The sequence below is a fragment of the Nomascus leucogenys genome, chromosome 25, assembly GCF_006542625.1.
Source record: "Nomascus leucogenys isolate Asia chromosome 25, Asia_NLE_v1, whole genome shotgun sequence".
Classification (NCBI taxonomy): Eukaryota; Metazoa; Chordata; class Mammalia; order Primates; family Hylobatidae; genus Nomascus; species Nomascus leucogenys.
This window is the reverse complement of record NC_044405.1, coordinates 27,900,038-28,021,933: the sequence shown is the minus strand read 5'-3', so window position 1 is coordinate 28,021,933 and position 121,896 is coordinate 27,900,038. Positions and strand designations below refer to the sequence as shown.

General features: G+C 47.6%; 3 protein-coding genes across 8 annotated transcripts in view; 1 reads left to right on the top strand and 2 right to left on the bottom strand.

Moving 5' to 3' along the window:
* Window positions 1-747: 747 nt before the first annotated feature.
* On the bottom strand, window positions 748-67,946 carry PKNOX1 (PBX/knotted 1 homeobox 1). 5 transcript variants are annotated; one of them, XM_030806128.1, is made up of 11 exons: window positions 67,792-67,946; window positions 32,923-33,029; window positions 29,717-29,844; window positions 27,230-27,401; window positions 24,217-24,387; window positions 20,151-20,250; window positions 18,949-19,046; window positions 15,755-15,883; window positions 11,889-11,965; window positions 8,265-8,437; window positions 748-4,508 (listed from the first exon to the last, which is right to left on the bottom strand). In XM_030806128.1, exons 2-11 carry the CDS (start codon window positions 32,971-32,973, stop codon window positions 4,297-4,299), a joined length of 1,311 nt encoding a protein of 436 aa, XP_030661988.1. In that variant the 5' UTR covers window positions 32,974-33,029; window positions 67,792-67,946; the 3' UTR covers window positions 748-4,296. The 5 variants fall into 5 exon arrangements, with proteins under 5 accessions (XP_030661988.1, XP_030661991.1, XP_030661989.1 ...); XM_030806131.1 differs by lacking the exon at window positions 67,792-67,946 and adding an exon at window positions 67,175-67,288 and having other exon boundaries at window positions 3,637-4,508; XM_030806129.1 differs by lacking the exon at window positions 67,792-67,946 and adding an exon at window positions 41,534-41,863 and having other exon boundaries at window positions 3,637-4,508.
* A 32,995-nt stretch (window positions 67,947-100,941) lies between these two features.
* On the top strand, window positions 100,942-108,037 carry ERVH48-1 (endogenous retrovirus group 48 member 1). Its single transcript, NM_001309208.1, has 2 exons — window positions 100,942-101,192; window positions 105,997-108,037. Exon 2 carries the CDS (start codon window positions 106,282-106,284, stop codon window positions 106,762-106,764), a length of 483 nt encoding a protein of 160 aa, NP_001296137.1. The 5' UTR covers window positions 100,942-101,192; window positions 105,997-106,281; the 3' UTR covers window positions 106,765-108,037.
* A 7,707-nt stretch (window positions 108,038-115,744) lies between these two features.
* The window catches only part of NDUFV3 (NADH:ubiquinone oxidoreductase subunit V3), a 17,294-nt gene continuing 11,142 nt past the window's right edge, over window positions 115,745-121,896 (bottom strand). The window contains exons 3-4 of one of the 2 annotated variants that reach the window (XM_012501829.2): window positions 121,130-121,896; window positions 116,311-116,551 (exon numbers count right to left, since the gene is read on the bottom strand). The exon at window positions 121,130-121,896 is cut by the window's right edge and continues 328 nt beyond it. In XM_012501829.2, coding sequence (XP_012357283.1) covers window positions 116,394-116,551; window positions 121,130-121,896 — 925 coding nt within the window. In that variant the 3' untranslated portion in view covers window positions 116,311-116,393. Of the gene's footprint in view, window positions 116,552-121,129 lie in introns of both variants that reach the window. The other variant, XM_003280671.4, reaches the window with a different exon arrangement.

Below are 121,896 nucleotides of genomic sequence, written 5' to 3'. Positions count from 1 at the left end.
GAATACACCTTTTAAGCCAGTTCTTTCTTTTCACAAACAAAGCCCTGGAAGCCTAGAGAGGTTGGGGCTGCCTGAGGCCCCACATTAATAAAGTTCATGCCCGTCCTCTCACCTCCGAACTAAGGGAGGTGGAGACACAACACAGCGCCTCAGTTTTCTGTAAACCAGTGAAAAACATTTCTTGAAACAATACAGTCAGCTGTCACTACTAATCACCAACAAGACTCACAATTTTGGATGTGGTTTTTAAAATACTAAGTCTGCTGACTTTAGCCTCTAAGCATGAACAGTTGTTGGGAGTTATAACACTCTGGACAACAAAGATTAAAAACCCTCTGAAATTGTTTTAATGTACCTTTTAAATCTTCAGGAACTTTCTTGTCATGAAAATTTATAATATGAACTATGAAAGGGATTATGTTACTTTACTGATGAATCATTATATTCTTGTAATTATCAGAATAATTAGATTTATGGAAAACTATAATAAAAAACATAAAAGCTACCTGTTTCCATTTTCTGCCTGAACAGCCAATGAATGAACAAAGTAAGGAATTTAAGAAAAGATTCTTGGACATGTAAATGGACCTGACTAGTCCGATGCAGTGTGGTCCTAGTTCTCAATATGCAGGGGTGACTACAGACCCTACATGTCACCAGAAAACATGAAAGCATTCTCAATGTTTTACATAAAATGGAAAAGCAGCTTTTGGTGACATGAGCTTTATAAAATAAAACATCCATAAAGCAAGTTTCTATTTTTAATTTTTTTGCTTTGATAAATCAATTGCTTCACAAAAATCCTTTTTAAAGACAACAATCCAAGAAAACATATTGTTACAGTATTCACATTTCAAAGATTGTCAGTTTCAAAGACCGAATATAACTAGAAGGAAAGATTGCTGAGTTCTTTCTGTCTCTAAGTGCCAGGAATGGGCCTTCACAAGGGGCAGAACCCCCGCTGGGCACCCTGGAGTTTGCCTCAATGAAAAGTGCCCACTGCCACCTGACACAGGCAGGAGACGGATCACTCTCAGGTCACACAGACACAACTCCCGGAGCCCTTAGCCATGAGGGTTTCTTTTGCATACTGGATAAACACTTCCACTCATCTTACTATCTGGAATCAAAGCACAAAGGCCAAGCTAGTCCCTCGGCGGGAGCGAGCTGGAACCCAGCACAGCCAGCCCTGCCGCTCCTGCTCAACAGATGCAGGGCAGGAATAACAGCAACATGCTCAATTTGGGTCTCAAGACACATTCAAAGGGAGCCTTCATAGGGAAAAACTCAACAAGAATAAAACTGGGACCAAATCTGATCATTTAAAATGAAATCTTAGAGGGGTCACACTTTTACAGATTCTCTCCACTGTCCAAGGGCTGGAGAACAGGTGTTTTAAGGTGCCAACTGACCTCAAACATGCTGGGCAGTGATTTTACAAACTGAAACGGCTTGCCATGTAGAAGCTAGTTAAAAGCACCCATTGGAGAGAGGTTAAAGGAAACTCAGGCTATGTCCATAAGCACCCTTTCTCTAAATGATCTTTATCTTATTCCTCTAAATTTAGTAAGAATTTAGGAAAATTGAAGAAAGTTTTCAGCTGGAGAGAATGCACACTGTACCATTCAGCATGGGTGTTTAACTCTCAGGCCAGAGCTTCACAGTGCCACCGAGGTTCAGGCAGTGCTCTCTTTCTATAGGTGGGGGTCTCACTGTGTTGCCCAAGATGGAGTGCAGTGGCTATTGACAGGTGCAAGCACAGTGCACTGCAGCCTCAAACTCCTGGCACATGCAATCCTCTGCCTCAGACTCCCGAGTAGCTGGAACTAGAGGCACGCCCTACTGCGCCGGGCAGGGGCAGCACTCTTAAATTCAATCCACTGCTTAGTGAATGTGATTTCTAGTGGGGGAAAGAAACAGTGACCTATACATGAGTCTACATTCTGTGAATGGCTTCCACTAATCTACACTAAAGAGCAGGCAGCTGAAGAGATGGAGGGTGGCGAGGGATGAAGAGACGGAGGGTGGCGAGGGATGAAGAGACGAAGGGTGGTGAGGGATGAAGAGACGGAGCGTGGTGAGGGACGAAGAGATGGAGGGTGGTGAGGGAAGGAGGAAGGGCTGGCTGGCTTTCATGGGTGCTTATTTTAGGTTAAAAATGATCTTGCAGACTCACTTAAAATATGAGAAAACAGTTCACAAATGAGGAACGCAATGGTGGCTTTAAGATGTCATTTTTGGCCGGGCGCAGTGGCTCCCGCCTATAATCCCAGCAATTTGGGAGGCTGAGGCAGGCGGATCACCTGAGGTCGGGAGTTTGAGACCAGCCTGACCAACATGGAGAAACCCGTCTCTACTAAAAATACAAAATTAGCCAGGCGTGGTGGCACATGCCTGTAATCCCAGCTACTCAGGAGGCTAAGGAAGGAGAATTGCTTGAACACAAGAGGTGGAGGTTGCAGTGAGCTGAGATCGCACCATTGCCCTCCAGCCTGGGCAATAAGAGCAAAACTCTGTCTCAAAAAAAAAAAAAAAAAGTCATTCTCTCCCCAAAAGACTTGATAATCAAGTCTTTCAGTTAAAGCTCCTGAAAGATTTTAAAATAAATTTCTGTGTATTTCCCACTGACTTCTTAACCTCAATTAATATATTCTTTTGGGAAAAATCAATTCCAGAAAGAATTCTTCACTAGCTTAAAATGTCCCTTGGCTTACAACCAATCATTACTGTTGAATCTCAAGAATTGAAGACATTCCCAACCCTGTAAACAAATGAACTTCAGCCATACCATTTCAGATGATATGAAGACATTCTGTATGAAACACCGTGGCCTGTTTTCTGAGAAAAAGCACCACTCCTAAGTAAACAAATGAAAACAAATCAAAACCAGAGAAAACAGAACCCAGCCCACTCTCTCGGTTCATCTTGTTACCAGGAAACAGAAGTCCTACAGTTTCTCCAAATCTCACGTGGTCAAGTGAGCAGGAGGGCTCTGAAAAGTCAAAAGCAACAACGTACAAGAGAACGCTGACACCAGGAGACCAGCCACAAACGCAAACACAGGAACCAACCCGTGGGGGCTGCCGAGGCGCCCTCGCCAGACCAACTCGCCGCTGGGACTCCAGGGATGTCTGCTAGTTAAGTAATAAAGTCTGAATATCTGCTGTTTGCCCTAGCTCTGAGCCAATGGGGTAGAGCACATTTTATATTAGTTTATAATAAACATTCTGTGTATAACATATTTTGAAGTTAAAACTTCTAAAACAATACACAGCTAACATGGTAAAGCAACCATGCAACTGTGGTCAGATTTAAATTAGACTGGAGTATGTCTGGTAAGAGCTCCTAACGGATCACTGGCTACCATTTCACCTCACTTACCCGAAGTCCTATTTAGCAGATACCTTTCAATATATGTTTAGATCAAGTGTAAAATGCAATCTGAGCATTACATATCAACAAAAATTTGCAGATATCAAAATTTCATTAAATAGCTGTTTCTTTATAGTAGTAAATGTTCATCACCACCCTGGGAGAGCAAAGAACCATAGAACGGTAGCTAACTTTGGGCAGGTTCATTAAATTTGGTCAATTCAGAACATTCCAAATTGAAATATTAATAGCAAGCAGGTATTGTTTCTTCTCTAGAAATTTTATCCTCAATATAGTCATCATCCAATTCATAACGAATTTATAAAAATAGCTTTTTTATCCAATAATTCCAGCAAGGTAAAAATAGGAGTTTCTTTTTCTATATAGCAAATGAAACAGGCTCACTGAACAAGGGGGGACTTAGGCTTGCTAAGCTTGCCGTCCGTCCACTCACGATGAAACCACACTCAGTCTAGGCGTGTGCCGTTGTCACCGCACACCGGCAGTTTCGGGTGCAGCAGCTTCTTTCAAATCCATGGGCCACGCAAATAAACCAGCCCACTGAGATCTGCTGGAACCACAGAACTAAGTGAAAACTGCATCACGGTTTAGAAAATGGCAGCGCTATTCCTTAATCTAATTAGGGATTCAAGGTGGGGAGGGAGTGGTGTGTCATTCCTCACAATCTAGCGTTAAACCTTTAAAGAATTTCTTTAAAAATCCACACACACACACGTGTGCACATGCACACACACACACACACACTTGAAAGAAGTCGCTGCACCGGCAAAGACGCGCTTTAAGCTTACTATGAAATACAAAAGTGCACTCTTCTATATCTACATATAAAACATATTAGAAATAAAACTGTGTAAAATGTTTGCTGTGCAAACTCTAAAAAGTCAGGTGCGTCTGCTCCTGCCCCTACTGCAGGGAGTCACTGTTCTCCAAGACCAGCCCGCTGATGTGGGCGGGGGCCAGGGCACCCGCGTCCTCCTCTGTGCTGTCCACAGACTCGTCCTCGCTCTGCCCTGCCATCATGACCTGCTGCACCGCCAGGGTGGCCCCGTCCGAGGACAGAGACTGAAGGCTGTCCACGTTCATGTTCACAGGCGTGGTGATGGTGACAACAGCTCCTGCGGCAGGATGAAGGTGTGTCATTATTTAAATTAGTACTCGCAGAAAAACACTTTATTACTCAATTGGATGCTGTTTGCTTGTTTGACCTAAAGTTAAAAAAAAAACACCTACATATGTTTAGGGAATGTTCAACAGGGATTTAAAAAACTGTTTCTGGGCCGGGCGTGGTGGCTCATGCCTGTAATCCCAGCACTTTCGGAGGCCGAGGCGGGCGGATAACGAGGTCAGGAGATCAAGACCATCCTGGCGAACATGGTGAAACCCCGTCTCTACTAAAAATACAAAAAATTAGCCGGGAGTGGTGGCAGGCGCCTGTAGCTACTCCCAGCTACTCGGGAGGCTGAGGCAGGAGAATGGTGTGAACCCGGGAGGTAGAGCTTGCCATGAGCGGAGATTGCGCCATTGCACTCCAGCCTGGGTGACAGAGTGAGACTCCATCTCAAAAAAAAAAAAAAAAAAAAAAAAAAGAAAGAAAGAAATTGTTTCTGAAATCAGCCTCAGACCACGCTTGGCTAATAAGGCCTTGGCCTAAGAACAACTTCAGTGGAGATCAGGAGATACAGAACACAGATTCATGGAGCAAAAGGTACTGTAATAACAAAAAAATCCATAAACACAGAAGAAAGACACACAAGAAGAATATAGCAGAGAAACAGAATGAAAAGGAGAATACAGAAAGAGGAAGGAAGATTTGTGTGAAAGAAAAGGAAAGAAAAGCTTGTCACATGCCAGTGCCTGCTGTAAAACCTAATAGCAGAAGACGGAAATGGCCCAAATATCCACAAGCAAGGCCCAAATCAAAAACTCAACAATGGAGAGGACAGGCACGGTGGCTCACAACTCTACTCCCAGCACTTTGGGAGGCCGAGGAGGGAGGATCCTTTGAGCCCAGGAGTTCCAGACCAGCCAGCCTGGACAACATAGGGAGACCTCATCTCTACAAAAAGTTTAAAAATTAGATGGGCATGATGGTGCATGCCTGTAGTCCTAGCTATTCAGGAGGCTGAGGCGGGAGGATCACTTGAGGCCAGGAGGTCCAGGCTGCAGTGAACCAAGCTTGCTCCACTGCACTCCAACCTGGGTGACAGAGCAAGACGCTGTCTCAAAAAAATAAAACAAAACATTGAACAACGGAATGCTATGATGCTACTAAACAATACAGTGGACCAACATTTACTAATTTCTAAAACTCTGCAAGATGTATTAATAAGTAATGAAAGAAAGTAGAGACAGTGTTATGTGATATGCTAACATCTGGGTAAAATTGTAAAAGAGGCCCGGGCATGGTGGCTCACACCTGTAATCCCAGCACTTTGGGAGGCCAAGGTGGGTGGATTACAAGGTCAGGAGTTCGAGACCAGCTTTTCCAATATGGTAAAACTCCATCTCTACTAAAAATACAAAAACTAGCTGGGTGTAGTGGCATGTGCCTATAGTCCCAGCTACTCGGGAGGCTGAGGCAGGAGAATCACTTGAACCCAGGAGGGGGAGGTTGCAGTGAGCTGAGATTGTGCCACTGCACTCCAGCCTGGCAACAGAGCGAGACTCTGTCAAAAAAAAAAAAAAAAAAAAAAAAAAAAAAAAAAAGATTTAAAGAGATACACATTCATTCATTCATGTCTGTGCATACAATATCATATCATGTATGTACTGGAGCTTGTACAGGAAACTGGTAACAATGATTGTCTCTGGAGAAGTAGAAGCCAGATGGAAGAGAGATTTACTTTTCGCTGAATATTCTTGCTTGAATGTCTTTCCTCAATAGATAGGTATTGCCTTTTCTGACAGAGGGAGACAGAGAAAGAGGGAGAAAGAAAGAGAATAACTTTCTAGCTATACATTCTTTAAAGAGAAGACCACTACACATCCAAACCTAAAGGATGCAGCCACAGCAGTACTTGAGGACACTCTGGTTTAAATGCATGTAACGCAACTCAAGAAAGGCTAAATGGGGACAAAATCAGCGTGATTCACAACCCATCCTAACCTGAGGGCCAGCACCCCCCAAGGAAAGTCACCTGCGCATTCAGTGGAGAACCCATCAGCGCCTGCTGCAAGCAACTGACTTGAGGCTGGGGGAAGAACCATCTGAAAAGACTACAGAGAACAGAGCCCAGTGCTCACACAGGTAGCCTGGAAAACTCATTGTCTGCAGGCACTGGATGGAGAACTCAGGAAGGTCTGGCCTCAGCTGGGACAATCCGTGCTAGCCTGAGCACTGCTGGGGACCACCCACAAGGACCACACTGCTCCCAAGTGACCTAACTGCAGTCCAGAGCCAAGCTCAAGAAGACTTACAGAAATACGAAAACACCCAGCACCTCAAAAGGCCAAATTCCCAATGCCTGGCATCCAGTGAGATGACCAGGCATGAAAAGAGGCAGGGAAACCCCTCATGACGAGGAAAATCCATCAGCTGAAACTGACCCAGAGCTGACAGATGTTAGAATTCGCAGAGAAGGACATCAAAACAGTGGCAGCAACTGTATTCTGTGTGTTCAAAACTTAAGTAGACTCATGAAAGACAGAAAGACTCCAACAGAACTTCTGGAGAGATGAAAACCACAGCGTCTAAGATGAAAACCACACTGGATGGGATGAGCATAAGATGAAGCAGTACAGAAGAAAAGATGAGTGCGGCAGAAGGAGAGTCACAGGAATCGCCCAGAATGAAACACAGAGAATCTAACAAACGGGAAAGAACATCAGGAACTGTGTGAAAATTTTCACCACCGAATACACAGGCACTGAAGTCCCTGAAAAGGGCTGCAGGAGGAAGGTCAGAAAATATGGGTGAAGAAATAACAGCCCCAAACTTTCCTAACTGAATAAGGGTCTATTGCTGCCAGAAAAGAGAAAGAAGAGGAAATACCACCATTTACATACACTTAAAAACACATGCACACAGGCCAGGAGGGGTGCCTCACCCCTGTAATCTCAGCACTTTGGGAGGCCGAGGTGGGCGGATCACGAGGTCAGGAGATTGAGACCATCCTGGCCAACATGGTGAAACCTCGACTCTACTAAAATAAAAAAAATTAGCTGGGTGTGGTGGCTCACACCTGTAGTCCCAGCTACTCAGGAGGCTGAGGCAGAAGAATGGCGGGAACCTGGTAGGCAGAGGTTTCAGTGAGCCGCGATCACGCCATTGCACTCCAGCCTGGGCGACAGTGAGACTCCGTCTCAAAAACAAAAAAAACCCAAAGTAAACAAACAAAAAAAACCAAAAACACATGCACACAAAACCATCCAAAATATGAAGACCTCATGCGAACAGAAAGATGCCTATAAAACACATCAGAATGGCTGCCTATGTCAGGGGATGGAGGGCAGAGGCCACAGGGAATAAGCAAAAACAAGAGAAGGGCATGGAGGATGAAGAGAAAGAAGCCACATGGTGAGAACGGGGTAAGTCCCTCCTCCACACCCGGAGTCAGAGGGAAAAAGAGAGCAAACACAGACGCAAAGGAGAAGATCCACTGTCCATGACTGTATCTTTGAGACAGAATTAATGATTTCATATCTCTATCATATGTTTTACATTCTCCACTACTGGTGCTCCTAACTCTTACTGAGAGCTCCCATGCACCCAGAAGGCAGCTTCCTCATGTTTTAGTTGCAGAGAAAGAGAACCACGTACTTTCATTCACTGCATTACCTGAGGCTCACAGCTAACAGGCCTGATCCAGGCCTCTTGTTCATAATCCCCACCCCATGGTCCACCATGTCTGGCCCTGGCCAGCCACCTGTACCTTCCGACATGGTGAGCTCGCTCGGCGGTGGCTGTACGACTCCTGATGCAATAGAGTCAGGCCAAAACCTCTGAACTGGCCGGTTCTGAGCAGTTTTTTTCTTTGTTTTAGGGGTCTCTGAACAACTTGAATCCAACATTGGCTGAAGAATTCGTCTTCTGGCATTGATGAACCTGGAGTCGACAAAGAGAAGCTTCCATGAAAACAGCCTTTGTAAAGACCCTATACAGGATGAGCAAATCCTTCTAACAAACACGCTGCACTATGAACCACGCTACAAAGAATGACTCACGTTCTCCACTATAATAACTACTTAAGAGGACTCAACAGCTATTCCAAATTCTCTAGATGCCCAGAATCACAGAGCCTATTGTTTTGAAAATCATGTAAATAAGGACCAACTCGTCCATGGCGCTTGTTTTTTTTGCCTCAACTCCTTTAGTGCATGTTTGTGAACTAGGTACTCATAACAACATAGATGATACTGTTGAATTTGTGAATCTGACACTATTTTCCCTAAGGAAGAAAAATGTTAAAGAAGCAAGACTTTCTGTAGTGCCATCATGCCTGAGACGATTGGGCAGTCTGCACTCGTCTAGAAGTCACCAGATCACCAACGTGGCCAAGCCTCTGGGTGGCAACATGTCTGAGCCATCAGAGAATGGGACTGCCACCTCCTCTTGTTTCACCACAAAGCATGATCTAAGGCAAGAGCTGCATCTTTTCAAAAACTATTCCCAATGATGAGCTGTTTCTTAGATGACTGAAGGCGTAAGTCATCCAGTGGTCCTAGACATGTGGCTAGCACAGCACATAGGCACCAGCAGTGATGAAATCCCCGACAGACGTTAGCGACTCTGTCAAACTAGGAACTCATGTCTGTAATAAGTCCCCACAGAGAACGAGATCAGCAATAATCACAGGTTGGCAAGGCAGGCTGGACATTGTTTCATATCAAATGAGTATGATAGCAATCTCAAAATACATTAAGATTAAAGGCTGCTGTCTTCAGTTCCCATTCTTATGCTCTGAGCTGTTGCCTTTAAATGTGAGAAAGTGCAAGGAGACTCAAATCCCCAGGCCGGCTTTTCCTCCTGCAGTGACTGGAGCACAAAGATAGCAACCCAGACATGAGTTCTGCTGCACCCACCACCCTATGCCACTGACCGGGCCACTTTGCTACAAAAGGAGCTGCAATGGAAAGAAATGGAAAGAAAAACATCTGTCCTATGAAAGCGCCTATCAAACCAGAACCCGTCCAGATTCACGCATTACCCCTAACCTAATGCAGAAGCAGCAATACCAACCATGCTTAAGGCCTTGTTTCTGTCTTCTTTTTTCAGTAACATGAGTGATAAAGTAGTTGACCTCTTGCTAGAGTCACACATTGCTCATCTATTAAAAGCCAGACTTCTCTATCTGGATAGCTGAGTAGCCATGTTTACGTCATCAGGGAAACAAAAGCATTACTTTTAGACTCCGATTCTACTCTGGTTTGTCACTGTGACAACTTCTCTCTTTTTTTAATGCCCCCCTCTGCAAAACAACAAAACTAGAACTGGATCAGCTCTAAGGTTGCTTAATTTTAAAAGTCCAAGATTTTAAAATAGCTACAATTATATTAGCACACAGTCTAACAATGAAGCAGTTCAGATCCTGCCATGCTTCATTTAGAGGAACCTGGTGATCCCTGCAGCACAAGCTCCACGGCCACCCACAACCCCAACAAGACCTGGGAGGGAAGGCCCCACTGCTATTGTAATGTGTTGGTTGTTTTCTTTTTTTTTTTTTTTTTTTTTTTTTTTGAGACCGAGTCTCACCCTGTCGCCTAGGCTGGAGTGCAATGGTGCGATCTTGGCTCACTGCAACCTCCGCTTCCTGAGGTCAAGCCATTCTCCTGCCTCAGCCTCCTGAGTAGCTGGGATTACAGGTGTGTGCCACCACATGTGGCTAATTTTTCTATTTTTAGTAGAGACAAGGTTTCACCATGTTGGTCAGGCTGGTCTCGAACTCCTGACCTTGTGATCTGCCCACCTTGGCCTCCCAAAGTGCTGGGATTACAGGTGTGAGCCACCGCGCCCGGCCTGTAATGTGTTTTTAAATCCTTCTTATTCAAAGCTGCTACCAGCAGAGGCATGAGCTAATGATGGGTGTGTATATCTCACTGCAAGATGTAATGTTTGTAAATACAAAAGAAAAGAAAGTCACAAAAAGTAAAAGTAGCTACAAATATTAAAGATTTCAGAAATTTGGAATTTTTAAAAGTTATATTATTAAACTGTTATTATTACTAAAAATTAAAAGTTGATACTAAACCTAGGTAAGACAATTTGTTAATGCAACATAGTAGCAAGTCAGGGAACACCAGGAAATCATGAATGAAGAAAAGCAGGAGGGTGCTGAGCAGTGACGGGGCACCAGCACATCCAGAGAAGCATCCCTCCCACTTCGGCCCACCCACCACAGGTGTGCCCCAACCAAAGTATGTGGTTTCCACATAGACTCCCGGAAAACAACCAAGCACATGAGCAGTATATAACAACCACTGCAGCAACAACATACTCAGAATCTTTAAATTTTTGTTAATATTCTATTTAAAAGATTTAACAGGAAATAACGCAAATAGTATAGTCTGTTGTGACCACCCAAATCCAAAAGAATGGCAAGAATGCAGGATCATGGAAGTACTTATGCAACCCCGAAGCACACCTCCCGCACACACGACTGCACAAAGACAAAGACTTTCTTGCTGGAACTTCAACAAGTTCACATTTTAGCACAGCTAAGATAAAGACAGTAATGTTTACAACTGGAAGAATTTGTGCTTTCTTCTTTTATGCATGCCAATTTTATTAAGCTGAAATTGTTTCCTACATCTGAATAATAAGTAAATTTAAAAAATGTGACAAGTGACTAATAACCAAAATGGAAGACCACCCCCCACTTCAGTGCCACCTAGGAACACACACAAGCCCTTACTAAGAAAAAACATCTGGCCAGAGTCTAAGTGTCCACAGCAATGTTTGACAGCAGGACTAGAAGGGGACATTTTATGAAATGTCCTCCTGGGTGTTTCTCTCCTAGGAATGGCTCCCAGGCTCTTCTGTGGAGCAGGACCCCCACAAGAAAGAGCGGCAGAGGGTCCCCTCATGGGGCAGGACCTCTCACCTCTTGACCTCCCACCATCCAGAGGCTCATCTACTAACAACACATCACAGTTTTGTATGAATGTGGGGCTTGGGGACAGTAGCACCCTAGAGAAACAGTTGTAAAGAGGCAGGCAGGATGCAGTCCATAATGAGGTATTGATAGGAAAACTTAGGTTGAACCTGGTTTATTCCTAAGTCTCCTGCTCCCATTGCCCATTAAAAGAACTCATATTTTTAGTCAGTTGCAGTGACTCACACCCATGATCCCAGCACTTTAAGAAGCTGAGGTGGGAGGATCACTTGAGGCCAGGAGTTCGAGACCAGCCTGGGCAACACAGCAAGACCCCGTCTCAATTGGGAAAAAAGAAAAAGAGAGACCTCCTATTTTCAGCAAGATTTCACCACGTGTTGGTGCCAGGGTTTCCAAGTGCTCTACCGTGCTGACAGCATGATTTCAGGAAGCAGGGCACCTTACCAGTTGTTGACTTGGAGTAGTGTCAAATTTGTCTGAGCAGCAATCTGTTTTTTCTCATCCTCTGTTGGGTAGGGATGCTGAAAATAAAAAGCAGGGTTACCATGGCCTTCGAGTTTACAAAGGAAATCAAGACGATTTAGGCAAAATGTGAGCATTACATAATCATCAGAAAATAATGGTAACATCAATAGTGCTTCTAGCCAAAACCTAACTGTAGTCTCACAGAACAAAGTGTTTCTCCTAGTCCCAGGAATGTCCTAGTGCCGCAGTGGCTGGTTAGCGCATAGGCCAAGGCGGATCGCCCCCCATGTCTAACGGTTCAGCGGTGACGGTAACAGCAGCGACATCACGAGGAGCAGGTATGCAGTCCAGTGGTGAGTCTACGCCAGGCTTGATACAATCTATAGATTCTGTATCAACTTTACTGAACTTTAACTTGTGAACAATAAACTACATCCATGTAAAGAGGATGGATGGATGCGTTCTGGCCCGGGAGCCTCTGCCACAAGCAACACACAGCACATTTCAATTACCTTGGTCCATTCTATAATAATTCACTGATTCCTCAGAAGCACCTGCTGAGACAGTCACTGTCACTGTCTTTATTTTACAGAAGAGGATACTGAGGCATGAAGTGTTTACAAACTGCCCCCAAGGGGCCGGGCACGGTGGCTCAAGCCTGTAATCCCAGCACTTTCGGAGGCCGAGGCGGGTGGATCACGAGGTCAGGAGATCGAGACCATCCTGGGTAACACGGTGAAACCCCGTCTCTACTAAAAATACAAAAAAATTAGCCAGGCGTGTTGGCGGGCGCCTGTAGTCCCAGCTACTCGGGAGGCTGAGGCAGGAGAATGGCGTGAACCCGGGAGGCGGGGCTTGCAGTGAGCCGTGATCGCGCCACTGCACTCTAGCCTGGGGGACGGAGCAAGACTCCGTCTCAAAAAAAAAAAAAAAAAAAAAAAAAAAAAACTGCCCCCATCCCACAGTTGGTGAAACAGGTGGAGTAGGAAATGGCCAGGCAGGCTGGGGGACAAGTTTCCATCATGGGTACCATAAGAATCAACTGACACTGGGATGAGCTGATGCCATCGATGGCTTTCCTGGGATGAGATCTCTGCTGGATTCACCTGTGCTGTCAGTAAGGAACTGAACCCAGGGCTGGTGACAGGAGTGCCAGCTATGCTATTCTTCTTTTATGTATGACTGAAACATTTCACATACAAAAAAATCCAACCAGAGGGCCGGGCGCGGTGCCTCACGCCTGTAATCTCAGCACTTTGGGAGGCCGAGGCAGGTGGATCACTTGAGGTCAGGAGTTCAAGACCAGCCTGGCCATCTGAAAAAAAAAAAAAAAAAAAAAAAAAAAAAAAAAAAAAATCCGGCCAGGTGCAGTGGCTCACGCCTGTAATCCCAGTACTTTGGGAGGCCAAGGTGGCCAGATCACAAGGTCAGGAGTTCAAGACCATCCTGGCTAACACAGTGAAACCTTATCTCTACTAAAAATACAAAAAATTAGCCGGGCATGGTGGCACGCACCTGTAGTCCCAGCTATTCGGGAGGCTGAGGCAGAAGAATTGCTTGAACCCAGGAAGCAGAGGTTGCAGTGAGCCAAGATCGCGCCACTGCACTCCAGCCTGGGAGTGCAGAAAAAAAAAAAAAAAATCCAACCAGAACTAAATAGCAAAACTCACAGAAGTACCAACCAAAAATGATTTCTAGCTATGGTAAATAATTTCTCCAAGATTGATGACTGTCTATATGTGGAAACCAACACGACATTTACTCTAAAACCTGAATGCGCTAAAGTCCCTCATTTGGAATCAACAAGGACCCAAGAGAATGAACGGCACCAGCGGAGTCAGCAGTGGGAGTTTACTTTGGCTTTGATGTGAAAGGAACACTGAGTGTAGCGTGGAAACACCCCTGCGCATCACACGGGGACGGAGCGGCCTCAGATGTGCCTCAGCAGTGATGGGTTTGTTTCCTCAAACTAACCGGCAGTGTGACTCAACTTGACTCCATCCATGAGTGTGTGGCTCTGAGCTCAAGGTCATGGAAACAGAAATACTGCTCTCCCCCTTTTAAAAGCTCATCAAATAGAAACAGGGCAGGAAACACGAGCACACAAGCAGAAAACACCAAATGGCCAGAGATGCTGCCCCAGAGTATGCGGGAAACTACGGGGGGACGGCGCTGCCGAGAAACGAGGGTGAGGAGGGACTGAGGACACCCCACAGGAAAAAAAGCGGCATCTTCACTGGACATGATGAGCAGGGTTTACTGTTTGAGAAATTATTAAAACATCAAAGGAAACCTGAAAGGAGAGTACTCACCCAATCCCACCACTTGGTGTTGTTCTATCATTATGTTATACATATACTGATTGGCTGTAATAATCGCAATGTGTGTAAATATACCGACATGCTGCCTTTTGACTTCCTATCCTTCAGTAAACCTCCCGACTGCTTAGAGCCCTCATTCCTGTTAACTATCCGTATGATACTCCATCAAACCGGCACGTCCTCATCTACATGCCGACCCGCTTTCCATTATTATATTGAACAACACTAACATCCTTACACACAAATCTTTCCGTTTTCTTGTGACTGATCTCTTTGGACCAATTTCTCGGAGCAGCCCCGCTGCTCACAGGTAGCACTTCTTTCTCCTGGCACGTGCGGCTTGCTACCTTTTAGGCCCATGGAAGCGGCTCGGTAGAGACCAAGAGGCCAGGGCAGGCAAGCAGAAGAGGCGCAGCCCAGGCTCCTGCCAGGCCTTCTGCCCAGGAGAGGGTCCTTCTCCTCCCAGGACCACTCAGCAACACTACCCACCAGACACTACCCACCAGTTTCAAGCCCTCGGGCCAGTAACTCCCATGGACCCTATCCTCAACCGAGGAGCCCGAGGCAGCCAGAAGAAAGTGGGCCGCGAAATGGCGAGATGGCTACGGGCTCAGGGGCCCACAGTCAGGGGAGGGCAAGGACAGAGTGCTGAGGACAAACAGGCCTCGGCCACAGTGGAGGCACCCTGGAGAGGAGACAGCGGGAGGGCAGGGCAGATGCAGCGCAGAAAGCCGAGGAAGAGGCTGGGAAAACAGGAGGATATGGCCACAGCCCCACAACAATCAGTGGCGACAGTGTGGGAGAAGGGCAAACTTAGGGCCAAGCCAAACTGGCGTCTGCCTTCCTGCCTCGGCCTCCCTGTGCTTGTCCCAGGAGAGCCCCGCCTGCTCTCTCCTGCCCTGGATCAGCAGGCTGGCAGCAATGGTGCCACACAGCGTGCAGAGCAGGTCTCCCCCATCAACTCAGCAGGCAGGCCCACCACTGCGCTTCCTAAGATGTCCTAGGAACAGGGAGAAGATGCAGCCATGGCCCGGGGGAGGAAGCTGGGTGCACATGCGCTGGGCAAACTGGTGCACCCTGTGGGACAAACTCACTTCCAGCAAAAGGCACCCGCCTGGTGGCCTGCCTGTGGGTGCACCCGGCCCTGTGATGTCTCTAACCCATCTCGGCTTGTCAATCCAACACACAGAAACACAGCAATTTCCCCAGCTGCTGCCCAAGAACACCCCTTCTCTGCCCACTTTTCTGGCTCACCTGACCCCATCACCCTTCGTGGTGGGCTGTCTCGGACACACGTGTACAGCTCACATGCGCCCGGGTGCTCCTTCATGGCGGCCCTCATTGCCCTTCAAGTTCCCTGCAGCAGTGCCCCACGCTCCCCACATTATGGACATGGCACGAAGTGCTGAAAGTCAGGCCTTTGATTTTCTGAGCCCAGAGAAGTAACCCTTTTCCATGACACATAAGCCAGAGAGCAAGCGTCACAGAGGGCTGAAAGGCAAGGGCCGGCCCAGCCATCCTTACCCCAATGTGCTGGAAGAGCCAGGACCGCATCACGTTCGTGGCATGCTTTGGCAGGACGCCCCTCTTGTTCTTAGATGAACCATCATCTTGATGCAAGATGCTGAGATCTTGGTTTAACTGTAACTGAAGCTTTTAAAGTTGAAAATAACATTAGAAAGCATAGGAAATTCTCACATATCCAAGTACTTACAACTGCAGGTGGAGAAAACAGCCAAGGATCGGACAGGGAAATGACTTGTAGTCAGGCCCATGCACGGGAACCCTGTGTGGACTGATGTTTCAGGACATGGTTCCCTCCACATTACTGGGCTTTTCTTTTTTTTGAGACAGGATCTAGCTCTGTCACTCAGGCTGGAGTGCCGTGGTGCAGTCACAGCTCACTGCAGCCTTGAACTCCTGAGCTCAAGTGATTCTTCCCGCTCAGCCTCCTGGGTAGCTGGGACCACAGCCACGCATCACCACACCCAGCTAATTTCTTCTACTTTTTGTAGAGGCAGGGTCTCACCCTGTTGCCCAGGCTGGCACATGATAAGTCTTTGCACTAGTGACTTGGCTCTGCAGAGGCCTCTCAGGCAGGGAGGCTCAGAGCCCATCCTCTACAGGCAGGAATGCCGTGGTCCTCTCACCCACCACCTGTTCCCACCTGTGCCTCCTGCAGCGAGGTCAGTGAGAACATGTGACTTCCTAGCCAAAAAGGGATGTCAAGAACCAATGAGAATGAACAGGGACACCACAAAATCCAACTCTCAAGAGAGGACACGCCAGGGGAGCAGAGGGGAAAGAAACAGAAACAGCATAAAGGCAGAAAGAGGGGCCGCAGAACAGGAGGGCACAGGCTGACTCCTTGTTCCAGATGCCTCCACAGGCACTAGAGATAAGGACCTTCCCTCCTGTCACCCAGGAAAGGGTAGGCTACTCTGCCAACTTGATTTTAAAAGAAAAAGATGTGAATGGCATTTCTTTGTTAAATTCCTTCTCACAAAACACGAGAGAAGATCTGCTCGTTACAAGGCTGTGCTCCAGGCCCTGGCACGGCCTCCCTCACACAGTGTCTCCCTCCCCAGGTGCTTGCTGAGATGATGCTGCCACCGTGCACTGCGCAGATCAGGGAAGGAAGGAAGGAAGCAAAATCACTCCGCAGGGTCCGCAGCATGGATAGGTCAGCCTGTTTAAGAGCTCGCACATAAACCTAACTTTAGTCCAGGCACAGTGGCTCACACCTGTAATCCCAGCACTTTGGGAGGCCAAGGCAGGAGGACTATTATATGAGCCCAGGAGTTCAAGACCAGCATGGGCAACATAGTGAGACCCCGTCTTTACAAAAACATTTAAAAATTAACTGGGCAAAGTGGCACATGCCTGTAGTCCCACTACTCAGGAGGCGGAGGTGGGAGGATTGCTTGAGCCTGGGAGGTCAATGCTTCAGTGAGCTCTGTTTGTGCCACTATACTCCAGCCTGGGTAACAGAGTGAGACCCTGTCTCTTAAAAAAAAATCAGAGCACCTGCAAAAAAAGAGAAGCTTCTAAAAGATGAGAAAAACACAAAAGATTGGAAACAAGAACATCAACCTTCTTGAGAGCCGGGTGCGGTAGCTCACGCCTATAATCCCAGCACTTTGGGAGGCCAAGGCAGGCGGACTGCTTGAGCCCAGGATTTCGAGACCAGACTGGCCAACGTGGTGAAACCCATTTCTACTAAAAATACAAAAATTAGCCAGGCATAGTGGCACACACCTGTAATCCCAGCTACTCGGGAGGCTGAGGCAGGAGAATCACTTGAACTTGGGAGGTGGAGGTTGCAGTGAGCCAAGATCACACCACTACACTCTAGCCTGGGCAACAGAGTGAGACTTCGTCTCAGAAAAACAAAACACAAAAGTAATGCTTTCTCAACATTGGGTAGAAAGGATTTTCAACCCGGAATTCTACAAGTAAACAGACTGCATATCAAATATGAGATCAAAATAAACTCATTTTTAGGTTTGCAAAGTCTCAAAAACATGTGTTTTTTTTGTTTGTTTATTTTCTTTGAGATGGAGTTTTGCTCTTGTTGCCCAGGCTGGAGTGCTGTGGCACAATCTCGGCTCACTGCAACCTCCGCCTCCCAGGTGAAGCGATTCTCCTGCCTCAGCCTCCCGAGCAGCCGGGATTATAGACATGCACCCAACGTCCAGCTAATTTTTGCATTTTTAGTAGAGACGGGGTTTCACTATGTTGGACAGGCTGGTCTCAAACTCCTAACCTCAAGAGATCTCAGCACTCCCAAAGTGCTGCGATTACAGGCGTGAGCCACTGCACCAGGCCAGAATCAATGTTTTTTTTTTTTTTTTTTTTGAGATGGAGTCTCACTGTGTCGCCCAGGCTGGAGTGCAGTGGTGCGATCTTGGCTCACTGAAACCTCTGCTTCCCGGGTTCAAGCGATTCTCCTGCCTCCTCCCGAGTAGCTGGGGATTACAGGCATGCACCACTGCACCCAGCTAATTTTTGTATTTTTAGGGACAGGGTTTCACCATATCGGCCAGGCTAGTCTCGAACTCCTGACCTCGTGATCTGCCCGCCTTGGCCTCCCAAAGTACCGGGATTATAGACGTCACTGTGCCTGGCCCAGAATCAATGTTCTTAAAGTAAGAACTCATAACACACACCAAAGATGGGCAAGCCTCGGCAGCCGCAAAGACAGCGCCACTGCACTCCAGCCTGGGCGACAGAGAGGCCTGAAAGCCCTGGCCTGACGACACTGTCATGAGGAGGTGTGGGCCAGGCTCACTGGTCTGAAAAGCTTGCCTGGCAATTCTGCCGTGCCCTCTGTGGGGACCCTGGGGAGTGTGTGCCTACAAGACCTCTGCCCCTGGTGGATGCGCACATGATCCAACGTTAGCACTGGATAACTGTGTGTGTGTGTGTGTGTGTGTGTGTGTGTGTGTGTGTGTGTGTGTGTGTGTGTGTTTGTATGGCGGGGGGTTGGTTATGAGTGATTTTTTTCCTGTTCTTTCAGAATTTTCTGAACTTTGCAAATTCTCTACAATGCGAGAGATAAGAGTACAAAGAAACAAAACACTGACATTCAGAGAAACCAGAAATTGCTACACAAGACAAAGCTCTTCACGCAGAGGGAAGGGCTCGTGCTTGTTCTACCTGTGCCCCTATGTGGGCAGCACTCACCCCCAAAGCCTTCCATAAAATGGCGCACGCACCTGGGAGTTCTGGATCCTAATTGTCCCAGGCGACAATGTCTGTGTGACCACTTGGCCTTGGGGAGTGACGACCGTGACAGGCTGATACACTGTGCCACCTCGAAAGGGAGAATAAAAATATGAGGCTGCTTTTAAGTCTCAATGATTTAAACCATTCTTTTTTCTTTTTTTGTAGAGACAGGGATATTGCTTTGTTGCCCAGGCTGGTCTCTAACTCCTGGCTTCAACTGATCCTCCCGCCTTGGCCTCCCGAAGTGCTGGGATTACAGATGTGAGGCACTGTGACCAGCCCTCTTCTTGATATACTTACAAAAGGAATAAAATCCCTAGTTTGATGAGCTTTTTAATCATTTCAAAAGCTCAACAATCCTTTGCCAGTTGACTTGCCACTATAAAGTAGCCCTGGGTGGGCTACTCCGGCACCTGCAGCAGTGTGTGGGCAGGTGGGCGGGCACTAGGTGCCTGGCAGCCCACACAGCCCGGCTCACACACCACCAACTGACCTGGGGTGTGAGGGCTCCCTTCCTTTTGCTAGCCTCTGCTTTCTACTTTTTCCTAAAATTAGCACATGTTAAGGATTTGGCCAAGGGTACTAAATAATAACTATTTTATTCTAGTTATATTTTTGGATCAACGGTGCTTTTTTTTTTTCCCCACTGAGGTTTCCCTTTGTGCTATTATGTGAGGTCTTTGGTGTAAATTTCTACCCCTCCCTCCTCGCTGTGTCCCATTTCCATGATGCTTTGTGTTTTCAACGTTCTCTACGCACCAGGGAACTCTGGAATCTGTCCCTTTCCTATAACGGTTTTTGTTCTACAAGTAATACCAATGCTAAGACTGCATTTTTATTTGTCATCAATTAATGATAAAACTTAAGATTTTCAGGGTGCTATTAAAAGCACAACAAAAAACTATGTTATTTGAAAATGACAACTGGTTTTTGGTGTATATTTTCAACTCCTACATAAAACCTTTTTTCTTTCCAATATATTTTTGGTAGAGAAACAAAGAAACACAATCTGCATAAAATACTTGTTATTGAGTATTAACAAGAAAGAGGCATTCAGAGACCTCTAGCTTCTAACATTGCTATATTAGAAAATGGCATTAACTTAAAATTGTATTTATACTGTCATTCTAACACACAGGACCATTTTCTGCAAAAACTCATGGAGAGTGTGTCCATTTTTCTGTCATCGTACCTGCCACCGTCGCCATGGCTACGTTTCCCTGCTGCAGCGCAGACGCTGGCACCACAATTCCTTGAGGGCTGATGGTGCCTGTAATGGCACTTTGAATCTGCTGCAAGTCAGAACACACATGTTGAAGGAATTACTAGAAAATGGAAAACCCATGTTTAAAACTTTAAAATAAGTAGCATAATGACGCCATTAAAAAAGGAAAGAGAAGCTTGAGAGAAAGAGCATCCTCAGATGACGTGGCTTCAGAATGCACGCAGCACACACGGAAAGCAAGAGGTGTACAACTGTGTATTAAACACAAGCCAGCCTGCAACGTCAGCCTGCACTGTGGCTCCCAAAAGATTATCTTCATCTCACTGCCATATTCCACGTGCCTTACAGCCCAGGAGTATGACGAGGAAGACCCTGCTTTCTGATCACACATCTTTTTCATTAGACTTGGCTTGGTGGACTCTTGAGTTTTCCATGAACCAAGCTCTCCCTGACCGATAAGAACATTCAAAAGATTATATAGCACAGGCCTGGGAGGCACTGGAAGTGACCAGGGCTGAGGTATTACAAGCTGTGCTGGGGAGTCAGCCCCTGGCACCCACCTTGACTCTTGACCCCGGCACAGACTAAGTGTGATCTTGGCTTTCCCCGGTGTTCTTGCTTGTACAGTGCTTGGAACTGTGCCCGGCCTACAGCGAGCCCCATGCAAATGTTCGTACATGCCCCATGGAGGACTCTACGCATCTGGGGTTAGATCCACATGGGCCACTTTATCCACTGACTGTGACGCCCGGGTGGGCAGCTGGCAGGGGAGAGGAGCCTCCAGTGCCGGGCCTGGCACACTCACGTGCCCTGACATGTGAGTAGTTAAATAGCATAAGGGGACACCACCACCACCCCAAGGCGGTGACTCTGTGGGCCATCATCGAGCGGAATGTGTAAGCTTAGCGGCTATGCTTAAGGCCTGCCACATTAATTAGGTTGTAATAAAAGTTAAGCTAGTCAAATCAATCATCCCAGCTCCCACCTGAAGATCTTAGAAAAAGGGGAACATCGTGAACCCAAAGCAGAAGAAAGGAAATAATAAAGATCAAGGTGAAATCAATGAAACTGAAAACAGAAAAACAACCAAAAAAATCAATAAAACAAAATACTGTTCTTTGAAAATTACATAAACCTCTAGACTCACTAAAAAAAAAAATAGAGACACAAAAGATCAATATCAGAAATAAAACAGGAAGAGATCGCTATAGACCCTGCTAACACCAAAAGGCTATGAAGAGAATACTAGACCACCTCTAAACTCCTAAATTTAACATCTTAGGTGAAATAGATCAATTCTATTTCTCAAACATTTAAGAACTAACACCAAGTCTACATAATTTCCAGAAAAAAATAACAGGAGGGAATACTTCCTAATCCATTTTATGTAAGTTTGTATATCTTGATACCAAAACCAAAGACAGTATGAAAAAGAAAACTATACACCAATATCCCTTACAAATACAGACAAAAATGCTGAACAAAATATTAGCCAATAGAATTCAAGAATACATATGAAAAGAATTATGTGCCATGGCCAAGTGGAGTTTATTCCAGGAATAGAAGGCTTGTTCAGTATTCAAAAAACCAATCCATGTAATGTCCATTATTAACAGGCTAAAGAAGAAAAATCACATAATCATATCAATCAATGCTGGAAAAGCATTTAACAAAATTGAACAAGATAAAATCTCTCAGAAAAAAAGCAATATAGGAGAACCTCCTTAACTTGATAAAGAGCATCTAGAAAGAAACCTGCAACCAACATCATCAACAGTGAGTGACTGAAAGGTGTCCCCTAAGGCAGTGACAAGGCAAGGATGTCTGCTCTTGCCACTCTTATTCAAGATGGCACAGGCCAGGAAAGGAAACGCTTGGGTATAACTCTAAAAACGCATGTACACAACTTATGTGTCAAAAACTACAAAGCACTGATGAAAGAAATCAGAGTTGTCAATCAATGGAGAGACATGCCATACCTGTGGATTGAAAGACTCAACACAGTAAAGATGTCAATTCTCTCCAGATTGATATACAGGTATAAGGCAATTCCTATCAAAATCTAAGTAAGATTTTTTTTTTTTTTTTTTTTTTTTTTTTTGAGACGGAGTCTCACTCTGTCGCCCAGGCTGGAGTGCAGTGGTGCGATCTCGGCTCACTGCAAGCTCCGCCTCCCGGGTTCCCGCCATTCTCCTGCCTCAGCCTCTCCGAGTAGCTGGGACTACAGGTGCCCGCCACCACGCCCGGCTAATTTTTTTTTGTATTCTTAGTAGAGATGGGGTTTCACCGTGGTCTCGATCTCCTGACCTCGTGATCCGCCTGCCTCGGCCTCCCAAAGTGCTGGGATTACAAGTGTGAGCCACTGCGCCCGGCAGTAAGATGTTTTTGTAGCTCTAGACGAGAGCATTCTAAAATTTATGTGGACAGGCAAAGGAACCAGAATAGCTAAAACAATTTTGAAAAGGAATAACAGGGTGGGAGGAAACAGTGTGCCCACTTTTGAGAGTTATTCTATAGAAAAATCCACTTGAAATGGATCATGGATTTAAATGCAAAATGTAAAACTATAAAACTTTTGAGGCCAGGCATGGTGGTTCACACTTGAGCCCAGGAGTTTGGGACCAGCCTGGGCAACATAGTGAGACCTTGTCTCTATTTAAAAACTTTTAGGAAAAAACTTAAGACAAAGTCTTTGGGACCTAGGGTTAGGCAAAGAGTTCTTAGACTTGACACCAAAAGAATGATCCATAAAAGGAAAACCTAATAAATTGAACTTTATTAAAATTAAAAAGGTTGGCTCTGAAAAAGACCTGTTAAGAGGATGAAAAAAATACTTAGCTACTATAGACTTGGAGAAAACACTTCAAACCATATATCCAACAGAGAACTAGTATCTACAATAAGCAAAGAACTCTCAACACTCAGAAGTTAAAAAAAAAATCCAATTAAAAAATGGGCAAAAGACGGCCGGGCGCGGCAGTCATGCCTGTAATCCCAGCACTTTGGGAGGCCGAGGCAGGCAGATCACGAGGTCAGGAGATCGAGACCATCCTGGCTAACACGGTGAAACCCCGTCTCTACTAAAAATACAAAAAATTAGCCAGGCGTGGTGGCGGGCACCTGTAGTCCCAGCTACTCAGGAGGGTGAGGCAGGAGAATGGCGTGAACCCAGGAGGCGGAGTTTGCAGTGAGCCGAGATCGCGCCACTGCACTCCAGCATGGGTGACAGAGCGAGACTCCGTCTCAAAAAAAAAAAAAGGCAAAAGACATAAGCAGCAGACATTTTATCAAAGAAAATACACAGAGGGTATAATAATGTTCCACATTATTAGCCATCAGGGAAATGAAAATTAAAACCACAAAGAAATATTAATATCACTACATATCATCAGAATGGCTAAAACACAATAGTGCTTCCTCATGGATGAATCTTACAGGCATTCTGCGCAATGAAACAAGCAAAGGACCCAGAAGGACAAACACTGTACGATTCCACTTAACATGAGAGACCTGGAGTCATCGAATTCACAGAGACAGACAGTAGAATGGTGGGTTCCAGGGGCTAGGGGAGGGGGAATCCGGAATGAGTGTTTAATGGGGTCAGAGTTTGAGTTTGAGAAGATGAGAAAGTTCTGGAGATGGATGGTGTTGATGGTTGCCCAACAATGTGAATAAACTTAACACCATTGAACTGTACATTTTAAAATAGCTAAGATGTAAATTTTATATTATGTATATTTTACACAATTTTTCAAAAGAATAAGTAAAATATTTTAAGAAGAAGTAAAAGAAAGAAATGAATTGTGTCTTCTATAAAGATGGGACCGGGGGCCCAGTATGCAGATTGAGGACTCACTTCATAATCTGAGGGAGTTCATTCCCAAACCAGGCTGGGGTCAGAGACCTAGAGGGTCCTTCTTGTAGAAAGTCATTAAGATGACCCAGTGAATTCTGAAAGAACTGGTGGTCTCATGACTCAATGCAGATGTTCACAGTGGCAGAGAGGGAAAGTGAGACCCCCAAATGTAAGTACCTGGGACTGCACCGGTGAGTAAGGGCTTCCAGGCTCTCCACTCAACAGAGTTTCACTGTTCATTTTTGTTTTTAGACAAGCAATGTATCGACTGCAGAAATCTTTGCAGAGTTCGTTAACCTTTTCCAGCTCAAGAAGATGAATGCGCAAAACCTGGATTGCTTTTACCATCTAGAGCAGAGAAAATGAAGACTTTCAGAGAAAAAGGTAGCATTATTGTAAGTTATCATGATCCTACATACCAATTCTTAGTCATTAGATGGAACCATCTCTACTGCCAATAACCAAAGTGGAATAACATCAGAAATCCTCTAAACTCATGTGTTGTTCCAGTGCCACTGACCTGGGCTTTGGTATTTGGCTGCATCTGGTGTGCAGGGAAGACAAAGGCGCATGGTGGTAACCTCGGTGCGTCCCAGTGCTAGGTGTGTGGGCTGTGAGCCGAAGCCTAGCCCTTCCACTGACTCGCTCTGTGGCAGGCAGGACAAGTGACTCACCCTCATCTACTCCTGTTTCTACATTCACAAATAGGGACACATCCGCACTCACCCTAGGCAGTGCTACATTTTCATAAAGTTCCATTTTGGTGTCTTTGCCTAGTCCTAGATCCTCAAGATTTTCCCTTGCGATTTTTCTAAAAGTTATATCATTTTTGTTTGTTTGTTTTGTTTTTTTTTTTTTGAGACAGATTTCACTCTTGTTGCCCAAGCTGGAGGCTGAAGTGCAGTGGTGCGATCTCAGCTCACTACAGCCTCTGCCTCCTGGGTTCAAGTGATTCTCCCGCCTCAGCCTCCTGAGTAGCTGGGATTACAGGCATGCACCACCACGCCCAGCTAATTTTTGTATTTTTAGTAGAGATGGGGTTTCACCATGTTGGTCAGGCTGTTCACGAACTCCTGACTTCAGGTGATCCACCTGCCTCAGCCTCCCAAAGTGCTGGGATTACAGGCGTGAGCCACCACACCTGGCCAAAGTTGTATAGTTTTATATTAAGTAACTACATTTTGGGGTAATTTGTCCCACAGCAATAGATAACTAATACCAATAATGCAGCCATTATCGTAAGTACCAGTTGCCTATGAATCAGCAACTCCGAAGCCCATCTCTTTCACCTGTAAATCTGGTAGTAGTAATTCGTAGGCATCTGTGCAGTGAATAAATGAATCAATTAATAACAAAAATAATGGAGTGTCAAACTCTGCTAGGCCCTGTGCTAAACACTCACCAGTCAGGAGAACCTGGGGCCCTGCCAGCCTGGTGGGGTGCAGAGGACACCTGTGCTGTACTCACTGGGCCAAGCCAGGTGTGGGCCAATGGGAAGATGGATGCGGACCACAGACTCAGGGGTGGAGAGAGCGTCGGATCCTCACCCAAAGAGCATGCACTGTTAGTCTCATCTCAGAGAGGAGGAGACAGATCCAAGTCAGATAACTCACCCACAAAATCTATTTGGTGGTAAGCATCGAGTATATAATGAGAATTTTCTTAAAAACTAAGACCTCAGCAATTTATTCAGGAAAAATGAGTTTTCCAAAAACCTTTTCTGTTGAAGGCCCTAACCAGGGTTTTGATATGGGACCAAGATGGCTCGAAGGGAATCCAGTGAAGGTTCCCTGATGCCAGATCTTTGTGTACCCAGCTCTGAGAATTAAACACGTGGTTACACTCTGGCAGGAGAGCAGACCCAGAGAGTGTGGCCTACCCAGACTGAGCTGACAGCGCTGTACAGGTGCCTCAGGTGCAGCTCGTTCAGAGCAATCCAGTGATGTTGGAACCAAGATGTTCTCCATTGCCCCTGGAGGGCACAGAAAATGCTGGATTTTGGAGCCCTGGCCCTGGGAGGAGGACATCACAAATCACTGTCAGCCTCAAGACAGAGCTGTCGCTGGGCGCAGTGGCTCACGCCTGTAATCCCAGCACTTTGGGAGGCTGAGGCAGGCAGATCACGAGGTCAGGAGATTGAGAGTATCCTGGCTAACATGGTGAAACTCCATCTCTACTAAAAATACAAAAAAAATTAGCCGGGCATGGTGGTGGGCGCCTGTAGTCCCAGCTACTCGGGAGGCTGAGGCAGGAGAATGGCTTGAACCTGGGAGGCAGAGCTTGCAGTGAGCTGAGATCACGCCACTGCACTCCAGCCTGGGCAACAGAGCGAGACTCCGTCTCAAAAAAAAAAAAAAAAAAAAAAGACAGAGCTGTCTTGGAGAATGCAGCTCAAGTCTGTGTCCATGTCCATGATAAACCAAGGACAGACGCAGGTCACAGACATACCGCCCGAACACCCCAACCCCACGGACCTTTACAAACGCTGTGCAGAGAACTGAATCCCCATGTACATTTGGCATGGAGGCTCAAATTATTATTATTATTTTTTTAATTTTTTTATTTTTTGAGACAGAGTCTCGCTCTGTCACCCAGGCTGGAGTGCAGTGGCACAGTCTCGGCTCACTGCAACCTCCGCCTCCTGGGTTCAAGCGATTCTCCTGCCTCAGCCTCCTAAGTAGCTGGGACTGCAGGCATGTGCCACCATGCCTGGCTAATTTTGTATTTTTAGTAGAGATGGGGTTTTGCCATGTTGGCCAGGCTGGTCTCGAACTCCTGATCTTGTGATCCACCCACCTTGGCCTCCCAAAGTGCCGGGATTACAGGTGTGAGCCACCACGCCTGGACTATTTTATTTGATTTTTAAAGGAAAGGGTAGGTTGGGCCTTGAGAGACTGAGGAGGGAAGATTGCTTGAGGCCAGGAGTTTGAGACCATCTGGGGCAACACAGTAAGATGTGTCTACAAAAATAAAATAAATTTAAAAATAAAAACTAAATAAATGAAAGATACCTAGAGAAGGCTGGAAGACTTGGGGATATCTATATTACACACACCATAAAAATTAATTCTTTTAGAGTTGTATGAGTCTCTCCTTTAGCAGAACTACAAGCAGTCTAAAGTTCTACTTAGAAGCCTAAAATTTCATGAACAGATTTCACATTTTGAAAAATAAAATTTATTTTACTTACTAAATTGTCAGTTTCTGGATCTTCACAAAAGAACGGTTTCCCTTCCTTCTCTTGCTTTCTTACAAAATTTTCGATGTCTACATCAAAACTGGCAGAAGTTGTGCCTTCAGAGCCCTGTGTAGATTGTTCACATTTTTCAAACAACAAAGCTAATAATGGAAATAGTGGATGCCTGAGGAGAAAAGAAAAGAAAAAGAAATCCATTTACGTTCTACATCTCCATGAGATTGTCTTTGTGTGTACGCCTGCACTACTTCACGTAACACCTCTGTTGGGTGAAAATTCACATACCACACAGTTCATCCATTTAAAGTATGCAATTCAACGGTTTTTACAGTTGCACGGCCACTGCCACTGTCAACTTTGGAACATTTCCATGATCCCCGCAAAGAAACCCTGTATCCAATAGCAGTCATTCTCCATTTTTTCCCAGACCCCAGCCTACTAGAACCTACTTGCTATCTCTATATATTTGCCTCTTCTAGACATTTTGTCTAAATGGGAATCGTATAACATGTGACCGTGGTGTCTGGCTTGTTTCCCTCAGCATAATGCGTCCAAGGCTTACCAGTGTTTTAACAGGTATCAGTACTTTATTCTTTTTTTTTTTTTTTTTTTTTTGAGACAGAGTCTCGCTCTGTCGCCCAGGCTGGAGTGCAGTGGCATGATCTCGGGTCACTGCAACCTCTGCCTCCCGGGTTTAAGCGATTCTCCTACTTAGCCTCCCCAAATAGCTGGGACTACAGGCACCCGCCATGATGCCCAGCTAATTTTTTTTATTTTTTGAGATGGAGTTTCACTCTTGTTGCCCAGGCTGGAGTGGAATGGCGTGATCTCGGTTCACCACAACCTCTGCCTCCCAGGTTCAAGTGATTCTCCTGCCTCAGCCTCTGGAGTAGCTGGGACTACAGGCATGCACCACCATGACTCGGCTAATTTTGTATTTTTAGTGGAGATGGGGTTTCTCCATGTTGGTCAGGCTGGTCTCAAACTCCTGACCTCAGATGATCCACCTGCCTCAGCCTACCAAAGTGCTGGGATTACAGGCATGAGCTACCACGCCTGGCCTAGTTTTTGTTTTAGTAGAGACAGGATTTCGCCATTTTGGCCAGGCTGGTCTCGAACTCTTGACCTAAAGTGATCTGCCCGACTTGGCCTCTCAAAGCCCTGGGATTACAGGCATGAGCCACCGCACCTGTCACTTCATTCCTTTTACTGCTAAATATTATTGCATTGCATGGAGATGCCATAATGTGTCTGTTCATTCATCAGTTGATGGGCATGGGCACTGTTTCCAGCTTTTGGCCATGATAGGCTGTGCTGCTATGAAGATTTATGTACACGTTTTTGTGTGGACTTTTTTCATTTGTCTTAGGTATATATGTGCATAGGAGTAGAATTGCTGAGTTATATATAATTCTATGCTGAACTTAAAAAAAAATTTTTTTTTTTGAGATAGGGTCTCACTCTCTGTCACCCAGACGGGAGTACAGTGGCACGATCTCAGCTCACTGTAACCTCCGCCTACCGGGTTCAAGTGATTCTCCCACCTCAGCCTCCAGAGTAGCTGGGACTACAGGCATGCGCCACCACACCCGGCTAATATTTGTATTTTTTGGTAGAGACAGGGTTTCGCCATGTTGGCCAGTCTGGTCTTGAACTCCTGACCTCAGGTGATCCACCTGCCTCGGTCTTCCAAAGTTCTGGGATTACAGGTGTGAGCCACCGCACCCGGCCTGATTGACTTTTAAATACTAAACCAGTCTGACATTCCCAGGAAAAACCTGACTTGGTCGCTACGTATTATTCTTTTTACATATTGCTAGAATTGATTTGTTAATATTTTATTGATGATTTTTACATCTAAGTTCATGAAGGATATTGGCCTGTATTTTCCTTATTTGGTATTGTCTTTGGTCTTAGTGTCAGAGTGATGTGAATTATAAAGTGAGCTGGGAAGCCTTCCCTCCTCCTCTACTTCCTGAAAGAGACTATGCAGACTTGCTGCTCTTTTCTTCTTTATATGTTTGGTAGAATTCTCAGTAAAATCAACTGTGCCTGAATATTTCTTTTTGCAAGGTTACACAAAATTTATAGATTTATATTCTAAAATTTTATAGGTATTAGAAATAACATCTTTGTGTGTGTGTGTGTGTGTGTGTGTGTGTGTGTGTGTGTGACAGAGTTTCGCTCTTGTTCCCCACGCTGGAGTGCAATGGCACGATCTCAGCTCAATGCAACTTCCGCCTCCGCGGTTCAAGTGATTTTCCTGCCTCAGCCTCCCAAGTAGCTGGGATTACAGGCATGAGCCACCATACCTGGCCAGAAATAACATCTTAATCTGAGAAAATTTTCAGCCGAGCAGTTATCACATCATAATGGCACCTCACAACTCTGCCTCGCTACTAGTTCTAGTGTTCCTTTTAACAAACTTGTGGATGCTCCTCACTCCTCTGAGGCCCCCACAGCCGGCACCCCGGGCACTACCTATAAATGGCCTGCTTGTCCACATCCATCGGGGTCTGAGACTCCACAGGGGGAGGGCTCACTCCTTCTGCATCAGGTTCAGAGCAGTTTGGATCTTGTTCTGTCTTTAACTCTGTTACTACTTGCATCTGTAAAAGGAGGAAGATAATTCTTATTAGCAAACACAAACTACTACGAGGTATTCCATGATCCAACAGGAATGCAGTTGGAGTGGGGAACTGCCAGACAGTAGTACGACTGCAATCATATGTAAAGAATACTACCAACAAAACAGCTTTGAATTTAATGTGCTTTAAAATAAAGGTAAAATTTCCAAACTGCTGAAGAACTGAGATAACCAATGTTTGTGAAATGCTCATGATTTTAAAATAACACTGGCGATGGCCTAATGAAGAGAATGGCACACATGCAATCTACTCCTCCGTCTATTGCTATATCTCCTCACGCGTAGTAATATTACAGCCAGAGAAGCATAGACAAATAGTCCAAGGTCTTCTTACCATGTCACAGACACAACCTAACCCCATATGCTACGTATTTGGGACAGGGCTGAACTTCTCCCATATCTACCCTCAAACCTCAGCAATACATAGCCATAAAAATGTCACTATATTCAGAAAGGAAAAGGCCAGCTGTGTTTACTTAAAGCCTTAAAAGATACTATCATTTAAAATGCTTTAAACGAGCAATGCCTTTGTCATTTAGGTAAAAAATATTTAAATCATTAAAAAAAAAATCAGTTTACAAAAACAAAATTTCGTGAAAGTAAACTTCTAGTTATCCATGAGCAGCAGATTAGACTGTCCTGACCTCAGCTTCCTCAGGACCAGGATGGGCCATTTCTCCCACGGTGGATTTGGCCATGCTTCTGTCCCTTGAGGAAGCAACTTGGGGCAGCGGGGGCAGGGAGACCTCATGGAAGCAGGGCCATCCCCACTATCCAGACAGACTGGGGGCCAGCCATGAACGCCCACCCCCACAGGACACCTCTCACATCCTCCAGCCCTGTGCTCTCTTCCCTCCAACGTCTTGTTTTTTGGAATAAGATGACTTCTATTCTGCTGCCTTTAAATGGTACAACATATTAGGAAAACTGTTTTAGTTTCTCTTAAAAAAAAAAATAAAAGCAATAAAGCCTAAGTGGACACAGTATTTCTGTAAGGCCATCTGCCAGCATGTATAAAAAGCCTTAAAAAGGCCAGGCACAGTGGCTCACGCCTATAATCCCAGCCCTTTGGGAGGCCAAGGTGGGCGGATCATCTGAGGTCAGGGGTTCAAAATCAGCCTGGCCAACATGGTGAAACCCTGTCTCTACTAAAAATACAAAAAAATTAGCTGGGAGTGGTGGCACACACCTGTAATCGCAGGTACTCAGGAGGCTGAGACAGGAGAATTGCTTGAACCTGGGAGACGGAGGTTGTAGTGAGCTGAGATCACACTACTGCACTCCAGCCGGGGCAACAGAGCAAGACTCCGTCTCAAAATAAATAAATAAGTAAATAAATAAATAATAAAAAATAAGAAGCCTTAAAAGATTCATTTCAGTATTTGAAAAAAAAAAAGATTGTGAAAAGAGAGAAATCTAAATGTTCAACCTTGGAAAATTGGCAAAATAATTACGATAGGCCTATGCTGTAGATATATTTCAATGTTTATTTAAAATAATGCTGACTAAACACTTCCCAGGCCCTGAGAAACACTCGGTATGAAAAGGGCAGCATTCCAGGTGTCATCTGCACCTGGCACAGCCGCCTGGGAGGAGGTGGCAAGCACTACTGTCCCAGGCTGTGTTGGAGGTGGTCACCGTGCCTTGGTGCGCAGGAGGCAGCGGTGGGGTCGGAGCAAAGACCTAGCAGGCAGGAGGGAGAAGAGTGATGGGAACAGTGAGGACCGGTGCGCCAGGGCAGGCAGAGAGGTGCCCAAGATGTGCCAGGCAGAGATGCTGGGGGCGGCCTGGGGCCCAGAGGGGCCAGGCGATTCGGGCCACAGGGCAGCTTGGGCTTGGCATGAAATCCACAGGAATCCACAGAGAGCCACTGGACAGCCCAGGCGGGACGCTATTAGATTTGCCTTTTAGAAAAAAAAAAGTCAGTTGGAAATACCAAAGGACTAAGGACTTCTAGGCTAAGGAAGCAGGCTGACTACATCACAGAATTTCCCTCCTTTCACTGCTATACAAAGAAAAAAAAACAAAAAAAAAAAACAAAACGCTACCACCACCGCCACCAACAACAAAAATCTCTGCCACAGGAACTGAACAAGGACTGGTTGGTAAAACTAAGCACCAGAGAAAGGGGGACCCAGTGCCTCAGCTCCTAACCCCTCCTCAGACCTCACCAGCATGGCTCCAGTGAGTTATCCAGAGCCTGATCCTTGCCACCGAAGTCCTCGAGGTGGGGAGGAGAGCCGGGGAGGGGGCACTGCACTGCCCCTGCCTGCTGGGCAGGAAAATAAAGGGCAGGGCCAAATCCCTTCACTGGCTCCAGAGTCAGTGGGATGATGAGCCAAATGCCAGTGGGTTCAGAACACAGTGTTTTAACAAGATCGCAGGCCAAGAAAGACGGCAAGGGCCTCAGTCAAGCCTCGATCCACCAGCTTCTCAATTCATTCAGGTCACAGAACACAAAACACTCAGATCCTCAAAAGCACAAAACACCATAGCTTCCAGGAGAACAAAGTCTCATCTATGGTGGGAGGGCAATGGAGAGCTGCCCGTGTATGGCACAACCATCCAAGCATGAGCAAGGTACAAAGATGGAGCACTGGGGCCCTGCAAATTCATTACTGGGACAGCCCCTCTCATGCCTGCAGCTGGGGAGACGAGGCTACAAGATTCCCATTCAAAAGCTGATCCAGTTAGACACTCAGAAAAGTCACCAGTCAACATGGGAATCTGTCATCATGAAAATCAATCGGGTTTTCTTTCAAAGTAACAGTGCTAATTAACAGACATTAAAAAGGTAAATTCCCAAGAAACTGTCATATGACTTAGGGAAGTCAAGATTCCTGGCAATCTTGGTGTCAGTTAAGGAGATAGTATTATTCTATGGCTTATTTTTCTGAACACGAATGTATAATAAATGCGTAACACACTAACATTGAGCGTGCAACCTCATGGCAATTGAATTGCAAGTATACAAAGGAATGTCCATGCTTGAGTGCCAGGCTGATTTGTAATTAGAATGCAGAATCAAGTTCAAGCTCACCTGTTGCCCATCTTGATAGCTGTCTATACTTAATGTCTGTGTAGCCATCATGGTTCATCAGAGTTTTATAAGACATCAAATCATCTTGAGTGAAAAGCAAATGGTGTCTGGAGAACAAAACCAGAAAAGCATCAGTTAATAGTCGTAGAGCATTTTTGTCTCCCTCATTCCACAACATCCAATTTTTTTTTTTTTTTTGAGACCGAGTTTCGCTCTTGTTGCCCAGGCTGGAGTGCAATGGCGCGATCTTGGCTCACCTCAACCTCCGCCTCCCAGGTTCAAGCGATTCTCCTGCCTCAGCCTCCCTAGTAGCTGGGATTACAGTCATGTGCCACCATGCCCAGATAATTTTGTATTTTTAGTAGAGACGGGGTTTCTCCATGTTGGTCAGGCTGGTCTCGAACTCCCAACCTCAGGAGATCCGCCCGCCTCGGCTTCCCAAAGTGCTGGGATTACAGGCATGAGCCACCGCGCCCGGCCCATAACATCCAATTTTTTAAAATACACATTTTTACATGTAGAGAACAAAAAAATTATCCTTAACAGTATGTTATGACCCAAATCCTATTAGCAACCCTTCACTTACGTAGCAGTCACTTATTTTCCTGTGCTAGGCCCTGACTTGCTATTATATTTTCAGCCCCTGTCATTCACTGCCCAGCTAATATCAAGTCAATGCCTGCCCATGCCAGGCAGCATGCTGGGCCTGGGGTGCGGCAGTGAGCAGGACAGGCGAGGCCTCTGCCTTCCTGACACAAACCAGGCAAGGGGGAGAAACAATACACAGGGTCAAGAATGGGCACAGGGTGAAGTGAGAGGGGGCCTGGGCTGCTTTCCCGGGCCGTGTGGTCGGAGCAGGCCTCGCTGGGAAGACGCTGTTAGGCCGAGACTGGATAGACACGCTGAGATCAGGGAGTTTGGTGTTTCAAAGAGAGGGAACGGCTAACACAGAGGCCTGAGACGGGGCGGAAAAGAGGCGCTCAGGGAGACTGAGATGGGCATGCTCATAAACACACACACATAAGACAGGTAAGTGGTGGCGCACTTGCTTCATGACAACAGAAAACCGCAAAATGCCACTTCTGTGCTGGAAGGATGGAGCAGAAACGCGACCAGCACCTGCAGTGTGGGTGTGGAAAAGCACTGCGGAGTGGGGGAGAGCAGCCGGGCTGGACCGCGGCCCGCACGGCCTCGCCACTGCTGGTGCAGGTCACAGACATTTAGAGTCTAGGCTGCCCTGAGAAGGTCATGTGGAGGTCAAGGGCAGTTGTGCCACTTGTTCTGCACTAGCAAGAACAGCACAGTTCCCCAAGGAAAGCAGCACTTTAGGAGACAGTGTTAAATGGAAAGAAATCCTGTCCAAGCCTTGCAGGATGCGGAAGGACTACCATCCTGTCCTGAGCGAGACAGTTCAAAGGAACAAGGAGCCGGACAGTGGCTCACGCCTGTAATCTCAGCACTTTCGGAGGCCGAGGTGGATGGATCACAAGGTCAGGAGTGTGAGACCAGCCTGGCCAATGTAGTGAAACCCTGTCTCTACTAAAAATATGAAAATTAGCTGGGCATGGTGGCATGCGCCTATAGTCCCAGCTAGTTGGGAGGCTGAGGGAGTAGAATCGCTTGAACCCAGGAGGCAGAGGTTGCAGTGAGCCAAGATCATGCCACTGCACTCCAGCCTGGGTGACAGAGCAAGACTCCATCTCCAAAAACAAACAAATGAAAGAAAAAGGAAAAAGGAGTCCGGTGCTAACAGCAGCAGCCGTGGCAGCAGCCAGGTCACCTCCTGAGCACACTGAACCATCTTAGTGCAATCTGCCCTCACAACATCCAGGGGAGGCACTGCTGTGATGTCACTTACACCTGAGAAGTCTGAGCAATGTGGCCTCAGCCACCAAGATGGCCAGAGGCTGAGCTGGGACTCACCCTCAACAGCATCATTCTGGAGCCATTAAGGGGGTACAGTCAAAGGGCACAGGAGGCACAGTCAATGGGGTAAAAGGGAGGCGGCAAAGTTATGGATACAAGGGAGGGGGCACAGTCAATGAGTACAAGAGAAGAGGTGCAGTCAATGGGTACAAGAGTGGGGCCGCAGTCAATGGGTACAAGAGTGGGGCCACAGTCAATGGGAGCAGCTTCTGTGGCCTGGGAGGGGAGGGTATGTTGGGACATTTTAAGTTTGAGATGCTTGTCAGACACCTACATTAAAACTCTGAGCAAGGGAGTCTGGCCTAGAAACACAGATTTGGCCACCATCAAAGTATAGTTAGTACATGTAGAGGGTAACTGTGTCCTCCAAAAAGATATGTCTAACTGGACACGGTGGTTCACGCCTGTAATCCCAGCACTTTGAGAGCTGATGTGGAAGGACCACTTGAGTTCAGGAGTTCAAGACCAGCCCGGGCAACATAGCAAGACCCTGTCCCTACAATACTAAAAATAAATCTGCAAGGGTGGGTGGCTAAACCTTTATTTTTATTTTTATTTTTATTTATTTATTTATTTATTTGAGATGGAGTCTTGCTCTGTCGCCCAGGCTGGAGTGCAGTGGCGCGATCTCGGCTCACTGCAAGCTCCGTCTCCCAGGTTCCTGCCATTCTCCTGCCTCAGCCTCCCGAGTAGCTGGGACTACAGGCGCCTGCCAGTACGTCTGGCTAATTTTTTGTATTTTTAGTAGAGACGGGGTTTCACCGTGTTAGCCAGGATGGTCTAGATCTCCTGACCTTGTGATCCATCCGCCTCGGCCTCCCAAAGGGCTGGGATTACAGGCATGAGCCACTGAGCCTGGCCAACTTTATTTTTAGATATTTAATGTGTTTAAAGCCTTAAGACTTTATGAGACCATCCAGGAAGAGAGAGAACAGCCTGTGCTAGAAGACAGTCTGGAGCTCAGGGAGACAGGAGAACACAGCACAGGAAGAACTGCCATGGGACAACAAAAGAACCAGGTGGTGCCCCCAAAGCCACGTGGAGAAGGAGGACCAAGGATGTGGTAGCGCCAGCCACAGCAAGGACAGCTGAGTGCCAAGGAAGAGGAGGCTGAGTGCCAAGGAAGAGTGGGGCTGAGGTTGCTGCCGATGAGCGGGAAAGCCTGCAAGGAGAAGGCTGTGACTGAGCAATCTCACAGCCCAGGGCAATCCTATCAACACAGGTACACCCTTGCAACATGGCATGGGAGCCACTGGTAACAGAAAAGGTTGGAAACCACTTTCAACAGAAGCCTGGCATAACGGATAACAGCCACCCATGAAATGGAATATGTGCAATTAAAATATGAGGAAAATACTTCACGAACTCTTCCCCAAGACAACTGTTCTACAGAGACCCTACACATCTGCAAACTTGTCACTGAACCTCTCCTAACAGGTCTCTGCCTTGACCATAACCTGGCTTTCCTCCAAATCTCCACTTTCTCCCCAATTTCACTTCCCATCTGCTCCCCTGCACCCCAGTGCAGTGGCTCCAATTCAGCGCCATCACCTCACACCTTGATGGTGGTAGTAGGCTCCTACCTGGTTGTATGAGCCTCTAGTCTTGCCCTCTTCCAGTCCATTCTCCAAGCTTTCTTTTTTTCTCCCTTTTTTAGAGACAGGTTCTTGTTCTGTCACCTAGGCTGGACTGCAGTGGTGCAATCATAGCTCACTGCAGCCCCGACTTCCTGAATTCAAGAGATGTTCCCTTGGCCGGGCGTGGTGGCTCACACCTGTAATCCCAGCACTTTGGGAGGTCGAGGTGGGCGGATCACGAGGTCAGGGGATCGAGAACATCCTGGGCTAACACGGTGAAACCCCATCTCTACTAAAAATACAAAAAATTAGCAGGGTGTTGTGGCGGGCGCCTGTAGTTCCAGCTACTTGGGAGGCTGAGGCAGGAGAATGGAGTGAACTCAGGAGGCGGAGCTTGCAGTGAGCTGAGATTGTGCCACTGCACTCCAGCCTGGGTGACAGAGCAAGACTCCACCTCAAAAAAAAAAAAAAAAAAAAAGAGGCCAGGCGCGGTGGCTCACGCTTGTAATCCCAGCACTTTGGGAGGCCGAGGCAGGTGGATCACGAGGTCAGGAGATCGAGACCATGGTGAAACCCCGTCTCTACTAAAAATACAAAAAATTAGCCGGGCGTAGTGGCGGACGCCTGTAGTCCCAGCTACTCAGAGAGGCTGAGGCAGGAGAATGGCATGAACCTGGGAGGCGGAGCTTGCAGTGAGCAGAGACTGCACCACTGCACTCCAGCCTGGGTGACAGAGCGAGACTCCATCTCAAAAAAAAAAAAAAAAAAAAAAAAAAAAAAAAAAAAAAAAAAAAAAACAGAAAAAAGAGATGCTCCCACCACAGCCCCCCAAACAGCAGGAACTACAGGCCCACACCACCATGCTGGCTAACTTTTTTTTATTTTTTGTAGAGATGAAGTCTCGCTATGTTGCTCAGGCTGGTCTTGAATTCCTGGGCTCAAGCAATTCTCCTGCCTCAGCCTCCCAAAGTGCTGGATTACAGGCGTGATATGGTTTAGCTGTGTCCCCACCCAAATATCATCTTGAATTCCCACGTGTTGTAGGAGGGACCAGTGGGAGGTAATTGAATCATGGGGGCAAGTCTTTCCCATGTTGTTCTCGTGATAGTGAATAAGTCTCACATGAGATCTGATGGTTTTAAAAAGAGGAATTCCCCTGTACATGCGCTCCTCTCTTTGCCTGCTGCCATCCATGTAAGACATAATTTGCTTCTCCTTGCCTTCCGCCATGATTGTGAGGCTTCCCCAGCCATGTGGAACTGTAACTCCATTAAACCTCCTTCTTTTGAAAACTGCCCAGTCTTGGGTATGTCTTTATCAGCAGCATGAAAATGGACTAACACTGTAAATTGGTACCAGGAGTGGGGTGTTGCTGAAAAGATACCCAAAAATGTAGAAGTGACTTTGGAACTGGGTAAGAGGCGGAGGGTGGAACAGTTTGGAGGGCTCAGAATAAGACAGGAAAATGTGGGAAAGTTTGGAACTTCCTAGAGACTTGTTGAATGGCTTTGACAAAAATGCTGATAATTATATGAACAGTAAAGTCCAGGCTGAGGAGGTCTCGGAGATGAGGAACTTGTTGGGAACTGGAGCAAAGGTGACTTGTTATGTTTTAGCAAAGAGACTGGCAGCATTTTGCCCCCACCCTAGAGATTTGTGGAACTCTGAACTTGAGAGATGATTTAGGGTATCTGGTGGAAGAAATTTCTAAGCAGCAAAGCATTCAAGAGGTGACTTGGGTGCTGTTGAAAGCATTCGGTTTTATAAAGTAAGCAGAGAATGAAAGTTTGGAAAATTTGCAGCCTGACAATGTGATAGAAAAGAAAATCCCAGCCGGGAGCAGTGGCTCATGCCTGTAATCTCAGCAATTTGGGAGTCTGAGGAAGGAAGATCGTGAGGTCAGGAGTTTGAGACCAGCCTGACCAACATGGAGAAACCCCATCTCTACTAAAAATATGAAAATTAGCCAGGCATGGTGGTGCACGCCTGTAATCCCAGCTACTCAGGAGGCTGAGACAGGAGAACTGTTTGAACCCGGGAGGCAGAGGTTGCAGTGAACCAAGATGCACCACTCGCCTGGGCGAGAGTGAGACTCCCTTCCAAAAGTAAAAAGAAAAAGAAAAGGAAATCCCATTTCCTGAGAAAAAAATTCAAGCTGGCTGCAGAAATTTGCATAAGTAATGAGGAGCCTAATGTTAATCCCCAAGACAAAGGGGAAAATGTCTCCAGGGCATGTCAGAAGTCCTCATGGCAGCCCCTCCCATCACAGGCCCAGAGGCCTAGATGAAAAAACTGGTTTCATGGGCCAGGCCCAGGGTCCTTGTGCTGTGTGCAGCCTAGGGACTTGGTGCCCTGCATCCCAGCCGCTCCAGCCGTGGCTGAAAGGGGCCAATGTAGAGCTCGGGCCTTGGCTTCAGAGGGTACCTCAAGCCTTGGCAGCTTCCATGTGGCACTGGGCCTGCGAGTGCACAGAAGTCAAGAATTGAGGTTTGGGAAACTCCGCCTAGATTTCAGAAAATATACAGAAATGCCTGGATGTCCAGGCAGACATTGGCTGCAAGGGGGGGGCTCTCATGGAGAACTTCTGCTAGGACAGTATGGAAGGGAAATGTGGCACTGGAGGCCTCACACAGAGTACCTATTGGGGCACTGCCTAGTGGAGCTGTGAGAAGAGAGCCACTGTCCTCCAGACCCCAGAATGGTAGATCTACTGACAGCTTGCACCATGCACCTGGAAAAGCTGCAGACACTAAATGCCAGCCTGTGAAAGCAGCTGGGAGGGAGCCTGTATCCTGCAAAGCCACAGGGGCGGAGATGCCCAGGACCAAGGGAACCCACCTCTCACATCAGCGTGACCTAGATGTGAGACATGCAGTCAAAGGAAATCATTTTGGAGCTTTAAGATTTGACTGCCCTGCTGGATTTCAGACTTGCATAGGACTGTAGCCTCTTTGTTTTGGCCAATTTCTCCTATTTGAAATGGCTGTATTCACCCAATGCCTGTACCCCCACTGTATTTAGGAAGTAACTAACCTACTTTTGATTTTACAGGCTCATACGTGGAAGGGACTTGCCTTGTCTCAGATGAGACGTCAGACTGTGGACTTTTTGAGTTAATGCTGAAATAAGACTTTGGGGGACTGTTGGGAAGGCATGATTGGTTTTGAAATGTGACTGTGAGATTTGGGAGGGAGCAGGGGCGCAATGATATGGTTGGCTGTGTCCCCACCCAAATCTCATCTTGAATTCCCACATGTTATGGGAGGGAGCTGGTGGGAAGTAGCTGAATCATGGGGGCAAGTCTTTTCTGTGCTGTTCTCATGATAGTGAATAAGTCCCACAAGATCTGATGGTTTTAAAAAGAGGAGTTCCCCAGCACACATGCTCCTCTCTTTGCCTGCTGCCATCCATGTAAGACATGACTTGCTCTTCCTTGCCTTTTACCATGATTGTGAGGCTTCCCCAGCCATGTGGAACTGTAAGTCCAATTAAACCTCCTTCTTTTGTAAATTGCCTAGTCTTGGGTAGGTCTTTATCAGCAGCATGAAAATGGACAATACAAGGTGTGAGCTACCTGAGTAGACCCATTCTCTAAGCTTTCTAAAATGGAAATCTGATCATGTGACTCACATGCTTAAAATTGCCTCTGCCTAACCCTCACCCTCAGGCATCAGCATCCCCTCACTGACCCCCTTCCACACTCCAAGTTGTATAAACAAACCAATCACCACATTTAGCTTCCCCAGCATGCCAGGTTCTCTCCCGCCCCTGGGTCCTCCCCAGACACACTTCCCTCTCGGCATGGCTAGGTGGGGAACATGCATCGCCCACATCACCTTCTCCAGAAAGCCTTCCTGATGAATCTCGCCCACACTGGGGTTAAGTTTGTCCCTGCTGGGCCCTCATACAGCACCCTCTGCTCAGCCCCACAGTATTTCAGTTGTTTATTTGGACTACAAGTTCTTTAAGGGCCAGGGGCCTGTCTTGCTGCATCCCCAATTACTAGCACTGTCTCTGATGTCAATAGGCATTAAATACAAATGCTTCCTGAAGCTAATCACTGACATTATACATTTTTGGACACATAATTTGCTGGACTTCATCCCATATCTCCTTGTTCCACTTTAGGCAATTTTAATTTTTTTTTTTTGTTTGGCTGATGCACAGTTGACAAAATATTTTATGATTTTAATTTTTATGATTGTTAGTCAAGTGATTGCTGGAACATAAGGCTCCCGAGGCCAGGCTCGGTGTCTGAGTCAACCTCCATCCCCACAGAGGCAGCATCTGCTGATGCATAGCACTAGTCCTGTGGAGAGGTGTTGAAAATGAGTCAGCAGGGCTTTGTGAAACCATCTCTAAGTCCTAGTTTGCTTGGGAAAAATGAAATAAACAGCATATGGGGCCAGGTGTTATGGCTCATGCCTGTAATTCCAGCTCTTTGGGAGGCTGAGGTGGGAGGATCACCTGAGGTCAGGAATTCGAGACCAGCCTGACCAAAATGGCGAAACCCCATCTCTACTAAAAATACAAAAATTAGCTGGGCATGGTGGCACATGCCTGTAGTCCCAGCTACTTGGAAGGCTGAGGCAAGAAAATCGCTTGAACCCGGGAGGCAAAGGTTGCAGTGAGCCGATATCGTGCCACTGCACTCCAGCCGGGATGACAGAGACTCTATATAAAAAAAAAAAAAAAAAAAAAAAATCAAATACAAAAACTAGCTAAATTAGCTGAGTACAGAGGCTCACACCTGTAATCTCAGTACTTTGGGAGGCCGAGGTGGGAGGATCACTTGAGCCCAGGAGTTCAAGACCAGCCTGGGCAACAGAATGAGACCCCATCTCTACAAAAATTTTTTTTAAAAATTAGCTGAGCATGGTGGCTAACTTATATGGGTTTCTATGTAGTTGTGCTAGCTTCCAAGGAGTTCCAACTAAACAAAATTTGCAGCCAACACATCTGAGAAGGTCTGTAACAATACAGCCACAACACAGTCAGCCACTGTTGGGAGACAATTCTTTATGAGAATTGTCCATGGTGAGACTCCATTTTTAAGTCTCATCATCTAGGCTTTCTAAGCAAACTTGGTTAAAGGATGATGGACTTACACACACATCTGGAACGCTGGCGCCAGTGCACTGCTCGGGAGAGTTCGGGATTCCCAGAGTGTTTATGGTCCAGAGGAGTGATGCTAGCGGCCTTCCCTGGCCTGCCTTCCACAAGAATCCTGTTAGGTCAGTTCAGCCAGAACCCCCTTCACCCTGATGCTTCCTCTTAGTAATTTTCCGTCCATGGCCCCCACTCCTGCTCCTAGGTCTCCCCCACTACACAATCCCATTGCAGCAGTCCCTATACCTATCACAATCATCCTGAACAACCTGCCCTTTGTCTTGTTTTTCTGAGACAAGGTCTTGCTCTGTCACCTAGGCTGGAGTACAGTGGTGCAATCATGGTGCCCTGACTGCAGCCTCGAACCCCTGGACTCAAGTGATCCTCCTACCTCAGCCTCCCACGGAGCTAGGACTACAGGCTCTCACCACCACACTTGGCTAATTTTTAAAATTTTCTGTAGACATGAGGTTTCACTGTGTTGCCCAGGCTGGTCTCAAACTCCTGGCCTCAAGGTATCGTCCTGCCTTGCCTCCCAAAGCACTAAGTGCCTTGCCATCTTTAATAAGGGTCAGAATAAGTTTTTCTTTAAAAATATAAATACATAAATGAATAGATGGGGAGAAGAAAAAGCTCTAAAATACAAGAGTTCTCTAATGTGTAGAGGATGACGACAGCTTTCAAACATCACCATTTGGCAACCACCACAGTAAGCCATTTCAGACAGGAATCATCAATGGATGCTAACACTAGTTTGTGGAAGTATGAGAAACAGGAAATGTACATAATCTCAAAGTACCTGTCACAAGATACATTTCATTTTTTATTTTTTTGAGATGGGTTCTTGCTCTATTCCCAGGCTGGAATGCAGTGGCAAGACTCTGGCTCACTGCAGCCTCAACCTCCCAGGTTAAAGCAATCTTCACACTTCAGTTTCTTGAGTAGCTAGAACTACAGGCACACGCCACCATACTTGGCTAATTTTTGCATTTTTTTTTGTAGACAGGGGTCTCATTCTGTTGCTCAGGCTGGTCTTGAACTCTTGGGCTCAAGCCGTCCTCCTACCTCCGCCTCCCAAATTGCTGGGATTACAGGCATGTGCCACAGCACCAGGCTCAAGACACTTATTAATTACAAAGGCAAAACAATGATGCAATGAAAAGGATACACTGTACTGGCTTCTGTGCAGTCCTTCCTAAAATGCAAGCTGTGAGTCCAATCCTCAGGACACACCCAGGAACCCAAACTGAGAGGCACTCTATAAAGAAACTGGCAAAAATAAAAGTAAACGGCCAGGTGTGGTGATTCACACCTGTAATCCCAGCACTTTGGGAGGCTGAGGCAGGTGGATTACCTGAGGTCAGGAGTTCGAGACCAGCCTGGCCAACATGGTAAAACCTCGTCTCTACTAAAAATACAAAAATCAGCCGGGTATGGTGGCAGGCACTTGTAATCCCAGCTACTGGGGAGGCTGAGGTAGAAGAATCGCTTGAACCCAGGAGGCGGAGGCTGCAGTGAGTCAAGATCGCGCCACTGCACTCCAGCCTGGGCGACAGAGCAAGACTCCGTCTCAAAAAAAAAAAAAAAGAAAGAAAAGAAAAAGAAAAGAAAAGAAACAACAACCAAATGTGGTATGTGATCTTGGTTTCAAAAACAAACACTGTAAAAGACAACTTAAGGAAATTTGAGGAGATGTGAATATAGAGTATTATATTCTATTAGAGACTGAGTGTTATTTTGATGGTGTGATAAAGCTGTAAGCTCACAGCATAAATATCATCATTTTGAGAAGTACGTGCTACAATATTTGGTTGTATGACCATGATATTCAAAACTTACTTTCAAATGGGTCAACAAAAATATAAACATAAATAACAACTGTTGAATCTAGGTGGCAGATAATCAAGATTCTACTCTCAGACTGTCTTTCAAAATGTTCATAATACGAGGGAAAAGTCAGAATTTCAAAATGTATAGATTGGTATTCCTTCTCTCTAACAAAACTGGTTAAAACAGTCAGGTACGGTGGCACATGCCTGTAATCCTAGCATTTTGGGAAGCCAGTGTGGGTGGATCACTTGAGGCCAGGAGTTCAAGACCAGTCTGGCCAACATGGTGAAACCCCGTATCTACTAAAAATACAAAAAAAACGTAGCTGGGTGTGGTGGCAGGCACCTGTAATCCCAGCTACTCAGGAGGCTGAGGCAGGAGGGTAGCTTGAACCCAGGAGGCGGGGGCTGCAATGGGCCGAGATCACACCACTACACTCCAGCCTGGGCAACAGAGCAAGACTCTGTCTCAAAAAAATAAATAAAATAAAAAATAAAAACTTCTTTATCTGATATATATTGGTATAATCACTCTAAAGAAAAACCTTCACATTTGCCTCAAAAGCTTTGAAAATGTGTTTTCCCTACAACAGATCAGGGAAATTCTATGCAAGGAATTAAAAGAGAAAAAGGCAACTCTTTAGGACTAACATATATTGTTGAGTAAAAATAGGTGGCCGGCCCTCCTACCAGACCCCAAAGAGGCCAGAGAGGAGCTGCCATAGATGGCTCTGCCTGCTCAGGAAGGCACTGTTCATGTAGAAGAGCCATTTATAAATTCATTACTATAATTTGTGGAGCTCCTTGCTAAATTCCACTCTCCAGCAAAAGGATAAACCACATTTTGGTAGTAAAACCAACTGGTTCCTGCAATCAGGCAAATGGTTTCCAGTAGAATTTACAAGGTTCATCCCAGCACAACTTCTGAGGCTTCGGGTGACAATCTTGTGCTGAGGGCAGGACCTCTGTCAACCAACTCAGATACAGGCAGGCCCAAGACAGCATCTGACTAAGTGAAATCTATGGCTAATGGGGAAAGAACTAAAAGCATCTAACTGAAGGATGAGGGCTCAGCAGGTTCATCTTCATCAAAAACTGCTTTTCTTGGCATTACATAAAAACCAAAGGCTGACCTGAGATTTAGAGACAATCGATTGATCTCTATTTCTTTCCCCGCTTCCACACAAAAAAATAAGTTTCTCTGATCTTCAAACTCAGTGTCTTAACTACTTAACATAACATGGGGTTCTAAATTCCCAAAGAATTACCAATCCAATGTACTATAATACCACAGTGTTTAAGCATGAGACACAGTGATTTTATTTCTAGTTTGTTGACTTAGTTCTAGTTTCACCCAATAAAAGAAGACACATCATTTATTACAGTTCCTTGTCACCTTAAGAGCTCTGTCCAGACTAAAGTGAGGAAGACACAACTGTCCAACCTTCACTTACAGAAATAGAACTTGCTAGTAATTGAAGAAATTAAAAAATTAAAATAATATATCCTTTTCCATGTCGCAATTATTAAATTTAAAACAAAAGTAATGCTCTCTGCTAGCAAAGATGAAGTCAAATCTGGAACTCCGCAGGAGTCGGTGCTATGGGTCACATGGTGGTGTAACAGGTTTGGAGAGCAGTCTGACCATATATACCCCAGCCATAAAAAAAAAAACTTATGCTCGTCTCAAAACCACCCTAAGAATATAAGCTTTAGTGTTGTGACTTTAAAGGCCGACAAAAATATGAAAAATGGACAGAACTTAACAGGCTGGCGTCTTAATACTTTTAAGCATTCTGGAGGAATAGGGAAAGTTTTTCAGAAAGGAAGCCGATATTGACAGACGGGCTGAATCCCACCAGGCGGTGGTGTTTTCCTTTGCTCAGATCAGAGGAATGAGTGGGAAGGGGAAGCCAGCGGCCATGCAGTCCAGGGAGACTAAGAAAGGAGGTATGGTAGAGGGGCTGGGGGAGGCCCCAGAAGGGACGCCCTACTCATCGGAGACAATTTCATTATTGCCTTAGTGTCTTTAGCCCCTATGAATGGCTTAGGTTTTAATATTTTAGTCTTTAGCTTCAATGGAGTACAGTAGCATGATCTCAGCTCACTGCAACCTCCGCCTCCCGGGTTCAAGTGATTCTCCTGCCTCAATCTCCCGAGTAGCTGGGATTACTGGCACCCACCACCATGCCTGGTTAATTTTTGTGGGTGTTTTGTTTGTTTGTTTTTCTGAGACAGAGTCTCACTCTGTTCCCCACGCTGGAGTGCAATGGCATGATCTCAGCTCATTGCAACCTCTGCCTCCTGGGTTCAAGCAATTCTCCTCCCTCAGCTTCCTGAGTAGCTGGGATTACAGGCGCCTGCCACCATGCCCAGCTAATTTTTGTATTTTTAGTAGAGATGGGGTTTCACCATGCTGGCCAGGCTGGTCTTGAACTCCTGACCTCGTGATCTGCCTGCCTCGGCCTCCCAAAGTGCTGGGATTACAGGTGTAAGCCACCATGCCTGACCTAATTTTTGTGTTTTTAGTTGAGCCAGGGTTTCACCATATTGGCCAGGCTGATCTCGAACTCCTGACCTAAAGTGATCCGCCCGCCTCGGCCTCCCAAAGTGCTGGGATTACAGGCGTGAGCCACTGCTCCTGGCCAATAATTTTAAATCATCAGATTTACTTAAGAAGGTTTTACTTGTATGGTCAGATATACACAGTGCTTATAATGTATAAGGGTATTTAAGTTGTAAATGGAAGTATCATCAAAAATTTTATATTTGGGCTGGGCCTGGTGGCTCACTTTGGGAGGCTGAGGCGGTTGGATCACTTGAGGTCAGGAGTTAGAGACCAGCCTGGCCAACATGGTGAAACCCTGTCTCTACTAAAAATACAAAAATTGGCTGGGTGCAGTGTCTGTAATTCCAGCTCCTCAGGAGGCTGAGGCAGGAGAGTTCCTTCAACCCGGGAGGCAGAGGCTGCAGTGAGCTGAGATTGTGTCACTGCACTCCAGCCTGGGTGACAGAGCAAGACTCCATCTCAAAAAAAAAAAAAAAAAAAAAAAAAATATATATATATATATATGTTGTTCAAAGGCTGTCTTAAAGGTGAAAGTTAAAACTTACTAAATTTGGCTGGGCATGGTGGCTCACACATGTAATCCCAGCACTTTGGGAGGCTGAGGCAGGTACATCACTTGGGGCCAGGAGTTTGAGACCAGCCTGGTCAACATAGTGAGACCCCATTGCTATTAAAATACAAAAATTAGCTGGGTGTGGTGTTGTGCCTATAGTCCCAGCTACTTGGGGGGCTGAGGAGGGAGGAAGGCTTGAGCCAGAGAGGCGGAAGTTGCGGTGAGCTGAGATCAGGCCACTGCATGCCAGCATGGGTGACAGAGCAAGACTCTGCCTCAAAAAAAAATTCTAAACTTTATAAAGAGAATAAAATTAGCAACTTCTATATAAAATAGAGGAAAACCAAGTCTGTAACTCTCTACATTAATAAGTGTTGATTTTAAAATAACCTTAATCTTTTCTGTGTCAAAGCCTCATTTTAAAGGGCATTAAAAACTTTTAGCAAGAAAATCTAGATGCTAAAGGTGTTTTTTATTGACAATAACAAAAACTGGAAACAAACCTACCCATCCATCGACAGGGAACAGGGAAGTCGACTGCACTCATCCATCGTGTGATCACAACACACGAGGCACAGTGGGAAAGAGAGAAGGCAGGGCATACAACTCCACACACACTTCACTGAGCCCTTCGCTCACTCCACACATATTTACTGAATGTCTTCTTTATGCCTGGCTGTTCTCAGTGCTGAGGATAGAGCAGCAAACAAAACAACGTCTCTGCTGTCAAGAATCAATTTATTTTATTCTGAGACAGGGTCTCACTCTGTCACCCATGCTGGAATGCAGTGGTACATTCATGGCTCACTGTAGCCACAACTTCCCAGGCTCAAGCGATCCTCCCACCTCAGCCTCCTTAGTAGCTAGGACTACAGGCGTGTGTCACCAAGCCCAGCTAATTTTTGTATTTTTTACAGAGACGGTGTCTCACTATGCTGCCCAGGCTGGTCTCAAACTCCTGGGCTCAAGCGTTCCTCCTGCCTCAGCTTCCTAAAGTGCTGGGATTACAGGCATGAGCCGCCATACTTGATCAACTTTATAACACTTTTTAAATGTATCTATGGACTCATTTGGGGAAAAAAGACATCTTTATAACAACAGATCATCCCCTCCATGAGCACGGGATCTTCCTCATTTATCAGACCCGCACCTTCGTCCATGATTAAGTCTGCTGGTCTTCTTTCTGGAGGTTTTCTTAGATTAATTCCTAAACACTTGATGGGTTTTCTGGTTACACTTTCTGGTGGGTTGCCAGTAGAAGCATCACTGGTTTGTGCAGACTGACCTTGTATCTGGCAAATGTTCTGGATCCTGCTGTGGTTCTAACAGTTTACGGAGATTCCACTGGTTTTCTCAGTAAATGTTATTATCTATAAATCATGCAGATATGGTCGGGCGCAGTGGCTCACACCTGTAATCCTAACACTTTGGGAGTCTGAGGTGGGCGGATCAACTTGTGGTCTGGAGTTCGAAACCAGCCTGGCCAACATGGTGAAATCCCGTTTCTACTTAAAAATACAAAAAAAAATTAGCCGGGCGTGGAGGTGCATGCCTGTAATCCCAGCTACTCGGGAGGCTGAGGCAGGAGAATTACGTGAATCCGGGAGGTAGAGGTTGCAGTGAGCCAAGATCACGCCGCTGCCCTCCAGCCTGGGCGACAGAGCAAGACTCTGTCTCAAATAAATAAATAAATAATAAATCATGCAGATATAATCTCAATCAAACTTCCTCAAAAGTAAATAAAATAAAATAAATAAAATAAAATAAAATAAAACTGCTCTCAAATGTAAATGGGGAAATAAAGGGTCTGTGAGTAGCTAGGTTACCCTTAAAAGAGCTAAGAGGCCGGGTGCAGTGGCTCCTGCCTGTAATCCCAGCACTTTGGGAGGCTGAGGTGGGAGGATCGTTTGAGTTCAGGGGTTCAAGACCAGCCTGGGCAACACAGTAAGACCTTTTTTTTTTTTTTTTTTTTTTGAGAAGGAGTCTCACTCTTTCACCCAGGCTTGAGTGCAGTGGCGCGATCTCGGCTCACTGCAGGCTCTGCCCCCCGGGGTTCACGCCATTCTCCTGCCTCAGCCTCCCGCGTAGCTGGGACTACAGGCGCCCGCTACTTCACCCGGCTAATTTTTTTTTGTATTTTTAGTAGAGACGGGGTTTCACCGTGTTAGCCAGGATGGTCTCGATCTCCTGACCTCGTGATTCGCCCGCCTCGGCCTCCCAAAGTGCTGGGATTACAGGCGTGAGCCACCGCGCCCGGCCAGTAAGACCTTATCTCTACTAAAAATCAAAAAATTTAGCTGGGCGTGGTGGCACATGTCTATAGTCCCAGCTGCTTGAGAGGCTGAGGCAGGGGGATCACTTGAGTCCGGGAGGTATAGGCTGCAGTGAGCCGTGATCATACCACTGTACTCCAGCCTGGGTGACAAAGGGAGACCCTGCCTTGCCTTAAAAAAAAAAAAAAAAGGCTGGGCGCAGTGGCTCCTGCCTGTAATCCCAGCACTTTGAGAGGCTGAGTCGGGTGGATCACCTGAGGTCAGGAGTCTGAGACCAGCCTGGCCAACATGGTGAAACCCTGTGTCTACTAAAAATACAAAAATTAGCCGGGCATGGTGGCACGTGCCTGTAATCCCAGCTACTCCGGAGGCTGAGCCAGGAGAATCACTTGCACCCGGGAAGCGGAGGCTGCAGTGAGCCCAGACTGCACCATTACACTCCAGCCTGGGCAACAGAACGAGACTCTGTCTCCAAAAAAAAAAAAAAAAAAAAAAAAAAAAAAAAAAAAAAGAGTTAAGGAATACCAAATTTTAAAATATACTACAAAGCCACAGTAACAGCAAAAAAAAAAAAAAAAAAGTGGGTAACCATACAGGAACAGACCCACAGGCCAAGGGAGCAGGAGAAATAAGAGAAATAAGGCAGTAGACTTGCCAGGGCTTTTTAAATGCCAGAAATGCATAAAGTTTTAGAATTGTGATGTTTTTACAAAAATCTCTTTGAACACAACCACTTCCACAAACTGAAGGTGCTGGTGGAACAGTCAACAGGAGTGGGGCCAGTCTCGCTCCCACCTAACCCTGCAGCAGGGCCGCGTGGAGGCCCGGCCCAGCCACTCAAGGCGCCTGGAAGCTCAGCCTGCGAGTCCTGTTGATGTAGGCCCTGCGGAGGTGAGACGGACATTTGTTCAGTCAGCGTTTTGAGTGTCAGGAGAAGCATGGGGCTTCGTGAGGGGAGGAAAGGGGCAGTGAGGGCAGACAGAGCTGTGTCTACTACATGCCAAGGCCAGTGCATCCCCCAACTCTCTGGCATTTCTCCCATCGAGACACGAGGTCTTTGTCCCTTCCTCTGCAATCTAGGCTGACCTGAGTGACTCATTTGAGAACAAGAGAATGCAGTGGAAATGATGGTGTGCGACTCCAGAGCTGGGTCAGAAAAGGTGAGGAGGCTTCCATCTTGTTCATAGTGACACTCCGACTACCAGGAAGCCCCATGCTGTGAGGAACGCCCCTCGACACTGCTATGAGAAAGCCCCCTAATGATATAAAGGAGACCCCCAGTGCTGAGGAAGCCCCCAATGATATCAAGGAAGCCCCCAATGCTATTAGGGAGCCCCTGATACTGTGAGGAAGCCCCCCATTGCTGTGAGGGAGCCCCCCAGTGATATAAAGGAAACCCCTCAATGCTTGAGGGAAGCCTCCCCAATGATATAAAGGAAGCCCCAATGCTATGAGGGAACCCCCCAGTGCTGTGAGGAAGCCCCCAGTGCTGTGAAGACCTCCTCTAATCTGTGAGGAAGCCCAGGTCCCATGGAGTCTGCACGTGTGCGCTCTGGTCCGTATCCCCAGCTCATGTTCCAGATGACAGATTTCAGAAAGCGCTTCCAGAAGATACCATTCCTCAGTCATTACGTCACCCCCAGCCGCTGAGTCGTCCCAGCTGAGGACTCAGACATCCTGGCGGAGAGACGGCCACTTCCTCTCCATATTCCTGGTCCACAGAATGTGTCCACATAATAAAATGGTTTTTTGCCACTAACAGTGTGACCGGGGCGTTCACACTAGTTGTGACCAGACTACTCTAGAAGACGCAGATCGGTTAATTGTCCTTGTTTTGCTGTTGAGGAGACAGATGTACCAGAGGTTGGGTAACTTCAATCTGTCCAGCTCTAAAGCCCTGCTATTTCTTCTTCACAACCTGACCTCTGACGATAAAATAATTGTGCTTCTAAGGTCGAACTCACAAGGACAGGACACTTGTCAACAATCTGTATTAACTCTGGTGCCTGCAACAGTGAATTACATCAATTCAACCTATGAATTATCGCATTATTCAAAATGGGAAACAGAGTGAGCTGATGAAGCAGGTGGCCCATGAGGCAAGCACCACGAAAGATGCTCAGCCGTGACCAGAATGCAGCTTCCAAAGCCACATGAGTGTGACATGCTCTGCAGGGTCTGAAGAAAGCGATGTCCTGTGGCTTACTTGTAGTAGTGCATCTCCCAGCAATAGCAAAGGTTTGGAAGCTGCAGTGGCACGATCCAGCTTGGCTGACAGAGTGAGATCCCATCTCAAAAAAAGTGTAAGTGTAAGTCAGTAAGTACATAAATAAATAAATAAGTTAAAATGTTATTACTAACAATTCACGTACTAAAAACTGCCCAGGGTTTCTTTTTAGTTATTTTGTCTTTAGGATTTACCCTGCTAGGATGTACAATACAATTTGGTTTTTTTGGGTTTTTTTTTTTTTTTTTTGAGATGGAGTCTCGCTCTGTCGCCCATGCTGGAGTGCAGTGGCACGATCTTGGCTCACTACAAGCTCCGCCTCCACCTCTGGGGTTCATGCCATTCTCCTGCCATAGCCTCCCGAGTAGCTGGGACTACAGGCGCCCGCCACCATGCCCAGCTAATTTTATTTGTATTTTTAGTAGAGACGGGATTTCACCGTGTTAGCCAGGATGGTCTCAATCTCCTGACCTCGTGATCCGACTGCCTCGATCTCCCAAAGTGCTGGGACTACAGGCGTAAGCCACCATGCCTGGCCAATACAATTTGTTTTGAAGTCACTTGAAATAATTCCTTTCTGTATAGTTAAGCCACCAACTCAATTTGTGGTTTGGTTATTTTTATTCATTTTGCTTTCAGGTTTTTTTTTTTTTTTCTTTTTTTGTAGAGATGGGGTCTGGCTGTTTCCCAGGCTGGTATCAAACTCTTGGCTTCAAGCGATCCTCCCACCTTGGCCTCCCGAAATGCTGGGGTTACAGGTGTGAGTCACAGTGCCCGGCTGCTTTCAATTTTTAGAGACTCCTTCCCCCCAACTTTTGACTTCATTTTATTTTAAAACTATATTAAAACATCCATATAGTTTTGACAAGGTTCAGGACATGCTACCACAAAATGTGGCACCTGGGCACACTGAATATTTGAAGCTGAAAGAATTTGAGAAGCAGCTTGTGCAGGAATGTCTCTCTGACCTTCCCCGACCCTTCTCTCCTGAGGCAGGTCAGGAAACCTAGGATGGACTTTGTGACCCTCCCCTGAAGCAGGTGGTAAGACCCTCATGTGAGAAGCGCCCTCTGTATCTACGGGGGGAGGAAACATGTTGACCTCCAAAGAAGGATACAGAGAGAAATCTGAACAGACCTTGCTAAGTTTCCCCCAGTTCACTGTGTTTAGCTCACACTCCTCCTATCATAGTTCTCCATAGCTTTTCATTGCTCATCAAACCTAACACAAAACCACTCAGGTTTAACCATTTCCTTGGGTCATTTCCTTATAAAGGCTCCCATGTCATGTAAAACTTATATTACATAAATTTGTGTGCCTTTCTCTTTTGTAAATCTGTCTGCTGTTCCAGGAACCCCAGCCAATGAACCTAAGATGGGTAGAAGGAAAACATCTTTCCTCCCCTAGAGCTCCATGATCAATACTACAGCAGATATGGCCAGAAATCCAACTTATAACACTGCCCCTTCCCTACTCGACAGAGAACCCCATTTACTAGTCTGGGGGTTAGCACCTTTATCATAAGCCAGTCTTCATCTGCCTTCCTTAGATAAAAGGCTATACTCTACAAACAGTTTTGAGCCTCACTTTTTTCACTTGCTAAGGATGCGTCCTAGCAGTGTGCTCCACTATGCAGACTGACCAGACCCCAGCTGTGAACATGGATATGTTCCCAGGAAACCACAATGGATCATTACTTTTTATTTATTTATTTATTTATGACAGAGTCTTGCTCTGTCACCCAGGCTGGAGTGCAGTGGTGTGATCTTGGCTCACTGCAACCACCACCTTCCGATTTCAAGCAATTCTCCTGCCTCAGCCTCCCAAGTAGCTGGGATTACAGGCACACCGTGTCCACTTATTCTTTTTTTTTTTTTTTTTTTTTTTTTTTTGAGACAGGGTCTGGCTCTGTCGCCCAGGCTGGAGTGCAGTGGCACCATCTGGCTCACTGCAGCCTCGACCTCCCTCACTCAAGCAATCCTCCCACCTCAGCCCTGGAGTAGCTGGAACCACAGGCATGCACCACCACACCCGGCTTATTTTTCTATTTTTTGTAGAGACAGGGTTTTGCCATGTTGCCCAGGTTAGCCTCAAACTTCTGAGCTCAAGCAATCTGCGCTCCTCGGCCTTCCAAAGTGCTAGGATTACAGGTGTGAGCCACCACGCCTGCCCATGATTATTAACTATACCTGTAAATGATATGTTAATATCCCTCTATCTAATGCTTCCACCTTGAGTTCAGCTTGTCTAACATTTTAAATCTGCTTTTTGGCTGGGGGCGGTGGCTCATGACTGTAATCCTAACATTTTGGGAGGCTGAGGCAGGCAGATTACTTGAGGTCAGGAGTTCGAGACCAGCCTGGCCAACGTGGTGAAACCCCATCTCTACTAAAAATGCAAAAATTAACCAGGCATGGTGGCACGCGCCTGTAATCCCAGCTACTCAGGAGGCTGAGACTTGAGAGAATCGCTTGAACCCGGGAGGTGGAGGTTGCAGTGAATAGAGATCACATCACTGCACTCCAGCCAGGGTGACAGAGTGAGACTGACTCAAAAAAAAAAAAAAAAAAATTGAAACAGAAACATACATTTAAGTAATCAAGTAAAATACATCCCCAGGCAATGTTATCCTGACCAGTCAAAAGGTCCATGAGAAAACTGTCACAAAAGCTGAAAAAAACAGGTGGGGGATAGGCCGGGCCCAGTGGCTTACATCTGTAAGCCCAGCACTTTGGAAGCCCAAGGCGGGAATATTGCTTGAGTCCAGGAGTTCAAAACCAGCAACATAGTGAGACCCTTTATCAAAAAAAAAAAAAAAAAAAAGAGTTGGAAATTTTTCAGTCCCTTTTTAAATTTATTTTACAGAAGAAATGAGGAAAGAGATATCAAACAGAAAAAGGAAGGGATGAGGGAGATTCTACAAAGAAAGAAGTCCTCAGAAGCCAAAGACCAATGAGGGGGTCCTCACCCAGCCCGCAGGGTCCCCAGCCAGAGAAGCCAAAGACCAGTGAGGGGTCCTCATCCAGCCCGCAGGGTCCCCAGCCTGTAGACCCTGAGCAGTGTCCCAGGGACCAGGCTCCCTCTCATCAACCCACTCTGCTCTTGGGCCAGCCCTGACCAAGGAGCCTGACCTGCTGTCCCAGTGGCCTCGGGGGTCAGCACAACTGCTCTCAGTGAAGCATGGGAGCCACTGGAAAGAATCGGACCCTCCATGGTGACTCTCAGCAAAGCGTGTCCCAGCGCCCAATGAGAACCAGTCACTGAAGCAGAGTTCTAGACTTCAGCTGTTAGAACTACTCGCATATATTCCTTTATAATTCTAATATGATTTAAGAGCTATTTCTTTAGGCTCGACTTTTACATAGACAACACTGTATACCAATCACAGCAAGGCATGAGTCAGCTGAAGGAGAGTAGCTCACCAAATCCCCATGTGTTTTTCATGTCTCCCAAAAGTTCTGCTATTTGATTCCATTTAGATCCAGACCAACTTTGATTTGGTCCAAGTAAGAACCGAGGGCTGGCCAGGCACGGTGGCTCACGCCTGTAATCCCAGCACTTTGGGAGGCTGAGGCAGGCGGATCACAAGGTCAGGAGTTTGAGACCAGCCTGGCCAACACAGTGAAACCCCATCTCTACTAAAAATACAAAGATTAGCTGGGTGTGGTGGCACGCGCCTGCAGTTTCAGCTACTCAAGAGGCTGAGGAGGGAGAATTACCTGAACCTGGGAGGCAGAGGTTGCAGTGAGCTGAGACTAGGCCATTGCACTGCAGCCTGGGTAACAGAATGAGACTCCATCTCAAAAAAAAAAAAAAAAGAACTGAAGGTGTGTGGGAGGTGTGACCAGCAAACATTTTCTGTAAAGGGCCAGAGGGTAAATATTTCAGGTTTGTGGGTCACATACTGTCTGTATTACATATGCTTTCTTTACAGCTCTTTAAAAATGTAAAGACCGGGTGCGGTGGCTCACGCCTGTAATCTCAGCACTTTGGGAGGCCGAGGCGGGTGGATCACGAGGTCAGGAGATCGAGACCACCCTGGCTAACACGGTGAAACCCCATCTCTACTAAAAATACAAAAAATTAGCCAGGCGTGGTGGCAGGCACCTGTAGTCCCAGCTAATCAGTAGGCTGAGGCAGGAGAATGGCGTGAACGGGGGAGGCGGAGCTTGCAGTGAGCCGAGATCGTGCCACTGCACTCCAGCCTGGGTGAAAGAGCGAGACTCCATCTCAAAAAAAAAAAAAAAAGTAGAAACCATTCTCAGCCCTAGGGCCATACAAAAAAAGGTCAGTGGGATCTGGCCCATAGGCCTGTGGTTTGCCAATCCCTGACCAAAATTATAGCTGTTCAAAGAGATGTGATACTTTTTAAAAAATCTTACTAGATTTTCTTTTCCTGTTTCTAGTACCCAGAGGAGTGAGAAAATCTGAGTATACTTTTTTTTCTTGAGAGGGAGTTTGGCTGTTGTTGCCCAGGCTGGAGTGTAATGACACGATCTCAGCTCACTGCAACCTCCGCCTCCCAGGTTCAAGCGATTCTCCTGCCTCAGCCTTCCGAGTAGCTGGGATTACAGGCATACGCCACCATGCCCAGCTAGTTTTGTATTTTTAGTAGAGACAGAATTTCTCCATGTTGGTCAGGTTGGTCTCGAACTCCCGACCTCAGATGATCAGCCCGCTTCGGCCTCCCAAAGTGCTGGGATTGCAAGTGTGAGCCACCGCACCTGGCCTGAGTATACTTCTTTAAATCCACCTAAAATGTGCTCTCTAACTCAGTTTGGTGACACTGTCCTGTGTACTGTAATGTAATATACTAGACGCTGCCTTGCTGGAGGAGTCCACACAGCCCCATCCCCCTCGCCAGGTGCCACGCCTAGCAGAGGACCATCTCCCACAGTGCCACCTCCTAGCTGCTACCCAGAGCAGTGTTGACTAATGAGCAGCCACAATTCCACTGGAAATTCTAGGGTAATTCCAGTTCTAGCAAACAGTAACACAGGCATTTATAAAGCCAGAAAACGACTGAAGACAACACAACAGTCAGATCCAGAGACCGCATCTCTAGGTGTTGTGTTTGTTACCAGTCCTCCCAAAATACCTTCTCCAGGACACCTTTTAGGACACTAACTATACATTACAACAGTTGAGTGAGCTTTCATTTTGTGTGTGAGAAGTTTTAGGGCACCTGTGGTTCAGAAACCACAAGCCAGTTGTCCATCTGTCTTCCGCCCTGGCTTCCACAGCTCCTATTCCAAAGAGGTGTTCAGTCAATAAATGACTCATTCTGAGGAAAACATTTGTCAAGAAATCACTTTTTTTTTTTTTTTTGAGACCGAGTCTCACTCTGTCACCCAGGCTGGAGTGCAATGGCATGATCTCGGCTCACTGCAACCTTCACCCTGCAGGTTCAAGGGATTCTCCTACCTCAGCCTCCCCAGTAGCTGGGATTACAGGTGCCTGCCACCATGCCTGGCTAATTTTTGTATTTCTAGTAGAGATGGAGTTTCACCATCTTGGCCAGGATGGTCTTTAACTCCTGACCTCGTGATCCACCCGCCTCAGCCTCCCAAAGTGCCGGGATTACAGGCATGAGCCACCGCGCCCAGCCATCACTTTATTTTTCAAACAAAGTTTAGCGAGATATCATCTGAAGTATAATATTCAAATAAAATCATAGATCGTAAATCCTGTTAAAATCTGTATCAAAAACTATTTCTAACCCAAAGGCCCACATATGTCCCCTAAAGACAAAACAAAATTATAATATCAAAGGTATTTTATATTTTAATGGTTTTGCAATTTAAAAAAATTTTTTTTTTTTTTTTCCTGAGACAGAGCCTCACTCTGTTTCCCAGGCTGGACTGCAATGGCTCGATTTCAGCTCACTGCAATCTCCACCTCCCAGGTTCAAGCAATTCTCCTGCCTCAGTCTCCTGAGTAGCTGGAATTATAGGCACCCGCCACCATGCCCGGCTAATTTTTTTGTATTTTTAGGAGATTTGGGGTTTTGCCATGTTGACCAGGCTGGTCTCAAACTCCTGGTCTCAAGTCATCCGCCCGCCTCAGCCTCCCAAAGTGCTAGGATTACAGGTGTGAGCCACCACACCTGGCCTGCAATTTGTTTTAACAGATTCTGAGCTGGATGGTCTGTTATAGCTGGTAAATTTAAATTCGCATCAAAGCTTTAAGACCCTGGCCAGACGCGGTGGCTCACTCCTGTAATCCCAGCATTGTGGGAGGTCGAGGCAGGCAACTTATTTGAGGTCAGAAGTCCGAGACCAGCCTGGCCAACATGGCAAAACCCCGTCTCTACTAAAAATACAAAAATGAGCCGGGTGTGGTGCCTTGCACCTGTAATCCCAGCTACTCAGGAGGCTGAGGTCAGAGAATCACTTGAACCCAGGAGGTGGAGACTGCAGTGAGCCGAGATCACGCCCCTGCACTCCAACCTGGATGACAGAGTGAGACTCTGTCTCAAAACAAACAAACAAAAACAAACAAACAAAAAAGAAAATAAGGGGCCAGGCACAGTGGCTCACGCCTGTAATCCCAGCACTTTGAGAGGCCGAGGTGAGATCGGCCTGGCCAATATGGTGAAACCCATCTCTACTACAAGTACAAAAATTAGCCAGGCATGGTGGCGCACGCCTGTAGTCTCAGCTACTTGGGAGGCTGAAGCAGGAGAATCCCTCGAACCCGGGAGACAGAGGTTGCAGTGAGCTGAGATCGCGCCATTGCACTCCAGCCTGGGGACAGAGCGAGTGAGGCTCCATCTCAAAAAAAAAAAAAAGAAAAAGAAAACGAGGAACCCTAACCCTTGGAGGCAGGGACCCCTTTCCCACGGACAGCCTTTCTCTCAGGCACTGCCTGCACTGGGCACACAGCACTGTGGAAATGGCACCTGCACTCCCTCCCTGCACAGCAGCCACCCCTCTCTACTCTCCCTGTCAGCACTAAGCTTGGTGGGTCAGAGGGACTCCAGCTTTCAGACGGTAAAACACAGAAGGCATCGAAACCTAAATACTCAAAAGGCTCCACAACATAGAGCATGGCCATAAAATAATACAAAAAACTGGAACTGGCCAGGCACAGTGGCTCACGCCTATAATCCCAGCACTTTGGGAGGCTGAGGCAGACAGATCACCTAAGGTCGGGAGTTCGAGACCACCCTGACCAACATGGAGAGACCCTGTTACTAAAAATACAAAATTAGCCAGGCGGGGTGGCACAAGCCTGTAATCCCAGCTACTCAGGAGGCTGAGGCAGGAGAATCGCTTGAACCCGGGAGGCGGAGGTTGCGGTGAGCCGAGATCGTGCCATTACACGTGAGCCTGGACAAGAGCGAAACTCCCGTCTCAAAAAAAAACCAGAAAAACTGGACTCACAAAAGTGTGAGATCTTAAATTTTTAAAACGAGAAATGTGTGGATTATATAAATGTTTTAAAAATTCATTAAAATGCCAACTAAAAACATAACACAATATAGCTTAATATGTGAAAATGTATGAACGTAGCCAGGCACAGGGGCAAATGTCTTTAAGTCCCAGCTCCTTGGGAGGCTGAGGCAGGAGTATTACTGGATTACTTGAGCCCAGGAGTTGGAGATCGGCCTGGACAACATGGTGAGAGACCCTGTCTCTTTAAAACACACACACACACACACACACACACACACACACGCATGTAAGAAACCCAATTCAAAAATGGGCAAAGGACTTGAAGAGATATTTCTCCAAAGACACGTAAATGGCCGATGAACATGTGAAAAGATGCTCAACATCACTCATTATTAGGGAAATGCAAATCAAAATGACAGATACCACCTCATATCCATTAGGATGGCTGCTATTAAAAAAAGCAACAACAAATAAGAAAATAAGTGTTGGCGAAGATATGGAGAAACTGGAACCTTTGCACTGTTGGTAGTAATGTAAACTGATACTCCCTCCTTATTGGGTCCTTGGAAAAATAAAAAATAAATTAAAAGGAATATAAAACAGTACAGCTGTTGTGAAAAATCGGATGGAGGTTCCCTAAAAAATTAAAAACAGAATTCCAGTATGATCCAGCAATCCCACTTCTAGATCTATATCTAAAAAAATTGAAAGTAGGATCTCGGAGAAGTATTTACACACTCAGGTTCACAGTTTTATTATTCAAAATAGTCAAAAGGTAGAAGGAACTCAAGTGTCCGTTGAGGGATGGATAAACAAAATTCAGTATATCCATACAATGGAGTATTATTCAGCCTTAAAAAGGAAGGAAATTCTGACACACGCTACAACATGGATGAACCTTAAGGACATTATGGTAAATGAGCTAAGCTGGTCACAAAAAAGACAAATACTACATAATCCCACTTATATGAAGTCCCTATCGTAGTGAAATTCAGAGACAGGAAGTAGAATAATGGTTGCCAGGGGTTTCAGGGAGGGGAAATGGGGAGGCAGTGTTTAATGGGTATAGAGTTTCAGTTTTACAAGATGAAGGGTTCTGGAGACAGATGGTGGTGATGGCTGTACAACAGTAAGAATGAACTTACCACCACTGAACTCACACTGAAAATGGTTAAGATGGTAAATTTTGTTATGTGTATTTTACCGTAACAAAGAATTGGAAAAAAGGGCCAGACACAGTGGTTCACTCCTGTAATCCTATAACTTTGAAAGGCAACAGCGGGCAGATCATCTGAGGTCAGGAATTCGAGACCAGCCTGGCCAACATGGTAAAACTCCATCTCTACTAAAAATACAAAAATTAGCCAGGCATAGTGGTGGGTACCTGTAATCCCAGGTACTCGGTAGGCTGAGGCAGGAGAATTGCTTGAACCCGGGAGGCAGAGGTTGCAGAGAGCCAAGATTGCACCACTGCACTCCAGCCTGGGTGAGAGAGCAAGGCCCTGTTTCATGGGGGAAAAAAAGTATGCTCAAATACGTAACTAAATTTAGAAGAATGTAAAGTTTAGCAATTTAATGTTCATTAAACTTTTTGTGGAGTTTCGCTCTTGTTGCCCAGGCTGGAGTGCAATGGCGCGATCTCAGCTCACTGTAACCTCCACCTCCTGGGTTCAAGCGATTCTCCTGCCTCAGCCTCCCAAATAGCTGGGATTACAGACATGCACCACCACACCCGGCTAATTTTTTGTATTTTTAGTAGATACAGGGTTTCTCCATGTTGTTCAGGCTGGACTCGAACTCCTGACCTCAGGTGATCCATCCACCTTGGCCTCCCAAAGTGTTGGGATTACAGGCGTGAGCCACTGCACCCGGCCTTATGCTCCTTTTTCTTGTCAATTTAAATTCCTAACATTTTTAATGCAAAAAAATGTATAAACGTTCACAAAATGTCTAAGAGAACATGTAACAAAACACGTGCTCTCACTCAGGCATTATGTTCTGGAAACTGCGATCATAGTACCTACCAATCCACAGCCCCTTTGAGTGACCCAACCCCACTGGCAGGCCCTGCTCAAAGGGGGCTTCCTTGTGCAGGTGGCAGAAGCTCATTCCTCCCCAAGCACCAACCCGTGGGCCAGGCAGCCCCACAACACCCAAGGCCAGCCCGAAGGTCAGCGCCTGGGAGGTGGTGTGAGGGGAAAGAGCTCAGGCACTCTCTCTGAGGTGGGTGCTGGGAAAGGGAGAGTACAGGGCAGGTAAGGCTGGGTGAGCCCCTGCTGTGAGGGAAGCGTACAGACGGAACAGACAGTGGTGTACAGAAGGAACAACAACAGAAGTGTACAGACGGAACAAAAGAAGTGTACAGACAGAACAACACAACAGAAGCGTACAGACGGAACCACCACCTAATTGAAGCAGAAGGCCAAGAGCCCTGGTGCAGAACTGGATCCTGCCAGAGCGCAAACCATGGTTCCATTTGCCCAGAGGCCCAGCAACAATACAGTGGTCCCAAGGATCCCATAGATTCCTTTCTTTATCCCTGCGTGATCCTGAACCACCTATCCCACCACCCACCCAACTTGAAGTCAGCCTGCTCCCTGCCACCCTGAGAACCCGACTAAAACAGCCAATCATTCCAGCGTCAATCACAGACGGCAAACAGTACAATCAGCTGGGTGTGGTGGCACGTGCCTGTAGTCCCAGCTACTCTGGGGGCTGTGGCCAAAAGATTACTTGAGCCCAGAAGCTCCCAGCTGCAGTGGGCCGAGATCGTGCTACTGCACTCCAGCCTGGGTGAAAAAGTGAGAACCTATCTCAAAATAAAGTAAAATTAAAATTAAATAAAATAAATAATAAAATAAGCTGCTCTGTCCCCTTCTCAAGTCCCTGAGGCATGGCCTCAGAACCAGAGCTTTAAACAGGAGTTTTATACCACATGCCAGACAACACATTGACTGAATTACCACACTACCTTCTATGTGAATCTTCCAGAAACAGTAACTAAACTGGCAGGGGCTAACAATCCAAAACAAGGAGCTACCATCTGCCAAGGGCAGCAACAGGCCAGGCTCCAGACTTTGCACACTCTCATAAGCAGGACACCGCCAGCACCAGGCCTGCTGGCTCTTTCCACCAAGGGACCATGCCTCTCAGCCCCTGAGTGCTTCTCCTAACAGTTTCCAGACTGACCTTTTTCTACGTGATACGTCCACTCTACATGTCCTCCTGAACAGTGTACACAAGACAGAACCATCAGGTATCCACTCAGTGCTGCACACGGATGCAAGATGGCACTTCCCAGGGCCTGCAGCCACTTCCTTCACGCTCACCCCCAAGGACGCACACTGTTAGGCTTTGGGTTCCCCTATCTGTGCTGTTTTTATTTTCTTGTCTCTTTTGTCATCAATATAATCATTTGAGGAAGTAAAGAAAGGACACATATATTCCTACAAATGGATAGGCTGAGAGTAAATCGACCTGGTATTTGTGAACATGAATGATAAAAGGAAAAAACTTCTAGCTGAAATGTAGCACTCCTTCAATTATAAAGGCAGACAATAAGCCCTGGAGTTTTAGCAGGAACAGCAACAGGTATTTTCCAAAGCATTAGAGTGTCACAGAAATCTCATCACTACTCCCAAAGGAATTACCAGAGCCATGGCTCAATCCGGTTACTTAGCTAATAAATGGGACTATCACCAATTTGGTTCAATACAGTATTTTGATAACTGTATTTCAAAATAATTTGTTCTCTTCTTAATCTATTTATTTCCTTTAAAATGCTGTTAAGAGGCCCCCAGAGGCCAAGCAGACATGAAAATTTAAGACGCCCCCTCCCCCACCAGGGTCTATACTTTGCATCACTTTAGCAGTTTCAGGCTGTCCTTCTAAACAGTTTCAGACAGTTTTAACAATTTGCAACAAAAGTGTAAGCCGCAAATAGGATGTTACCCGCCTCGGCCTCCCAAAGTGCTGGGATTACAGGCGTGAGCCACCGCCCCTGGCTATAAGCACCTCATTTTACATTTTCTTGTGTTTTGCTTTATTGCACTCAGCAGATATTGTTTTTCACAAGTTGAAGATTTGTGGCAACCCTGTATGGAGAAAGCAAGCCTATTGGTGCTAATTTTCCAAAAACAGGAGCTCACTTTTTGTCTGTGTTATATTTGGGTAATTCTTCACTATTTCAAACTTTGTCATTATTATGTGTTACGGGGATCTGTGATCAGTGATCTTTGATGTTCACACTGTAATCTTATTGGCGCGTCACAAACCCGTATTAGACAGCGAACTTAATGGATAAATGCTATGTGTTCTGACTGCTCTGCTGACCGGCTATTCTGCCCATCTCTCTCCCTCTCCGTGGGCCCCCCTGTTCTGTGAGACACCACAATATTGAAATTAGGCCAATTAATAAGCTTACAATGGCCTCTAAGTGTTCAGGTGAAAGGAAGAGAAACACCATCTCCCACTTAAGATCAAAACCCAGCTTGGTTAGAAAGTCATGTCACCGGACGCGGTGCCTCACACCTGTAATCCCAGCACTTCGGGAGGCCGAGGCGGGCAGATCACCTGAGGTCTGGAGTTTGAGACCAGCCTGACCAACATGGAGAAATCCCATCTCTATTAAAAATACAAAAAAATGAGCCTGGCATGGTGGCACACGCCTGTAATCCCAGCTACTCAAGAGGCTTAGGCAGGAGAATTGCTTGAACCCGGGGGGCGGAGGTTATGGTGAGCTGAGATCATGCCATTGCACTCCAACCTGGACAACAAGAGCAAAACTCCAACTAAAAAAAAAAGTTATGCCAAAAACCAAGATGGACCAAAAGCTAAGCCTCTTGAATCAAAAAGTTAGCCAGGTCAGGAACAGTGGTTCATACAGGTAATCCCAACACTTTGGAAAGACGAGGCAGGATGGCTGTTTGAAAGGATTCACCATTCTGGAAAGGAACTTAAGAGATAGCCTAGGCAACATAATGAAACCGCACTTCTACAAAAATTTTTCAAAATTAGCTGGGCATGGTGGCACATCCCTGTAGTCCCAGTTACTCAGGAGGCTGAGGTGGGAGAACCACTTTAGCCCAAGAGGTCAAGAGTGCGGTGAGCTATGACCTCACCACTGCATCCCAACCTGAGCAATAGAATGAGACCCTATCTCTCAAAAACATAGCCAAGGCCAGGCACAGTGGATCACGCCTGAGGCTGAGGCAGGAGGACCACTTGAGGCCAGGAGCTCGACACCTGCCTGGACAACATAGGGAGACTTCATCTCTTTAAAAAAAACAAAAAAAGGGCTGGGTGCGGTGGCTCATGCCTATAATCCCAGTACTCTGGGAGGCCAAGGTGGGTGGATTATTTGAGGTCAGGAGTTCAAGACCAGCCTGGCCAATACGGCAAAACCCTGTCTCTCCTAAAAATACAAAAATTAGCCGGGCGTGGTGGCTCACATCTGTAGTCCCAACTACTTGGTAGGCTGAGGCAGGAGAATCACTTGAACCCGGGAGACAGAGGTTGCAGTGAGCCAAGATTGCACCACTGCACTCCAACCTGGGTGACAGAGCAAGACTCCATCTCAAAAAAAAAAAAAAGAAAAGAAAAGAAAAGTTAGCCAAGTTGTAAATGCAAAGTAAAAGTTTCTTTTCAATTTTTGAAATTAAAAAAATATATATACAAATTTTTGAAATTTTAAATCGCCTCTCGGAACAAAAGAAAACTTAAAGGCAATTAAAAGTGCTACTCCAGTGAACACATGAATAAGAAAATGGCCAGGTCCGTTGGCTCACACCTGTAATCCCAACACTTTGGGAGGCCAAGGTGGGTAGATCACATGAGGTCAGGAGTTCGAGACCAGCCTGGCCAACATGGTGAAACCCTACCTCTACTAACAATACAAAAATTAGCTGGACACATGCTGCACATCTGTTACCCCAGCTACTTGGGAGACTGAGGCAGGAGAATTGCTTGCACCCAGGAGGCAGAGGTTGCAGTGAGCCATGATCACACCACTGCACTCCAACCTGGGCAATAGTCTCAAAAAAAGAAAGAAAGGGAGGGAAAGAAAGTGAAACAACCTTATTGGTGATATGGGGAAAGTATGAGTGGTCTGATTAGATCAAACCAGCCACAACATTCCCTTAAACTGAAGCCTAATCCAGAACCAGGCCCAAATTTTCTTCAATCCTATGAAGGCTGAGAGAGGTGAGGAAGATGCAGAAGTAAAGTTGGAGCCAGGCACGGTGACTCACCCCTGTAATCCCAGCACTTTGGGAGGCTGAGGCAGGTGGATCACCTGAGGTCAAAAGTTCCAGCCTAGCTAACATTTAGTAGAGCCCGTCTCTACTAAAAATACAAAAAATTAGCTGAACGTGGTGGTGGCCGCCTGTACTCCCAGCTACTACAGAGGCTGAGGCAGGAGAATGGCCTGAACCCGGGAGGCGGAGGTTGCAGTGAGCCGAGATCACGCCACTGCACTCCAGCTTGGACAACAAGAGTGAAACTCCATCTCAAAAAAAAAAAAAGAAAAAGAAAAAGAAAAGTTGGAAGCAGCAGAGGCTGGTTCATGAGGTTTAAGGAAAGAAGCTGTCCCCATTAACACAAAAGTACAACGTAAAGCAGCAAGTGCTAACAGAAAAGCAACACCAGGTTATCCAGGTCTAGCTAAGATCACTGATGAAGGCAGCCAGATGAAAAAGCAGATTTTCAATACAGACAAAACAGCCTTCCTCTGGAAGGAGATGACATGTAGGACTTTCATACCTAGAGAGAACTCAATGCTTAGCTTCAAAGGGCAAGCTGGCTCTCGTTAGGGGCAAATGTCACTGGTGACTTTAAGCTGAAGCCAATGGTCTGACCATTCTGAAAATCCTAGGGTCCTGAAGAATTATGTTTAATCTACTCTTGCCTGTGCTCTGGAAATGGAATAACACATTACTGAATATTTTAAGCCCACTGTTGAGATCCACTGCTCAGAAAAAGATTTCTTTCAAAATATTACTGCTCACTGACAATGCACCTAGTCACCCAAGGACTCTGATGGAGATGTACACAAGGAGATGAATGCTGTCTTCATGTCTGCTAACACCACATCCATTCTGCAGCTATGGATCCAAGGAGTAAGCTTGACTTTCAAGTCTTAATTATTTAAGAAATACATTTTATAAGGCTATAGCTGTGGTAGTGATTCCTCGGATGAATCTGGGCAAACTGAAAACCTTCTGGAAAGAATCCGCCATTCTAGATGCCATTAATGATTCATGGAAGGAAGTCAAATATCAACACTAACAGGAGTTTGGAGGAAGTTGATTCTAACCCTGGTGATGACTTGGAGGAGTTCAAGACTTCAGTGGAGGAAGGAACTGCAGATGCGGTGGAAACAATGAAGAGTTGCTTCTTACTGATGAGCAAAGAAAGTGGTCTCTTGAAATGGAATCTATTCCTAGTGAAGACCCTGTGCACATTGTGGAAATGACAACAAAACATTTGGAATATTACATCAACTTAGTGGATAGTAGTGGCAGAATTTGACAATAGCCTCCAACTTTGAAAGAATTTCCACTGTGGTTAAAATGCTATCAAAACAGCATCACATGCTACGAAGAAGTCTTTTATGAAAGAAGGAGGCCATCAATGCAACAAATTTCACTGTTGCCTTATTTTAAGTAACTGACACAGCCACCACCACCCTGATCAGTCAGCAGCCATCCACATTGAGGCAAGATTGTCCAAGTACAAAACGAGCAGGACTCACTAGAGGCTCAGATGATCATTAGTATTTTTAGCACTAAAATATTTTTTAATTAAGGTAAGCACATTTTTATAGATATAATGTTTGCTATTGCACACTTTAAGTAGTACAGCATAATTACAACTTTTATATGCACTGAAAAACCTAAAACTGTGTCGTGTCACTTGCTTTACTGCAATACTTATTTTACTGTGGTGGTCTGGATTAGAACTCGAATTATCTGAGGTATGCCTGTGTACAAAGAGAGGATTCACAAATCACTCTAATTAAGCAGAGTGACGAAAGGCTCATTTCAGTCAGCCTGCCATCTTCCACATTATAACTAAATGCAAGAGCATCACCAATAACTATACTGGCAAAGAGGTTCACATTTCACCTCGATTCTTCTTTATGTTTAGAGAAAGCCTATTTTTCAGTATGCCAGGAAACACCATGAAAGTAGACCTAACTAAAGCTGGGAGTTTCTTTCATCCCGAAAAGGAACCACTTCCTAAGGAAAAACCACCTACTGTTTTGAAAAGCAAACTCCTGTAGAGTTGGAAGAGAACCCCTCACACAGGTGGAACACCCCCCAGGGCTGCAGCCCCGCCGCCGCGCTCAGCCTGGCCTGCCCTGGGCCCCACCTCAAGAGGCCGCCATTCCCGGACCCTCGGGCTTCCCGTCAGGAATCCGCCATCGGAACGGAGGCCCTAACTGGTCCGCTCGCAGAGCCACTGTCCAAATAAGGCATTTCGAGAGCCACGAGGATGACATAAAGCAGACTCCGCGTTTCTTCATTTTTCGTTAAGTGACACGATTTCCCTCACAAGGAAGGTGCAAACCCACAGGGCGCCCAGACCCTGGCCGGCACTTCCTGTCATCCATTTCCACGACCCGTGTGACAGAAACGGCTCTTCCCACCAATTCCCGGGACGCCTGAACCGCTTCCCCAGCACCCGGCCCCAAACACTGCCGTCAGCGAGCGGCCCTGGGCTGCTCCCGCTGTGGCGCCCGGCTGAGGGCCACGAGCCCCATCGCGCCCACCGCCCTCAGGACCCCGACCCACGCGCTCGCCACAGCCGAGGCAGGGGCCGGGGTCGCGGCCGCCATCTTCCCGCCTGCGCCGCTGCGCGCCCCGCACCCTCCGAGCAGCCCCGCCGGCCCTGAGGACCCCGCGAGGCCGCGGACACGACCGGCCCCACGCGCGCCGCCCGCCCCGGCCCCGCCCCGCCGCGCGCCCCCGGCCCTCACGCCCGCCGCCCCGCCCGCGTCGGGCCCCGCGCGCCCCCGCCCCCGCCCCGCGCCGAGGCGCGCGCCGCACTCCGAAAGGGACGGTTAGGAGCGCGCGCTTCGATCGGGCCCAGCGCGGCGGCGGCGGCGCCTTCCAGAAATTTCCGCGTCCCTCAACCCACACTGAGAAACCAACTGGGCGCGCCCCCGCGCCGGTTGGGCGGAAGGTGCCCCCTCCCCCGCGGGTGCCCGCTCCCCTCCCCCACTCGCGCCCCCTCCCCGCCCCCTGCCCCGGGCGGCGGGTCAAATGCGGGCCCTCTGGGTCAGCGCCGGCCCTCCAGACCCGGGCGGCAGCGGCGGCGGCGGGCGGCGGCCGCGGGCCGGTGTGATTGATAGGGACGGCGGCGGCGAGAGCGGCGGCGGCGGCGGCGGAGCGGTTGAGTGACAGCTTACCTGGGTGCCAATCTTCATCACACTGACAAGCGGCTGCAGCAATCGGGACCCGCAGTGCCGCGCCCGCGTCCAACCGTCACGCCGACGCTGGGCCACGCGACACAGCCTCGCTCAATGGGAGGAGGGCGACGCCGACGCGCGCCGCATCAATATTCAGAGAGGGGGCGGGGCCTGCCGGAGACGGGCCCCGCCCCTCCCTGCGCAGCGGCGGGCGCGGGGCGGGGCCTAATCGCTGGAGGAGGAGAGCGAGGGCGGGAACCGGGCGGTGGCCGGCCCTGCCTCAAGCCCCGCCCGCACCCGGAGCTAGGCCGTGCCCCCAGCCGGCCGCGCCCGAGCGCGAGGAGCTGTCTGCCCCGCCCCGAAGGCAGAGCCTCCCGCCTTATGACTATGCAGTAGGGGCGTGGCCTCAGCGCACGTCTCGCCCCCTCCGCGCGCTCGGTTGCCACCCAGAAGAGGTGTGTGGAGCCAGGCGAAACCATCTGCCTCGAGCAGGCGGGGAGGGAGGGCTGTACCATCCGTAACCCCACCGCCGGGCGTCCCGTAGCCGAAGGCCCCCATTCTCTGTGTGCCCGGTTTGAATATAAGCCCGCGGGAGCCTCGCAGCCTTCCTACCCAGGCTCCGGAGCCCGGGTGGGCACGGGCCTGGGCGGCACAGTGGATGCTCACGTGCCTCGCCCCCTGCGCAACGCGAGTGTTTAGCACCTGAGGCTTTACCCTGGGCGCTCTCTTCCCTCCGTGTGAGGACCCCAGCAAGGATTCATGATGTCCACAGGTGCTTCGGGGTGGCCTCTGGGCTACTTGGCCTCGCTTGACCACAGCTTCCGGCCCAGGTGAGCCTTGCGGGTCTTGGTGACCAATGCGGCCTCCAGGTAAAGGGCACCTGCCTTAGGGGACGCCCACAAGTGTCTGCATTTCAAACTGTGCTTTGAAAGACCGCCCTAACCGACCACTGCCACAATGTACCCACAAGTGCAGATGGTGGCTTTGGTCTCCAAGATGTAAGGAAAGGGCCACACATTCCCCAGTGCGTAGGAAAGCACACGGTTTGCCTGACTGGCCTTCAATACTGCGGAAACGTCCATTTATGCAGTGGCCTACCGAGTGCCATCAGTGCCTTGAGTCCATACACAGCGGGGGAAGGGCAGCTCTGTGGGCCCTCACTCCTCCCGGAAGGCAGGCAGGCCCAGGACTGGAGCTGATTGCTGGAGGGAGCCTGGGGTAGGTCTAGACATGAACAGCTCGGAGGACATCCCTCCTGTGTCTTCAGAGCTCCACACCGCCAGGAGGTCTTGGCCAAGTGTTGTGCAGCTGCAGAGCCGCCTCTTTCAGAAAGATAGGGGGCAGCAGGGTGGGCAAGAGCGAGGCCCTGAGATACTTGCCCAAGGAGGGACCTTCAAGGGGACAAAAAAAGCTCAGTATTCAAGACTGAGCATAATCTGCAGAGCCTAGTGCAAGATGCAGATGCAAGTGTCAAGAGGTGTTGGAACAGAGACACTCCATAGGGGCTGGGTAAACTGAAGCTGAAACCTGCTGGGCTGCACCTCCAGGAGGTTAAGGCATTCTTAGTAATAGGATGAGATAGGAGGTCGGAACAAGACACAGGTCACAAGGATCCTGCTGATAAAACAGGATGCAGTAAAGAAGCCGGCCAAATCCCACCAAAACCAAGATGGCGGGGAAAGTGAGCTGTGGCCTTCCTCAGTGCTGACTATACACTAATTATAATATATTAGCTTGGTAAAACACACTCCCGCCAGCGCCATGACAGTTTTCAAATGCCATGGCAACGTTTGGAAGATACCCTACATTGTCTAAAAGGGGTCGGGCGCAGTGGCTCACGCCAGTAATCCCAGCACTTTGGGGAGGCCAAGGCGGGCGGATCACTTGAGGTCAGGAGTTGAGACCAGCATGGCCAATATGGTGAAACCCCATCTCTACTAAAAATCCCAAAAAATTAGGCAGGCGTGGTGGCATACGCCTGTAGTCCCAGCTACTTGGGAGGCTGAGGCAGGAGAATCGCTTGAACCTGGGAAGCAGAGGTTGCCGTGAGCCGAGATCACGCCATTGCACTCCAGCCTGGGCGACAGAGCAAGAATCCATCTCCAGTAAATAAATGAATAAATAAATAAATAAATAGAAGAAGAATCCTAAGTTCTGGGAATTCCCCACCACTTTCCCAGAAAACTCATGAATAATCCACCCCTTGTTTAGCACATGATCAAGAAATAACCAATATAATTCAGGAAGGGATTCTAGGAAAAAAAAAAAAAAAAGGACCCTAAAAATAGCCAACCAGCAGCCCTTGGGGCTGCTCTGCCTATGGAGTAGCCATTCTTTTGTTTATTTACTTCTCTAATAAACTCACTTTCACTTTACTCTGTGGATTCTCCCTGAATTTTCTTGTGTAAGCTCCAAGAACCCTCTCTTGGGATCTGGATTGAGACCCCATTCCAGTACGACAAAGTCCCTGGCTCAGAAATTACAGTAAAGAATTTCAAGGCAGTGACAGCAGAACCTTACCCTGAGCTCCTGGGCCCTTCTCAGCAGGGGCAGGGGCCCTGTGACATGCTGTTCAGGCCCCAGGAAGCAGCCCGGTGCTCACTGGCCCACACCTAGACCTGCCCCCGGTCTGAAGCTTTCATTTATTTGCATCTGGCCTGTGAGACAGCAGGAGTTCCACCGGAGGACCTGAGTGCATGGTCACCCAGAGCCCAGGAAGCAGCTGCAGCAAGTCCAGGGCAGACAGAAGCCCAGACCCTGCCATCCCACTCTGGGCCCAGAAGGCTCTGGGGTCATCAGCTAGGTGCCTTCTCTGCCAGCTGCTTTGCCCTTTCACCCACCATGAGTGGCCACCCTTCTTTTTCTTCCTTTCTGAAGTCTGTCTTCAGAAAAAGGGGAAAGGCCGGGATGTGTTGCCAGAAAGGGGGTCCTGATCCAGACCCCAAGAGGGGGTTCTTGGATCTTTGGATCTTTTTTTTTTTTTTTTTTGAGACGGAGTCTCACTCTGTCGCCCAGGCTGGAGTGCAGTGGCGCAATCTCAGCTCACTGCAAGCTCCGCCTCCCGGGTTCACGCCATTCTCCTGCCTCAGCCTCTCCGAGTAGCTGGGACTACAGGCAGCCGCCACTACGCCCGGCTAATTTTTTGTATTTTTTAGTAGAGACGGGGTTTCACCATGGTCTCAATCTCCTGACCTCGTGATCCGCCCGCCTCGGCCTCCCAAAGTGCTGGGATTACAAGCGTGAGCCACCGCGCCCGGCCGGGTTCTTGGATCTTGAGCAAGAAAGAACTCAGGGCAAGTCCATAAAGTGAAAGCAAGTTTATTAAGAAAGCAAAGGAATAAAAGAACGGCTACTCCATAGGCCCACCAGCGTTGTGGCTGCTCAGTTGCTTATACTTTTTGTTTGTTTGCTTGTTTTTCTTTGCTGCCGTGCCTTCCTCCCCCAGCAGCTTATACATATTGTTAGCTCTTGATTATATGCTAAATACAGGGTGGGTTATTCATGAGGTTTCCTGAACAGCAGTGGGAACTGAGGGTTCCTCCCCTTTTTAGACCATATAGGGTAACTTCCTGCCGTTGCCATGGCATTTGTAAACTGTCCTGGCACTGGTGGGAGTGTCTTTTAGTGCGCTAATGCATTATAATTAGCATATAATGAGCAGTGAGGACGACCAGCAGTCACTTTCATCCTCATCTTGGTTTTGGTGGGATTTGGCCTGCTTCTTTACCTGTTTTATCAGCAAGGTCTTTGTGACCTGTGTCTTGTGCCGACCTCCTATCTCTCCCTGTGACTAAGAATGCCTTAACCTCCTGGAAATGCAGCCCAATAGGTCTCAGTCTTATTTTAGCCAGTCCGTATTCAAGATGGAGTCGCTTTGGTTCAAATGCCCCTGACAGATGCACCATCAGTAGTCTCCTCCTAGAGGGATGGGCCAAGTTTGCTGGGCCCTGAAACTTGCATACTGTGAGGAGTCTTTAGGAAAATAATTCAAAGTGAGGTAGGTATGGGGCTTTAGAGGGGGCGAAGACTCATTTGCTTCCCTGTGAATCCACCTTTGCCTCCAACCACACCTGTGTGGCCACAGGGGGCCTCCTCCCAGTGTTGAGCACCAAAGTGGTTTCTAAAGAAAAGAAAACAGACCAGGCTCGGTGGCTGACGCCTGTAATCCCAGCACTTTGGGAGGCCAAGGCAGGCGGATCACGAGGTCAGGAGATCGAGACCATCCCGGCCAACAGGGTGAAACCCCCTCTCTACTAAAAATACAAAAAATTAGCCAGGTGTGGTAGCAGGCGCCTATGGTCCCAGCTACTCGGGAGGCTGAGGCAGGAGAATGGCGTGAACCCAGGAGGCAGAGCTTGCAGTGAGCAGAGATCGCGCCACTGCACTCCAGCCTGGGCGAAAGAGCGAGACTCCATCTCAAAAGAAAAAAAAAGGTACATTTTAATTCAAATAACCAGCCATTCTGTCTATTCTCTTTGCAACATGTTTTCTATAATATTTGTTAATTTTTTTTTTTTTTGAGATGGAGTCTTGCTGTATCACACAGGCTGAAGTGCACTGGCATGATCTTGGCTCACTGCAGCCTCTGCCTCCTGGGTTCAAGCGATTCTTCTACCTCAGCCTCCCAAGTAGCTCAGATTACTGGTGCCTGCCACCATGCCCGGCTAATTTTTGTATTTTTAGTAGAGGCGGGATTTCACCTTGCTGGCCAGGCTGGTCTCAAACTCCTGACCTCAGGTGACCCACCCGCCTTGACCTCCCAAAGTGCTGGGATTACAGGCATGAGCCACCGCACCCGGCCAGATTTATTAATATTTTTCTTGGGAAAATAGATATATGAAGTAAAAAGGCACATATAATTGTTTATAGAAATACATAACTAGGCGGGGTGCAATGGCTCACACCTGTAATCCCAGCATGCTGGGAGGCCAAGGCAGGCAAATCATCTGAGATCAGGAGGTCAAGACCAGCCTGGGCAACATGGTGAAACCCCGACTCTACTAAAAATACAAAAATTGCCGGGCTCAGTGTCTCACGCCTGTAATCCTAGCACTTTGGAAGGCCGAGGCGGGTGGATCACGAGGTCAGCAGTTTGAGACCAGCCTGACCAACATGGTGAAACCCCGTCTCTACTAAAAATACAAAAAAATTAGCTGGGCGTGGTGGCAGGCGCCTGTAATCCCAGCTACTTGGGAGGCTGAGGCAGAAGAATCGCTTGAAATTGGAAGGTGGAGGTTGCAGTGAGCCGAGATTGCGCCACTGCATTCTTGCCTGGGCAACAAGAGTAAAACTCTGTCTCAAAAAAAAAAAAAAATACAAAAATTAGCTGGATGTGGTGGCAGGCGCCTGTAATCCCAGCTACTTGGGAGGCTGAGGTGTTGTGACCAAGCGAGTTATAGAGAAACGCCACACTTTGAGACAAATTAAAGAGTCCTTTATTAGCCGGCAACCAAAGGCAGCTAACGCTCAGAATTCTCTCGGCCCCGAAGAAGGGGCTAGTTTTGTTTTTATACAGTGGTCTAAATAGGGGAGGGGGGATTTTAGCTGAAACAATTTTTACAGAAGCAGAACTGCCAAAAAGTTAAAAAATTAATTGGTTACAAATGCAGTTAAAAAAATAAACAGTTCCAGGTGCAGGGGCTTAAACTATCACAAAGAGATAAATGCAGGGGTTTTGGGTGCCATCCACTGCGCTGGTCCCCAGGAGCTGCTATTGTGGCTTGCCTCAATATCTTATCAGTAGGTGTATTCCTGGATGTGCTTTGAGTCATTTACACTAGCTATGCCTTAAGGGAGGGAGGCGAAAGGGGGCTGCCAGTGAAGAAACTAAAATGGAGTCTGTCCGGCTCTCTCCTAGGAGAGGGTCACTCAGGTTAAAACAAGGTAGGGTATCACAGAGGCATGAGAATTGCTCGAATCCAGGAGACAGAGATTGCAGTCAGCCGAGATCCTGCCACTGCACTCCAGCCTGGGGTATAGAGCGAGACTCTGTCTCAGAAAAAGAAAAAGACGTGACTAGATTGGGTGCGGCGGCTCATTCCTGCAATCCCAGCACTTCGGGAGGCTTGAGGCCAGGAGTTTGAGACCAGTGTGGGCAATATAGTGAGACCCCCCACTACCCCCTGCACACCCCCACCCCGGTCTCTACAAAAGAAGAAAAAAAATTTTTAACTAGCAGGTGTAATGGGGCACACCAGTAGTCCCAGCTACTTGGAAGACTGAAGTGGGAGGATCGCTTGAACCCAGGAGTTCGAGGCTGCAGTAGGCTGAGAGCATGCCACTGCACTGAAGCCTGGGCAACAGAGTAAGACCCTGTCTCAAAAAAAAAAAAAAAAAAAAAAAGGAGAACTATGTGAGGTGTATGAAGAAGAGCAATTCCATCTTGAATAGGAGCTGGGTGAAATGAGGCTGAAACCTACTGGGCTGCATTCCCAGACAGTTAAGGCATTCAAAGTCACAGGATGATATAAGAGGTCAGGACAAGATACAATACAGGTCATAAAGACCTTGCTAATAAAACAGGTTGCAGTAGGCCGGGTGCGGTGGCTCACACCTGTAATCGCAGCACTTTGGGAGGCAGAGGCGGGTGGATCATGAGGTCAGGAGTTCAAGACCAGCCTGGCCAAGATGGTGACACCCCGACTCTACTAAAAATACAAAAAATTAGCCAGGCGTGGTGGCACACGCCTGTAATCCCAGCACTCACTTGTGGGGCATAGGAAATAAAGGTAGCAGTAACCCAGATGGGGCACAGCACACACCAGAGCTACAGTACATGGGGGAGTATTTGAAAATGACACTGGAGGAACTGGAGAAGGCAGGGCTTGAGTTGTTCTTAAAGGATGGTTAGGATCTGAGAGGCTTCATTGAGAAAAATGAATGAGAAGCCACTGAAAACTAGGGCGCTGATTTCGGCTTGCTGTAGCCTCCGCCTCCCAGATTCAAGCAATTCTCCTGCCTCAGCCTCCCGAGTAGCTGGGATTACAGGTGCCCACCACCACGCCCAGCTAATTTTTGCATTTTTAGTAGAGACAGGGTTTTGCCATGTCAGCCAGGCTGGTCTTGAACTCCTGACTGACCTCAGGTGATCCACTCACCTCGGCCTCCCAAAGTGCGGGGATTACAGGCCTGAGCCACCACGCCCGGCCTTCACCTGCTTTTGGTTTTGCATGGAGTTCATTCTCACACACTGTTCCAATGTCTCATACATCGCATGCCAGGAACTGTTCAATTTTTTTTTTTCTTTTTTGAAACAGAGTTTCCCTCTTGTTGCCCAGGCTGGAGTGCAATGGTGCGATCTTAGCTCACCACAACCTCTGCCTCCTGGGTTCAAGCGATTCTCCTGCCTCAGCCTCCCGAGTAGCTGGGAATACAAGCATGTGCCACCACACTCGGGTAATTTTGTATTTTTAGTAGAGACGGGATTTCTCCATGTTGGTCAGGCTGGTCTCGAACTCCTGACCTCAGGTGATCCGCCCACCTCGGCCTCCCAAAGTGCTGGGATTATAGGCATAAGCCACTGCGCCCAGCTGGAACTGTTCAAATATTGTATTAGTGTGTACTCTAATTAGTCTCCAAATCACTCAAGTTTATTAACTGATAAAAGCCAATTCTAGGGCCAGGCACAGTGGCTCACTCCTGTGATCCCAGCATTTTGGGAGGCTGAGGCGGATCACTTGAGGTCAGAAGTTCGAGACCAGCCTGGCCAACATGGTGAAACCCCGTCTCTACCAAAAATACGAAAATTGGCCAGGCGCGGTGGCTCACGCCTGTAATTCCAACACTTTGGGAGGCTGAGGCAGACAGATCATGAGGTCAGGAGTGAAACCCCATTTTGTAAAAATATAAAAATTAGCTGGGCGTGGTGGTACGTGCCTGTAATTCCAGCTACTCAGGAGGCTGAGGCAGGAGAATCGCTTGAACCCGGGAGACAGAGGTTGCAGTGAGCCGAGATCACACCCCTGCACTCTAGCCTGGGCAACAGAGTGAGACTCTGTCTCAAGAAAAACAAAAACAAAAACAAAAATTAGCCAGGCATGTTGGCACACACCTGTAGTCCCAGCTATTCGGGAGGCTGAGGCAGGAGAATCACTTGAACCTGGGAGGTGGAGGTTGCAGTGAGCTGAGATCATGCCATTGCACTCCAGCCTGGGCCACAAAGCAAGACTCTGTCTCAAAAAAAAAAAAAAATTAGCCAGGTATGGTAGCACGTGCCTGTATTCCCAGCTACTGGGGAGGCCAAGGCAGGAAAATTACTTGAACCCAGGAGGTGGAGGTTGCAGTGAGCCGAGATTTCACCACTGCACTCCAGCCTGGTTGACAGAGAGACACTCTGTCTCAAAACGAAACAAAACAAAATTTTAAAAAAAGCTGGGTGTGGTGGTGGATACCTGTGGTCCCAGCTACTTGGGAGGCTGAGATGGGAGGATTGCTTGAGCCCCGGGGGACACAGGTTGTAGTGAGCGCAGATCACACCACTGCACTCCTGCCTGGGTGACAGACTAAAAAGCTGAGACCCTGTCTCAAAAAAAAAAAGCCGAGCCGGGCGCGGTGGCTCACGCCTGTAATCCCAGCACTTTGGGAGGCCGAGACAGGTGGATCACAAGGTCAGGAGATCGAAACCATCCTGGCTAACACGGTGAAACCCCATCTCTACTAAAAATACAAAAAAAAGAAAAAAATTAGCCGGGCATAGTGGCAGGCACCTGTAGTCCCAGGTACTCGGGAGGCTGAGGCAGGAGAATGGCATGAACCTGGGAGGCAGAGCTTGCAGTGAGCCGAAATCGCGCCACTGCACTCCAGCCTGGGCGACAGAGCAAGACTCCTTCTCAGGAAAAAAAAAAAAAAAAGCCAATTCTTCAAAGCTATAATTTCCTTTTTTTGTTTTGAAGCAGGGTCTCACTCTGTCACCCAGAATGGAGTGCAGTGGCATGATCTTAGCTCACTGCAACCTCTGCCTCCCAGGCTCAAATGATTCTCCTGCCTCAGCCTCCCAAGTACCTGGGAATACAGGCATATGCCACTACCAATGGGCTAATTTTTGCATTTTTTGTAGAGATGGGGTTTCACCATGTTGGCCAGGCTGGTCTTGAACTCCTGACCTCAAATGATCCACCTGCCTCAGCTTCCCAAAGTGCTGGGATTACAGGCATGAGCCATCGAGCCTGGCCTTCTTTTTAATTTTATTTTAATTGAAATTAGATTTTTTTTTCTTTTTTGAGACAGGGTCTCACTTTGTTGCCCAGACTGTAGTGCAGTGGCAGGATCTCTGCTCACTGCAGCCTCATCCGTCCCTCACTCACGTGATCCTCCCACCTTAGCCTCTTGAGAGTAGCTGGGACTACAGATGTGTGCCACCATGCCCAGCTAATTTTTGTATTTTTTTGTAGAGATAGGATTTCACCATGTTGCCCAGGTTGGTCTTAAACTCCTGGGTTCAGGGGATCCTCCTACCTTGGCCTCCCAAAATGTAGGGATTACAGGCATGAGCCACTGAGCCCAGCCCAAATATGTAATTTCTCAGTGAGGTCAATGAACAGTTGAAACATGATTAACTGGTTGGGCTCCATGGCTCACACTTGTAGTCCTAGCACTTGGGGAGGCCAAGGCAGGAGGACTGCTTGAGGCCAGGAGTTTGGGACCAGCCTGGACAACATAGTAAGACCCATCTCTACAAAAATAAAAACAAAAAAATCCCACACACAAAAACTACAGCAACAATAGAAAAATATGATGAGCCCCATCTCAACAGGGCAAGTCAGCAATGGAAGAGACCAAAGCCTTGGGGAGCCTGGATGGAGAGAGCAAGAGAAGGCTCCAGGTCCTTGATGGATAACGGCTGCACCTGAGCCAGATGTGCTCAGACAGGTGAGCAAGCTCGATGAGCAGGAACTCCAATACCATGGGGTGTGCGGGTGGCACTGCACATGGGGTTACCTGCCCTGGGACAAGGTGATACTTCCTGAGCTTTGGGACCTGGGCTGGCTAATTTTATGTGTCAATGTGGCTAGGCTATGGTGCCTGGCTCAGTGGTCACAGAGCACCCTGGATGTCTCTGTGAAGATGTTTTTAGATGGGATTAACATTTTACTAAGTAGATTTGAGTGAAGCAGGTTACCCTCCATAATGTGCGTGGGCCTCATGCATCCATTTAAGGCCTTCAGAGAAAAGACTGAGGTTCCCTAAGAAGGAAGGAATTCTGCCTCCACACTGCCTTTGAATTGGGACTCACGCCTCACCACAGCATCATCTCTTGCTAGAATTTCCAGACTGCCCTGCAAATTTCAGACTTGCCAGTCTCAATTCTTAAAATAAATCTCTCTCTCTCTCCCTACCTATCTATGTACATCTATCTCCATCCTATCAGTTCTGTTTCTCTGGAGAACCCTGACTAATAATGCAGGATGCATTCCTGTCTCTGGGCCCTCACAATGGCATATGCTTTAGTGACACTTACCCACACATGGCACCATTGCCTGCTTTCCCACTGTGGACACCAAGGCTGCAGTAGGACAACTCCTGCTTCCCTCAGGAGTCTGGGGCTGGGGAGCTTAAGAGCTTTGAAGTGGACCAAGGTGTGCGCATCACTGATTGGTTGAAAAACGCAGGTTGGAGACAGAGAGACACCTGGATTCTCATGTTGACTTGGTTACTCTGCGAAGGGGCTTTAAACTATCTAGTGTCAGCCATTCTGCTGGAATTCAGAATCTGGAAAACATCTTAAGCAATTCTTTTTTTTTTTTTTTTTGAGACGGAGTCTTGCTCTGTCCCCCAGGGTGGAGTGCAGTGGCTCACTGCAAGCTCCGCCTCCTGGCTTCATGCCATTCTCCTGCCTCAGCCTCCCGAGTAGCTGGGACTACAGGCGCCCGCCACCACGCCTGGCTAATTTTTTTTTGTATTTTAGTAGAGACAGGGTTTCATCGTGTTAGCCAGGATGGTCTGGATCTCCTGACCTCATGATCCACCCGCTTTGGCCTCCCAAAGTGCTGGGATTACAGGCGTGAGCCACCGCGCCCAGCCCCCCACTCCCTTTTTTTTTTTTTTTTTTTTTTTTTTTGAGACAGAGTTTTGTTCTTGTTGCCCAGGCTGGAGTGCAATGGTGCAATCTTGGGTCACCACAACCTCCGCCTCCCAGGTTCAATCGATTCTCCTGCCTCAGCCTCCTGAGTAGCTAGGATTACACGCACGTGCCACCACACCCAGCTAATTTTGTATTTTCAGTAGAGAGAGGGTTTCTCCATGTTGGTCAGGCTGGTCTCAAACTCCTGACCTCAGGTGATCCGCCCACCTCGGCCTCTCAAAGTGCTGGGATTACAGGCATGAGGAACCACACCCGACCTTGCATTTTTAGTAGAGACGGGGTTTCACCATATTGGCCAGGCTGGTCTCAAACTCCTGACCTCAAGTGAGCCACCCGCCTCATTCTCCCAAAGTGCTGGGAGTACAGGCATGAGCCACCACACCCGGCCTACATCTTAAGCAATTCTTAAAGGAAAGCCTTATGATTCTAACGTCAGAGATCCTATCTGTGGGAACAATAGGGGTGCAAATGGTCAGTATCTATGGCTACGGGACTTTCAGTTACAAGGAAGTGGGCTAAAGTGCAGCCTGATTAATGCTTAGTTACAAGAACCCAAAAGTATCTGAGGCAGGTCTCAATTAATTTAGAAAGTTTATTTTGCCAAGGTTTTCTTTTTTGTTTTTTTTAAGACAGAGTCTCTCTCTGTCGCCCAGGCTGGAGTGCAGTGGCGCCGTCTCAGCTCACTGCAACCTCCTTCTCCCGAGTTCAAGCGATTCTCCTGCCTCAGCCTCCTGATTAGGTAGGATTACAGGCGTGCACCACCATGCCCGGCTAATTTTTGTATTTTTAGTAGAGACGAGGTTTCACCATGTTGTCCAAGCTGGAAATTTTGCCAAGATTTAAGGACATGCCTGAGACACAGCCTCATGAGGTCCTGAGGATGTGTGCCCCACAGGATCGGGGCATAGCGTGGTGTTTACATTTTAGAGAGACATGATATGAATACTGAAGGTTAGAAACAATAGAAAAGAAACAAAAAGACAGACGTGAAACGTCAATCAATATGTGTAAGATGTACATTGGTTCGGTCTAGAAAGGCAGGACAACTCAAAGTGGGGGCTTCCAGGTCATAGGAAACGAGACACAACGTTGTATTTTTTTTTTTTTTTTTAAGATGGAGTCTCTCTGTTGCCCGGGCTGGAGTGCAATGGCGCCATCTTTGCTCACTGCAACCTGGGCCTACCGGTTCCAGGGGATTCTCCTGCCTCAGCCCCCTCAGTAGCTGGGATTACAGGCATGCGCCACCGCACCCGGCTAATTTTGTATTTTTAGTAGAGACAGGGTTTCGCCATGTTGGCCAGGCTGGTCTTGAATTTCTGGCCTGAAGGGAGCCACCCACCTGGGCTTCCCAAATTGCTGGGATTGCACACAGGAGCCACTGTGCCTGGTCAAAAGGTTGCATTCTTTTGAGTCCTTGAGCAGCCTTTCACTGAATACACAATTTACATGTGAGAGGCAAGTAGAGGAATAGTCACTTATGCCTTAGTCTGGCTCAGTGAATCTACATTTTTGCATAAACAATAGGGCATTCGTCGTAGGCCGGGCGCGGTGGCTTACGCTTGTAATCCCAGCACTTTGGGAGGCCGAGGCGGGCGGATCACGAGGTCAGGAGACCGAGACCACGGTGAAACCCTGTCTCTACTAAAAAATACAAAAGATTAGCCGGGCGTGGTGGCGGGCGCCTGTAGTCCCAGCTACTCGGAGAGGCTGAGGCAGGAGAATGGCGTGAACCCGGGAGGCGGAGCTTGCAGTGAGCCGAGATTGCGCCACTGCACTCCAGCCTGGGCGACAGAGCGAGACTCCGTCTCAAAAAAAAAAAAGAAAAGGCATTTGTCTTGGAGAAATAAGCCAAAAATAATAAATAATAAATAAATAAATAAACAATAGGGCAGAGGAAGCAATCAGATATAGGTTTGTCGCAGGTCAGCAGAGGGCTGACTGAATTCTGTCCTTTGTCCCACACCTGTGAAGATGAGCTACCAATTTACCTTGCCAGGTGAAATTCAAAAGAACCGTTTTAAGGTAAAGATCTTGAGGCCCTCAAGGAATTTCCTTGTGGGGGAAATGGTGAGGAAGGTAGGTAGCTTCCTGTTATCTTCGTAGCAATCTTGCTTAGGAATAAAGTGCGAGGCAGGTTTGCCTGAGGCAGCGTGGGTCCTGCAACTGACTTTCCTTTCACGGTTAGAACTATATTTCTGTCCAGAACCAGGTATGAATTCTTGCTAACCCTGGGGGACAGTTTTACTAGTTATATATTAAAAAAAAAAAAAAAAAAAGTTTTTCAGTGGGGAAAGAGAATTCTAAAAGCAATATAAGATTTAGAAAAAAAATTTTCAGGCCGGGCGCAGTGGCTCACGCTTGTAATCCCAGCACTTTGGGAGGCCGAGGCGGGCGGATCACGAGGTCAGGAGATCGAGACCACGGTGAAACCCTGTCTCTACTAAAAAATACAAAAGATTAGCCGGGCGTGGTGGCGGGCGCCTGTAGTCCCAGCTACTCGGAGAGGCTGAGGCAGGAGAATGGCGTGAACCCGGGAGGCGGAGCTTGCAGTGAGCGGAGGTTGGGCCACTGCACTCCAGCCTGGGCGACAGAGCGGGACTCCGTCTCAAAAAAGAAAAAAAATTTTCAAAGTCCTCCGAAAATCATTTTTTCTATTTATACAAAGATTCCTTTTTAAAATTTTCTACCCTTTTTCTGTTTTTTAAGCTCGTCGCACTTGAAGATTTTTTAAATTTTCTTTTTCTTCTTCTTTTTTGAGACGGAGTCTCGCTCTGTCACCCAGGCTGGAGTGCAGTGGCACAATCTCATTTCACTGCAACCTCTGCCTCCCGGGTTCAAGCCATTCTCCTGGCTCAACCTCCCGAGTAGATGGGGTTACAGTCACGCGCCACCAGACCCAGCTAATTTTTTGTATTTTTTTTTTTTTTTTTTGAGGCGGAGTCTCACTCCGCTGCCCAGGCTGGAGTGCAGTGGGGTGATCCCGGCTCACTGCAAGCTCCGCCTCCCAGGTTCAAGCAATTCTCCTGCCTCAGGCTACTAAGTAGCTGGGATTATAAGCCCTTGCCACCACACCCAGCTAATTTTTGTATTTTTAGTAGAGACGGGGTTTCACCATGTTGGTCAGGCTGGTGTCGATCTCCTGACTTCGTGATCCACCAGCCTTGGCTTCCCAAAGTGCTGGGATTACAGGTGTGAGCCACCACGCCCGGCCTGTATTTTTTTTTAGTAGAGACGTGGTTTCACTATGTTGGCCAGGCTGGTCTCGGACTCCTGACCTCATGATCTGCCCACCTTGGCCTCCCAAAGTGCTGGGACTACAGGCGTGAGCCACCGTGCCCGGCCATAAATTTTCTTTTTCTTTTCTTTTCTTTTTTTTGAGACAGAGTCTCGCTCTGTTGCCCAGGCTGGAGTGCAGTGGCGTGATCTCGGTTCACTGCAAGCTCCGCCTCCCGGGTTCACGTCATTCTCCTGCCTCAGCTTCCCGAGTAGCTGGGACTACAGGTGCCCGCCACCACACCCAGCTAATTTTTTGTATTTTTAGTAGAGACAGGGTTTCACCATGTTAGCGAGGATGGTCTGATCCCCTGACCTCGTGGTCCGTGCACCTCAGCCTCCCAAAGTGCTGGGACTACAAGCGTGAGCCACCGTGCCTGGCAAATTTTATTTTTCGTTTCCTTGTTTTGCTTTGTTTTTGAAATGATTCTCCTTTAAGCCACATTTACATTATCTTGTTATCCCAAGACCAAAGGGTTTTTTAAACAAAGATAAGCTTCAACTCCTATCTTGTTTTAATCATCAGTGATCCTGAATTACCAAAGACTTCTGTATACTCAGGTTTCGAATGCCATCTAGGTCAGGAGTCACTGGAAAAGTTGTTAGGCTGGTATTTCTACGTCTTGCATTGGTCAGCCCTTGCGGAAACGGTGCTGCAGCGGTGCGTTACCTGCCGTCAGCATCACGGGAGGCAAGATCCAGCTGTCCCGCCCGCCCGGCATACGAGCTTATGGAGCAGCCCCCTTTGAAGATCTCCAGGTAGACTTCACAGAGATGCCAAAGTGCGGAGGTAAACGGTATTTCCTAGTTCTTGGGTGTACCTACTCTGGGTGGGTGGAGGTTTATCCAACACGAACTGAGGAAGCTCAGGAAGTAACCTGTGTGCTTCTTCGAGATCTTATTCCTAGATTTGGGCTGCCCTTACGGATCAGCTCAGATAACGGGCCCGCGTTTGTGGCTGGCTTGGTACAGAAGACGGCAAAGGTATCGGGATCACATGGAAACTGCATGCCGCCTACCGGCCTCAGAGTTCCGGAAAGGTGGAGCGGATGAATCGGACTATCAACAATAGTATTATTGTCTTCCCTGCTGGATATTAAAAACAATACCACAACGGGCATCAAACCACCTGCCAAATTTGAGGGGATGTTATCCTCTCCCCCTGCTCCGTCCCCGGATATTAGAGACAATAACACAGGGGTAATGTACACCCATTGCCTTATTGGGAGTAATATCATCCTCTCCCTTCTTGGATATTAGGAACAATATCACAGTGTGCGTGTATGCCTGTCGCGACATTCAATGGAATGTCATCCTGTGCCTCCCTGGATATGACGAACAATATCACGGGAGATGTACAACTTCTGAGATATTGGGAGTGATATCATCCTCTCCCCTCTGGAAGTTAGGGACAATATCACAGGGGTAGCGTACACCCTCTGTGATGTTGGGACTAATATCCTCCCGCCCCCTGCATATTAAAAACCATATCACAAGGGGCGTGTACACACACTTCGATATTGGTATTAATACTATCCTCTCCCTCTTTGGATATTCTGTGCAGTATTTCAGGTGGGGTATACACCACCTGCAATATTGGAAGTCATATTATCTTTTCCCCCCATGGATATTAGCAACAGTATCACAGGGGGTGTGAACAACCCCTGTGATATTTGGAGTAATATCGTCGTCTCCCCTCATGAATATTAAGAACAATGTCGTAGGGGGGGTGTACACCCCCTTTGATATTTGATATCATCCTCTTCCCCCCGGATATTAGGAACAGTATCAGGAAGGGATGTACAGATCCTGCGACATTTGCTGTCATCTCATTGTCTCTCCCCTAGATATTAGGAAAAATGTAACTGGGGATGTGATCACTCCTGCGATATTGAAAGAAGTATCATCCTCTCCCCCCTTGCATATTAGGAACAATATCACGGAGGGGTGTACTGCCTCTGCGATATTGGGAGTAAAATTATCCTCTCTTCCTCTGGATATTAGGAAGGGTATCAGAGGGGGAGGTGTACATTCCCTGCAATATTCAATGTAATCTTTTCCTCTCCCTCCCAGGGTACTAAGAACAATATGACAGTAGGGGTGTACACCCTCTGCGATATTGAGAGTCATATCATCCTCTTTCGCTCTGGATACTAGGAAGAGTTTCACAGGGTTGTATGCACCCCCTGTGGTATTGGGAGTAATATCCTCTCTCCCTCTGGATATTAGGAAGAGTTTCACAGGGCTGTGTACACTCCCTGCGATACTGGGAGTAATATCATCCTCTCTCCCCCTGGATATTAGGAACGACATCACAGGGGGGTGTCCACCCCCTGGGATATTGGTGTAAACCCCCTGTGATATTAGGAGTAATATCCTCTCGCCCTCTGGATATTAGGAACAATATCACAGGGTGGGGGGTGTACACCTGTGCAATATTGAAAGTAATATCATCCTCTCCCCCATGGTTTTTAGAAACAAAATCACAGTGGGTTGTACGTGTGGTGCGATATTTGTAGTAATATCGTTCCCTCCTTCCCTGGATATTGGGAACAACATTACAAGGGGGTTGTACACCACCTGCAATATTCGGAGTCATAGGATTCTTTGCTCACCTGGATATTAGGAACAACATCACCACACGGGGATCGTGGAAAACCCCGGCTATTTTGAAAGTATCATCCTCTTTTTCCCTGGATACTATGAACAGTATCACAGAAGGGATATACACCTTCTGCGATATTGGGAGTAATATTATCCTCTCCCGCCCTGAATATTTAGAAAAATATCACAGTGGGGTGTACACCCCTGCGATATTGGGCGTAATATCATACTCTCCTTCCCTGGATATTAGAAAACAATATCATCAGGGGTGAACGCCCCCTGCGATAATGGGAGTAATACTTTCTCTTTCACAGGCCATTAGGAACAATATCACGGGGGGTGTTTACACCCCCCGCGATATTGGAGGTAATACCATCCTCTGCCCCCTGGAATATTACAACAATATCAAACAGGGGTGGTATACACCCCCTGTGATATTGAGAGTAATACCATTCTCTCCACCCCTGGATATTAAGAACAATATCCCGGCGGGGGGTGGTACACCCCCAGTGATATTGGGAATAATGTCATCCTCTCCTTCCCTGAGTATTAGGAACAATATCACAGGGGGGTGTACACCTTCTGTGATATTGGAAGCAATATCATCCTCTCCCCTGCTGGATATTAGAAAAAATATCACACATGGTGTACACCCACTGTGATATTAGGAAGAATATTACAGGGTGTACACCTGCTGTGACTTTAGGAGAAATAGCTCCCTAAAATATCACAAATAATATCACAGGGTATACAGTAATATCTCCCTAGGATATTACAAATACTATCACAAGGTGTACACCCACTGAGATAACAGGAGAAATACATCCCAAGGATATTACCAATAATATCACAGGCTGTACACCCACTATGACATAAGGAGTGATATCTCCCTAGGATATTACAAATAACATCACAGAATGTACACCCATTGTGTGCACCCACGGTGATATTAGGAGTAATATCTACCCAGGACATAACCAATAACAGCACAGCGTGTACATACATGATGTACACCCATGGTGATGTTATGAGAACTATCTCCCTAGGATAATACGAATAACATCACAGAGGGTGAACACATGGTATACACCCACTGTGGCACTAGGAATAACTTTCTAAGATATTATGAATAGCATCACAGAATATGAACACATGGTGTACCCCCACTGTAACGTTAAGCGCAATTTCTCCCTAGGATATTACGAGTAACATCTCAGTGTGTACATACATGGTGTACACCCACTGTGACATTAAGGGTAATATGCCCCTAGGATATTATGAATAACATCACAGGGTGTTCACCCATGGTGTACACGCACTGTAGTATTAGGAATTTTTACAGTGCGTGTAAAAATTAGGTAGATATTAGATATTTATGATATCCCTAGGATATTATGAATAATATCAAGGAGTGTACACACCCTATAACATTAAGATAACATCCCTTTAGGATATTCCAAATAATATCCCAGGGTGTACATCTCATGTGACATTAAGAGTAACATCTTCCTAGGATATTACGAATAAGATCCCAGGGTTGACACTCCCTGTGATTTTAAAAGTAAAATCCCCGTAGAATATTAGTAATAATAACACAGGGTGTACACCCCTGTGATATTAGGAGTAACATCATCCCAGGATATTATGAATAATATCAGAAGGTGTACACACATGGTGACATTAGTAGTAATATCCCGCTAGTATATTGTGAATAATATCACAGGGATACACACCTGTGACATTAGGAGTAACATCCCCCCTGGAATATTCCGAATAATATCACAGGGCGTACACCTCCTGTGACTTTAGGAGTATCATCCTGCTAAAATATTACGAATAATGTCACGGGGGTTAGCCTGTGTAATATCACAGGGTGTACACCCCCTGTGACATTAGGAGTAACATCTTTCTAGAACATCATGAGTAATATCACAACGTGTACACCCCTTGTGACATTAAAAGCAAAATCTCCCTAAGATATTCCAAATAATATCACAGGGAGTACACCCTGTGTGACATAGGAGTAATAACCCGTGAGGATATAATGAATAATATCAGAGGGTGTACACGTATTGTGACATTAGTAGTAACATCCCGCTAGGATATTATGAATAATATCACAAGGTGTACACCCCGGGTGACATTAATTGATGGAACATTCCCCTAGAATATGACCAATAACATTACAGGGTGTAGAACACCTGTGATTTATGAGTAAGATTCCTATAGAATATTACAAGTAATATCATTCGGTGTGCACCCCGTGTGACATCAGGAGTAACATCCCATGAAACTGTGACAAATAATTTCAAAAGGTGTACACCCTCTGTGACATTAAAAGTAACATCTCACTAGGATATTACAAATAATATCACACGGTATACAGCCCCTGTGACATGAGGAGTAATGTCTTTTTAGGATATCGCGAATAATATAACAAGACGTACACACCCTGTGACATTAGGTGTAACATCCATCTAGGAGACTACGAATACTATCGCAGTGAACACACCCCCTGTGACAATAGGAGTAACATCCCCGTAGGATATTATGAATAATATCACAAGGTGTACACACACTGTGACTTCAGTGCTAATATCCCTCTCACATACTGTGAATAATATCACAGGGTGTATACCCCTGTGATATTACATTAGGAGTAACGTCTCCCTAGAATATTACGAATACTATCATAGGGGGTACACACGCCTTTAGTTTAGGAGTAATATTCCCCTAGGATATTACAAATGATATCACAGTGTGTACACTCACTGTGATGTTAGGAGTCCCATTTTCCTAGGATATTATGAATAATACCACAGTAGGTGTTCACGCATAATGTGTACACCATATATGTACACCCAATGTGATATTTGAAGTAATATGTCCCTAGGATCTTACAAATAATCTCAAAAGGTGTACACCCCATGTGACATTAAAAGTAACATCCCTTTTGGATATTCCGAATGCTATCACAGGGTGTGATATTAGGAGTGTGATATTAGGAGTAACCTCTTCCTAGGATAACCCATGTGATATTAGGAGTAACATCTTCCTAGGATATTACGAATAACATCACAGGGTGTACACCCCTGTGACTTTAAAAGTAACACCCCCCTAGAATATTACGAATAATATAACAGGGTGGACACCCCCTGTGACATTAGGAGTAACATCTCCATAGGATATTATGACTTTTTTTTTTTTTTTTTGAGACGGAGTCTCACTCTGTCACCCAGGCTGGAGTGCAGTGGCGCAATCTCGGCTCACTGCAAGCTCCGCCTCCCGGGTTCACGCCATTCTCCTGCCTCAGCCTCTCCGAGTAGCTGGGACTACAGGCGCCCGCCACCACGCCCGGCTAATTTTTTGTATATTTAGTAGAGACAGAGTTTCACCGTGGTCTCGATCTCCTGACCTGGTGATCCGCCCGCCTTGGCCTCCCAAAGTGCTGGGATTACAAGCGTGAGCCACTGCGCCTGGCCACTAGGATATTATGAATAATGTCACTGGGTGCACACCCTCTGTGATATTAGCAGCAACATCTTTCTAGGATATTACGAATGATATCACAGGGTGTACACTCACTGTGATATTAGAAGGAATATCTCCCTAGGATATAAGCTATCATATCACAGAGTGTACACACATGGTGTACACCCAGTGTGTTATTAGAAGCAATATCTCCCTACCTACAATATTATGAAAAATATCACAGGGTGTACCCTCTGCGGGATACTAGAAGTAATGTTTACCATGGATATTACAAATAATATCACAGGGTGTACACACATGGGGTACACCCACTGGGATATCAGGAGTTATATCTCTCTAAGATATTACAAATAATATCCCAGTGGATGTACCCCATGTGTGTACACCCACTGTGATATTTAAAGTAATATCTCTCTATAAGATTACAAATAATATCAAAGGGTGTACACCACCTGTGACATTAGGAGTAACATCCCCCTACAATATTGGGAACAATATCACACAGTGTACACCCCTATAACGTTAGGGGTAACATCCCCCCAGAATATTACTAATAATATCACAAGGTGTATACATATTGTGACATTAGTAGGAATATCCTGCTAGCATATTTTCAATAATATCACAGAAGGAACACACCTGTGACAATAAGAGTAACATCCCCCTAGAATAGTAAAAATAATATCACAGGGTGCACAACACCTGTGACATTAGGAGTATCATCTCGCTAGAATATTACGAATAATGTCACAGGGTGTTATCTTCTGTGACATTAGGAGTACAGACCCCTGGGAAATTATGAATACTATCCCAGGGTTTACATCCCTATGACATTAGGAGTAACACCTTTCTAAAATATCATGAATAATGTCACAATGTGTACAACCCAGTGTCATTAAAACTAAAGTTGCCCTAGGATATTACAAAATATAACACAGAGAGAACACCTCGTGTGACATTAGAAGTAACATCCCCTGAGGATATAAGGAATATGAGGCATTTGTCCTGGTGGGAGGCCTCGCCAGAGCAGTGTGTGGCAGGCCCCCGTGGAGGATCAACGCAGTGGCTGAACACCAGGAAGGGACGGGCACTTGGAGTCTGGACATCTGAAACTTGGTAAGACTAGTCTTTGAAACTTGCCCACTCCGTTTGAGTGGAAGCGTGGCCTGATCACCCACGGTGTGCCTGTACCAGACCTTTGGTTTTTGTTTTTGACTTGACTTGGATTGCTTGATACTTTGGTTTTGGTTTTGACCTGGCTTAGAGTTCTGGTTACTCTGATTTTGGTTTTGATTTTTGTTTGTTGCAAACTGCAAAAGTGTGTGTGTGCCCTTTTTACCCGTTCTTTGTTTTGTGGTGTGCATGTGGAGTGAGCGTGGTATTTTGTCTCGAAGAAGCATAGGTCAGGCACAAATAAGCCCACCCTACTAGGAACTATGTTGGAAAATTTCAAAAAAGAATTTAAGGGAAACTATGGAGTACTACGACACTAGGAAAACTTAAAATTCTGTGTAAGATAGACTGGCCAGCATTAGAGGTAGGCTGGCCATTAGAAGGAAGCCTGGACAGGTCCCTTGTTTCAAAGGTATGGCCCAAAATAACCTGTAAGCCAGAACCCAGACCAGGGAACATAGACACTTGGTTACAGCTGGTTTTAGACCCCCCGCCCCCAATACACAGTGGTTGAGAGAACAGCAGCATAAGCGGCTGGCAGAGGCAAGGAAAAACCAGCAGAGAGAGAGAGAAAGGAAAGAGACAGAGAGGAAAAGAGGAAAAGAGAGAGAGGAAGAGACAGACAAAGAGGGAGTCAAGGAGAGAGAGAAAAAGAGAGAGGCAGAGAGAGGCAAAAGGAAAGTCAAAAAGAGAGAGACAGGCCGGGCACGGTGGCTCACGCTTGTAATCCCAGCACTTTGGGAGGCCGAGGCAGGTGGATCACGAGGTCAGGAGATCGAGACCACGGTGAAACCCCGTCTCTACTAAAAATACAAAAAAATTAGCCGGGCGTGGTGGCAGGCGCCTGTAGTCCCAGCTACTCGGAGAGGCTGAGGCAGAAGAATGGCGTGAACCCGGGAGGCGGAGCTTGCAGTGAGCCAGGATCGTGCCATTGTACTCCAGCCTGGGTGACAGAGCGAGACTCCATGTCAAAAAACAAAAGCCAGGGTCGGGTGCGGTGGCTTGCACTTGTAATTCCAGCACTTTGGGAGGCCGAGGCTGGCAGATCACCTGAGGTCAGGAGTTTGAGACCAGCCTGACCAACATGGAGAAACCCCATCTCTGCTAAAAATACAAAATTAGCCATGTGTGGTGGCACGTGCCTGTAATCCCAGCTACTCGGGAGGCTGAGGCAGGAGAAGCGCTTGAAGCTGGGAGGCGGAGGTTGTGGTGAGCCAAGATACTGCCACTGCACTCCAGCCTGGGCGACAGAGTGAAACTCCATCTCAAACAAAAACAAAAACAAGCCTTTGTAAATAGAAAGATTTAAAGAAAGGTAAGAATTTTGAGGCTGATACATTTCACGTGCCCGGGGCTCAGTCTTCTTTCTTCCTGGACTCCTTCCCAATCCGCCTGGATCGTCTTGCCATCGTCGCCCCTACTCACAGTGAACGATTTCCTCACTGGGAATATCACAAGAACTGTAGACGCTGCCAGAATTCTTTGGCACAAAACTCCTCTCTGAGTCAGAGCCTAACGCTGTTAGCGAAGGAAGAACAGCTGCAAGGGTCACACATCTGTGAGTCTTTTGAAAATTTTATGATGAATAAAAACTATCCATTACACAGACTCATACATTATATATTAACCTAACATGTCTTCAGTTGCACTGCTAACCGTCTCTTTTCGTATTTTTTTCTAATGACACCCAACTCCAACAATAAATTCAAAAATCTGAAACGTTGACTATCTAGTAGCACTGTACGCCATTTCCTAGTCCTATTCCTATTCCATCTTTGGAGTAGCCATTCCCTTATTCCTTTACTTTCTTAATAAACTTGTTTCACTTTACGGACTGGCCCTGAAATTTTTTTTTTTTTTTTTTTTGAGACGGAGTCTCGCTCTGTCACCCAGGCTGGAGTGCAGTAGCGTGATCTCGGCTCACTGCAAGCTCCGCCTCCTGGGTTCACGCCATTCTCCTGCCTCAGCCTCTCCGAGTAGCTGGGACTACAGGCGCCTGCCATCACGCCCGGCTAATTTTTTGTATTTTTAGTAGAGACGGGGTTTCACCGTGGTCTCGATCTCCTGACCTCGTGATCCACCCGCCTCGGCCTCCCAAAGTGCTGGGATTACAAGCGTGAGCCACCGCGCCCGGCTCCCTGAATTCTTTTTTGCACGAGATCTAAGAACCCTCTTTTGGGGTCTGGATCTGGACCCCTTTCCTGTAACAAAGGGTCCCTTCACTGCCCTTGTGACATCCCAGGATCACCCTGGCCTCCAGGCAGTGTGGCTCAAGCTGGACTGAGTGGAAGAGTCACCGAAGGTGTTCAGTTTTACAAGAAGAATCATAAATAGAGCATTCATCAAAGGGGCAGAAGAGAAGCGGAAACCCTCAGGGTGCTGAGATTGTGGAAAGAGAATGATGCACTTAAATAACTGAAAGATTGAAAAAAGTATGAAGAGCATCAAAAGATGCTGCAAAATACACCTTAAAAATACTTCGACTGGGCGCTGTGGCTCAAGCCTGCAATCCCAGCACTTTGGGAGGCCGAGGTGGGTGGATCACCTGAGGTCGGGAGTTCAAGACCAGCCTGGCCGACATGGAGAAATCCCATCTCTACTAAAAATACAAAAAAATCAGCCAGGCTTGGCGGCACATGCTTGTAATCCCAGCTACTTGGGAGGCTGAAGCAGGAGAATCGCTTGAACCCGGGAGGCAGAGGTTGCAGTGAGCTGAGATCGCACCATTGCACTCCAGCCTCGGCAATAATAGCAAAATTCTGTCTCAAAAACAAAAACAAAAACAAAAGAATTCAAGCCCCATGAGCTGGCTTAGGCTGACTCCCGCAAGTAGATGCCTTAGTTTGCAACCCCGTCTGGTGACACAATTAGGATTTTTAAAGTGCTCAGTGGCACAAGGAAAAGGGAGGAAGGGTGGAAACTGAAAGCCATGAGAAAGGCAAGGTCCTGGGCTGGGCACAGTGGCTCAAGCCTGAAATCTCAGCACTTTGGGAAGCTGAGGTAGGAAGATCACTTGAGGTCAAGAGTTTGTGACCAGTCTGGCCAAGACAGTGAAACCTTGCCTCTACCAAAAAATAGAAAAATGAGCTGGGCGTGGTGGTGCAGGCCTGTGGTCCCATCTACTTGGGAGGCTGAGGTGGGAGAATCGCTTGAACCCGGGAGGTGGAGGTTGCAGTGAGCCAAGGTCAGGCCACTGCACTCCAGCCTGGGGGACAGATGAGACCCTGTCTCAAAAAAAAGAAAGACAAGGGCCTTGGCCGGGCGCGGTGGCTCACGCTTGTAATCCCAGCACTTTGGGAGGCCGAGGCGGGCGGATCACGAGGTCAGGAGATCGAGACCATGCTGAAACCCCGTCTCTACTAAAAATACAAAAAATTAGCCGGGCGTGGTGGCGGGCGCCTGTAGTCCCAGCTACTCGGAGAGGCTGAGGCAGGAGAATGGCGTGAACCCAGGAGGCGCAGCTTGCAGTGAGCCGAGATTGCGCCACTGCACTCCAGCCTGGGCGACACAGCGAGACTCCGTCTCAAAAAAAAAAAAGAAAGAAAGACAAGGGCCTGCTTTTAAGTACAACTCAGGCCAAGGAAGGGCTCTCCATGCAGAGGAGCCTCACTGAGAGCAGCAGGTCAACATTGCACCTGTGTCCCGCAGAGGCCCTCGGAGTCCCCCTTCCCTTTCCTCAGATAGGAAGGTTCGGAGTCCCAGGGCTTAGGTCAGTTTGCAGAAATGTCTTTTTCCCCCCTTTCTTTTTTTTCCATAAACTCCATAGTTTAAAGATTCTTTCCTGGAAAATAGCTTTTGGTGCCATGAAACTTTGCCTGTTACACTAGAACGTCCTTTCTAGAATCTCTCCCTTACTCCGGCAGCAGCGACTTTCCATATGTCCTGGAGAAGACAGTGTTTTACCTTGGCTTCCTCTCATTGGCTCAGGGCCGAGGATGATATATTTTAAGCTGTACATTTAAAAATAAAAGTCTTGGCAAGGGTTCTGATGAACAAAAACCATCAAGACATACTTGTTAGCCTAGGCTCCCATCCGTTTGGATTTCATAAGATTTCAAAGCCAATGCTGGAAAGAGAAAAAGAAGGCTGGGCATGGTGGCTCATGGCTGTAATCCCAGCGCTTTGGGAGGCAGAGTGGGGAAGATCGCTTGAGCCCAGCAGTTGGAGACCGGCCTGGGCAATAAAGCTAGACTCTGTCTCGACAACAACAAAATTAGTCGGGGGTGGTCCACGTGCCTATAGTCCCAGTTACTCGGGAGGCTAAGGCATGTGAACCCTGAAAATTTGAGGCAGGCCTCAGTTAATTTAGAAAGTTTACTTTGCGAAGGTTGAGGACGCACCCGCGACACAGCTTCAGGAGGTCCTGACAACACGTGCCCATGGTGGTCGGGGCACAGTTTGGTTTTATACATTTTAGGGAGACATGAGACATCAATCAATATAGGTAAGAAGTACATTGGTTCGGGAAGGCAGGACAACTGGAAACAAAGGCAGGAAGACTGGAAGCGGGGAGGGGGCTTGCAGGTCACAGGTAGGAAAGAGACAAATGGTTGCATTCTTTTGAGTTTCTGATTAGTCTTTCCAAAGGAGGCCATCAGATATGCATTTATCTCAGTGAGCAGAGGGGTGACTTTGCTTAGGGCAGGTTGGCCCTAAGCAGTTTCCAGCTTGACTTTTCCCTTTACCTTAGTGATTTGGGGTGGGGGGAGGGGCAAGATTTATTTTCCTTTCACAGGCAGGAGAATCACTGGAGCTCAGGAGTTTGAGATTATAGTGAGCTGTTGTAGCAGGACCAGCCGCGGACAAAACCCCTCAGACACCAAGATAGTGAAGGGAGTGGCTTTAATCAGCTGGGAGCATTGGCAGGCTAGCGTCTTAAAATCCGAGCTCCTCAGGTGCTCAACTTCTGTCCCTTTTAAGGGCTCACAACTCTGAGGGGGTCTGCATGAGAGGGTTGTGATCGATTGAGCAAGCCAGGGGGTATGTGACAGGGGCTGCCAGCACCGGTGGTCGGAGTGAAACAGAACAGAACGGGAGGTTTCACAGTGTCCTTCCATACAATGTCTGGAATCTATAGATAACAACAGTTGCTAGGTCAGGGGTCAAATTTTAACTACCAGGCTTAGGTCAGGCAGTCCCAGGCCTGGTTTCGGGTCTGGTTCCTAGGCGCCGGGCTACCTGCCTTTAGTTTCGCTTCTCTTTCTTTTTCCGAGTATAAAACAATATGAGAGGGTCTCTGTCTTCCCTCACTGTGATCATGCCACTGTACTCCAGCCAGGACGACATGGTGAGACCTCGTTTCTAAAAAATTAGAAAAAAAGAGTAGTGGGTGCCTGTGTGGAGCAGTAGGACTGCATCCCTCAGTGCAGTGGTTCTACTCCCTCCACTGGGCTGGCATCATGGGAACAGATGACCCAGTGGTGCAGGAAGCTGCTCTGTGGCCCTGGGGAGCCTCCAGAAGGATCCTGCCATGCGGATCTGTGGGTCAGGCCTTGACTGACTCAGAAGTACAAAAAAGCTTCCCTCTGATCAGCCACTTTCTCCCCATGTTTACAGCAAGACTATGATTCCCTGATGGGTTCTTCCTGCCTGCCGCATAGATAACATCAGGTCACTGAGACTGACTGCGGTATTGCAGTAAGAAAGAGTGGAATTAACGTGAGGCCAGCCCAGTGGGAGACGGAATTCCTACTCAAATCAGTCTCCCCAAAGGCTTGCAGGTTAGGGTTTTTATGGACATTCTGGTAGGCATGGAGCTAGGGAATGGGTGCAGCTAAATGGTTAGAGATGAAATGACAGGGGTATCACCTGGGCACTGCGGCTCATGCCTGTAATCCCAGCTCTTTGGGAGGCTGAGGCAGGAGGATCATTTGAGGCCAGGAGTTAGAGACCAGCCTGGGCAACATAGTGAAACCCTTATCTACAAAAAATTTAAAAAAAAATTAGCCAGGGAGTGGTGTGGTGGCTAATGCCTGTAATCCCAGCACTTTGGGAGGCTGAAGCGGGTGGATCAACTGAGGTCAAGAGTTGGAGACCAGCCTGGCCAACATGGTGAAACCCCATCTCTACTAAAAATATAAAAATTAGTGGGGCATGGTGGGGCATGCCTGTAATCCCAGCTAATGGGGGTGCTGAGGCACAAGAATTGCTTGAACCCGAGAGGCAGAGGTTGCAGTGAGCCGAGATTGTGCCAGTGCACTCCAGCCTGGGCAACAGAGCGAGACTCAATCTCAAAAACAACAACAACAACAACAACAAAAACACAATAACAACAGCCGAGCGCAGTGGCTCACACCTGTAATTCCAGCACTTTGGGAGGCCAGGGTGGATAACCTCAGTTCTAGACCAGCCTGACCAACATGGAGAAACCCTGTCTCTACTAAAAATACAAAATTAGCCGGGTGTGGTGGTGCATGCCTGTAGTCCCAGCTATTCAGGAGGCTGAGGCAGGAGAATGGCTTGAACCCGGGAGGTGGAGGTTGCAGTGAGCTGAGATTGTGCCACTGCACTCCAGCCTGGGCAACAAGAGTGAAACTCCATCTCAAAAACAATCACCACCACCACCACAACAAAACAATTAGCCAGGCGTGGTGGCACATGCCTGTAGTTCTAGCTGCTTGGGAGGCTGAGGTGGGAGGATAACTTCAGTTGCAGAGTTGGAGGCTGCAGTGAACTGTGATAGTGCCACTGCACTCCAGCACTCCAGAACTCCAGCCTCGAGAATAGAGCCAGGCCCTGTCTCAAAAAAAAAAAAAAAAAAAAAAAAAAAAAAATGGGGGAAGGGGGCAGGGATAGCATTAGGAGATATACCTAATGTAAATGACGAGTTAATAGGTGCAGCACACCAACATGACACATGGATACATATGTGATAAACCTGTACGTTGTGCACATGTACCCTAGAACTTAAAGTATAATAAAAAAATTATATATATATATATATAAAAGAAAAAGAAATCTTACAGGTATGGAGGACAGTCCTGTGCTGAGTCTGCCTCTGGGTGGGGCCACAGGATTGGCTGGGTCACGAGTCACGGGTCCCAGTAGGGCCACTCAGTTGCCAGTGTGAGAGGAAAATAAATCTAGGGACCCCCAAATCACAAACGGAAAAGTCAAGCTGGGAACTGCTCCTGGCAAACCTGCCTTCCATGCTAGTCAAAGTCATCCCTCTGCTCGCTGAGATAAATGCATATTGGTTGCCTCCTTTGTAAAGGCTAGTCAGAAATGCAAAAGAACACAACCATTTGTCTCTTATCTACCTATGACTTGGGAGCCCTCTCCCTGCTTCAAGTTGTCCCGCCCTTCCAGGCCGAACCAATGGACATCTTACATTTATTGATTGACGTTGCACATCTCCCTGAAATATGTCAAACCAAACTGTGCCCCGACCATTTTGGGCACATGTTATCAGGACCACCTGAGGCTGTGTCACAGCATGTGTCCTTAACTTTGACAAAATAAACTTCCTAAATTGACTGAGACCAGTCTCATATATTTGGGGTTCACACCAGAAAGTTTGAAAAAAAAAAATCTCAAAAGACCAATCTCGTCTGATCACAGTGGCTCACGCCTGTAATCCCAGCACCCTGGGAGGCCGAGGCGGGTGGATCGTCTGAGGTCAGGAGTTTGAGACCAGCCTGGCCACTATGATGAAACCCCGTCTCTACTAAAAACACAAAAATTACCCAGGCGTGGTAGCGGATGCCTATAATCCCAGCTACTTGGGAGGCTGAGGCAGAATGGCTTGAACCCAGGAGGCAGAGGTTGCAGTGATCTGAGATCGTGCCATTGCACTCCAGCCTGGGAGACAAAAGTGAAACTGTCTCAAAAAGAAAAAAAGGCCAGTCTTAGGTTCTACAATAGTGATGTTATCTATTGGAGCAATTGAGGAAATCACAAATCCAGCTGCCTCTGCCTATATGGTTCCTGGGCAGTAAAGGATTACATGCCCAGAGCAGTGGCTCATGCCTGTAATCCCAACACTTTGGGAGGCCAAGGTGGGAAGATCCTTTGAGCCCAGGAGTTCCAGACCAGCCTGAGCAACACGGTGAAACCCCCATCTCTATAAAAAATACAAAAAATTAGCTGGGCATGGTGGCATGCACCTGTAGTCCCAGCTACTTAGGAGGCTGAGGCAGGAGGATCACCTGAGCTCAGGCGATGGAGGTTGCAACCGAGCCAAGTTCATACCACTGTACTCCAGCCTAAGCAACAGAGTGAGACCCTGTCTGAAAAAAAAGAAAGAAAGAAAGAAAGAAAGAAAGAAAGAAAGAAAGAAAGAAAGAAAGAAAGAAAGAAACTACACTGTCAGGCACGGTGGCTCATGCCTGTAATCCCAGTACTTTGGGAGGCAGAGATGGGCAGATCACAACATCAGGAGTTCAAGACCAGCCTGGCCAACATAGCGAAACCCCGTTACTACTAAAAATACAAAAATTAGCTGAGCATGGTGGCACACGCCTGTAGTCCCAGCTACTTGGGAGGCTGAGGCAGGAGAATCGCTTGAACCTGGGAGGCAGAGGTTGTGGTGAACCGAGATAGCACCACTGTGCTCCAGCCTGGGTGACAGAGTGAGACTTTGTCTCAAAAAGAAAAAAAGAAAGAAAGAAAGAAAGAAATTACACCTACATTTATTCAGGCCTGTCCCATAATATTATTCTTGTGGCCTTTCATTAGTCTTTGAAAGGCAGTTTTTGGTCCCTGAGCAAGGAGGGTTAGTGTCAGGAAGGGATTATTAGCATCCTTGGCTTTCAAGTTGAATTACAAACGAAATTCCTCCAAGGTTAGCTTGGCTTATGCCCAGGAATGAGCAAGAACCGCTAGAGATCAGAAGCAAGGTAGAGTCTACTCTGTCAGATTTCTCCTACTGTCACCATTTTTCAAAGGCAGTTTCAAGACACCTGTGAAAGGAAATAAATCTCGGGACCCGCAAATCACTAAGCCAAGGGAAGTCAAGCTGGGAACCATGTCAGGAAAACCTGCTTCCCATTCTACTCCTAAATAAAACAGGTACAAAAATAAGAACATATATATCTCCCTCACAATTGGCTCGCCGGAAAATTCCTTGTGTACAAAGGACAGACAACTCAGTCATCCCTCTGAGGCTCCCCTGAGACAAATGCACATCTGATTGCTTCCTCTGCCCTATTGTTTATGTAAAAATGCAGATTCACTGAGCCAGACTCAATTGTGTATTCAGTGGAAGGCTGATCAATGACTCAAAAGAATGCAGCCTTTTGTCTCTCTTATTTTTTTTTTTGAGATGGAGTCTCACTCTGTCGCCCAGGCTGGAGTGCAGTGGCGCGATCTCCGCTCACTGCAACCTCCACCCCCCGGGTTCAAGCCATTCTCCTGCCTCGGCCTCCCGAGTAGCTGGGACTGCAGGCACCCACCACCATGCCTGGCTAATTTTTTATGTTTAGTAGAGATGGGGTTTCACCATGTTGGCCAGGCTGGTCTCAAACTCCGGACCTCAGGTGATCCGCCCGCTTTGGCCTCCCAAAGTGCTGGGGTTACAGGCGTGAGCCACCACGGCTGGCCTCACACATACTGATTGATGTCTCATGTCTCCCTGAAGTGTATGAAAGCAAGCTGTGCCCGACCACCTTGGGCACACGTCCTCAGGTCCTCCTGAGGCTGTCACAGGCGTGTCTGTAAACTCGGCAAAATAAACTTTCCACATTGGCTGAGAGGTGTCTTGGAAGCTTTGGGCTCACACACTGGCTGCCTGTGGCAGTCCCTCAGCGAGGCACGAGGCACAGCCGTCCCCAGCTTGTCTATACCCCCAGATTTGTCCCGCCCACAGTATTCCCTAGGCGAAAAGATAGCCCAGAGCGTTCTGTGCTCTGCTAGGCTTGCACAGAGAGACCTGAGCTCGGGACTTCACTCGTGCCCTCCACCCATGCCCAGTGCAATTGTTTAGTCACGTAGTCCCTGAATACCTGCTTCACTCATTACAATCATGTTTCTAAATTTGTGGAATTTGTGATACAAAGAACAAGCCAATAAATCGCTTATGTATTTTAATGTAAATTGTTGGCGAGCAGTTTAGCAACTGCCTCTTTTTCCTTTAAAAATCCACTTGTGGAATCGGGGTGCAGCGGCTCACGCCTGTAATCCCAGCACTTTAGGAGGCCAAGGCGGGCAAATCACGAGGTCAGGAAATCGAGACCATCCTGGCTAACACGGTGAAACCCCGTCTCTACTAAAAATGCAAAAAAAGTAGCCGGGCGTGGTCACGGGCGCCTGTAGTCCCAGCTACTCGGGAGGCTGAGGCAGGAGAACGGTGTGAACCCGGGAGGCGGAGCTTGCAGTGAGCCGAGATCGCGCCACTGCACTCCAGCCTGGGCGAGAGAGCGAGACGTCTCAAAAAAAAAAAAAAAAAAAAAAAAAAGAAACAAAAAACTCACTTGTGGGCAGGCGCGGATGGCTCATGCCTATACTTCCAGCTCTTTGGGAGGCCAAGGCAGGCCAGATCATTTGAGGTCATTTGAGGTCATTTGAGGTCAGGAGTTTGAGACCAGCCTGGCCAACATGGCGAAATCCCATCTCTACCAAAAAAAAAAAAATTAGCTGGGCGTGATGGCGTGCACATGTAATCCCATGTACTCAGGAGGCTGAGGCAGGCGAATCGCTTGAACTCGGGAGATGAAGGTTGCACTGAGCCAAGATTGCACCACTGCAGTCCAGCTTGGGCAACAGAGTTAGACTCTGTCTCAGAATTAAAAAAAAATCACACTTAAGGCCAGGCACAATGGCCCACACCTGTAATCACAGCACTTTGGGAGGCCAAGGCTGATGGATTACTTGAGGCCAGGAGTTTGAGACCATTTTGGGTGTGAACCTGGAAAATCTGAGACAGGTCTCTTTTTTTTTTTTTGAGACGGAGTCTCGGAGTCTCGCTCTGTCGCCCAGGCTGGAGTGCAGTGGCGCGATCTCCGCTCACTGCAAGCTCCGCCTCCTGGGTTCAGGCCATTCTCCTGATCAGCCTCCCAAGTAGCTGGGACTACAGGCGCTTGCAACCATGCCTGGCTAATTTTTTGTATTTTTAGTAGAGAAGGGGTTTCACCGCGTTAGCCAGGATGGTCTCGATCTCCTGACCTCGTGATCCACCTGCCTGGGCCTCCCAAAGTGCTGGGATTACAGGGGTGAGCCACCGCGCCTGGCCGAGACAGGTCTCTTGTTAATTTAGAAAGTTTATTTTGCCAAGGTTGGGCAGGCACCTGTGACACTGCCTCAGGGAGTCCTGATTGAAAGATTCTCCCAGGGGCCTGAAAGCTTGAGGGAATGAATAACTCCTCCTCCTCAGGCCCAGTCCCAACGCACAAACTTGCGCCAGCAGCAAGATAGCAGAGGCAGGAAGAGAGCTGGCTGGAAGACACATACTCTGAAGATCAAGTGGGAGGCCGTCCGGGTACTACACAGCAGTCACGTCAGGCTGGGACAATTCCTGTTTACAGAGGACTATAAAAGCCCTGCCCCCTCCTCATTTGGGGCTGATGCCATTTTAGGCCTCAGCCTGTCTGCACCCAGGCTCTCATTAAAACAGCGTGTTGCTCCACACCGCCTCGTGTTGTCTGTTGGCGCGCTCTGGGGGTTCCAACCAATGCAAGAGCCTTGCATCTGGCCCTGAAACCCGCGAGGTGCTTCAGTCCACGTCCCCGGTGGATCTACCACCCCTCCATCTGGGAGAGCAGGCCACAGCAGCCGGACAAAGGCAGCTCCTCAGCCTCTAGTCGCCTCTCTGTGCATGCACGTCGGTCACTGATCTCGCCTACTGGTAAGTTTCCTGGGAGCCCGGTTAACAGGGAAAAATCCGCATGGCCTCTCTTGGTTTCTCCAGCCCCAAAATCCAACATGGGTCCAAGAAGGCTATGGCATGGCCGGGCGTGGTGGCTCATGCCTGTAATCCCAGCACTTTGTGGGGCCGAGGCCGTTGGATTCACAAGGTCAGGAGTTCGAGACCAGCCTGGTCAACATGGTGAAACCCCGTCTCTACTAAGAATACAAAAATTAGCTGGGCGCAGTGGCAGGCCCCTGTAATCCCAGCTACTCGGGAGGCTGAGGCAGGAGAATCGCTTGAACCCGGGAGGTGGAGGTTGCAGTGAGCAGAGATCGCGCCACTGCACTCTAGCCTGGGTAACAGAGCAGGACTGTCTCAAAAAAAAAAAAATGCTAAGGCGTGTGTCAGGCACTCGCTGATCATTTGGTCTTAGGGGGACTCTAAGCCATTTGATCCCATTCTGGGAATGAAAAAGGCAGCGGTGACGAATGTTCCTTTTATCGTCTCCCTCCGGCTGTCTGGGACGGTCTGCTTTTCCCGTTCTCCTAAGCCTACCCTCTACGCTGCCTCATGAAAAACTTGCAAACCTTAGGCCTCAGGCAAGATATCCCTCTAAGCACTTTGTTCTTTTTTTGCAATTCAGTCTGGCCACAGTACAAATTGGACAATGGGTCCAAATGGGCCGCAAATGGAACATACGACTTTACAATTGTAACTGACTTAAGCAATTATTGCTGACGGCTAGAAAAATGGGGAGAAATTCCTTATATCCAGGCCTTTTTCGCACTCAGATTACAACCTGGCCTCTGCAATCCTTGCTCACCTGTTCAAATCCTTCCCCTCCATTCTCGCCGCCCTGATCGCCTTTCTCCTCCCGACCCTAACTCTTTTTCCTTGTTGGATCCAGCCAACTGCTGTCCACGCCTTCCAGCCCCTACCTCTTCCTCTCAACTGTCTTCTTTAACCCCCCAAGCCTCCTCTTTGTCTTCCCAGCCAGCACCGCCTCCAAGAGTAAGAGTATCCACTTCTTTTCCTACACCATCCTCTCCTCAGGACAATTCTTGCACTGCCTGTACCCATTCTCCTCCCCCACCGCTCTCTCCTGAGGCCTGTAAACCCACCCCGCCACCTTCCGCTCCTATCTATCCTCTGCTGCCTATTAACTCAACCCCCCTTCCCCCTTCAAACCCTCAGCAGGAACCACTTCCGGCTTTTCTTTCTCTCCCGCCCATACTCGTTCAGGCATTATTTTTGGCCCGTGCCCCACCCTTACTTCAGCGTCTGTGCTAGGATGCCCCCTTCGGGAAGTAGCAGGAACTGAAGGTATTGTTAGAGTTCGTGTTCCCTTCTCCCTCACTGATCGCTCTCGAATTCACAAAAGACTCGGTTTGTTTCCAGAAGACCCTGCCTCTTCTATTAGAGAGTTTCAGTACCTCACCCAGTCTTATGAACTAACTTGGCATGACCTCTAGTTATCCTCTCTTCCACCCTCACCCCAGAAGACTGGGACCGTATCTGGACCCTAGCTCAGGCACATGCTGATACAATTCATCACCAAGCTGCTGCCCAGCCTACTGGCACACAGGCAGTCCCCAGCCAGGACCCCCACTGGGATTATCAAGATGGGGCCTTTGGATGCTGCCATCAAGACCACATGATTGTGTGTCTCCTTGCAGGACTCAAAAAGGGTGCCCATAAAGTGATAAACTATGAAAAACTTTCAGAAATCACCCAAGGTCCTGACGAAAACCCAGCCCTTCTTCCTCTCTTGTTTAATGGAAGCCATGAGAAAATATACCAACCTAGACCCAGCCAGCCCAGAAGGAACTACTATCTTAAACCTTCGGTTCATCTCCCAACCCATCCCCGATATCCGGCTCACGCTTCAGAAGCTTGACGATGGCCCTCAAACCCCACAACGAGACCTTCTTAATTTAGCCCTCAAAGCCTTTAACAATCGTGACGAGGAAAGTGAAAGGCAAAAACAGGCAGAGTTTCAAATGCTCGCCTCCGCCATCAGGGCCCTGCAGGCCTACGTGGCCGCAGCTCCACATGGGAGCCTCCTAGCAATCCACCTCCACATGGCATTGCGCCTGTTTCAAGTGCAGCAAGGAAGGCCACTGGTCCAGTATCCAATCCGCCAGGCAGCTCTTGTAGGCCTAAAGCGTATCATTTCTCGCTCCTCACCAGTCACCTCCTCCGCCCAACAAAATCCCTTTTAAACGCACCAATGTCTACCTGTTAAAAAGCCAGATGGAACTTACTGCTTAGTCCAGGACTTCAGGCTCATTAACCAAACTGTACTCCCAGTATGTCCAGTAGTTCCTAACCCATACACTTTACTTTCCACAATTCCCTCCAATACCACCCATTTTTCTGTCCTAGACCTAAAGGATGCTTTTTTCCATAATTCATTTGCACCCTGATTCTCAAGACCTCTTTGCTGTTATGTGGGAAGACCCCAACACCCACCTTTCACATCAGCTCACCTGGTGCCTACTACCTCAAGGTTTTAGAGACGGCACCCACCTTTTTGGCCAGGCCCTTGCTCGTGACCTCTGTACCTTATCCCTAAAACCGTCCACTCTCCTTGAAGATCTGTTCCCGTGTAGCCCCTCTCAAAAAGACTGCAACGCCCATACTATCTCTCTTTTAAACTTCCGGCAGAGTGGGGGTATCGGGTCTCCCCTAAAGAAGCGCAAACATGCACCGCCTCAGTCATCTGTCTAGGCCTAGCTCTTACCCCACGAAGCCAAGGGCTCACAAGAGACCACATGTGCCTCCTCCAGTCCCTCCCGCCTCTGCAAACTAAGCAAGAAATTCTCTCTTTTCTAGGACTAGCGGGATATTTTGGGCCCTGGGTTCCCTCCTTCGCTCTACTAGCCAAACTGTTATACCAAGCTGCGAAAGGCCTTCTCCATGAGCCTTTAAACCCTGCACAGCCTATTACCCAACCTTTCTGCCTACTCCAGAAGGCTGTCACCTCAGCCCCCAACCTCACCCTCCCAGACCTCACCAAACCTTTCTCCCTCTATCCCGACGAATGGCGTGGAGTTGCACTGCGTGTTCTAACCCAGTCTAAGGGACCCGCCCTCCAGGTTGTTGCCTACCTCTCTAAACAGCTCAAAACCACAGTTCTCGGATGGCCAACCTAACGGTTTAGTCAGCCCATAACATCAAAGACACGCTAGCTCACCGTAGTATGCTAAGTCTCATCTCTGCCCCACGGCTCCTCCAACTCTATGCTTTATTCATAGAAACCCCCCAAATCACCATGCTAACCAGCTCCTGTCTAAACCTGGCCACACTCTTACCTGAAGCCACTACCTCCCAAGACCCTGCACACTTCTGCGTGGACACTGTTCAAACTTATACCTTTCCAAACCTAACAGACAAACCCCTTCCAGATGCCTCCTTTACTTGGTTTGTAGATGGCAGCTCCTTCCTACATCAAGGACGCCAACATGCTGGCTATGCTATAGTGTCACCCGCCCACACTATTGAAGCTAATCTGCTCGCCCTAGGAACCACCTCCCAAAAGGCTGGACTCATCGTCCTCACTTGAGCTCTCACTCGAGCAGCTGGACATACATTCAGATTCTCATTATGCGTTCCACGTAGTGTACTCACACTTGTCCATCTGGAAAGCAGGGAGTTTCCTAACTGCAAACAACACCCCTGTTAGAAATGCTCTCATCAGCAAGCTCCTTCAGGCTGCCAGGCGCCCGCAGAAACTTGCCATCATTCATTGCGGGGGCCACCAAACCCCAGACAATCCTATATTGGCTGGAAATGCTTTAGCAGATAGAGTGGCCAAACAAATAGCCCTACAACCCATGCAAGGCCAGTTTCTGTCCCTGTCCTCGTTCTCTCCTCTTTACTCCCCAGAAGAAAAGGAGGACTGCCAAGCCCAAAACCTTCAAAAACAAGGACCACGGTATGTCAAGGAAGGGCGCTTCGCTCTCCTCACTCTCAAATAATCCCTGCCCTCCAAAGCCTCCACAACTCTTTCCATGTTGGGTACAAACCTTTCCTGCAACTTCTCCACCCTGTCCTCACTTGTCTTCATCTTTCCAGCTGTGTTCCAGAGATCACCCAGTCCTGCTCTATCTGCCACTCAGTGTCATCCCAGGGTTCCCTCTGGCCACCGCCTTTTCCTACCCACCAAGCCCAGGGCCAGGTACCCAGGCAAGATTGGCAGGTAGACTTATGCACATGCCGCCCGATCAACAGCTCCGCTATCTTCTAGTCTTTGTCTGTACTTTCTCCAGGTGGGTAGAAGCATTCCCAACAACTTCAGAAGGTGCAAATGTCATCACACAAACTCTCAACATGCATATAGTTCCCTGTTTCAGACTCCTAACATCCATCCAGTCCGATAATGGGCCTGCCTTTATCAGCCAAATCACCGAAGGCGTCTCTACATCCTTGGGAATAAAATGGGTCCTCCACACACCCTACCAGCCTCAATCTTCAGGCAAAGTCGAAAAGGTCAACTCTGTCCTTAAAGCCCAACTCACCAAGCTCACTCTAGAAATCTGCCAGTCATGGACGAGAAGTCTCCCTTTCGCCTTCATGAGACTCTGGCAACACCAAAGGCAGCCTTTTTTTATAGTCCCTTTGAGGATCACGTATGGCCAAACTTTTGTCTTAGGGCCTCCACCCTTAACAGACTCTGAGCCACTCGGGAATTACCTCCCCTCCTTAATCCAGACATGGTCTTTCATTCATGAAGCAGTGAATGAGGCCATGCCTCTCCCTGCTGACACCTCCTTATCCTCTCAACATAACTATCTTGCAGGCACAGACGTGTTTATCGGCCAACCCGACCCTCACAAAAAGCTATCGCCGAAGTGGACAGGCCCCTACACTGTGATACTCAGCACGCCAATTGCAGTGAGAGTCCAAGGACTACCCAACTGGATCCATCGCACCAGGGTCAAGCTCACCCCCAAGGCGGCTTCTTCCTCCAAAACATTAACAGCTAAGTGTTCGTCTGGGCCAATTTCTCCTACCAAGTTTAAATTAACCAACATTTTTTTCTTAAAACCAAAACACAAGGAAGACTAACCACCTGCTTCCAGGAATGGCCTGTATCTACCCAACCACTTGCTATACCTCTCTTCCAACCAAAAGTCTTAATACAGGAATATCCCTCACCACGATCCTAATACTGTCAGTAGCTGTCCTGCTGTCCACAGCAGCCCCTCTGAGCTGCCATGAGTGTTATCAGTCTTTGTACTACAGAGGGAAGAGGCAACAATACTTTACTTACCATACTCATATAGAAAGATCCTGTTATGGAACCTTAATTGAGGAATGCGTTGAATCAGGAAAGAGTTATTATAAAGTAAAGAATCTAGGAGTATCTGGCAGTCGTAATGGGGCTATTTGCCCCAGAGGGAAGCAGTGGCTTTGCTTCACCAAAATTGGACAATGGGGAGTAAACACTCAGGTGCTCGAGGACATAAAGAGAGAACAGATTATAGCCAAAGCCAATGCCTCAAAACCAACAACTCCCCCTGAAAATCACCCGCGGTATTTCCATTCCTTTATACAAAAACTATAAGCAGATGCATCCCTTCCCAAGCCAGGAAAAAACCTGTTTGTAGATCTAGGAGAACCATCGCGCTTACCATGAATGTGTCCAATTGCTGGGCAGGCGGGGAAGCTTTATGAGTGAACAGTGGCCGTGGGACGGGACAGACATTCCCCCTTACTTGCTGGCATCCCAAAACCCCAGCCTCACTTTCACTCCTCAGGAACGCCCGCAGTCCTGGACACTTACCAACCCAGTAAGAGGGACGGCGTGCGTATCCCGCAAGTGGACTGATAAAACCCATCGCTCCATAGGTGAAAACCCCTGTCGCCAAACCCTAACAGTCAATGCCTCCATAGCTGAGTGGTGGCCAACGTTACCCCCCGGAGCCTGGTCTCCTTCTAACTTAAGCTACCTCAATTGTGTCTTGTCAAAAAAGGCCAGGTACTGTACAAACACCACTAAGCCTTATGCCGCATACCTCCGCCTAAGTGCACTATGCGACAGTCCTATGAACACCAGCCGACAATGGACTGCCCTGATGGATTCCTTTGGATGTGTGGAACCCAGGCTTACTCACGGCTACCTTATCACTGGCAAGGTACTTGCTTCCTAGGCACAATTAAACCTGGATTCTCTTTACTTCCAAAGTAGACAGGCAACACCCTCAGAGCCCCTGTGTATGATAACCAGAGAAAAACGATCCTTGGAAATAGGAGGGAGCCAAAGATTGTGAGAGGACGAGTGGCCTCCGCAACGGATCGTTGAATATTACGGTCCTGCCACTCGGGCAGAGGATGGTTCATGGGGTTATCGCACTCCCACATATATGCCAAATAGAGCAATTAGACTACAAGCTGTTCTAGAGATAATCACTAACCAAACTGCCTCAGCCCTGGAAATGCTCGCGCAACAACAAAACCAAATGCACGCGGCAATTTATCAAAACAGGCTGGCACTAGACTACTTATTAGCAGAAGAGGGTGGGGTCTGTGGTAAGTTGAATATCTCCAATTGCTGTCTTAACATAGGCGATAATGGAAAAGTGGTTCTAGAAATCGCTTCGAACATCAGAAAAGTAGCCCATGTACCAGTCCAAGCCTGGAAGGGATGGGACCCAACAAACCTTCTAGGAGGGTGGTTCTCAAATTTAGGAGGATTTAAAATGCTGGTGGGGACAGTCATCTTCATCATTGGGGTCCTCCTGTTTCTCCCCTGTGTTATCCCATTAAACTCTTGTTGAAACTACAGTTAACCACCAGACAATCCAGACGATGCTCCTGCTACAGCGGCACGATGGATACCAACCCGTCGCTCAAGAATACCCCAAAAATTAAGTTTTTCTTTTTCCAAGGTGCCCACGCCACCCCTATGTCACGCCTGAAGTAGTTATTGAGAAAGTCGTCCCTTTCTCCTTTTCTATAACCAAATAGACAGGAATGGAAGATTCTCCTTGGGGCCTGAAAGCTTAAGGGATGAATAACTCCTCCTCCTCAGGCCCAGTCCCAAGGTACAAACTTGCGCCAGCAGCAAGATAGCAGAGGCAGGAAGAGAGCTGGCTGGAAGACACATACGCCCTGAAGATCAAGAGGGAGGTCGCCCCGGTACTACATAGCAGTCACGTCAGGCTGGGACAATTCCTGTTTACAGAGGACTATAAAACCCCTGCCCTGTCCTCACTTGGGGCTGATGCCATTTTAGGCCTCAGCCTGTCTGCACCAAGGCTCTCATTAAAACAGCGTGTTGCTCCACACCGCCTCGTGTTGTCTGTTGGTGCACTCTCGGGGTTCCAACCTATGCAAGAGCCTTGCATCTGGTGCTGAAACCCATGAGGGGCTTTGGTCCACATCCCCCATGGACCTACCACCCCTCCATCTGGGAGAGCAGGCCACAGCAGCCGGACAAAAGCAGCTCCTCAGCCTCTAGTCGCCTCTCTGTGCATGCACGTCGGTCACTGATCTCACCTACTTGTAAGTTTCCTGGGAGCCTGGTTAACAGGGAAAAATCTGCACGGCCTCTCTTGGTCTCTTCGGCCCCCAAATCCAACATTGGTCCAAGAAAGCTACAGCATGGCCGGGCGTGGTGGCTCATGCCTGTAATCCCAGCACTTTGGGAGGCCGAGGCTGTTGGATCACGAGGTCAGGAGTTCGAGACCAGCTTGGCTGGCGCACTCTTGGGGTTCCAAGCAATGCAAGAGCCTTGCACTGATGACATGTCCCCAGGGCGGCTGGGGCACAGCTTGGTTTTATACATTTTAGGGAGACATGAGACACCAATCAATATATGTAAGAAGTACGTTGGTTCTTCTAGAAAGGTGGGACAACTTGAAGCAAAGGCAGGAACACTCCAAGTGGGGAGGGAGCTTGCTGGGCACAGATAGGTGAGACACTGGAGGCTGCATTCTTTTGAGTTTCTGATCAGCCTTTCCAAAGGAGGCAATGAGATATGCATCTATCTCAGTGAGCAGAGGAGTGACTTTGAATAGAATGGGAGGCAGGTTTCCCTTAAGCAGTTTGCAGCTTGACTTTTCCTTAGTGATTTCGGGGCCCAAAATATTTTTCTTTCACATGGGCAACATGGGAGGATCACTTAAGCTCAGGAGCCAGAGGTTGCAGTGAGCAGAGATCACACCACTGCACTCCAGCCTGGGTGACAGAGAGACGCTGTCTCAAGAAAACAAAACTAGGCTGGGCACAGTGGCTCACACCTGTAATCCCAGTACTTTGGGAGGCTGAGGCGGGTGGATCACAAAGTCAGGAGTTCGAGACCAGCCTGACCAACATAGTGAAACCCTGTCTCTACTAAGAATACAAAACAGCCAGGGAGGCGGAGGTTGCAGTGAGCTGAGATCAAGCCACTGCACTCCATCCTGTGCGACAGAGCGAGACTCTGTCTCAAAAAACAAACAAAATAAACTAAACCCACTTTTAGGCCTGGACTAGTGGATCATGCGTGTAATCCCAGCACTTTGGGAGTCCGAGGCAGGCAGATTGCTTGAGTCCAGGAGTTCGAGACCAGCCTGGATAACATTGTGAAACCCCATCTTTACAAAAAATTTCTTAAAAAGCCGGGCATAGTGGTGCACGCCTGAAGTCCTAGCTACACTGGAGGCTGAGGTGGGAGAATCGCCTGAACCCAGGAGGCGGAGCTTGCAATGAGACGAGATGGAGCCACTGCACTCCAGCCTGGGTGACAGAGTGAGACCCCTTCTCAAAAAAACAAAAACAAAACAAAATACCACTGCACTCCAGCCTGGACGACAGAGTGAGACCCCTTCTCAAAAAAACAAAAACAAAACAAAATACCACTTGTAACTGCAGCTAATCAGAACATGGATATTGGGGGCTACTTGAGTCAGTGCTCCTGGCTTGCAGTCTATAAACTTGGCCCAGAGAATCTCTTTTTTTTTTTTTTTTTTTTGAGACGGAGTCTCGCTCTGTCGCCCAGGCTGGAGTGCAGTGGCGCGATCTCGGCTCACTGCAAGCTCCGCCTCCCGGGTTCACGCCATTCTCCTGCCTCAGCCTCTCCGAGTAGCTGGGACTACAGGCGCCCGCCACTACGCCCGGCTAATTTTTTGTATTTTTAGTAGAGACAGGGTTTCACCGTGGTCTCGATCTCCTGACCTCGTGATCCGCCCGCCTCGGCCTCCCAAAGTGCTGGGATTACAAGCGTGAGCCACCGCGCCCGGCCGAGAATCTCTACTTACATGAGTTTTGCCCCTGCTTCTTTCTTTTTTCTTTTTTTTTTTTTTTTTTTTTTTTTTTTTTTGAGACAGAGTCTCGCCCTGTTGCCCAGGCTGGAATGCAGTGATGTGATCTCGGCTCACTGCAAGCTCCACCTCCCGGCTTCACGCCATTCTCCTGCCTCAGCCTCCCGAGTAGCTGGGACTACAGGCATCTGCCACTACACTCAGCTAATGTTTTGTATTTTCAGTAGAGATGGGTTTCACCGTGTTAGCCAGGATGGTCTCAATCTCCTGACCTCGTGATCCGCCCGCCTCGGCCTCCCGAAGTGCTGGGATTCCAGGCGTGAGCCACCGCGCCTGGCCTCCTAAAGTGCTGGGATGACAGGCATGAGCCCCGGCGCCACCCCTGCTTCTTCCTTTAGGTCAACACCTGCCAGGCTTAAGACATTGTGGGCGGGGACAACAAAAGGGGTATTTTCAACCTTTTTTGGTAAGAAGAGTCGTTTCTTTTTTCTTTTTTTCCCCTGCCCTATCGTATAACGCTAAGAGTTGCTTCTTCATTTTTATTTTTTATTTGTTTATTTTGAGACAGGGTCTCACTATGTTGCCCAGGCGGGTCTCGAACATCTGAGCTCGTGACCCTCCCATGTCAGCCTCCCAAAGTGCTGTGATTCCAGGCACGAGCCAATGTGCCTGGCCAAGAGTTGCTTTTTATTTTATTTATTTATTTAGAGACGGAGTCTCACTCTGTTGGCCAGGCTGGAGTATAGTGGCGTGATCTTGGCTCACCGCACCCTCCTCATCCCAGGTTCAAGCAATTCTCCTGCTGCAGTCTCCCAAGTAACTGAGATTATAGGCCAGCGCTATGATGCTCGGCTAATTTTTGGGCTTTTAGTAGAGACGAGGTTTCACTATGTTGGCCAGGCTGGTCTCGAACTTCTGACCGCAGGTGATCTGCCCACTTCGGCCTCCCACAGTGCTGGGATTACCGGTGTGAGCCACCACGTCTGGCCTCCACGTTTCTATTTTACATTTCTCATCTCCACCCTGCCAAGTGTCTCTTCCACACAGTGCTGACTCATTTGCTCTGACGGAGGAGCGGGGGAGTTCTGGGCTACCTCCCAAGCTCCCATTTGTGTCCTCCAGGTTCTTGGTTTATCTTCTGTTTACTTGTTAGGGTTTATAACACTCTCATTCTGTCTTGTAATCTCCATAGTTGTTTAGCCTTAATTCACAGGCAAATAGGTTCTAAGGTCTGCCCCAGTACTACTGTAGCCTTCAATTCTTGATTTTTTTTTTTTTTTTTTGAGATGGACTTTCGCTCTTGTTGCCCAGGCTGGAGTGCAATGGCGTGGTCTCGGCTCACTGCAACTTCTGCCTCCCAGGTTTAAGCGATTTTACTGCCATAGCCTCCCAAGTAGCTGGGATTACAGGCGCCCGCCATCATGCCCAGCTAATTTTGTATTTTTAGTAGAGACTGGGTTTCGCCATGTTGGCCAGGCTGGTCTCAAACTCCTGACTTCAGGTGATCCACCCATCTCGGCTTCCCAAAGTGCTGGGATTACAAACGTGAGCCACCGTGCCTGACCCAATTTTTGAATTTTTAATGTTAGTTCGTCTCTCATTTGGCTGGATTTCACTGTCTAGTTTTCCTCCCACAAAGGGCTTGAGGAGGTGACAGTCTCTGAATACAGGCAGGTGAAAGATGGCATATATGGGCCAGCACGGTGGCTCCTGCTGTAATCCCTGCACTTTGGGAGGCCGAGGGGGAGAGATAGCTTGAAGCCAGGAGTTTGAGACCAGCTTGGCCAAAATGGTGAAATCCTGACTCTAGTATAAACACAAAAATTAGCTGGACGTGGCGGCCTTTCCTAAAGGATTGGCCTCAGCCACTTACTCAGCCTGAGGCTGCTCTGAGACTGCAGTGGAGAGCCAAGGGGCTGTGGCTTCCTCACACCCAGATGCTGCTTCAGCGCCGGTGCCTCTCACACCCATCCAGAGGCCTTGAGGACTGCCCTCCAGGGCTTCCTCCACCAATGCCCTGTGCTCCTGGCAAAATCCCTTTCGACATCCGGGTTAGGCATCATGTCCTTCAAAGCCTTCTCTGATGAATCCCCATCTTTGCCTCTCCCCAGACAGCTCCCCGGCCTCTGTCTTCTACGTCTGTTATCCGGCACATCGCCATGCACCTGTCTCTCAGCTGCCCCCTTTCCCAAGCGGTACACTCAGAGAAGGCAGGCTGTCTTGATGACGTCGGAACCCATGGCTGAGGCACAGTGCTTAGCACATAGTAGGCATTTCAAATGATGTTTACGACAGACAGGTCTGTAAGAGTGAAAATTACACTAGAAGGAACACTGTTTTAGCAGTTGTGAATTTTTCATATGCTATTGCTTCAGATCCGTTCTAGAATAAAGGCCAAGGCCAGGGGGAAAGGGAAGGAGGGTCAGGGAGAGAAGGTGGTAGAACCAAGGAAGCTGAGCACTTAAAACACCCACTTATTTTATTTTATTTATTTATTTATTTATTTTTTGAGACGGAGTCTTGCTCTGTCGCCCAGGCTGGAGTGCAGTGGCGTGATCTCGGCTCACTGCAAGCTCCACCCCCCAGGTTCATGCCATTCTCCTGCCTCAGCCTCCCGAGTAGCTGGGACTACAGGCGCCCACCACCACGCCCGGCTAATTTTTTGTATTTTTAGTAGAGACGGGGTTTCACCATGTTAGCCAGGATGGTCTCAATCTCCTGACCTCGTGATCCGCCCGCCTCGGCCCCCCAAAATGCCGGGATTACAGGCTTGAGCCACCACACCCGGCTAAAACACCCACTTATTTTAATCCTATCTCTGGCCAGCTCGTTTATTAAATTAAAATTATCCCTTTAATACTGGGTCGACAAACTATAGCCTGACAGACAAACCCTGCTTCCTGCCCCTTTGTGTAAGCTAATTTTTTTTTCTTTTCTTTAAGAGACGGGGTCTCACTTTGTTGCCCAGGCTTGAGTGCAGTGGTGTGATCATAGCTCACTGCAGTCTTGAATTCCTGGGCTCAGGTGATCCTCGTGCCTCAGTCTCCCAAGTAGTACAGGAGCATGCTACCACACTTGGCTAAAGAGTAATGAAAAAAAGACTGCAACAGGGACTGGATGTGCTTCACAAAGTCTAAAATATTTGCTATCTGGCACTTTACAGAAAAAGTTTGCCACTGAGAAATTAATCTGGTACAATTTAGATGTCACACAGCTTCCCTATGGGGTGTAGTAAATTATGTGCCACTGCCTTCATTTTACAAACTTTGGACTGTTTCCTGTGGGCAGGTACTGGGGCCACAGTAAGACCCCAGTGGATGGAGAGCTGCAGGCCAGAGAGCACTTCCCCAGGCTTTTAATACAAGTCGAGAGACTGGCAGGGGAATCTAACCTGTTAAAACACAATGCGTGTGCTGGAAGCAGAGTGAGAAAAGCTGACCCATCACCCGCCACTCTTCAGTTACCTGAAGACAGCAAACATCAAGGCAAGAATCTGTAATTAGCAAGGGCTGGATTGGATTTACACACTATCTCCTCCAGTCCAAGGGCATTTGTCCCAGGTGGAAGAGAGCAAACAATTAGAAAGATGTCAAGGTCTAGGTGACAGGAAAAATGTCAAAGGAGGTAAAATAATTCTTTAACGCGCATGTATTAAACCGGTTTAAAAATCTAACAGGAGGCCAAGCACAGTGGCTCACGCCTGCAATCCCAGCACTTTGGGAGGCCAAGGCAGGTGGATCACCTGAGGTCAGGAGTTGGAGACCAGCCTGGCCAACATGGCAAAACCCCATCTATACTAAAAATACAAAAATTAGCCAGGCGTGGTGGCAGGGACCTGTAATCCCAGCTACTCAGTAGACTGAGGCAGGGGAATTGCTTGAACCCAGGAGGCTGAGGTTGCAGTGAGCCGAGATTGCACCATTACACTCCAGCCTGGGCAACAAGAGCAAAATTCTGTCTCAAAAAACCAAAAAACAAACAAAAAATTTAACAGGAATGAAAGCAGCACTAATGCTCATTTTCTGTGATTTATCACATCTGTTTCTGGAAATCCACCTTAAGGAAACAATTCCAAACACAGAATAAGTCCCATCCACACTGCTGTTTCCGACAGCACTTTTTTTTTTTTGAGACGGAGTCTCACTCTGTCGCCCAGGCTGGAGTGCAGTGGCGCGATCTCGGCTCACTGCAAGCTCCGCTTCCCAGGTTCACGCCATTCTCCTGCCTCAGCCTCCTGAGCAGCTGGGACTACAGGCGCCTGCCACCACCCCCGGCTAATTTTTTGTATTTTTAGTAGAGACGGGGTTTCACCGTGTTAGCCAGGATGGTCTCGATCTCCTGACCTCGTGATCCGCCCGCCTTGGCCTCCCAAAGTGCTGGGATTACAGGCGTGAGCCACCGCACCTGGCCTCCCACAGAATGTGGGAATCACATAGACCCAAACAATGGCCCCGTGGGTGACCACTGTATTGCCACCAGATGGACTATCAAGAAGTCATCTGCAATGATAGCTACAAAATGCAGAACTGTGCTTGGTGCTGGCTATTGGGTTTTAAGCCCTTCCCATGGGTGGAGGAGAGTAGACCAAAATCCCAGAAAGACTAGCCCAACAGGACTAGTTCTAAGGGAAGAACTTTATTTTTTTGAGACGGAGTTTTGCTCTTGTTGCCCAGGCTGGAGTGCAATGGTGCAATCTCTGCTCACTGCAACCTCCGCCTCCCGGGTTCAAGTGATTTTCCTGCCTCAGCCTCTTGAGTAGCTGGGATTACAGGCACACGCCACCACACCCGGATAATTTTTGTATTTTTAGTAGAGATGGGGTTTCACTATGTTGGCCAGGCTGGTCTCAAACTCCTGACCTCAGGTGCTCCACCCGCCTCACCCTACCAAAGTGCTGGGATTACAGGAATTATCCACTGCAACTGGCCAAAACTCCTGTTTCTAATGATCAAAAACCAGGGCTGTAGGATTAGAAGTCACTATTACTGGTTGGGTGCGGTGGCTCACGCCTATAATCCCAGAATTTTGGAGGCCGAGGCAGGTAGATCATGAGGTCAGGAGTTTAAGACCAGCCTGGCTAAGATGATGAAACCCCACCTCTCCTAAAAATACAAAAAAATTTAGCCAGACATGATGGCGTGAGCCTGTAGTACCAGCTACTCAGGAGGCTGAGGCAGGAGAATTGCTTGAACCCAGGAGGCAGAGGTTGCAGCGAGTCGAGATTGTGCCACTGGACTCCAGCTTGGGCAACAGAGTGAGACTCCATCTCAAAAAAAATAAAAGTCACTATTACATTATTGATACTCAGCTGATAATCAGGTTAATGCTAAATTGACTAGGCTGAGCACAGTAGAATCACACCGCTCTAAAGCACTTAAAATTCTCTAATTATATGGATTTGCCCAGTGATCCGCAACCTTAAAGTTTAAGAAAAATTCCTTGCACATAGTAGATATTCCAAAATATATGTTGGATAATCAGCATTACTGTTGCTAATTCACCACTCACTGTAAAAAGTGTGAAAGTGGCCGGGCGCAGTGGCTCACGCCTGTAATCCCAGCACTTTGGGAGGCCGAGGTGGGCAGATCATCTGAGGTCAGGAGTTCGAGACCAGCCTGGCCAACATGGTGAAACCCTGTCTCTACTAAAAATACAAAAATTAGCTGGGCCTGGTGGTGAGTACCTGTAGTACCACCTACTCGGGAGGCTGAGGTGGGAGAATCACTTGAACCTGGGAGGTGGAAGTTGCGGAAGTTGCAGTGAGCCAAGAATGTGCCACTGCACTACAGCCTGGGTGACAGAGTGAGACCCTGTCTCAAAAAAAAAAAAAAAAAAAGTAAAAGTGAAACCAATTCTGCACAGTGGGCTTTGTGACTCTTGAGTGGATTTTATTTTTGCACTCCAGGATGCAGTGAAGACGGTGGAAGGTTCATCTTCACACCGAGGGCCCTCAGTGTCGAGGTGACTCCCGGCCTGAGGAGGGCTGAGGCATCCTGAATTTTGAGAGTTCGAGGTTTAGGTCTAAGAAGGTGTACATGGTGTAGTCATGATGCTGGAGGTTCTTGTAGGTAGTGTTGTCAAACGGCTCAGCAGGCGCTGGGGCCAGCTCTGTGGAGGAAACACAATGCCCATGAGACCAACACAAGGACAGCTCTTTATGAATGACTCGGCTCACACACAGGCGCTTATCTACCAAGCATTCTTCATCAACCCTATCTGTGAGGAACAAATTGTCTAATTAAAAAAGAAAAGCCTACAAAAGCTACAGTAAAGAAAAAGAAAGATATTACTTGGAAGTTTATTCTAAAACGTACGGCCTTACCAATTTAAGAAATGGAATAGTTATTACAATGTGTTTTTTCTTTTTTTTTTTTTTTTTTTGAGACGGAGTCTCGCTCTGTCGCCCAGGCTGGAGTGCAGTGGCGCGACCTCTGCTCACTGCAAGCTCCGCCTCCCAGGTTCACGCCATTCTCCTGCCTCAGCCTCCCGAGTAGCTGGGACTACAGGCGCCTGCCACCACGCCCGGCTAATTTTTTGTATTTTTAGTAGAGATGGGGTTTCACTGTGTTAGCCAGGATGGTCTCAATCTCCTGACCTTGTGATCCGCCCGTCTCGGCCTCCCAAAGTGCTGGGATTACAGGTGTGAGCCACGGCGCCCGGCCTAATGTGTTTTTTCTGAGATAGAGTCTCGCTCTGTTGCCCAGGCTGGAGTGCAATGGTGCGGTCTCAGCTCACTGCAACCTCCACCTCCCGGGTTCAACTGATTCTCCTGCCTCAGTCTCCCGAGTAGCTGGGATTACAGGTGTCTGCCACCACGCCTGGCTAATTTTTGTATTTTTAGTAGAGACAGGGTTTCACCATGTTGGCCAGGGTGGTTTCGATCTCCTGACCTCAAGTGATCTGCCCACCTCGACCTCCCAAAGTGCTGGGATTACAGGCATGAGACACTGTGCCAGGCCATACAACGTGTCTTAACATCTTAGTTTGTATACTTCTAGGCTTCTCAAAAGTTTGAAAATGACTAGAACAATTATGGCAGGACTTTCAAGTAACTTAGAGATGCATGATAAAATCTACCTCTATTAGAAATCTGGGCTGGGCATGGTGGCTCACGCCCATAATCCCAGCACTTTGGGAGGCCAAGGTGGGAGGATTGCTTGAGCTCAGGAGTTCTAGATCATTCTGGGCAAAATAATGAGACTCTGTCTCTACAAATAATAAAAAGTTAGCAGGGGCCAGGAGCAGTGGCTCACGCCTGTAATCCCAGCACTCTGAGAGGCTGAGGCGGGCAGATTGCTTGAGGCCAGGAGTTTAAGAGCAGCCTGGCCAACAAGGTGAAACCCCGTCTCCACTAAAGTTACAAAAGTTAGCAGGTGTGGTAGCATACTCCTGTAATCCCAGCTATGTTAGGAGGCTGAGGCACAAGAATTGCTTGAATCCAGGAGGCAGACAGTGCAATGACCTGAGATTGCATCACTGCACTCCAGCCTGGTGACAAAGTGAGACTCTCCGCCCAAAAAAAAAAAATTAGCAGGGTATGGTGGCAAACCTGTAGTCTCCAGCTACTCAGGAGGCTGAGGTGGGAGGATCGCTTGAGATTGGGAGGTGGAGGTTGCAGTGAGCTGAGATCACATCACTGCACTCCAGCCTGTGGGACAGAGCAAGACTGTCAAAAAAAAATTTTTTTTTGAAAAGCTTAAACTAAAGGAGCCTTCTGAATCTCTGATACAAGAAAATTAGATAAATTCTAATAACAACAACACAGCATTTAAACAGTTCGTAATTCTAAACTACAAGTAGGGGTTGAGGCAAAAGAAGTACTGGTCTCCTGCAGTAGGACACACAATATAACATAATGGCAAAATCAAAACCAGCATGGGAACACAGGCTGATGTTTGGGTTAAGATTTGTACTGACTCAATTTCTGGAAATCAGGTCATTAGGTCTGTCTTAACTTCCATTCATGCTCCACAAAAAAATAACCTAAATACATTTATTTTCTCACTATTTCAATTAATATCAAAAGCTCTGTTTTTCATTTTTAAGTTATGTTAAGCAAAAACGATGTCTTATTTAAAGAGCTGGCATCGTTCCAATCTCCACAAGCTGAGTATCTTTGGTGTGGTGTAGGGACACCTTCAAAGAAGAACGTATTATTTTAGTTACTATAGGGAGGGTGATAACTCACCAAGACGTGGGTTACAAAACTCTAATCTAAAACCACTCTACCTGGAAGGCCAATACTGGGGCACGGACTGCCTAGTGAGACCGTGGCCCCACACAGACACAGCTCTGCAAGGTGGGCTGCGTGCATGCGCACAGAAGATATTTAAGAAATAACACATCCATGAAATATTAGAACTTTCTCTTCAGAAAGGTTTGCAATCTGAAAACTCCCAATTCTGTTTTTATCCTGCGAGTTGTGTTATTCGTCTCTGTTTTAGAGCAGGAGGAGTGAAAGCAGCAGCATCAGGAAATGCAGTTCCTGAGGTCTGGGAAGTCTGGCAAGCACCGGCACTTGGCGTACTGATCAAAGAGCAGACGGAGAGGGGGGGAAACACATAGACCCTGTCGCATAACGAACCAAGAACAAGAAGGCATCACGTAAGGCACATAAGGCAAGGGGCGGCAGTACAGAGGATGGAGAGCAGACACAGGACGGAGCCGCGCTTGTTAGGGATCATGCATTTTAGAGAAGTCTTCAAGAAGAGCCATGGATTCTAAAATGGAAGCTTGCCTTTTCATGTTTGCCACGACCCACCTAAAGCACATTGCATCTTATCAAGTGTAGTGCTCAAGAAAATGGTAACATAGCTGGGCACAGTGGCTCATGCCTGAAATCCCAGCACTTTGGGAGGCAGAGGCAGGTGGATCACCTGAGGTCAGGACTTCGAAACCAGCCTGACCAACATGGCAAAACGCTGTCTCTACTAAAAATACAATAATTAGCCAGGTGTGGTGGCAGGCACCTGTAGTGGCACCTACTCAGGAAGCTAAGGCAGGAGAATTGTTTGCACCTGGGAGGTGGAGCTGGCAGTGAGCCGAGATCACGCCACTGTACTGCAGCCTGGGTGACAGAGTGAGACTCCATCTCCAAAAAAAAAAAAATGGTAACATAATAGGAATAAATGCTGTTGCCCTTTAAAAGCCTTCATACGCTAGGCACAGTGTCTCATGCCTGTAATCCCAGCACTTTGGGAGGCCGAGGCAAGTGGATCACCCAAGGTCAGGAGTTCGAGACCAGCCTGGCCAACATGGTAAAACCCCGTCTCTACTAAAAATACAAAAATTAGCCGGGGGTGGTACCACACACCTGTAATCCCAGCTACTCTGGAGGCTGAGGCTGGAGAATCACTTGAACCCAGGAGGCGGAGGTTACAGCGAGCCGAGATTGCGCCATTGTACTCCAGCCTGGGCAACAAGAGCAAAACCCATGTCAAAAAAAAAAAAAAAAAAACCCTTCATAAAATTTTTTCTAGAATAGTAAAGCAGCCCATATGTGTTTTCAGTTAACCGGAGAAGGAAATGCTGTCCAGGGGAAAGGAAGCGTATGCAGCGGCTGCCCTGTACAATACTTACTGCTTTAATTCCTGAACTGTGAATCTGCCCTGAGCACAGGATGCTAAAAGTAAGCATCTAGTTTACCCAAAGACTCTCACGCCAAGTGACTAGCTACTGCTCTTCACCTATGCAAATTAAACCGGAGGCTCCCCTTTTCACTTAGTGAGATGCCCCACAAGGTCATCAATGAACACTTGGACACCTTCAAAAGTCAGTGGTGACAATGTTAAGCTGCCAGTTTTCAAAAATTATACTGGTTAAGAAATAGTCAAGAGTGCCACGGACATACTCTTTCAGATGAAGGTTGGGGGCCGGGGGCGGTGGCTCCTGCCTGTAATCCCAGCACTTTGGGAGGCCGAGGCAGGCTGATCATGAGGTCAGGAGATCGAGACCGTCCTGGCCAACATGGTGAAACCCCGTCTCTACTAAAAATACAAAAATTAGCTGGGAGTGGTGGTGGGCGCCTGTAATCCCAGCTACTCAGGAGGCTGAGGCAGGAGAATGGCTTGAACCTGGGAGGCAGAGGCTGCAGTGAGCCAAGATCGCATCATTGCACTCCAGCCTGGTGACGGAGCAAGACTCTGTCTCAAAAAAAAAAAAAAAAAAAAAAAATGAAGGTTAAGCAAGGTGCGGTTGCTCACGCCTGTAATCCCAGCACTTTGGGAGGCCGAGGCGGGTGGATTGCCTGAGGTCAGGAGTTCGAGACCAGCCTGGCCAACATGGTGAAACCCCGTCTCTACTAAAAATACAAAAAAATTAGCCAGGTGTGGTGGCCTGCGTCTGTAATCTCAGCTACTGGGGAGGCTGAGGCAGGGGAATTGCTTGAGATGGAAGTTGTAGTGAGCAGAGATCACTCTAGCCTGGGCAACAGAGCAAGACTCCATCTCAAAAAAAAAAAAAACAAAAAAAAAAGAACGTTAAATATTTTAGGGATTCTGAATATAAGGGTGGATTGTCCACAATTAAGACATACTTTTCTGCTTCGCTGAGGCAGCGTTACAGGTCATATTTCTAGTACAGAATTTGATTAATTGTAACACTGCTCTACAAGCATATGTAAATTAGTTCTTTTGCCTCACTACCCTAAGGGACAGGGCGCACTTGGGAGCGCGAGTCAAGGTATACCCTGAGTGCCGCCTCGGTCGTCCCCTGGTGTGGCTGCGTCTTCCATGGCCTCGCCCTCGGCCTCAAGCTTCGGCGCTGCTGTCTTTTCATGGAAATCGTGGTTATTCTCAACAGGAACTGTCTCCAAATCGCTTGGTGGTATCTGATCTTCCACGATTGCCTCTCCAGCCTTCAGGTGCCCTTCTATTCCCTGCACCCCTGAGGTTTCCTTTCTGGGCAAGGGAGGGGCTGCCTTGCGCTGGGGCTCTGGCACGGATTTTTCCAGATGCCCCTCTGCTGCCCCAGGAGGACTGGCTTGCAGCTGCCCCTCTGCTCTGGCCTCTTCTGCCAGCACAGCAGGTGCTGGGCTGCCCTTCGGTGGCGCAGACGACCCTGATTTTGTGTGGACAGGTAAGGGTCCTTTAACTTCAAATGGCTTTTGGCTTTCTTTATCTATTTCATTTAATCTAAATGTTTTCTGCAATTGTTTTTCCATTAAACTTTGCTTCAAAAACTCTTCATCTACTTGAGATCTGGGGATTGTGGTTTTTGGTCTCGCATCTTCCCTGCCTTCTGATGGCTTAGCAGGGGGCCCTTTCTTCTTTGGCTGGTGGGGCTTCTCTGGATCAGTGATGTCCGCATGCGGCTTCTGCAGCAAGGTTTTCTCTTTTGCTGATACTGTAACTCGGGGGGCTCTGTTTTCAAAGGAACGAGAGGCCTCCGGTTTTCGAAGCCCCCCTCTGCCTTTGCTCACCACTCGAGGAGTGACCTCTGAAACGTCAGCCTCG

Bases quoted from the DNA above. Each gene is read 5' to 3' on its own strand.
- PKNOX1 (XM_030806128.1), bottom strand. From the start codon at position 32,973: ATGATGGCTACACAGACATTAAGTATAGACAGCTATCAAGATGGGCAA. The intron at 29,845-32,922 runs GTGAGCTTGAAC...CTCCTTTTACAG, and splicing joins GCTATCAAGATGGGCAACAG to ATGCAAGTAGTAACAGAGTT. The intron at 4,509-8,264 runs GTACAGGTGGCT...ATCCTGCCGCAG, and splicing joins CGAGCTCACCATGTCGGAAG to GAGCTGTTGTCACCATCACC.
- ERVH48-1 (NM_001309208.1), top strand. From the start codon at position 106,282: ATGGCCTGTATCTACCCAACCACTTGCTATACCTCTCTTCCAACCAAA.